The sequence below is a fragment of the Coregonus lavaretus genome (genome assembly GCF_964263955.1).
Source record: "Coregonus lavaretus genome assembly, chromosome: 11".
Taxonomy (NCBI): domain Eukaryota; kingdom Metazoa; phylum Chordata; class Actinopteri; order Salmoniformes; family Salmonidae; genus Coregonus; species Coregonus lavaretus.
Genome location: NC_139998.1, coordinates 58,840,151 through 58,984,329, shown reverse-complemented (window position 1 = coordinate 58,984,329; position 144,179 = coordinate 58,840,151). Strand labels below are relative to the sequence as shown.

The window sequence follows — 144,179 nt, the reverse complement described above, 5'->3', positions numbered from 1 at the left end:
AGAGCAGAGCAGAGCAGAACAGAACAGAACAGAGTAGAACAGAACAGAACAGAACAGAGTAGAACAGAGCAGAACAGAACAGAACAGAACAGAACAGAACAGAACAGAACAGAACAGAGCAGAACAGAGTAGAGAGAGCCGGGAGAGGCAATGGAGATAAGGCAATCTCATCTCTCTCTATTCCCATAGCTGTGTTTGTCCTTGCTGCAGTCCTAACCCTAACCTTTATCTACCCAGGGCTCTGAATGAATAGGATCCCATAGACCCCAGCGGGTTATTCATCTCAACACCCAGTCACAGTGGGTTATTAATCTCAATACCCAATCATAGTGGTTTATTCATCTCAACACCCAATCACAATCTCCTTCATCCTCATTTGTTCCTGTCGGAGCCACAGACACATCCATTATAGGCCTACCGTGACTGTACCGTGACTGTACCGTGACTGTACCGTGACTGTACCGTGACTGTCCCGTGACTGTACCGTGACTGTACCGTGACTGTACCGTGACTGTACCGTGACTGTGTTTTTTAACTGTTGCTTGGTTTAATGTTGGAAGGAACCTTGCTTCATTCACTGGCTGAGTGGAGCAGTATATGACTCAGTGTCAAATGGCACCATATTCCCTATATATTGCACTATTTTTGACCAGAGCCTGTAAGGTACTGTATAGGGAATAGGGTGCAACCAATAACTCAGTTGAGTTGAAGAGAAGTTGAGCGGCCAAGTTGGTGTCAATAAATGTGAGTATAATCATAAGGCCTTGCTGTGGAGCTGGCATCCTTCCAGCTTCCTGCTACTGGCATCCCTCCAGCTTCCTGCTACTGGCATCCCTCCAGCTTCCTTCTACTGGGATCCCTCCAGCTTCCTGCCACTGGCATCCCTCCAGCTTCCTTCTACTGGCAACCCTCCAGCTTCCTGCGACTGGCATCCCTCCAGCTTCCTGCTACTGGCATCCCTCCAGCTTCCTGCTACTGGCATCCCTCCAGCTTCCTTCTACTGGGATCCCTCCAGCTTCCTGCACTGGCATCCCTCCAGCTTCCTGCTACTGGCAACCCTCCAGCTTCCTGCGACTGGCATCCCTCCAGCTTCCTGCTACTGGCATCCCTCCAGCTTCCTGCTACTGGCATCTTTCCAACTTCCTTCTACTGGCATCCTTCCAGCTTCCTGCTACTGGCATCCCTCCAGCTTCCTGCTACTGGCATCCTTCCAGCTTCCTTCTACTGGCATCCTTCCAGCTTCCTGCGACTGGCATCCCTCCAGCTTCCTGCGACTGGCATCCCTCCAGCATCCTGTGACTGGCATCCCTCCAGCTTCCTGCTACTGGCATCTTTCCAGCTTCCTTCTACTGGCATCCTTCCAGCTTCCTGCTACTGGCATCCCTCCAGCTTCCTGCTACTGGCATCCCTCCAGCTTCCTGCTACTGGCATCCCTCCAGCTTCCTGCTACTGGCATCTTTCCAACTTCCTTCTACTGGCATCCTTCCAGCTTCCTGCTACTGGCATCCCTCCAGCTTCCTGCTACTGGCATCCTTCCAGCTTCCTTCTACTGGCATCCTTCCAGCTTCCTGCGACTGGCATCCCTCCAGCTTCCTGCGACTGGCATCCCTCCAGCATCCTGTGACTGGCATCCCTCCAGCTTCCTGCTACTGGCATCCCTCCAGCTTCCTTCTACTGGCAACCCTCCAGCTTCCTGCGACTGGCATCCCTCCAGCTTCCTGCTACTGGCATCCCTCCAGCTTCCTGCTACTGGCATCTTTCCAGCTTCCTTCTACTGGCATCCTTCCAGCTTCCTGCTACTGGCATCCCTCCAGCTTCCTGCTACTGGCATCCCTCCAGCTTCCTGCTACTGGCATCCCTCCAGCTTCCTGCTACTGGCATCCCTCCAGCTTCCTGCTACTGTTCTCTGTCAGCCAGGCACAACACTAACTAACACTAACATCATCTTCATCATGTTGTGTGTCACAGATGTATTAATGAGTTGACAGAGAAATCTACCTCAAGGTTAACCTCTTAAGGATCGGACCCCTTTTTTCAATTTTCGCCTAAAATGACATACCCAAATCTAATTGCCTGTAGCTCAGGACCTGAAGCAAGGATATGCATATTCTTGATACCATTTGAAAAGAAACACCTTGAAGTTTGTGGAAATGTGAAATTAATGTAGGAGAATATATCACATTTTATTTGTCACATGCGCCGAATACAACAAGTGTAGACCTTACAGTGAAATTCTTACTTACAAGCCCTTAACCAACAATGCAGTTTTAAGAAAGCATACCAAAAAAAACCACAAAAACATACAATATAAAATAATACGTAATAAATGTAGCAAATAATTAAAGAGCAGCAGTAAAAATAACAATAGCGAGGCTATATACAGGGGGTACCGGTACCGAGTCAATGTGTGGGGGCACAGGTTAGTCCAGGTAATAATGAGGCTATATACAGGGGGTACCGGTATCGAGTCAATGTGCGGGGGCACAGGTTAGTCGAGGTAATTAAGGTAATATGTACATGTAGGTAGAGTTATTAAAGTGACTATGTATAGATAATAAAGAGAGAGTAGCAGCAGCTTAAATGGGGGGGGGGGGGGGGGGGGGGCAATGCAAATAGTCTGGGTAGCCATTTGATTAGATGTTCAGGAGTCTTATGGCTTGGGGGTAGAAGCTGTTTAGAAGCCTCTTGGACCTAGACTTGGCGTTCCGGTACCGCGTTCCGGTACCGGGATCACGACCGGGGCCAGAGCCGCCACCGTGGACAGACGCCCACCCAGACCCTCCCCTAGACTTTATGTTGGTGCGGCCGGGGTTCGCACCTTTAGGGGGGGGTACTGTCACGCTCTGGTTCCGGGACGTTGTTTATGAACCAGGGTGTGTTCGTTTTGGTTGTGTGCTGTTTGGTTGGGGTGTCTAGGTGGGTGTCTTCCTTGTTTGTATTCATGTGACTCCCAATCGGAGGTAACGAGTGACAGCTGTCGGCTCGTTATCTCTGATTGGGAGCCATATTTAAACTGTGTGGTTTCACCTTGGTTTTGTGGGTTTTTGTTTCCGTTTTCAGTCAGGTTGACTGTGGACTTCTCTAGTCGTGTTTCTTGTTTTGTCGTGCTTTAACTATATAAAGTACCATGTTCGTTTCACACGCTGCGCCTTGGTCTCCTTCACTCCTCGACGATCGTGACAAGAACATACAAAAATGATATGCTAATACAAAATGTAAGTTTACACACTCCCAGGAATGTCATACATGATGGATCATTAGCTTATACACTAACTTTCACACATCTAGATGGCCGGGTGGGTTGGGTGTGGAGCCAGAGACAGCAGGGGTTCAAACTGTAGAACCCAGTTCCTACATTTGAATATAAAAATGGATTTAATCAAACAAAACCATGCTACATTTTATCTCTGGGACTCTCAGGATGACAAATCAGAGCAAGATGACTGAATGTAAGTACATTATTTACCTTCAGAGGTGAATGTACCAAACCAGTTGCCGTGATACGTTTTCTGTTGTTGTGCACTCTTTTCAAACAATAGCATGGTATTTTTTCACTGTAATAGCTACTGCAGGTCTCCTGTAGCTCAGTTGGTAGAACATGGCGCTTGCAACGCCAGGGTTGTGGGTTCGATTCCCACGGTGGGCCAGTATGAAAAATGTATGCACTCACTAACTGTAAGTCGCTCTGGATAAGAACGTCTGCTAAATGACTAAAATGTAAATGTAAATTGGACGTTGCAGTTAGATTAACAAGAATTTAAGCTTTCTGCCCATATAAGACATGTCTATGTCCTGGATAGTTTGCTGTTACTTACAACAGTCATGCTAATCACATTAGCGCACGTTAGCTCAACCGTCCCGTATACGGGGCACCGATCCCATAGAGGTTAAAGGATTCTTTCCCCCATTGAAGACTGTAGTGAGGATGACATTTAGGCCCTTAGTAGGACATCATGTCATTGTGTAAAAGTTAAAGGCTCTTGGAAATGTCATGAGTACAGTAAACACAGTCATGATTGTGTCAACAGACATCCTGCTGGGCAGTAAGTGGACATGTAGTAAAAACATACTACCAATAGAAAGACCAAAGGACCAATAGGAGCACTGTCCTGCTAGAGGGGTAGTTCTAAGGACCAAAGGACCAATAGGAGCACTGTCCTGCTAGAGGGGTAGTTCTAAGGACCAATAGGAGCACTGTCCTGCTAGAGGGGTAGTTCTAAAGACCAAAGGACCAATAGGAGCACTGTCCTGCTAGAGGGATACTTCTAAAGACCAAAGGACCAATAGGAGCACTGTCCTGCTAGAGGGATACTTCTAAAGACCAAAGGACCAATAGGAGCACTGTCCTGCTAGAGGGATACTTCTAAAGACCAAAGGACCAATAGGAGCACTGTCCTGCTAGAGGGATACTTCTAAAGACCAAAGGACCAATAGGAGCACTGTCCTGTTAGAGGGATACTTCTAAAGACCAAAGGACCAATAGGAGCACTGTCCTGCTAGAGGGATACTTCTAAAGACCAAAGGACCAATAGGAGCACTGTCCTGCTAGAGGGATACTTCTAAAGACCAAAGGACCAATAGGAGCACTGTCCTGCTAGAGGGATACTTCTAAAGACCAAAGGACCAATAGGAGCACTGTCCTGCTAGAGGGATACTTCTAAAGACCAAAGGACCAATAGGAGCACTGTCCTGTTAGAGGGATACTTCTAAAGACCAAAGGACCAATAGGAGCACTGTCCTGCTAGAGGGATACTTCTTCTAACCATCACATTTCAAGGTTGGACTGTAGGGGACATGACCTTTTTGGTTAAAGCTGACAAGAAAATATGTGACCATTATGTTTATTCATACATTATAGTCCTACAGCTCTCAAGAGCTATATGTGGCCTTGTTCGTAAGTCCTTGTGTGTGTGTGTGTGTGTGTGTGTGTGTGTGTGTGTATGTGCGTGTGTATGTGTGTGTATGTGCGTGTATGTGCGTGTGTGTGTGTGTGGGTATGTGCGTGTGCCTCAAACAGTTGGTTAAGTTCCAGATTGTTGTTTTCCTTGTCCTGAGGTGAAATGTATTCAACAGTCACGATAACAGCTGAAAACTCCCCTCGGGTGAACAATGGGTCAAGACTTCCACTGCACTCGACTCAGCACACCATTTGTTGTTGATGAAGAGGCAAACCCCTCCCCCTCTCGATTTCCCTGATTCTACTGTCCTGTCCGCTCGGTGAATGGAGAATCCATCGAGTTGGATAGCCATATGGGGTATCTTGTCTGAGAGCCATGTTTCAGAAAAGCAGAGAATATTGCAGTTACGAGAGTCCCGTTGGTAGAAAATACGAAATCGGAGGTCGTCCATCTTATTATCAAGTGACTGTACATTGGCGAATAGAATGGAGGGAAAAGGTGGCCAGTTCTCCCTTCGCCTTAATTTCGCCAGAATTCCCCCTCTCTTGCCTCTGTAACGCCGGCGTTTCCTCAAAAAAAATACAATATAAAATAATACGTAATAAATGTAGCAAATAATTAAAGAGCAGCAGTAAAAATAACAATAGCGAGGCTATATACAGGGGGTACCGGTACCGAGTCAATGTGCGGGGGCACCGGTTAGTCAACGTAATTAAGGTAATATGTACATGTAGGTAGAGTTATTAAAGTGACTATGCATAGATAATAAAGAGAGAGTAGCAGCAGCTTAAATGGGGGGGGGGGGGGGGGGGGGCAATGCAAATAGTCTGGGTAGCCATTTGATTAGATGTTCAGGAGTCTTATGGCTTGGGGGTAGAAGCTGTTTAGAAGCCTCTTGGACCTAGACTTGGCGTTCCGGTACCGCTTGCCGTGCGGTAGCAGAGAGAACAGTGTATGACTAGGGTGGCTGGACTCTTTGACAATTTTTAGGGCCTTCCTCTGACACCGCCTGGTATAGAGGTCCTGGATGGCAGGAAGCTTGGCCCCAGTGATGTACTGAGCCGTATGCACTACCCTCTGTAGTGCCTTGCGGTCGGAGGCCGAGCAGTTGCCATACCAGGCAGTGATGCAGCCAGTCAGGATGCTCTCGATGGTGCAGCTGTAGAACCTTTTGAGGATCTGAGGACCCATGCCAAATCTTTTCAGTCTCCTTATTGGGAATAGGTTTTGTCGTACCCTCTTCACGACTGTCTTGGTGTGCTTGGACCATGTTAGTTTGTTGGTGATGTGGACACCAAGGAACTTGAAGCTCTCAACCTGCTCCACTACAGCCCCATCGATGAGAATGGGGGCGTGCTCGGTCCTCTTCTTTTTCCTGTAGTCCACAATCATCTCCTTTGTCTTGATCACGTTGAGGGAGAGGTTGTTGTCCTGGCACCACACGGCCAGGTCTCTGACCTCCTCCCTATAGGCTGTCTCGTTGTTGTCGGTGATCAGGCCTACCACTGTCGTGTCATCGGCAAACGTAATGATGGTGTTGGAGTCGTGCCTGGCCATGCAGTCAAGAGTGAACAGGGAGTACAGGAGGGGACTGAGCACGCACCCCTGAGGGGCCCCCGTGTTGAGGATCAGCGTGGCGGATGTGTTGTTACCTACCCTTACCACCTGGGGGCGGCCCATCAGGAAGTCCAGGATCCAGTTGCAGAGGGAGGTGTTCAGTCCCAGGGTCCTTAGCTTAGTGATGAGCTTTGAGGGCACTATGGTGTTGAACGCTGAGCTGTAGTCAATGAATAGCATTCTCACAGGTGTTCCTTTTGTCCAGGTGTGAAAGGGCAGTGTGGAGCGCAATAGAGATTACATCATCTGTGGATCTGTTGGGGCGGTATGCAAATTGGAGTGGGGTCTAGGGTTTCTGGGATAATAGTGTTAATGTCAGCCATGACCAGCCTTTCAAAGCACTTCATGGCTACAGACGTGAGTGCTACGGGTCGGTAGTCATTTAGGCAGGTTACCTTAGTGTTAGATCTGGTAAAAGATAATACTAACAAAAAACATGTGTTTTTTTGTTCCATCAACTTTGAAATACAAGAGAAAGGCCACAATATAATATTGTAGTTTAGGCGCAATTTAGATTCTGGCCACTAGATGGCAGCGGTGTATGTGCAAAGTTTCAGATTGATCCAGTGAAGCATTGCAATACTGGACTATTTTGTATCAAGTCTGCCAAATGTGCCGAATTGGTCAATTAATACATTTTCAAGTACATAACTATAGAGAACATACAAAAATGATATGCTAATACAAAATGTAAGTTTACACACTCCCAGGAATGTCATACATGATGGATCATTAGCTTATACACTAACTTTCACACATCTAGATGGCCGGGTGGGTTGGGTGTGGAGCCAGAGACAACAAGGGTTCAAACTGTAGAACCCAGTTCCTACATTTGAATATAAAAATGGATTTAATCAAACAAAACCATGCTACATTTTATCTCTGGGACTCTCAGGATGACAAATCAGAGCAAGATGACTGAATGTAAGTACATTATTTACCTTCAGAGGTGAATGTACCAAACCAGTTGCCGTGATACGTTTTTTGTTGTTGTGCACTCTCCTCAAACAATAGCATGGTATTTTTTCACTGTAATAGCTACTGTAGGTCTCCTGTAGCTCAGTTGGTAGAACATGGCGCTTGCAACGCCAGGGTTGTGGGTTCGATTCCCACGGTGGGCCAGTATGAAAAATGTATGCCCTCACTAACTAAGTCGCTCTGAATAAGAACGTCTGCTAAATGACTAAAATGTCAATGTAAATTGGACATTGCAGTTAGATTAACAAGAATGTAAGCTTTCTGCCCATATAAGACATGTCTATGTCCTGGAAAGTTTGCTGTTACTTACAACAGTCATACTAATCACATTAGCGCACGTTAGCTCAACCGTCCCGTATACGGGGCACCGATCCCATAGAGGTTAAAGGATTCTTTCCCCCATTGAAGACTGTAGTGAGGATGACATTTAGGCCCTTAGTAGGACATCATGTCATTGTGTAAAAGTTAAAGGCTCTTGGAAATGTCATGAGTACAGTAAACACAGTCATGATTGTGTCAACAGACATCCTGCTGGGCAGTAAGTGGACATGTAGTAAAAACATACTACCAATAGAAAGACCAAAGGACCAATAGGAGCACTGTCCTGCTAGAGGGATACTTCTAAAGACCAAAGGACCAATAGGAGCACTGTCCTGTTAGAGGGATACTTCTAAAGACCAAAGGACCAATAGGAGCACTGTCCTGCTAGAGGGATACTTCTAAAGACCAAAGGACCAATAGGAGCACTGTCCTGCCAGAGGGATAGTTCTAAAGACCAAAGGACCAATAGGAGCACTGTCCTGCTAGAGGGGTACTTCTAAAGACCAAAGGACCAATAGGAGCACTGTCCTGTTAGAGGGGTAGTTCTAAAGACCAAAGGACCAATAGGAGCACTGTCCTGTTATAGGGGTAGTTCTAAAGACCAAAGGACCAATAGGAGCACTGTCCTGTTAGAGGGGTAGTTCTAAAGACCAAAGGACCAATAGGAGCACTGTCCTGTTAGAGGGGTAGTTCTAAAGACCAAAGGACCAATAGGAGCACTGTCCTGCTAGAGGGATACTTCTAAAGGACCAATAGGAGCACTGTCCTGTTAGAGGGGTAGTTCTAAAGACCAAAGGACCAATAGGAGCACTGTCCTGCTAGAGGGATACTTCTAAAGACCAAAGGACCAATAGGAGCACTGTCCTGCTAGAGGGATACTTCTAAAGACCAAAGGACCAATAGGAGCACTGTCCTGCCAGAGGGATAGTTCTAAAGACCAAAGGACCAATAGGAGCACTGTCCTGCTAGAGGGATACTTCTAAAGACCAAAGGACCAATAGGAGCACTGTCCTGTTAGAGGGGTAGTTCTAAAGACCAAAGGACCAATAGGAGCACTGTCCTGTTATAGGGGTAGTTCTAAAGACCAAAGGACCAATAGGAGCACTGTCCTGTTAGAGGGGTAGTTCTAAAGACCAAAGGACCAATAGGAGCACTGTCCTGTTAGAGGGGTAGTTCTAAAGACCAAAGGACCAATAGGAGCACTGTCCTGCTAGAGGGATACTTCTAAAGGACCAATAGGAGCACTGTCCTGTTAGAGGGGTAGTTCTAAAGACCAAAGGACCAATAGGAGCACTGTCCTGCTAGAGGGATACTTCTAAAGAACAAAGGACCAATAGGAGCACTGTCCTGCTAGAGGGATACTTCTAAAGACCAAAGGACCAATAGGAGCACTGTCCTGCCAGAGGGATAGTTCTAAAGACCAAAGGACCAATAGGAGCACTGTCCTGCTAGAGGGATACTTCTAAAGACCAAAGGACCAATAGGAGCACTGTCCTGTTAGAGGGGTAGTTCTAAAGACCAAAGGACCAATAGGAGCACTGTCCTGCTAGAGGGATACTTCTAAAGACCAAAGGACCAATAGGAGCACTGTCCTGCTAGAGGGATACTTCTAAAGACCAAAGGACCAATAGGACTAGAGGGGTACTTCTAAAGACCAAAGGACCAATAGGAGCACTGTCCTGTTAGAGGGGTAGTTCTAAAGACCAAAGGACCAATAGGAGCACTGTCCTGCTAGAGGGATACTTCTAAAGACCAAAGGACCAATAGGAGCACTGTCCTGCCAGAGGGATAGTTCTAAAGACCAAAGGACCAATAGGAGCACTGTCCTGTTATAGGGGTAGTTCTAAAGACCAAAGGACCAATAGGAGCACTGTCCTGCTAGAGGGATACTTCTAAAGACCAAAGGACCAATAGGAGCACTGTCCTGCCAGAGGGATACTTCTAAAGACCAAAGGACCAATAGGAGCGCTGTCCTGCTAGAGGGGTAGTTCTAAAGACCAAAGGACCAATAGGAGCACTGTCCTGTTAGAGGGATACTTCTAAAGACCAAAGGACCAATAGGAGCACTGTCCTGCTAGAGGGATACTTCTTCTAACCATCACATTTCAAGGTTGGACTGTAGGGGACATGACCTTTTTGGTTAAAGCTGACAAGAAAACCTGTGACCATTATGTTTATTCATACATTATAGTCCTACAGCTCTCAAGAGCTATATGTGGCCTTGTTCGTAAGTCCTTGTGTGTGTGTGTGTGTGTGTGTGTGTATGTGCGTGTGTATGTGTGTGTATGTGCGTGTATGTGCGTGTGTATGTGCGTGTATGTGCGTGTGTGTGTGTGTATGTGCGTGTGTGTGTGTGTATGTGTGTGTGTATGTGTGTGTGTATGTGCGTGTGTGTGTGTATGTGCGTGTGTGTGTGTGTGTATGTGTGTGTGTATGTGCGTGTGTGTGTGTATGTGCGTGTGTGTATGTGTGTGTGTATGTGTGTGTGTGTGTATGTGTGTGTATGTGTGTGTATGTGCGTGTGTGTGCGTGTGTATGTGCGTGTGTGTGCGTACATACATGTGTGTAGGGCCTGTGTGTGTGAACGAGTGTGCGGCAAATCTATGACAGCACCAATGTGTCAACTGACCACAGTCAGAGATAGGGGACACACAGACAGACAACAGGGCTGATGGATAGCTAGGATACAGTCCATCAGAGAACAGGGCTGATGGATAGCTAGGATACAGTCCATCAGAGAACAGGGCTGATGGATAGCTAGGATACAGTCCATCAGAGAACAGGGCTGATGGATAGCTAGGATACAGTCCATCAGACAACAGGGCTGATGGATAGCTAGGATACAGTCCATCAGACAACAGGGCTGATGGATAGCTAGGATACAGTCCATCAGAGAACAGGGCTGATGGATAGCTAGGATACAGTCCATCAGAGAACAGGGCTGATGGATAGCTAGGATACAGTCCATCAGAGAACAGGGCTGATGGATAGCTAGGATACAGTCCATCAGAGAACAGGGCTGATGGATAGCTAGGATACAGTCCATCAGAGAACAGGGCTGATGGATAGCTAGGATACAGTCCATCAGACAACAGGGCTGATGGATAGCTAGGATACAGTCCATCAGAGAACAGGACTGTTGGGTAGCTAGGATACAGTCCATCAGAGAACAGGGCTGATGGATAGCTAGGATACAGTCCATCAGAGAACAGGGCTGATGGATAGCTAGGATACAGTCCATCAGAGAACAGGACTGATGGATAGCTAGGATACAGTCCATCAGACAACAGGGCTGATGGATAGCTAGGATACAGTCCATCAGACAACAGGGCTGATGGATAGCTAGGATACAGTCCATCAGAGAACAGGGCTGATGGATAGCTAGGATACAGTCCATCAGAGAACAGGGCTGATGGATAGCTAGGATACAGTCCATCAGAGAACAGGGCTGATGGATAGCTAGGATACAGTCCATCAGAGAACAGGGCTGTTGGATAGCTAGGATACAGTCCATCAGAGAACAGGGCTGATGGATAGCTAGGATACAGTCCATCAGAGAACAGGGCTGTTGGATAGCTAGGATACAGTCCATCAGAGAACAGGGCTGATGGATAGCTAGGATACAGTCCATCAGAGAACAGTGATGTGATGAGTCATCCAGGGCTGTTGCCCAGCAACCCCCTCCAGAGGTGCAGACTATACAATTATCTCTTCCAGACAGAGAGGAGAGCGCTGCCCAGCCCAGACCAGACAGAGGAGGGGAGGGGAGGGCAGGGGAGGGGAGGGGAGGGGAGGGCAGGGGAGGGGAGGGGAGGGGAGGGCAGGGCAGGGCAGGGCAGGGCAGGGGAGGGGAGGGCAGGGCAGGGCAGGGCAGGGGAGGGGAGGGGAGGGGAGGGGAGGGGAGGGGAGGGCAGGGCAGGGCAGGGGAGGGGAGGGGAGGGGAGGGCAGGGGAGGGGAGGGCAGGGGAGGGGAGGGGAGGGGTTAACACACCCAATAAAGCCTTTCTAAAAGTCCTCTGTGACTGTGGCTTTCAATTGGCTTCATCTTTGATGACAAAGCAATGTCATAGGTTTATTTCATTACCTGTTGACTATTGTAGAGCAAGACGGATTTCCGTTTGTTATATTATTGGATGTGTATGGATATTATTGGATGTGTATGGATGTTATTGGATGTGTATGGATATTATTGGATGTGTATGGATGTTATTGGATGTGTATGGATGTTATTGGATGTGTATGGATATTATTGGATGTGTATGGATGTTATTGGATGTGTATGGATATTATTGGATGTGTATGGATGTTATTGGATGTGTATGGATGTTATTGGATGTGTATGGATGTTATTGGGTGTGTATGGATGTTATTGGATGTGTATGGATGTTATTGGATGTGTATGGATGTTATTGGATGTGTATGGATATTATTGGATGTGTATGGATGTTATTGGGTGTGTATGGATGTTATTGGATGTGTATGGATGTTATTGGATGTGTATGGATGTTATTGGATGTGTATGGATATTATTGGATGTGTATGGATGTTATTGGATGTGTATGGATGTTATTGGATGTGTATGGATGTTAGGATGTTATTGGATGTGTATGGATATCTCATATTTGCATCATTAATGCACTTAATACACTACACATGCATACACTCAACTGGCGTGAAACATCTTATGAGGTCGCATGAAATCTCTTTGCAAAATCAAATCCACCCCTATTCCTAAACTTACCTGTAATGCCCTTCCTTGGAGGGCACCTGGAGGGCATGATGCCTTCACTGACACCTGACCGTCATCTGGGATCACCGACTGGATCAGAGGGTTGGGACTTGGGAGGAAGGTCATTTCTGGTTCTGAATAGAGATGTTGTTGATTATTGTAGTTTGTTCCAACAAGTAAGAAACAAATCATTCATGCAAGCATTCATATATATTGTCAATGTTTGATCATTTCCATTAGGCCATTTAAATATGTCGCCTGAAAAGCAAAATTATACTGGAAGATTAATAAAAAATATGATTCATGAGTGAGCTTTGGGAAAGAGGAAAACAGCCTGGTTTGTTGTCACATTGCGCCATCTTGTGGTCAGAAATGCACATAGCAAGGCGTTATCAAAGACAGTACAGTAAGAAGATTGGCAGAAACTGCTTCTCCAATAGAAATCCCCGATCACACCTGTAGGCGATGTCATGGTGACGTTGGCTAGCTAAGAGTCCAACGGTCGTCTCGCGCCGAACTGCACACGTGCATGCCGTCAAATCAAAGACACTCCTTCCATATAAAGTTGTTTTGGACGAATATGAAAACGTGTCAGTTCGTCACTTTCACAAGGTTGGAGTAACAACATGTTCAACTACATAAAACATTGGCTGGAATCCAGGTCGTGCCTTTAGATTTCGTGAACATGTACAACTAAGGAAGAACGTTTCACTTCTCTCATCGACAAACCCCAAACCCCAAAACCCCAAACCCCCAAACCCCAAACCCCAAACCCCGGCCTGGTCTGCTTGGTCTGTTTTTTTTAAAGCGTTCCCGGATGTCTTGCAATGTTACGCCTCCTGGTTTAGGAAACTCTGTGGCATTATGTCATTTCTCAAGGAGGAATTGAGGGGGAAAAAGAGAGGCAGAGGAGGACTAAGAGAGAGAGGGAGGAAGACTGTGAGTTTGAGTCTGTAAAAAATGGCGGGGAAAAAAGGGAGAAGGTTTGTTAAAGAAGAGTGGTAGGAAATGTAAGCAGAGTGAGCTGAAGACAGGAGGAGAAATGGAAGTGAATGAGGGGGAAGTATCGGAGGTGGTAGGTGTGGTGAAGTACTCGGAGCCCGAGGCTAGCACCGAGGGTCAGGATAAAGATGAGTCTGTGACAGTAAGAGGGAAGTTTCTGGAAAGAGTGGACCCTTGCCTTTTGGCTGATCACTTTGTGGTTTCAAGAGGGGTGAAAAAAGCGTTGGGTGCTGTGGAATCGGTGAGGGTAACCAGAAGTGGTCTAGTGATAATTGTTTGTGTTTCTGTTGGGCAGAGGGAGAAGGCGCTCAGAGTTAAACAAATGGGGGAAATAATTGTGAATTGTTTCGCTCTTAAGAAAAGGGTGCCATTGAGAGGAGTGATTACTGGGGTAGCAGTGAATGTAAAAGTGGATCAACTGAAGAAGATTCCCGGTGTGTGTGATGCGACGTAAACAGGGTGGCGAGAGTGGGGAAACAGAAGAGTCATTGTCTGTTCTTTTGAGTTTTGAAGTTGAGTCTTTGCCGGATAAAGTGAAGTTAGGATATTGCCGAGTACGTTACGATGTTACAGGTGTCAAACTTATGGGCATGTGGCAGCAGTGTGTAGGAGGGAGATTCCAAGGTGTGAGAAGTGTGCAGAAGGGCATGAGACTAAGGAGTGTGAAGCAGTGGGGGAAGTAGTGGTATGTGCTAATTGTAGGGGTGGCCATGGAGCTGGGGATCAGACATGTCCAGTGCGAGAGAAGCAGGTTGAGGTTTCCAGGGTAAGAGTAGTGAAGAAGTTGTCATATGCTGAGGCAGTGAAGAAAGTAGAGGAAGATGGGTCAAGGGAGGGGAGTGGTGAGAGTAGGAGATCGGTACCAGTACAGAGGGATAGGACAACAAGTTATATATGTTTCAGTAAGATTGGATTTTTAGCGTTTATAGCAATGGTTATTAATTGTACTGCAGGGATGGAACGCAAATCGAAGAAAATTGAGGTTGTGGTGGCAGCTGCAGAGAGATATTTGGGTGTGCGAGACTTGACAGCAGAAGAGTCACAGGGAGTGTTAAGTGGTGTGATGTCCCATTATTTCAGGCTGAGGGCATGAGGTAGGAGTGAGTGTATTTAAACAGTGGAGAAGGGTGGGGTTCATTATTAGTTATAGTGTTGAAGGTGTGAGTGTGAGTGTTAGATGGTAGGATATTTATTTGCTTTGGTTTATTTTATTTTTCAAGGAAAGATAAGGGAGTTGTACTCCAGTCTAGTAGGTGGCGGTAATGTAACAAATTGGATGCCAACCGCCGTTAAACCTCGTTGAAGAAGAAGAAGAAGAAGAAGAAGAAGAAGAAGTCATTTCTCAATCTTCTCAGAGGGGAAGAGGCGAAGGTTAGAGGAGAGAAGTGAAGAAACTTCGACTACGGCTGTTTGGCGGAAGCGGATGTTGTGTTTGAATCAGATGGAGTAGAGATGAGAGGAATTGGATCACAGTGGGGATAAGAGAAGCAAAGTGGTGGTGGAGCCTAGTTCAATCCAAACCTAGTTCAATCCAAGCCTAGTTCAATCCAAGCCTAGTTCAATCCAAGCCTAGTTCAATCCAAGCCTAGTTCAATCCAAACCTAGTTCAATCCAAGCCTAGTTCAATCCAAGCCTAGTTCAATCCAAGCCTAGTTCAATCCAAGCCTAGTTCAATCCAAGCCTAGTTCAATCCAAGCCTAGTTCAATCCAAGCCTAGTTCTGAGTCCTTTTTGGTCGGTTGTAAGGGTTTTGGATCGATGTTACCTGGGAGATCTGTTTGAAGTCTCTATAAAAATCGTGGATGAGGTGGCGTCGGTGAGAGTAACGAGAAGTTGGCATGTTTTGGTTTTCTGTGTGTCTATGGAACAGAAGGAGCGTGCTCTGCACCTCAAGAAGACATCGGATTGGAATGTGTCGTGTGTAGGGCTGTGGTGGTCATGACATTTTGTCAGCTGGTGATTGTCAAGCAAATAACTGCCGGTCTCACGGTAATTGACCGGTAATTAACATAAACACATTTAGCATCCCCTGGCTTCCACCCATAGCCTACAAGCCACTGATGCAGACCTTTGGAACGTCTACAAAATGCAGACCTTTGGAAAGTCTACTAAATCCATGTAATATAGCCTACACCTTCACAATAAACCCATTATTTATTTTAGACAGGTCTAAAGAAACATGATATGAAGAAAATGTAGTCTATTTCAGAAGAACAGAATAGCATCCTCTGAGTTGTCCTTACGTTAGGCCCTGATCTGGCTATGCCATATGGCTGTGGGCTACACTAGTTCATTTAGCAGACAAGATTTGCTTTGAATTCCGTGGCATTATTTTATAGTATGAAGAATACAATTGAACATAGCTGAATAAAATAGAAAATATATTTTCTCTAAAGGATTTGAGGGAGTGCCCACATGGTACCGGTCCTCCTATATGCTTAATTTAGAGTTATTTATGTAACTTTCGTTGTGATACAAACGTTGGGCTGTATGTTTAGAGTTTTTATACATTCTAAGGCTGCATGATGCGACTAACGATGATTTGAAAAAAGTTGCGTGAAAAAGATTTCTGTTGGCATAGCTGCGGTTGGTACACCAATGTATCTGTTCTGGAAATGTCCGGCCGTCAAAAGATTTTGGACAGAAGTAGTTGATATCTCACTTTGTCCTGTAGTGACAATATCCAACCTAGAACCACACAACGCATCATTGCAATGACCTTCCTATCAGTCAAAATAACAATACTTATGAATTGGAAACAGAGGAAGCCTCAGTGCTTCAGGACGTTTGGTTAAGGGAATTCATGGATTTATTGAGTATGGAAAGAGAGGCATCGGCCCAATGGGACTATGGTCTAGAGCAGGACTGCCCAACCCTGTTCCTGGAGAGCTACCCTCCTGTAGGTTTTAACTCCAACCCTGTTCCTGGAGAGCTACCCTCCTGTAGGTTTTAACTCCAACCCTGTTCCTGGAGAGCTACCCTCCTGTAGGTTTTAACTCCAACCCTGTTCCTGGAGAGCTACCCTCCTGTAGGTTTTAACTCCAACCCTGTTCTTGGAGAGAGACCCTCCTGTAGGTTTTAACTCCAACCCTGTTCCTGGAGAGCTACCCTCCTGTAGGTTTTAACTCCAACCCTGTTCCTGGAGAGCTACCCTCCTGTAGGTTTTCGCTTCAGCCCCAGGTGTTACTAACCTGATTCATCTTATCAACCTGCTAATTATTAGAATCAGGTGTGCTAGATTAGGGTTGGAGCACAAACCTACAGGACGTTAGCTCTCCAGGAACAGGGTTGGTCAGTCCTGGTCGAGAGGATCTAAGGGACTACGGTCTAGAGCAGGGTTCTTCAATTCCGGTCCTGGAGGGACGAAACACTTCTGTTTTTATTTCTACCTGGTAGTTAATTGCAATCACCTGGTGTCCCAGGTCTGAATTAGCCCCTGATTAGAAGGAGAGGATGAAAATCAGAGGTGTTTCGGCCCTCCAGGACCGGAATTGAAGAACCCTGGTCTAGAGGGTCTAAGGGACTACGGTCTAGAGGGTCTAAGGGACTACGGTCTAGAGGGTCTAAGGGACTACGGTCTAGAGGGTCTAAGGGACTACGGTCTAGAGGGTCTAAGGGACTACGGTCTAGAGGGTCTAAGGGACTACGGTCTAGAGGGTCTAAGGGACTACGGTCTAGAGGGTCTAAGGGACTACGGTCTAGAGGGTCTAAGGGACTACGGTCTAGAGGGTCTAAGGGACTACGGTCTAGAGGGTCTAAGGGACTACGGTCTAGAGGGTCTAAGGGACTACGGTCTAGAGGGTCTGAGGGACTACGGTCTAGAGGGTCTCCAGGACTACGGTCTAGAGGGTCTAAGGGACTACGGTCTAGAGGGTCTAAGGGACTACGGTCTAGAGGGTCTAAGGGACTATGGTCTAGAGGGTCTAAGGGACTACGGTCTAGAGGGTCTAAGGGACTACGGTCTAGAGGGTCTAAGGGACTACGGTCTAGAGGGTCTAAGGGACTACGGTCTAGAGGGTCTAAGGGACTACGGTCTAGAGGGTCTCCAGGACTACGGTCTATAGGGTCTCCAGGACTACGGTCTAGAGGGTCTAAGGGACTACGGTCTAGAGGGTCTAAGGGACTACGGTCTAGAGGGTCTAAGGGACTACGGTCTAGAGGGTCTGAGGGACTACGGTCTAGAGGGTCTAAGGGACTACGGTCTAGAGGGTCTCCAGGACTACAGTCTAGAGGGTCTAAGGGACTATGGTCTAGAGGGTCTAAGGGACTACGGTCTAGAGGGTCTAAGGGACTACGGTCTAGAGGGTCTAAGGGACTACGGTCTAGAGGGTCTAAGGGACTACGGTCTAGAGGGTCTAAGGGACTACGGTCTAGAGGGTCTAAGGGACTACGGTCTAGAGGGTCTAAGGGACTACGGTCTAGAGGGTCTGAGGGACTACGGTCTAGAGGGTCTAAGGGACTACGGTCTAGAGGGTCTGAGGGACTACGGTCTAGAGGGTCTCCAGGACTACGGTCTAGAGGGACTCTAAGGGACTATGGTCTAGAGGGTCTCCAGGACTACGGTCTAGAGGGTCTAAGGGACTACGGTCTAGAGGGTCTAAGGGACTACGGTCTAGAGGGTCTGAGGGACTACGGTCTAGGGGGTCTAAGGGACTACGGTCTAGAGGATCTAAGGGACTACGGTCTAGAGGGTCTAAGGGACTACGGTCTAGAGGGTCTGAGGGACTACGGTCTAGAGGGTCTAAGGGATTACGGTCTAGAGGGTCTCCAGGACTACGGTCTAGAGGGTCTAAGGGACAACGGTCTATAGGGTCTAAGGGACTACGGTCTAGAGGGTCTCCAGGACTACGGTCTATAGGGTCTCCAGGACTACGGTCTAGAGGGTCTAAGGGACTACGGTCTAGAGGGTCTAAGGGACTACGGTCTAGAGGGTCTAAGGGACTACGGTCTAGAGGGTCTAAGGGACTACGGTCTAGAGGGTCTGAGGGACTACGGTCTAGAGGGTCTAAGGGACTACGGTCTAGAGGGTCTCCAGGACTACAGTCTAGAGGGTCTAAGGGACTATGGTCTAGAGGGTCTAAGGGACTACGGTCTAGAGGGTCTAAGGGACTACGGTCTAGAGGGTCTAAGGGACTACGGTCTAGAGGGTCTAAGGGACTACGGTCTAGAGGGTCTAAGGGACTACGGTCTAGAGGGTCTAAGGGACTACGGTCTAGAGGGTCTAAGGGACTACGGTCTAGAGGGTCTGAGGGACTACGGTCTAGAGGGTCTAAGGGACTACGGTCTAGAGGGTCTGAGGGACTACGGTCTAGAGGGTCTCCAGGACTACGGTCTAGAGGGACTCTAAGGGACTATGGTCTAGAGGGTCTCCAGGACTACGGTCTAGAGGGTCTAAGGGACTACGGTCTAGAGGGTCTAAGGGACTACGGTCTAGAGGGTCTGAGGGACTACGGTCTAGGGGGTCTAAGGGACTACGGTCTAGAGGATCTAAGGGACTACGGTCTAGAGGGTCTAAGGGACTACGGTCTAGAGGGTCTGAGGGACTACGGTCTAGAGGGTCTAAGGGATTACGGTCTAGAGGGTCTAAGGGACTACGGTCTAGAGGGTCTAAGGGACTACGGTCTAGAGGATCTAAGGGACTACGGTCTAGAGGGTCTAAGGGACTACGGTCTAGAGGGTCTAAGGGACTACGGTCTAGAGGGTCTAAGGGACTACGGTCTAGAGGATCTAAGGGACTACGGTCTAGAGGGTCTAAGGGACTACGGTCTAGAGGGTCTAAGGGACTACGGTCTAGAGGGTCTAAGGGACTACGGTCTAGAGGGTCTAAGGGACTACGGTCTAGAGGGTCTAAGGGACTACGGTCTAGAGGGTCTCCAGGACTACGGTCTAGAGGGTCTAAGGGACTACGGTCTAGAGGGTCTAAGGGACTACGGTCTAGAGGGTCTGAGGGACTACGGTCTAGAGGGTCTAAGGGACTACGGTCTAGAGGGTCTAAGGGACTACGGTCTAGAGGGTCTAAGGGACTACGGTCTAGAGGGTCTAAGGGACTACGGTCTAGAGGGTCTGAGGGACTACGGTCTAGGGGATCTAAGGGACTACGGTCTAGAGGGTCTAAGGGACTACGGTCTAGAGGGTCTCCAGGACTACGGTCTAGAGGGTCTAAGGGACTACGGTCTAGAGGGTCTAAGGGACTACGGTCTAGAGGGTCTGAGGGACTACGGTCTAGAGGGTCTAAGGGACTACGGTCTAGAGGGTCTAAGGGACTACGGTCTAGAGGGTCTAAGGGACTACGGTCTAGAGGGTCTAGGGGACTACGGTCTAGAGGGTCTCCAGGACTACGGTCTAGAGGGTCTCCAGGACTACGGTCTAGAGGGTCTAAGGGACTACGGTCTAGAGGGTCTAAGGGACTACGGTCTAGAGGGTCTAAGGGACTACGGTCTAGAGGGTCTGAGGGACTACGGTCTAGAGGGTCTAAGGGATTACGGTCTAGAGGGTCTAAGGGACTACGGTCTAGAGGGTCTCCAGGACTACGGTCTAGAGGGTCTAAGGGACTACGGTCTAGAGGGTCTAAGGGACTACGGTCTAGAGGGTCTAAGGGACTACGGTCTAGAGGGTCTAAGGGACTACGGTCTAGAGGGTCTAAGGGACTACGGTCTAGAGGGTCTAGGGGACTACGGTCTAGAGGGTCTAAGGGACAACGGTCTAGAGGGTCTAAGGGACTACGGTCTAGAGGGTCTAAGGGACTACGGTCTAGAGGGTCTAAGGGACTACGGTCTAGAGGGTGTAAGGGACTACGGTCTAGAGGGTCTAAGGGATTACGGTCTACAGGGTCTAAGGGACTACGGTCTAGAGGGTCTAAGGGACTACGGTCTAGAGGGTCTGAGGGACTACGGTCTAGAGGGTCTCCAGGACTACGGTCTAGAGGGTCTCCAGGACTACGGTCTAGAGGGTCTAAGGGACTACGGTCTAGAGGATCTAAGGGCCTACGGTCTAGAGGGTCTAAGGGACTACGGTCTAGAGGGTCTAAGGGACTACGGTCTAGAGGGTCTCCAGGACTACGGTCTAGAGGGTCTAAGGAACTACGGTCTAGAGGGTCTGAGGGACTACGGTCTAGAGGGTCTAAGGGACTACGGTCTAGAGGGTCTAAGGGACTACGGTCTAGAGGGTCTAAGGGACTACGGTCTAGAGGGTCTAAGGGACTACGGTCTAGAGGGTCTCCAGGACTACGGTCTAGAGGGTCTAAGGGACTACGGTCTAGAGGGTCTAAGGGACTACGGTCTAGAGGGTCTGAGGGACTACGGTCTAGAGGGTCTAAGGGACTACGGTCTAGAGGGTCTAAGGGACTACGGTCTAGAGGGTCTAAGGGACTACGGTCTAGAGGGTCTAAGGGACTACGGTCTAGAGGGTCTAAGGGACTACGGTCTAGAGGGTCTAAGGGACTATGGTCTAGAGGGTCTAAGGGACTACGGTCTAGAGGGTCTAAGGGACTACGGTCTAGAGGGTCTAGGGGACTACGGTCTAGAGGGTCTAAGGGACTACGGTCTAGAGGGTCTAAGGGACTACGGTCTAGAGGGTCTGAGGGACTACGGTCTAGAGGGTCTAAGGGACTACGGTCTAGAGGGTCTGAGGGACTACGGTCTAGAGGGTCTAAGGGACTACGGTCTAGAGGGTCTGAGGGACTACGGTCTAGAGGGTCTAAGGGACTACGGTCTAGAGGGTCTAAGGGACTACGGTCTAGAGGGTCTAAGGGACTACGGTCTAGAGGGTCTAAGGGACTACGGTCTAGAGGGTCTGAGGGACTACGGTCTAGAGGGTCTAAGGGACTACGGTCTAGAGGGTCTGAGGGACTACGGTCTAGAGGGTCTAAGGGACTACGGTCTAGAGGGTCTCCAGGACTACGGTCTAGAGGGTCTGAGGGACTACGGTCTAGAGGGTCTAAGGGACTACGGTCTAGAGGGTCTAAGGGACTACGGTCTAGAGGGTCTAAGGGACTACGGTCTAGAGGGTCTAAGGGATTACGGTCTAGAGGGTCTAAGGGACTACGGTCTAGAGGGTCTAAGGGACTACGGTCTAGAGGGTCTAAGGGACTACGGTCTAGAGGGTCTAAGGGACTATGGTCTAGAGGGTCTAAGGAACTACGGTCTAGAGGGTCTAAGGGACTACGGTCTAGAGGGTCTGAGGGACTACGGTCTAGAGGGTCTAAGGGACTACGGTCTAGAGGGTCTAAGGGACTACGGTCTAGAGGGTCTAAGGGACTATGGTCTAGGGGGTCTAAGGGACTACGGTCTAGAGGGTCTAAGGGACTACGATCTAGAGGGTCTAAGGGACTACGGTCTAGAGGGTCTAAGGGACTACGGTCTAGAGGGTCTCCAGGACTACGGTCTAGAGGGTCTAGGGGACTACGGTCTAGAGGGTCTAAGGGACTGCGGTCTAGAGGGTCTAAGGGACTACGGTCTAGAGGGTCTAAGGGACTACGGTCTAGAGGGTCTAAGGGACTACGGTCTAGAGGGTCTCCAGGACTACGGTCTAGAGGGTCTAAGGGACTACGGTCTAGAGGGTCTCCAGGACTACGGTCTAGAGGGTCTCCAGGACTACGGTCTAGAGGGTCTAAGGGACTACGGTCTAGAGGGTCTAAGGGACTACGGTCTAGAGGGTCTAAGGGACTACGGTCTAGAGGGTCTCCAGGACTACGGTCTAGAGGGTCTAAGGGACTACGGTCTAGAGGGTCTCCAAGACTACGGTCTAGAGGGTCTGAGGGACTACGGTCTAGAGGGTCTAAGGGACTACGGTCTAGAGGGTCTCCAGGACTACGGTCTAGAGGGTCTAAGGGACTACGGTCTAGAGGGTCTCCAGGACTACGGTCTAGAGGGTCTGAGGGACTATGGTCTAGAGGGTCTAAGGGACTACGGTCTAGAGGGTCTAAGGGACTACGGTCTAGAGGGTCTAAGGGACTACGGTCTAGAGGGTCTAAGGGACTATGGTCTAGAGGGTCTAAGGGACTACGGTCTAGAGGGTCTAAGGGACTACGGTCTAGAGGGTCTAAGGGACTACGGTCTAGAGGGTCTAAGGGACTACGGTCTAGAGGGTCTAAGGGACTATGGTCTAGAGGGTCTAAGGGACTACGGTCTAGAGGGTCTAAGGGACTACGGTCTAGAGGGTCTAAGGGACTACGGTCTAGAGGGTCTAAGGGACTACAGTCTAGAGGGTCTAAGGGACTATGGTCTAGGGGGTCTAAGGGACTACGGTCTAGAGGGTCTAAGGGACTACGATCTAGAGGGTCTAAGGGACTATGGTCTAGAGGGTCTAAGGGACTACGGTCTAGAGGGTCTAAGGGACTATGGTCTAGGGGGTCTAAGGGACTACGGTCTAGAGGGTCTAAGGGACTACGATCTAGAGGGTCTAAGGGACTACGGTCTAGAGGGTCTAAGGGACTACGGTCTAGAGGGTCTCCAGGACTACGGTCTAGAGGGTCTAGGGGACTACGGTCTAGAGGGTCTAAGGGACTACGGTCTAGAGGGTCTAAGGGACTACGGTCTAGAGGGTCTAAGGGACTACGGTCTAGAGGGTCTAAGGGACTACGGTCTAGAGGGTCTAAGGGACTACGGTCTAGAGGGTCTAGGGGACTACGGTCTAGAGGGTCTCCAGGACTACGGTCTAGAGGGTCTAAGGGACTACGGTCTAGAGGGTCTAAGGGACTACGGTCTAGAGGGTCTAAGGGACTACGGTCTAGAGGGTCTAAGGGACTACGGTCTAGAGGGTCTAAGGGACTACGGTCTAGAGGGTCTAAGGGACTACGGTCTAGAGGGTCTAAGGGACTACGGTCTAGAGGGTCTAAGGGACTACGGTCTAGAGGGTCTGAGGGACTACGGTCTAGAGGGTCTAAGGGACTACGGTCTAGAGGGTCTAAGGGACTACGGTCTAGAGGGTCTCCAGGACTACGGTCTAGAGGGTCTAAGGGACTACGGTCTAGAGGGTCTAAGGGACTACGGTCTAGAGGGTCTCCAGGACTACGGTCTAGAGGGTCTAAGGGACTACGGTCTAGAGGGTCTAAGGGACTACGGTCTAGAGGGTCTAAGGGACTACGGTCTAGAGGGTCTAAGGGACTACGGTCTAGAGGGTCTAAGGGACTACGGTCTAGAGGGTCTAAGGGACTACGGTCTAGAGGGTCTAAGGGACTACGGTCTAGAGGGTCTAAGGGACTACGATCTAGAGGGTCTGAGGGACTACGGTCTAGAGGGTCTCCAGGACTACGGTCTAGAGGGTCTAAGGGACTACGGTCTAGAGGGTCTAAGGGACTACGGTCTAGAGGGTCTAAGGGACTACGGTCTAGAGGGTCTGAGGGACTACGGTCTAGAGGGTCTCCAGGACTACGGTCTAGAGGGTCTAAGGGACTACGGTCTAGAGGGTCTAAGGGACTACGGTCTAGAGGGTCTAAGGGACTACGGTCTAGAGGGTCTAAGGGACTACGGTCTAGAGGGTCTAAGGGACTACGGTCTAGAGGGTCTGAGGGACTACGGTCTAGAGGGTCTAAGGGACTACGGTCTAGAGGGTCTAAGGGACTACGGTCTAGAGGGTCTAAGGGACTACGGTCTAGAGGGTCTAAGGGACTACGGTCTAGAGGGTCTCCAGGACTACGGTCTAGAGGGTCTGAGGGACTACGGTCTAGAGGGTCTAAGGGACTACGGTCTAGAGGGTCTAAGGGACTACGGTCTAGAGGGTCTCCAGGACTACGGTCTAGAGGGTCTAAGGGACTACGGTCTAGAGGGTCTAAGGGACTACGGTCTAGAGGGTCTCCAGGACTACGGTCTAGAGGGTCTAAGGGACTACGGTCTAGAGGGTCTAAGGGACTACGGTCTAGAGGGTCTAAGGGACTACGGTCTAGAGGGTCTAAGGGACTACGGTCTAGAGGGTCTAAGGGACTATGGTCTAGAGGGTCTAAGGGACTACGGTCTAGAGGGTCTAAGGGACTACGGTCTAGAGGGTCTAAGGGACTACGGTCTAGAGGGTCTCCAGGACTACGGTCTAGAGGGTCTAAGGGACTACGGTCTAGAGGGTCTAAGGGACTACGGTCTAGAGGGTCTAAGGGACTACGGTCTAGAGGGTCTAAGGGACTACGGTCTAGAGGGTCTAAGGGACTACGGTCTAGAGGGTCTAAGGGACTACGGTCTAGAGGGTCTAAGGGACTACGGTCTAGAGGGTCTAAGGGACTACGGTCTAGAGGGTCTAGGGGACTACGGTCTAGAGGGTCTCCAGGACTACGGTCTAGAGGGTCTAAGGGACTACGGTCTAGAGGGTCTAAGGGACTACGGTCTAGAGGGTCTAAGGGACTACGGTCTAGAGGATCTAAGGGACTACGGTCTAGAGGGTCTAAGGGACTACGGTCTAGAGGGTCTAAGGGACTACGGTCTAGAGGGTCTAAGGGACTACGGTCTAGAGGGTCTAAGGGACTACGGTCTAGACCAGGGGTGGGCGAACCTTTTGGCTCAAGGGCCACATTGAGTTTTTGAAAAACCAAGTGAAGGCCCACATACTATATGCGTGACAAAACATGTGAAGCCTTTATTCATTTTCACATTGACACGTAACTACTAGTGTAGTGTATGGGTATGTATGCTTGCAGAACAATTCTACCCTTGTACCATCTCTACCCTTGTTTTTTGTGAACACATTTTTCACAAAATTGATATAATTTATAACATCACAGACACAGTCAAACACACACAGATCCTGCATCTCTACCCTTGTAAAGTACAATCAAACTTACAGTCACAATATGCAAACTTATATGACTGGAGACATGCAAAATGTAACAGCAGATGTGTAAAAAAAACAACTATTCTAAAATTTGAGTGAAACATACGGTGAGAGCATCCGTATCATCTGGAACGGTCTGTTTTTGAAAGCATATTAAGGAACAATTCTCATCTCCATTGTGAGCCGTATTTACAGTTATCCAATCAGCTCAGCCCAAACCTGATTGATTAGTTATTACCTGTATCCAAGTGCATTGCTGGATAATAATCCATCACGACTGGTCTGCCGACGTAATCGTCTGATGTGGTTTCAACAGGCTTCCCGTTGCGACGACCACGAAGATCCATCTGCTAGCCCCGGCCCGCTAGCACACGCAATCACCAGCCGTGCCTCCTGCTCGCCTGTAGCGTAGCAGCCACTGAACTGCTCCCGGACTTACCTATTGCTGTTCACTGGACCTTATGATCACTCAGCTACACAGCTGATGCCTGCTGGACTGTTCCTTTATACGGTCCCCCATCCTGTTTAGCCTCAGCTCAAACTTTCATCGCCATTACCAGCTGTTGTCTTAGCTCTCTCGAATAGCACCTGTGACTGCTTTATGCCACTCTCCCATGTCAATATTCCTTGCCTATTGCTGTTTCGGTTAGTTCTAACTGTACTTTTTCAATGTAGAGCCCCCAGTCCTGCTCAACCTGCCTCAAATAGTTCCTTTGTCCCACCCCCCATACACGCGGAGACCGGCTCAATCGGTGCCTCCAGTGATGCTATCTCTTTCATCTTTACCCAATGCTTAGGTGTACCTCCACTGTACTCATATCCTTCCATATCCTTGTCTGTACATAATGCCCTGAATCTATTCTACAACGCCCGGAAATCTGCCCCTTTTATTCTCTGTACCCAACGCACTATAAGACCAGTTCTTAAAGCCTTTAGCTGTATCCTTATTCCAGTCCTCCTCTGTTCCTCTGGTGATGTAGAGGTTAACCCAGGCCCTGCAGCCCCCAGTATCACTCTTGCTCCCCAGGCGCTATCATTTGTTGACTTTTGTAACCACAAAAGCCTTGGTTTCTTGCAAGTTAACATCAGAAGCCTCCTCCCTAAGTTTGAGTTATTCACTGCGTTAGCACACTCTGCCAACCCTGATGTTCTAGCAGTGTCTGAATCCTGGCTTAGGAAGGCCACCAAAGATTCTGAAATGTCCATCCCCAACTATAACATTTTCCGTCTAGATAGAACTGCCAAAGGGGGCGGAGTTGCAATCTACTGTAGAGACAGCCTGCAGAGCTCTATCATACTATCCAGGTCTGTGCCCAAACAGTTTGAGCTTCTACAAAAAATCCACCTTTCCAGAAATAAGTCTCTCACTGTTGCCGCTTGCTACAGACCCCCCTCAGCCCCCAGTTGTGCCCTGGACACCATATGTGAATTGATTGCCCCCCATCTATCCTCAGAGTTCGTATTGCTTGGTAACCTAAACTGGGATATGCTTAACACCCCGGCCGTCCTACAATCTAAACAAGATTCCCTCAATCTCACACAAATTATCAAGGAACCTACCAGGTACAACCCTAAATCCGTTAAGATGGGCACCCTCATAGATATCATCCTGACTAATTTACCCTCTAAATACACCTCCGCTGTCTTCAACCAGGATCTCAGTGATCACTGCCTCATTGCCTGCGTCCGTAATGGGTCCGCGGTCAAAACGACCACACCTCATCACTGTCAAACGCTCCCTAAAACACTTCAGCGAGCAGGCCTTTCTAATTGACCTGGCCCGGGTATCCTGGATGGATATTGACCTCATTCCGTCAGTAGAGGATGCCTGGTTGTTCTTTAAAAGTGCTTTCCTCTCGATCTTAAATAAGCATGCCCCATTCAAAAAATTCAGAACTAAGAGCAGATATAGCCCCTGGTTCACCCCAGACTTGACTGCCCTTGAACAGCACAAAAACATCCTGTGGCGTACTGCATTAGCATTGAACAGCCCCCGCGATATGCAACTTTTCAGGGAAGTCAGGAACCAATTTACACAATCAGTTAGGAAAGCAAAGTTAACTTTTTCAAACAGAAATGTGCATCCTGTAGCACTAACTCCAAAAAGTTTTGGGACACTGTAAAGTCCATGGAGAATAAGAGCACCTCTTCCCAGCTGCCCACTGCACTGAGGCTAGGAAACACTGTCACTACCGATAAATCTACGATAATCGAAGATTTCAACAAGCATTTTGCTACGGCTGGCCATGCTTTCCACCTGGCTACCCCTACCCCGGCCACCAGCTCTGTACCCTCCGCTGCAACTTGCCCATGCCCCCTCCGCTTCTCCTTCACCCAAATTCAGATAGCTGATGTTCTGAAAGAGCTGCAAAATCTGGACCCCTACAAATCAGCTGGGCTAGACAATCTGGACCCTTTCTTTCTTAAATTAGCCGCCGAAATTGTCGCAAACCCTATTACCAGCCTGTTCAACCTCTCTTTCGTATCGTCTGAGATCCCCAGAGATTGGAAAGCTGCCGCGGTCATCCCCCTCTTCAAAGGGGGTGACACTCTAGATCCAAACTGTTACAGACCTATATCCATCCTGCCCTGCCTTTCGAAAGTTTTTGAAAGCCAAGTTAACAAACAGATCACCGACCATTTCCAATCCCACCGTACCTTCTCCACTATGCAATCCGGTTTCCAAGCTGGTCATGGGTGCACCTCAGCCACGCTCAAGGTCCTAAACGATATTATAACCGCGAACGATAATAGACAGTACTGTGCAGCCGTCTTCATCGACTTTGCCAAGGCTTTCGACTCTGTCAACCACCGCATTCTTATTGGCAGACTAAATAGCCTTGGTTTCTCAAATGACTGCCTCGCCTGGTTCACCAACTACTTCTCAGATAGAGTTAAATATGTCAAATCGGAGGGCCTGTTGTCTGGACCTATGGCAGTCTCTATGGGGGTGCCACAGGGTTCAATTATTGGGCCGACTCTTTTCTCCGTGTATATCAATGATGTCGCTCTTGCTGCTGGTGACTCTCAGATCCACCTCTACGCAGACGACACCATTTTGTATACATCTGGCCCTTCATTGGACACTGTGTTGTATGACTTCAATACCATACAACACTCCTTCCGTGGCCTCCAACTGCTCTTAAACGCTAGTAAAACTAAATGTATGCTCTTCAATCGAACGCTGCTTGCACCCGCCTGCCCGACTAGAATCACTACTCTTGGCGGGTCTGACTTAGAATATGTGGACAACTACAAATACCTAGGTGTCTGGTTAGACCATAAACTCTCCTTCCAGACTCACATTAAGCATCTCCAATCCAAAGTTAAATCTAGAATCGGCTTCCTATTTTTCGCAACTAAGCCTCCTTCACTCATGCTGCTAAATATGCCCTCGTAAAACTGACTATCCTCCTATTGATCCTTGACTTCGGCGATGTCATTTACAAAATAGCTTCCAACACTCTACTCAGCAAATTGGATGTAGTCTATCACAGTGCCATCCGTTTTGTCACCAAAGCCCCATATACTACCCACCATTGTGACCTGTACGCTCTCGTTGGCTGGCCCTCACTACATATTCGTTGCCAAACCCACTGGCTCCAGGTCATCTATAAAATCACTGCTAGGCAAATCCCTGCCTTATCTTAGCTCATTGGTCACCATAGCAACACCCACCCATAGTATGCGTTCCAGCAGGTATATCTCACTGGTCATCCCTAAAGCCAACACCTCCTTTGGTCGCCATTCCTTCCAGTTCTTTGTTGCAAATGACTGGAACGAACTGCAAAAATCTCTGGAGCTGGAGACTCTTATCTCCCTCACTAACTTTAAGCATCAGTTGTCAGAGCAGCTTACCGATCACTGCACCTGAACACAGCCCATCTGTAATTAGCCCACCCAACTACCTCATCCCCATATTGTTATTTACATTGTTATTTATTTTGCTCATTTGCACCCCAGTATCTCTATTTGCACATCATCTTCTGCACATCTATCACTCCAGTGTTAATACTAAATTATAATTGTAATTATTTTGCACTATGGCCTATTTATTGCCTTACCTCCATAACTTACTACATTTGCACACACTTTATATAGATTTTCTATTGTGTTATTGACTGTACGTTTAGTTTATTCCTGTGTTGTTGTTGTTTTTATCGCACTGCTTTGCTTTATCTTGGTCAGGTCGCAGTTGTAAATGAGAACTTGTTCTCAACTGGCTTACCTGGTTAAATAAAGGTGAAAAAAAAAAAAAAAAAAGGCAGAGAACAGCCTGTTGGTATCAGACCTCTGCCCCTCCCTCCTCCGCAATGGAATATTTATGTTCCCTACCCCGTACAGTAGGTGGCGGCAATACATCCGTAGGTTGTGGTCGGCCATAAAACCTAAAAGAAGAACGAGGCGAAGCGAGAGGGTTTAGTCCTGTCAAAATCTGTCCACGATAAGCAGACCGCCTGCCTTCCCGCCTTTGGGACACCGACTCCCATTGTTAGGGCGGAGACAAGATTACCTCGCCATTATGTACAGTATCTCTGCTCTACCGCCATTTCTTACGCAACATCCGGTTGTGCAGCAGCCATTTTGTCTGTTCATGCAAGTCCACCCCTCACGGTCAAGAACTGCGTTCCCCCTTCGAAAATATCCTGAAATATTGTATTTTTTTTTCATACTATGTGGCATTTAAACGGATGAAAAAATTACGTTTAATATTACAAGTTCGAAGATGCGTTTCTTTTCGAAATAAATAGCGTAATTTTGGTAATTGACGTTATGTCGTGCGAGGAAAGCTACTTAGCCATCAGACGCTATCTGACTGATGAGCGGGAGCCGTACGCGCCTGGGACTCATGGCAATACTAAAAGAAAGATTCGTAAAGCAGCCGCTTGCTATGTCGTGCGGAATGGCACACTGTATTACCAGAGAAGGCAGAAAGGCCTGGATGAATTCACCGAGTTGGAAGTGGTGTTGCAGGCTGGTCGGAGGAAGGAACTTATCGACGAGTCACACATTGTCGCCGGAGAAGAGCACCTCAACCAGCATCACACTTGGGAATCAATTTCTCAGAAGTATTGGTGGAGAGGTAAAATAGCAACTACAGCTAAATTATGTAGCAACAATTTTTTGATTGTTTATTAGGCCAGAGAACACGCGTAAAAGAGAACACCAGCAGGTATATTTCCTTCGCAGTTTGTTAGCCATATGGCTAGCCAGGTATGTAGCTAGCTATTTAGCCTGTGTCTGATTGGTCAATCAATGCATGGTACACTTAAAGGTGCAATATGCAGAAATCATTCCGCCATTTCCTGGTTGCAAAAATTCTAAATTCTAAACCCAGAGGCGCAACATCGTGAGACTTCTGTGAATTCTTGCCAAACAGACCAGTATGAGAAGTGAATGAGAGAAGTGAAAAAGTATTCCTTTTTAGTTGTTAGTTTTCTCAATCTAAATGCACAACGTAGATTCGAGCCAATGTCTTAAGTAGTTGAACGCGTTACTCCAACCTCGTGAAAGTGACAAGCTGACACATTTTAATATTAGTCAAAAACTACTTTATATCGAAGGAGTACATTTGATTTGAAGGCCTACACATATGCAGTTCGGGGTGAAACGACCGTTGGACCCGATGGTGTTTTTACGTTTTACACTTTTAGTAATTTAGCTTCTTATCCAGAGCGACTTACAGGAGCAATTAGGGTTAAGTGCCTTGCGCAAGGGCACATCGACAGATTTTTCACCTAGTCTGCGATTTGAACCAGCGACCTTACGGTTACTGGCCCACCGCTCTTAACCGGTAGGCTACCTGCCGCATGAGCTTTGATAGCCAACGCCGCCATGATATTGACTAGAAGTGTGATCAGGGATTTCTTTTGGAGAAGCAGTTTTAGGTTACCTTCATATTGTACTGTCTTTGTTCAGGCCCTACCCAGGCCCAATTTGCTTCTGTGAAATTGAAGGCCCGGCCCTGCCAGAAATCAGAAATAACTTCCCCCATTAGCAAAAACCATTAGCTGCTCCTCTCTTTCAAGCAACGGCTCCGCTTGGGCTGCTCTGCTCAATGAAGACACATGAGAGAGCAGTTAGCTTCTTTTCGTCACTCAACTCCGACAACACTCAAGTATCATTTATTATTTTCTGTGAAATAATCTCCTTTCTTATATTTGACGAGGTTGAAGCACTTCTGACACCATGTTCTGATCTTAGTCCGATATGACTGTACTGTGCAGCAGAGCACGAGCAAATGGCGCCGCTTCAAAATGTTAGCGATCAATTCAGTGATACCTGAGCCCTGCCCGTTTTGTCTCTGTGTCCAGTATGAAGGAAGTTAAGAGGTAGTTTTGCGAATCAATGCTAACTAGCGTTAGCACAATAACTGGAAGTCAATGGGTATCTGCTAGCATGCTCGACTCAGAGACGTAAAAATTGTATCCACGAGTTCATGGGACTCTGGGGAAGTAGATAAAAGGTCTCGTTGCCAAAATCCTGGAGTATCAAACTTTCTAAAAACAGAGCATGATGTCAAGAATAGTTCACATTGTGTTGTATAATGTATATTTTAACTTTTTGAACTTGATAAATAAATACATGTATTTAAAAAAAAAAGTTAAACTGTCATTTCGAAATTTTGCACAGAAAATCTTTTCAGTTTTTAGAGTTATTGCATTTTCTCCCCGGTCCCTAAACGTCTTTGCTTCACGAAAAAAGCAGAGATGACAGAGAACTTTACCGATGTCAACTAGATTGAAGCATCCATTCTATCGATTTATGACATTATTCTGGTGCAGCAAGGTTTTATTTAGTCTTCTAGGGCAACATGTAATGACAGAAGAGAAGCTGCATGTATCTAATTATAGACAAGTTGACTAACAAATAGCCTTAAAAAAATGTCGGAAATATAAGCAGTAACATATCTAAATCGGGCAACAACAAAAAAATCATTCCGCCGTCTCTGACTGTAGCCTACAGCGCATTTTCTATATTAGGTCTTAGATTTTCACTTTAACGCATATCGACGGGCGGTTGCAGACGGGCTATTAGCAAGTGCGGGTGAACAAACAGCTGACCTGCGCACCACTAGTACACACGTCAACACACCACTCACCAATATTTAAATGCCTACCTCTCTCCATGTGTGCACGTTTCAAAAAACTGACATTTTGTCCAAAAATGTCTACTTCTCAATGATGTGAGGAGAGTAGTACTAATGCACCGTAATGACGAATGGAATACATCTAGCTACTGTAACTATGACGAATGGAATACATCTAGCTACTGTAACTATGACGAATGGAATACATCTAGCTACTGTAACTATGACGAATGGAATACATCTAGCTACTGTAACTATGACGAATGGAATACATCTAGCTACTGTAACTATGACGAATGGAATACATCTAGCTACTGTAACTATGACGAATGGAATACATCTAGCTACTGTAACTATGACGAATGGAATACATCTAGCTACTGTAACTATTAAGTGTACACTCGTACTGTTCGTTGGGAATACACATCAATGTGATTAACCCAGGTGTGTAATCCCAGGTATCCTGAAGCAGGTGAAGGACTACATGAGACAGTGCAGCCAGTGCCAGAGTAGACAGGACCGGCGAGGGCTGTCAGAGGACGGTGGCGGATCCAGATTGGTGGGCCGACCAGGGAGACCAAGGAAGGTCACAACCCCAGCCAGTGACGACGAGGAGGAGGAGGAGGAGGAGGAGGAGGAGGAGGGCATTGTGACTTCCAGTCACCACAAGACCAAGAGCCTGAAGACTGTGGCTAAACACGAACTGGTCTTTGTAAGTGTTGCTGTATTTCTTTGGGATGTAGCCTGATCACTTTACTGACTACCAGTCAGATTTTCACTCACTCACTCAAAGAAACAGGTTGTTTGATAACTGCACTTTGTGGGGTATGCCGATGATGGTAGGATCTCATGGATGAACAGAAAAGCCGCACACTGTGGCTCACACTGGCAGAGTTACTCCACATCAATACTCAGGCTGACTGGCTGTCGTTAAGAAATAAGGGCACTCAGGCTATCCGGAAGGCCAAAGTTAGTTACTTTAAGGAACAGTTCTCTCTCTCTGGGTCTAACCCCAAGAAGTTCTGGAAAACGGTTAAAGACCTGGAGAATAAACCCTCCTCCTCACAGCTGCCCATGTCCCTTAATGTTGATGATGTGGTTGTCACTGACAAGGAGCACATGGCTGAGCTCTTTAATCACCACTTCATTAAGTCAGGATTCCTATTTGACTCAGCCATGCCTCCTTTCCCGTCCAACACTTCCTCATCTCCCAGCCCTTCTAATGTGACTAGCCCCGATGCTCCTCCCTCTTTCCCCCCCGCTACACAGCTTCTCCCTACAGGCGGAGGTTCCCATTGCTTGGAAGGCAGCCACGGTGCGTCCTTTATTTAAAGGGGGAGATCAAGCTGATCCTAACTGTTACAGGCCAATTTCTATCTTGCCCTGTTTATCAAAAGTGTTGGGAAAACTTGTCAATAATCAACTGACTGACAGTATTCTCTCTGGTATGGAATCTGGTTTCCGCTCATGTTATGGATGTGTCACTGCAACCTTAAAGGTCCTAAATGATGTCACCATTGCCCTTGATTCTAAGCGATGTTGTGCTGCTATTTTTATTGACTTGGCCAAAGCTTTTGATAGGGTAGACCATTCCATCCTTGTGGGCCAGCTAAGGAGTATTGGTGTCTCTGAGAGGTCTTTGGCCTGGTTTTCGAACTACCTCTCTCAAAGAGTGCAGTGTATAAAGTCAGAATATCTTCTGTCTCTGTCTCCAAGGGAGTACCCCAAGGCTCGATCCTCTTTACCATTCGGCCATCAGATATTCCACCAATGCTCCTTATAGGACACATCACTGCACTCTATACTCCTCTGTAAACTGGTCATCTCTGTGTACCCGTCGCAAGACCCACTGGTTGATGCTTATTTATAAAACCCTCTTAGGCCTCACTCCCCCCTATCTGAGATACCTACTGCAGCCCTCATCCTCCACATACAACACCCGTTCTGCCAGTCACATTCTGTTAAAGGTCCCCAAAACACACACATCCCTGGGTCGCTCCTCTTTTCAGTTCGCTGCAGCTAGCGACTGGAACGAGCTGCAAAAAACACTCAAACTGGACAGTTTTATCTCCATCTCTTCATTCAAAGACTCAATCATGGACACTCTTACTGCCAGTTGTGGCTGCTTCGCTTGATGTCTTGTTGTCTCTACCTTCTTGTCCTTTGTGCTGTTGTCTGTGCCCAATAATATTTGTACCATGTTTTGTGCTGCTACCATGTTGTGCTGCTACCATGTAGTCATGTGGTGGCTCTACCATGCTGTGTTGTCTTAGGTCTCTCTTTATGTAGTGTGATTGTGGCGTTGCTTATGTAGCGTTGTCGTGGCGTCGCTTATGTAGGGTTGTCGTGGCGGCGTCGCTTATGTAGCGTTGTCGTGGCGGCGTCGCTTATGTAGCGTTGTCGTGGCGGCGTCGCTTATGTAGCGTTGTCGTGGCGGCGTCGCTTATGTAGCATTGTCGTGGCGGCGTCGCTTATGTAGCGTTGTCGTGGCGGCTCTCTTGGCGTGATGTGTTTTGTCCTTTATTTTTAAACCCAGCCCCACGTCCCCACAGGAGGCCTTTTGCCTCTTGGTAGGCCGTCATTTGTAAATACGAATTTGTTCTTAATTGACTTGCCTAGTTAAATAAATACAAGCAAAATACATTTCATTGACAAACATGTTTATCAGTGTTTCATCTGATGTCAATAATCCCTGTGTTTATCTTCCAGGTAGACAGTAAGGGGCTGGTGAAGCAGTACCTTCCCAGGCATGGGCAGACGATGCTGGACAAGCTGAACCAGCAGCGCCTCGACAACCAGTTCTGTGACGTCACGCTGCTGATCGAGGGCGAGGAGCACAGGGCTCACAAGGCTGTGCTGGCCGCCTGCAGCGACTACTTTAATGAGCTGTTTATAGAGAAGGGAGCCGTGTCCAGTCATGAAGCGGTGGTCGACCTCTCAGGTAAGGCCGTCTGCTAAATGACTCAAATGTAAAATGGAACTTTTCAACTCCACACCACCAGATGATTAATCAGGGTAGATGTCTGTCGAGAGTAGTTATCAGATCAACAGAAAAAGTCACCGTCTGTGGCTGTATAGAACCTGAGTATAAAACGGTTGGAATGATGTCTGAGTAATATGTTTCCCCTGTAATCATCAACTTACCGAAGTGGGTTTGGTCAGATGAACATTTTACCCCTGATGAAGACCGCTTGTCTGTCAAGACGTTGGTTATCGGGTTATTAAATGATTGAGGCTTTTCTTTTTCAATTGGTCAGATGAACAACCCCGGTGTCTTGTCTCTGTCAGGTTTCAGCAAGGTCACTTTCCTTCCCCTGCTGGAGTTTGCCTACACCTCCAACCTCTGTTTCAACTTCTGCGTGATGGCCGACCTGGCCACGCTGGCCCGACACCTTCTGATGGCCGAGGTCCTTCAGATCTGTGAGTCCGTCCACAAGAAGGTAGAGGAGCAGAAGCTGATGGTGTACCAGCAAGGAGACATCCACACGGTGGTGTCCAGCCAGCCTGCACCCCAACAGGCCCTGAATGAAGACACTGGGGCCTACATTATGACCATCGGGAGCGACGGCCACGCCGTGGTGACTCACACTGGGCTGGCTGGAGAAGGGGACGCCCTGGACTCCTTGGCTGTCATGGCCCACGCAGCAGAGGCCTTCGGAGGTGATCCGATGTCTGTAGTCACCCAGGCTCTGGGAGGTGAACCAGGGGAGAGTATGACTGTGGTTGGGGAGGCTGGGTCCGAGACGGTGACTCTAGTCACCCACAGTAGCCAGGCCCAGGCAGGTGAGACGGTCACCCTCTTCTCCCCTACTGGAGGGGCAGAGACCATGACGGTGGTGACCCACAGCGGCCAGGCCGGAGCCAGTGAGTCCCTGGCCGTGGTGTCGGCCTGTCTGGCTCTGGAGCAGCAGCTGCATGAAGGGGACGAGGGGGACGGGGCCTTCCTCATCAGCGTGGACCCAGGGAAGGGGGCCCCTACTGAGGTGGTCCACCTGGCTGTAGCGCCCCCTGTAGTCCAGGAAGACCCAACACCACAGGAGGAGGAGACGTCAGCATCAGGGCACCAGAAGGTGGATCCAGCCCTCCAGGCCGAGCCCCAGCCTCCCCCTGCTCCCCAACCCCCCAGGAGAAAGAGAGGACGTCCTGCCAAGGTGAAGCAGGAGGTGATAGAGGAGCCAGAGTCTCCTGTCAAGGAGGAGGTGCCAGAGCCGGTCTCTACTCCTGCAGAGGAGGTGCAGGCGGAGATTCAGGGGACCCATGACCCCTATAAGAGACGGCTACGGCAGCGCTCCATGGGGGAGGGGGGGTATGTCAGACTACACATGGGGCTGGAGGAGGACGGAGAGGACAAGAAGGAAGCCCAGACCCCCCAGTGTCCCAGCACCCCCAAGGTAGGCCAGACCCCCCCAGTGTCCCAGCACCCCCAAGGTAGGCCAGACCCCCCCAGTGTCCCAGCACCCCCAAGGTAGGCCAGACCCCCCAGTGTCCCAGCACCCCCAAGGTAGGCCAGACCCCCCCCAGTGTCCCAGCACCCCCAAGGTAGGCCAGACCCCCCCAGTGTCCCAGCACCCCCAAGGTAGGCCAGACCCCCCCAGTGTCCCAGCACCCCCAAGGTAGGCCAGACCCCCCCAGTGTCCCAGCACCCCCAAGGTAGGCCAGACCCCCCAGTGTCCCAGCACCCCCAAGGTAGGCCAGACCCCCCCAGTGTCCCAGCACCCCCAAGGTAGGCCAGACCCCCCCAGTGTCCCAGCACCCCCAAGGTAGGCCAGACCCCCCCAGTGTCCCAGCACCCCCAAGGTAGGCCAGACCCCCCCCAGTGTCCCAGCACCCCCAAGGTAGGCCAGACCCCCCCCAGTGTCCCAGCACCCCCAAGGTAGGCCAGACCCCCCCCAGTGTCCCAGCACCCCCAAGGTAGGCCAGACCCCCCAGTGTCCCAGCACCCCCAAGGTAGGCCAGACCCCCCAGTGTCCCAGCACCCCCAAGGTAGGCCAGACCCCCCCAGTGTCCCAGCACCCCCAAGGTAGGCCAGACCCCCCCCAGTGTCCCAGCACCCCCAAGGTAGGCCAGACCCCCCAGTGTCCCAGCACCCCCAAGGTAGGCCAGACCCCCCAGTGTCCCAGCACCCCCAAGGTAGGCCAGACCCCCCCAGTGTCCCAGCACCCCCAAGGTAGGCCAGACCCCCCAGTGTCCCAGCACCCCCAAGGTAGGCCAGACCCCCCAGTGTCCCAGCACCCCCAAGGTAGGCCAGACCCCCCAGTGTCCCAGCACCCCAAAGGTAGGCTATAGACTAGCACAACACCTGAACGTAATCACAGTCACTATAGATTAATGCATGGATAATACATTAGTCTTGCAGAGCAGTCTTTGAGCTTGTGTGTATGTCTCTTTCTCGCTCTCTCTGTGTGTGTGTGTGTGTGTGTGTGTGTGTATCTATACATACATACTACTGTTCAAAAGTTTGGGGTCACTTAGAAATTTGTTTTCGAAAGAAAAGCAATTTTTTGGTCCATTAAAATAACATCAAATTGATCAGAAATACAGTGTAGACATTGTTAATGTTGTAAATGGCTATTGTAGCTGGAAATGGCTGATTTCTTTATGGAATATCTACATAGGTGTACAGAGGCCCATTATCAGCAACCATCAGTCCTGTGTTCCAATGGCACGTTGTGTTTGCTAATCCAAGTTTATCATTTTAAAAAGGCTAATTGATCATTAGAAAACCCTTTTGCAATTATGTTAGCACAGCTAAAAACTGTTGTGCTGATTTAAAGAAGCAATAAAACTGGCCTTCTTGAGACTAGTTGAGTATCAGGAGCATCAGCATCGGGTTCGATTACAGGCTCAAAATGGCCAGAAACAAAAAACTTTCTTCTGAAACTCGTCAGTCTATTCTTGTTCTGAGAAATGAAGGCTATTCCATGGGAGAAATTGCCAAGAAACAGGCGCCTTACAGGTCCTCAACTGGCAGCTTCATTAAATAGTACCCGCAAAACCCCAGTCTCAACGTCAACAGTGAAGAGGCGACTCCGGGATGCTGACCTTCTAGGCAGAGTTGCAAAGAAAAAGCCATATCTCAGACTGGCCAATAAAAATAAAAGATTAAGATGGGCAGTCTGAGATATGGCTTTTTCTTTGCAACTCTGCCTAGAAGGTCAGCATCCCGGAGTCGCCTCTTCACTGTTGACGTTGAGACTCCAGATACTCAACTAGTCTCAAGAAGGCCAGTTTTATTGCTTCTTTAATCAGCACAACAGTTTTCAGCTGTGCTAACATACTTGCAAAAGGGTTTTCTAATGATCAATTAGCCTTTTAAAAATGATAAACTTGGATTAGCAAACACAACGTGCCATTGGAACACAGGACTGATGGTTGCTGATAATGGGCCTCTGTACACCTATGTAGATATTCCATTAGAAATCAGCCGTTTCCAGCTACAATAGCCATTTACAACATTAACAATGTCTACACTGTTTTTCTGATCAATTTGATGTTATTTTAGTGACCGCAAACTTTTGAACGGTAGTATGTGTTTGTATGTATGTGTATATGTATGCGTGTGTATATGTGTATTTATGTGTGTGTATGTATATGTGTGTGTATGTGTGTATTTATGTGTGTGTGTGTGTGTGTTTTACCCATCCTAACTGTTGTCTCTTTCCCAACACCCCTAAAGAAGAGGGGTCGACCCGCCAAGAGACTAGTTGAAGAGATGGAAGCTGCAGCGGCGGTGGCAGGGATGGAGAACGTTGTCCAGGCAGAGACCGAGGGCGTCCTATCAACAGACGGCATTGTAGATGGAACACCTATCACAGAGCAGCCCGTGGGGGAGGGGCCAGGTCAAGGCCCCGCCCAGCCAGACGGAGGGAGCTTGGTGGAGGGAGAACACACCTGTTCAGAGTGTGGACTGACGTTTCACAGGCGCTATGCTCTCATCATGCACACACTCAAACACGAGAAGACCAGAGGATACAAGTGTAGTGTACGTAGCGACACTCTAAATACGGCTGTCTGTGTCTGTGTGTCTTTGTGAGTCGTGTAATGACTGGCAGCCAGTGATCTTGCCCTGTTGTGTTTCTATATTAGAAGCGATGTAGTTCTTAGTGAACCAAGATGTTATAGTGTTATCATATGAATGATCTCTTTTCATGACAATGTGTGGTCCTCTGTAGCTCAGCTGGTAGAGCACGGCGCTTGTAACGCCAGGGTAGTGGGTTCGATCCCCGGGACCACCCATACGTAAAAATGTATGCACGCATGACTGTAAGTCGCTTTTGATGAAAGCATCTGCTAAATGGGATATTATAATGGCAGGGTTCCACAACTGGCCTGCAGATTATTTTATTTGGGCCGGCGGGTGATTTTATTTGGCCCCCCAAGTTTTCTGAGCAGAAAAAAAAGTTCATTTATATTTTTTATTATTAATGGACATAAGACTGTAAAAACAACAGCAAATCAGCTCCAAGTGTTTTTAATGTTGGAAATCTGTTCCAAATATATATGCGTGGGAAAACTTTGGAGCAGATTTCCAACATTAAAAACACTTGGAGCTGATTTGCTGGTGTTTTTACAGTCTTATATCCAATAATAATAAAAAAATATAAAAACAAATTCTTCACTTTCCCAATAATTACGGAGGGCGGTGTAATGATGTGATATTACGGAGGGCGGTGTAATGATGTGATATTACGGAGGGCGGTGTAATGATGTGATATTACGGAGGGCGGTGTAATGATGTGATATTACGGAGGGCGGTGTAATGATGTGATATTACGGAGGGCGGTGTAATGATGTGATATTACGGAGGGCGGTGTAATGATGTGATATTACGGAGGGCGGTGTAATGATGTGATATTACGGAGGGCGGTGTAATGATGTGATATTACGGAGGGCGGTGTAATGATGTGATATTACGGAGGGCGGTGTAATGAGATGTGATATTACGGAGGGCGGTGTAATGAGATGTGATAAATAAATAAATAATTGGTCATTTAGCAGACGCTCTTATCCAGAGCGACTTACAGGAGCAATTAGGGTTAAGTGCCTTGCTCGAGGGCACATCGACAGATTTTTCACCTAGTGGGCTCGGGGATTAGAACCAGCGACCTTTCGGTTACTGGCACAACGCTCTTAACCACTAAGCTACCTGCCGCCCCACGTGATATTACGGAGGTGGGTGTAATGAGACGTGATATTATGGAGGGCGGTGTAATGAGACGTGATATTACGGAGGGCGGTGTAATGAGACGTGATATTACGGAGGGCGGTGTAATGAGATGTGATATTATGGAGGGCGGTGTAATGACGGAGGGCGGTGTAATGAGATGTGATATGACGGAGGGCGGTGTAATGAGATGTGATATGACGGAGGGCGGTGTAATGAGATGTGATATGACGGAGGGCGGTGTAATGAGATGTGATATGACGGAGGGCGTGTAATGAGATGTGATATGACGGAGGGCGGTGTAATGAGATGTGATAAGACGGAGGGCGGTGTAATGAGATGTGATATTACGGAGGGCGGTGTAATGAGATGTGATATTACGGAGGGCGGTGTAATGAGATGTGATATGACGGAGGGCGGTGTAATGAGATGTGATATTACGGAGGGCGGTGTAATGAGATGTGATATGACGGAGGGCGGTGTAATGAGACGTGATATGACGGAGGGCGGTGTAATGAGACGTGATATGACGGAGGGCGGTGTAATGAGATGTGATATGACGGAGGGCGGTGTAATGAGATGTGATATGACGGAGGGCGGTGTAATGAGATGTGATATGACGGAGGGCGGTGTAATGAGATGTGATATGACGGAGGGCGGTGTAATGAGATGTGATATGACGGAGGGCGGTGTAATGAGATGTGATATGACGGAGGGCGGTGTAATGAGATGTGATATGACGGAGGGCGTGTAATGAGATGTGATATGACGGAGGGCGGTGTAATGAGATGTGATATGACGGAGGGCGGTGTAATGAGATGTGATATTACGGAGGGCGGTGTAATGAGATGTGATATGACGGAGGGCGGTGTAATGAGACGTGATATGACGGAGGGCGGTGTAATGAGACGTGATATGACGGAGGGCGGTGTAATGAGACGTGATATGACGGAGGGCGGTGTAATGAGACGTGATATGACGGAGGGCGGTGTAATGAGACGTGATATGACGGAGGGCGGTGTAATGAGACGTGATATGACGGAGGGCGGTGTAATGAGACGTGATATGACGGAGGGCGGTGTAATGAGACGTGATATTACGGAGGGCGGTGTAATGAGACGTGATATGACGGAGGGCGGTGTAATGAGACGTGATATGACGGAGGGCGGTGTAATGAGACGTGATATTACGGAGGGCGGTGTAATGAGACGTGATATTACGGAGGGCGGTGTAATGAGATGTGATATTACGGAGGGCGGTGTAATGAGATGTGATATGACGGAGGGCGGTGTAATGAGATGTGATATGACGGAGGGCGGTGTAATGAGATGTGATATTACGGAGGGCGGTGTAATGAGATGTGATATGACGGAGGGCGGTGTAATGAGATGTGATATGACGGAGGGCGGTGTAATGAGATGTGATATGACGGAGGGCGGTGTAATGAGATGTGATATGACGGAGGGCGGTGTAATGAGATGTGATATGACGGAGGGCGGTGTAATGAGATGTGATATGACGGAGGGCGGTGTAATGAGATGTGATATGACGGAGGGCGGTGTAATGAGATGTGATATGACGGAGGGCGGTGTAATGAGATGTGATATGACGGAGGGCGGTGTAATGAGATGTGATATGACGGAGGGCGTGTAATGAGATGTGATATGACGGAGGGCGGTGTAATGAGATGTGATATGACGGAGGGCGGTGTAATGAGATGTGATATGACGGAGGGCGGTGTAATGAGATGTGATATTACGGAGGGCGGTGTAATGAGATGTGATATGACGGAGGGCGGTGTAATGAGACGTGATATTACGGAGGGCGGTGTAATGAGACGTGATATTACGGAGGGCGGTGTAATGAGACGTGATATGACGGAGGGCGGTGTAATGAGACGTGATATGACGGAGGGCGGTGTAATGAGACGTGATATGACGGAGGGCGGTGTAATGAGACGTGATATGACGGAGGGCGGTGTAATGAGATGTGATATTACGGAGGGCGGTGTAATGAGATGTGATATTACGGAGGGCGGTGTAATGAGATGTGATATGACGGAGGGCGGTGTAATGAGATGTGATATTACGGAGGGCGGTGTAATGAGATGTGATATGACGGAGGGCGGTGTAATGAGATGTGATATTACGGAGGGCGGTGTAATGAGATGTGATATGACGGAGGGCGGTGTAATGAGATGTGATATGACGGAGGGCGGTGTAATGAGATGTGATATGACGGAGGGCGGTGTAATGAGATGTGATATGACGGAGGGCGGTGTAATGAGATGTGATATGACGGAGGGCGGTGTAATGAGATGTGATATGACGGAGGGCGGTGTAATGAGATGTGATATGACGGAGGGCGGTGTAATGAGATGTGATATGACGGAGGGCGGTGTAATGAGATGTGATATGACGGAGGGCGGTGTAATGAGACGTGATATGACGGAGGGCGGTGTAATGAGACGTGATATGACGGAGGGCGGTGTAATGAGACGTGATATGACGGAGGGCGGTGTAATGAGACGTGATATGACGGAGGGCGGTGTAATGAGACGTGATATTACGGAGGGCGGTGTAATGAGATGTGATATTACGGAGGGCGGTGTAATGAGATGTGATATTACGGAGGGCGGTGTAATGAGATGTGATATGACGGAGGGCGGTGTAATGAGATGTGATATGACGGAGGGCGGTGTAATGAGATGTGATATGACGGAGGGCGGTGTAATGAGATGTGATATGACGGAGGGCGGTGTAATGAGATGTGATATTACGGAGGGCGGTGTAATGAGATGTGATATGACGGAGGGCGGTGTAATGAGATGTGATATGACGGAGGGCGGTGTAATGAGATGTGATATTACGGAGGGCGGTGTAATGAGACGTGATATTACGGAGGGCGGTGTAATGAGACGTGATATTACGGAGGGCGGTGTAATGAGAGGTGATATTACGGAGGGCGGTGTAATGAGACGTGATATGACGGAGGGCGGTGTAATGAGACGTGATATGACGGAGGGCGGTGTAATGAGACGTGATATGACGGAGGGCGGTGTAATGAGACGTGATATGACGGAGGGCGGTGTAATGAGATGTGATATGACGGAGGGCGGTGTAATGAGATGTGATATGACGGAGGGCGGTGTAATGAGATGTGATATGACGGAGGGCGGTGTAATGAGATTTGATATGACGGAGGGCGGTGTAATGAGATGTGATATGACGGAGGGCGGTGTAATGAGATGTGATATGACGGAGGGCGGTGTAATGAGATGTGATATGACGGAGGGCGGTGTAATGAGATGTGATATTACGGAGGGCGGTGTAATGAGACGTGATATTACGGAGGGCGGTGTAATGAGATGTGATATTACGGAGGGCGGTGTAATGAGACGTGATATTACGGAGGGCGGTGTAATGAGACGTGATATTACGGAGGGCGGTGTAATGAGAGGTGATATTACGGAGGGCGGTGTAATGAGACGTGATATGACGGAGGGCGGTGTAATGAGACGTGATATGACGGAGGGCGGTGTAATGAGACGTGATATGACGGAGGGCGGTGTAATGAGACGTGATATGACGGAGGGCGGTGTAATGAGATGTGATATGACGGAGGGCGGTGTAATGAGATGTGATATGACGGAGGGCGGTGTAATGAGATGTGATATGACGGAGGGCGGTGTAATGAGATTTGATATGACGGAGGGCGGTGTAATGAGATGTGATATGACGGAGGGCGGTGTAATGAGATGTAATATGACGGAGGGCGGTGTAATGAGATGTGATATGACGGAGGGCGGTGTAATGAGATGTGATATTACGGAGGGCGGTGTAATGAGACGTGATATTACGGAGGGCGGTGTAATCTCCTGAGTGGCGCAGTGGTCTAAGGCACTGCATCACAGTGCAAACTGTGCCACTAGAGATCCTGGTTCGAATCCAGGCTCTGTCGCAGCCGGCCGCGACCGGGAGACTCATGGGCGGCGCACAATTGGCCCAGCGTCGTCCAGGGTAGGGGAGGGAATGGCCGGCAGGGATGTAGCTCAGTTGATAGAGCATGGCGTTTGCAACGCCAGGGTTGTGGGTTCGATTCCCACGGGGGGCCAGTATAAAAAAAATATATGTATTCACTAACTGTAAGTCGCTCTGGATAAGAGCGTCTGCTAAATGACTAAAATGTAAATGTAAATATGACGGAGGGCGGTGTAATGAGATGTGATATGACGGAGGGCGGTGTAATGAGATGTGATATGACGGAGGGCGGTGTAATGAGATGTGATATGACGGAGGGCGGTGTAATGAGATGTGATATTACGGAGGGCGGTGTAATGAGATGTGATATGACGGAGGGCGGTGTAATGAGATGTGATATGACGGAGGGCGGTGTAATGAGATGTGATATGACGGAGGGCGGTGTAATGAGATGTGATATGACGGAGGGCGGTGTAATGAGACGTGATATGACGGAGGGCGGTGTAATGAGATGTGATATTACGGAGGGCGGTGTAATGAGATGTGATATGACGGAGGGCGGTGTAATGAGATGTGATATGACGGAGGGCGGTGTAATGAGATGTGATATGACGGAGGGCGGTGTAATGAGATGTGATATGACGGAGGGCGGTGTAATGAGATGTGATATGACGGAGGGCGGTGTAATGAGATGTGATATTACGGAGGGCGGTGTAATGAGATGTGATATTACGCGTTTTAGACGTTTGTTTATTAACAACAATATGACTCATTTACAGTAACTGCACAGCATCACATACTTACCCCAGGTAGTCTATGTAATGCTAGCTAGCTAGCTAGACACCTTCCTAATATTGAGTTGCACCCCCCGACACCACTCCGTTTTGCCCTCAGAACAGCCTCAATTCGTCGGGGGCATGGACTCTAGAAGGTGTCGAAAGCATTCCACAGTGATGTTGACCCATGTTGACTCCAATGCTTCCCACAGTTGTGTCAAGTTGGCTGGATGTCCTTTGGGTGGTGGACCATTCTTGATACACACGGGAAACTATTGAGCGTGAACAACCCAGAAGTGTTGCAGTTCTTGACACAAACCGGTGCGCCTGGCACCTACTACCATACCCTGTTCAAAGGCACTTAAATCTCTGAATGGCTCACATACACAATCCATGTCTCAGTTGTCTCAAGGCTTAAAAATGAATTTTTTTAACATGCTCCTCCCCTATATCTACACTGATTTGAAGTGGATTTAACAAGTGACATCAATAAGGGATCATAGCTTTCACCTGGATTCTCCTGGTCAGTCTGTCATGGAAAGAGCAGGTGTCCTTAATGTTTTGTACACTCAGGGTATGTGATCATATACAAATGTAAGCAAGGTTTAAAATGATTATGTTTTAGTGAAATATATCTGTTTGGCCTTTTTTTGCGGTCAATTTGCAGTCTACAAATTATTTGTAATTATGTTCTGGCCTCCCGACCATCCGGTCAAGAAAAAATCGTTCCGGGGCTGAGTCTAGTTGACGATCCCTGCTGTATCGTCTCGCCAGACTGCAATGCTGACTACAATCCTTCTTTCTCTAGTTGTGTAACAAGGAGTTCCAGTACACTGCCTCTCTGAGAGCCCATCTGGCCAGACACAAGCACCAGAAGAGCCAGAGGCCCACCCTGGTTAGGGTCCCCTTGTCCCAAGGTGAGGAGGGCCTCGAGGGGGACGGCAGGGCCAAGGGACGCACCAAGAGAGAGTTTGTCTGTGACATCTGTGGAAAGACCCTTCCTAAGCTGTACTCGCTGAGGATCCACATGCTTAATCACACAGGTCAGTTTCCACCCCAGCACTTAGGTGGTGAAGAGCCTATATAAATCCAATCTATTGTTGTTGTTGTTATCAGGAGTCGCGTTAGTTTTCCGAAATCAAGCATTTTCAAAACGCAGACCATCCAAAAATCTGTTTTTAAACAATTTCATCTGCGTTTTTAATTTTGAAAGGCAACGGTATTTTGTCGCATCAATAGAGTGATAAGGGGAGAACTCCAGTTATCACACAAAATAAATGGATGCAAACATTCGGCAGAAAATAGCGTTTTCATCTGATAACAGAAGTGCAACGCTAATTGGTTTGCAGCCACACAAGAAAATGAGCTTAAAATGAAAGAGGTGTTCTTCGCAACGACCATGGATGACCATCAGATTTCTTATGTTTACTATCGAAAGAATCTAGCCAGCTACATTTCCTAATGTTTCACTTAATGTTGCGTTTTAACTTGCTAAAACCACAGGAGAAAAGTAACCGTCTTCCTCTCTGCTATCGGTCAGAGCGCTGTCCGCTGATCGAATGCCTGTTCGTGAATGCGGGAATTTGATTGGTCTGACGACGAGAGCAAAGATTTCTTGTCTGATTGGAGAAATGCAACTGATGCACAAAATTAGTCTGGAGCAGAGCAGAAATAACAATAAGAAGCATTTTCCACAACGCAGCAAGATGGTTCTGTTTTTTTAATATATTTTTTTCTGTGCGAGAAATGCAGAATTCTGCGTTAACGTGGCCCCTGTTATTATTGATATTAAGGATTCAATCCCATGGCTGGTTATAGGCGTATGGTTTTTAAAGGCAATGTTCCCGCATTCACAGCAATTCCATTCACGGAAATTAATTTGAAGTTGCCTTTTAAAGCAGTAATGCCTATAACCCGCGTTGGGATCGAATCCTTAATATCAATAAAGCAGTAATGCCTATAATCCGCATTGGGATTGAATCCTTAATATCAATAAAGCAGTAATGCCTATAACCCGCGTTGGGATTGAATCCTTAATATCAATAAAGCAGTAATGCCTATAACCCGCGTTGGGATTGAATCCTTAATATCAATAAAGCAGTAATGCCTATAACCTGCGTTGGGATTGAATCCTTAATATCAATAAAGCAGTAATGCCTATAACCCGCGTTGGGATTGAATCCTTAATATCAATAAAGCAGTAATGCCTATAACCCGCGTTGGGATTGAATCCTTAATATCAATAAAGCAGTAATGCCTATAACCCGCGTTGGGATTGAATCCTTAATATCAATAAAGCAGTAATGCCTATAACCCGCGTTGGGATTGAATCCTTAATATCAATAAAGCAGTAATGCCTATAACCCGCGTTGGGATTGAATCCTTAATACCAATAAAGCAGTAATGCCTATAACCCGCGTTGGGATTGAATCCTAGCCTAATAGTATTGTTTATTATTTCCACAGGGGTACGGCCCCACTCCTGCAAGGTTTGTGGGAAGACGTTTGCTCATAAACACAGCCTGAAGATGCACAGAGGTCTACATGACGCTGTTAAACAGTTCCACTGTCTGCTCTGTGACAAGTCCTTTGTTAGTAAGAGAAGTCTGGAGGAGCACACCAGCATTCACACAGGTACAATACAACATTACCTTATACACCAGCATTCACACAGGTGCAATACAACATTACCTTATACACCAGCATTCACACAGGTGCAATACAACATTACCTTATACACCAGCATTCACACAGGTGCAATACAACATTACCTTATACACCAGCATTCACACAGGTGCAATACAACATTACCTTATACACCAGCATTCACACAGGTGCAATACAACATTACCTTATACACCAGCATTCACACAGGTGCAATACAACATCACCTTATACTCCAGCATTCACACAGGTGCAATACAACATTACCTTATACACCAGCATTCACACAGGTGCAATACAACATTACCTTATCCACCAGCATTCACACAGGTGCAATACAACATTACCTTATACACCAGCATTCACACAGGTGCAATACAACATTACCTTATACACCAGCATTCACACAGGTGTACAATGCAACATTACCTTATACACCAGCATTCACACAGGTGCAATACAACATTACCTTATACACCAGCATTCACACAGGTGTACAATACAACATCACCTTATACACCAGCATTCACACAGGTGTACAATACAACATTACCTTACAAATCCCTTGAAACACTACAGAGCCGTAGAGCTGATCAAAGCAGAGCTGTTCTGCGTTGGACTGGCTAGGCATCCATCACAGGACTGGCTAGGCATCCATCACAGGACTGGCTAGGCATCCATCACAAGACTGGCTAGGCATCCATCACAGGACTGGCTAGGCATCCATCACAGGACTGGCTAGGCATCCATCACAGGACTGGCTAGGCATCCATCACAGGACTGGCTAGGCATCATCATAGTTTCTAGACAGGACAATGTGAAAAGAGCCAGTATGGTACGGTTTGGGTTGGCACAATAGTGTGGAAACTGTATTAGTCCTCAGTCCATAGGAACACATTGCTCACTGATGGGGATATTATTACTATGCTGTTCACTCAATACAGAAGTCCGTGGCTTAGTGAATCTAGGTGTCTGTGGTTAAATCCCTGTTAAATGTCCTCCAGGTGAATCGAAGTATCTGTGCACCCAGTGTGGGAGGTCGTTCCACCGAGCCTCTGGTCTGAGTAAACACCTAAAGAGACACCAGCCCAGACCTGACGTACGAGGGTTCCCCTGTAATCAGTAAGGACCTACTTCTCTGTCCTCATACTCAACCATTCATTTGGATTAAGTAGGTGTGCGTGTATCTGAGTGTGTGAGTTGAGTCTTTTCTTGTGTGTGTGAGAGAGATGTTTTGTGAGTGTGATGACAAGCCTGTGTGTGCACGTCCCGCCATCCTGCTGTATCCCCTCTACCAGCTGTTTATTTTAGGTGTGTGTGCAATATTCTGTCTAACGGTGGACAAAACATTAGGAACACCTGCTCTTTCCATGACATAGACTGACCAGGTGAATCCGGGTGAAAGCTCTGATTCCTTATTGATGTCACTTGTTAAATCCACTTCAATCAGTGTAGATGAAGGGGAGGAGACGGGTTAAAGAAGGATTTCTAAGCCTTGAGACAATTGAGACTTGGATTGTGTATGTGTGCCATTCAGAGGGTGAATGGGCAAGACAAAGATTTAAGTCCCTTTGAACGGGGTATGGTAGTAGGTGCCAGGCACACCGGTTTGTGTCAAGAACTGCAACGCTGCTGGGTTTTTCACGCTCAACAGTTTCCAGTGTGTATCAAGAATGGCCCACCACCCAAAGGACATCCAGCCAATGGCAGGCCATTGATGAAAGAGGACAAAGGAGGCTGACACACATTTTCCAGAGCAACAGACGGGCTGCAGTTAGTCAACTGACAGTCCAGTACAACGAAGACCCATAAGAGAATGCACAACTCGTCGTACCTTGACACCAATGGGGCGTGGCAGCCGACCGCCTTGGAGTTCCACTGCTTTCAGCGAAAAACAAGAAGCTGCGTTTGCAGTGGGCTCAGGAACTAAAACACTGGAGAATTGGGAGTCTAGTTTGGGGAAGCACATTTTTACCATGAGAAAATATAAAGCATTCCATGCATCATCACATTTGCAGAGTTATGCAAGATGGCTGACTATTCCTAGTGTGATTAGTGGATTGGATAGTCATCATATAGTCTAATATAACTCAATCACTGTTCGTAAAAAAAGACTGTTAAATGCAGCGTGTGGTGGAGTTAGGTCTGCTAGATCAGATGGGGCTGGACTAGATCAGATCAGATGGGGCTGGACTAGATCAGATCAGATGGGGCTGGACTAGATCAGATCAGATGGGGCTGGACTAGATCAGATCAGATGGGGCTGGACTAGATCAGATCAGATGGGGCTGGACTAGATCAGATAGGTTATCCAATTACTGTCACAGCCCTAGTGTGATGGTGTGTTTTTCATGGCACACATTGGGCTCCTTGATAGAAGTTGAGCAACGTTTGAATGCCACAGGATATCTGAACGTCCTTGCCAATCATGTGCATCCCGTCATGTCAGCAGTGTATCAATCTGCAAATAGATTATTTTTTCAGCAGGATAATGCCCCATGCCACAAGGCTAGGATTGTCCAGGAATGGTTCCACAAACAGGAATTCAGCTTACTGCAGTTTTTTATTTATTTCACCTTTATTTAACCAGGTAAACCAGTTGAGAACAAGTTCTCACTTACAACTGCGACCTGGCCAAGATAAAGCAAAGCAGTGCGATAAAAACAACAACACAGAGTTACATATGGGGTAAAACAAAACAAAGTCAAAAATACAACAGAAATACATATAATATACAGTGTGCAAATTTAGCAAGTTATGGAGGTAAGGCAATAAAATAGGCTATAGTGCAAAATAATTACAATTTAGTATTAACACTGGAATGATGTGCAAATAGAGATACTGGGGTACAAATGAGCAAAATAAATAACAATATAGGGATGAGGTAGTTGGGCGGGCTAATTTCAGATGGGCTGTGTACAGGTGCAGTGATCGGTAAGGTGCTCTGACAACTGAGTGGGCCTGCCCAGTCACCAGATCTCAATCCAACTGAGCATCTGGGGGGGATGAGATGGAACGAGCTATTCGGAGTAGAGATCCACTAGCAGCCAACTTGACAACAACTGTGGGAAGCATTGGGGTGAACATGGGCCAGCATCCCTGTGGAGCGCTTTTCGACACCTTGTAGAGTCCACGCCTCGACAAATGGAGGCTGTTCTGAGGGCAAAAGGGGGTGCAACTCAATATTATGGTGTTCCTAATGTTTTGTACACTCCGTGTGTGTGTATACAGTATGTGATGTAGTGCCTGTCCTGACTGGTCTGTGTCCCTTCCTCTCCTCCAGCTGTGATAAGAGTTTCTTTGAGGCCAAAGACCTGCAGCAGCACATGAACAAGCACCTGGGACTCAAGCCCTTCCAGTGTCAGGTGGGGGGAATAATAATCATCATCATCATCATCATCATAATAATACAAATAATTGATGTTGTGTATTGTTTTCTGTTCTACCAGGTGTGTGGGAAGTGTTACAGCTGGAAGAAGGACTGGTACTCCCATGTCAAGTCCCACAGCGTGGCTGAGCCTTACAAGTAAGTCACCAACACAGAAACCTAATTCTATTCGTCACGTCGCTTGGTAAACAACAGGTGTGGACTAAACAGTGAAATGCTTCCTTACGGGCCCTTCCCAACAACGCAGAGAGAAAGACAATAGAGAAATCATAGAACAGTAAAACACGTAATAATAAATACACAATGAGTAACGATAACTTGGCTATAAACACGGTACCGAGTCGATGTGCAGGGGTACGAGCTAATTGAGGTAGATATGTACATAAACTCAGCAAAAAAAGAAACGTCCCTTTTTCAGGACCCTGTCTTTCAAAGATAATTCGTAAAAATCCAAATAACTTCACAGATCTTCATTGTAAAGGGTTTAAACATTGTTTCCCATGCTTGTTCAATGAACCATAAACAATTAATGAACATGCACCTGTGGAACGGTCGTTAAGACACTAACAGCTTACAGACGGTAGGCAATTAAGGTCACAGTTATGAAAACTTAGAACACTAAAGAGGACTTTCTACTGACTCTGAAAAACACCAAAAGAAAGATGCCCAGGGTCCCTGCTCATCTGCATGAACGTGCCTTAGGCATGCTGCAAGGAGGCATGAGGACTGCAGATGTGGCCAGGGCAATAAATTGCAATGTCCGTACTGTGAGACGCCTAAGACGGCACTACAGGGAGACAGGACGGACAGCTGATCGTCCTCGCAGTGGTAGACCAGTGCTCTTCACTGACGAGTCGTGATTTTGTCTCTCCAGGGGTGATGGTTGGATTCGCGTTTATCGTCGAAGGAATGAGCGTTACACCGAGGCCTGTACTCTGGAGCGGAATCAATTTGGAGGTGGAGGGTCCTTCATGGTCTGGGGCGGTGTGTCACAGCATCATCGGACTGAGCTTGTTGTCATTGCAGGCAATCTCAACGCTGTGCGTTACAGGGAAGACATCCTCCTCCCTCATGTGGTACCCTTCCTGCAGGCTCATCCTGACATGACCCTCCAGCATGACAATGCCACCAGCCATACTGCTCGTTCTGTGGGTGATTTCCTGCAAGACAGGAATGTCAGTGTTCTGCCATGGCCAGCGAAGAGCCCGGATCTCAATCCCATTGAGCACGTCTGGGACCTGTTGGATCGGAGGGTGAGGGCTAGGGCCATTCCCCCGCAGAAATGTCCGGGAACTTGCAGATGCCTTGGTGGAAGAGTGGGGTAACATCTCACAGCAAGAACTGGCAAATCTGGTGCAGTCCATGAAGAGATGCACTGCAGTACTTAATGCAGCTGGTGGCCACACCAGATACTGACCGTTACTTTTGATTTTGACCCCCCCCCCCCCTTTGTTCAGGGACACATTATTACATTTCTGTTAGTCACATGTCTGTGGAACTTGTTCAGTTTATGTCTCAGTTGTTGAATCTTGTTATGTTCATACAAATATTTACACATGTTAAGTTTGCTGAATAAATATATATATATATATATATATATATATATATATATATACACATATACGCATTTGACAGTGAGAGGACGTTTCTTTTTTTGCTGAGTTTATAACTAGGAATAAAGTGACAGATGGTAAACGGTAGCAGCAGCGCATGTGCAAAAGGGGTCAATGCAGATAGTCCAGGTAGCTATTTGGTTAACTATTTATCAGTCTTATGGCTTGGGGGTAGAAGCTGTTCAGTGTCCTGTTGGTTCCAGACTTGGTGAATCGGTACCGCTTGCCGCGCGGTAGCAGAGAACAGTCTATGACGTGGGGCCTGTATGGCAGGGAGCTCGGCCCAAGGGATGTACTGGGCTGTCCCCACCACCCTCTGTAGCACCATGAGATCGAGGGCGGTGCAGTTGCCGTACCAGGCGGTGATGCAGCCAGTCAAGATGCTCTCAGTGGTGCAGCTGTATAACTTTGAGGGTCTGAGAGCCCATGCCAAATCTTTTCAGGCTCCTGAGGGGGAAGAGGCATTGTCGTGCCCGCTTCACGACTGTTGGTGTGTTTGGACCATGACAATAGATCCTTTGTGATGTGGACACAGAGAAACTTGAAGCTTTTGACCCGATCCACTACAGCACTGTTGATGTTAATGGTGGCGTGCTCGGCTGTCATGTGAATTTCTATCTCTAATTCAACCTAAGCTTGAATCATTACCAGAGGTTGTAAGGCTCTGGTTTTAATCATAAATGATTCAAGGTCCATAACCACGAAGAAAATATCTTTATTCATGGAGAGCTCTGACGCCAAAGACACAGACATACGGTTTTATACCTCCTGAACTTGACTCCTCCCAACTTTAGGTGGCTTTTCTAAACAGTTTCCGCCTTCCCCTTCCCCCTTGAATGTTTAGTACCGCCCCCTCTGTTAGTGGGTTGACACTACATGATAATTCTAACATTTATACTGTATTTGGGGTGAAATCCTTTAGTCATTATTCTTAAAATACAAATTAATCTAACATCGGCCCTCCGTTTCCTGTAGTCCACGATCAGCTCCTTTGTCTTGCTGACGTTGAGGGAGAGGTTGTTTTCCTGGCACCACCCTGCCAGGTCTCTGACCTCCTCCCTATAGGCTGTCTCATCGTTGTCGGTAATCAGGCCTACCACCGTCTTGTCGTCAGCAAACTTAATGATGGTGTTGGAGTCGTGCCTGGCCACGCAGTCATGAGGAAGTACAGGAGGGGACTAAGTACGCACCCCTGAGGGGCCCCCGTTTTGAGGATCAGCGTGGCGGTTGTGTTGGACGTTAACAAGGCGACACGCCATCTTAACTCCTCCTCCATATTTACTGGATTGGGTTGAACAGTGCAGAAGAGGACCTCCCCCAACAGAACCTCTACCGTCAGTTTCTATTTTATTCTCATCAGGACCAGAATACGTGGCCCAGAATACGTGGGGCATCTCGTTCAGGCGTTTCTTTTAGCCTGCTACGTTAGGATACCACTAATATGTTCACAGCCTTGACAAGAGTTTCAAAAACTGACCCATTTACCGGAGCGCCAAGTCTAGGACCAAAAGGTTCCTTAACAGCTTCTATCCCAAAGCCATAAGACTGCTGAACAATTAATCAAATGGCCACCCTGATTATTTACAATACCCCCCCCCCTCCATTTGTTTTACACCCGTTGTTTATTATCTATGCAAAGTCACCTTACCCCTATGTACAAATGACCTGGACTAACCTGTACCCCCGCACATTGACTCGGTACCGGTACCCCCTCATTATTTTATTTTTACTCTTTTTTACTTTAGTTTATTTAGTAAATATTTAGTAAAACTCTTTCTTGAACTGCATTGTTGGTTAAGGGCTTGTAAGTAAAGTCTACACCTGTTGTATTCGGCTAATGTGACAAATAAAGTTTGATTTTATTTAGTTTACGTTCAAACATGAAACGCATGCGTTCAAAATATATACACAAACATTTTCATACCAATTAGTCTTTGGGATATGTTCTTTATTTGTCTCTGTTTCTAACGAGGGAGGGGAGGAATAAAGCACTTTGTGTTGATGTAAAAAGGTTTTTCTAGATAATGTTTGATTGTTAATCCTTTGTCCTGTAGGTGTAATGTGTGTGGTAAGGAGTTCTTTGAGAAAGCTCTGTTCAGGAGACATGTGAAGAAGGCTACGCATGGCAAGAAGGGCAGAGTAAAGCAGAACCTAGAGCGAGAGTGTGAACACTGTGGCAGGAAGTTCACCCAGCTCAGAGAGTACAGGCGACACATGAACAACCACCAAGGTGAGACACTGAAAGCCACAATCTTGTCATTCTTCAAGCCTAATGGCAGCCCAGACCCTTGGTTTGCTATAAACTTGAGGGACGGGACCGGAGAAATGTAAGCTCTCTCAAGTTCATAGATGGAGCTGTGCATGTAAGCATCTTAACGCGAACCACACTAAATAGTCTCACTCGCTCGAACAGTAAAATGTACTACTCACTGATGAAGTTTACACATTTCTAACATACTGCCCTAATTTTTGTAAGAAAGGTGTTGATAAAATGAAAGATTAAATCTCTCAAAGATTTATGACATAGAAATATTTTATAAAATATGTAAAAAGTCCAGATTGGACTTAATAGGTACAGAGTTTAGCCTTTATACCCATGGGTGTCCCAAATAAGCCCACCTCTTAAATATTCCATTTTAATTCATTTCCAAATATTAAACTTACAAACTGACATTTGCTATGTATAATTATATTAATCTCCCCTAAAGTTATTAAAATAAATGGATCATTGCTATTCATCTTGACAGTAGCGCTCATAACAGTGGGTTGTCCAATCAGAGATCAAGGTGGATTTAAGGTGTCAGCATGCTAGATCTGGCCCCAAGCCGAACGAGTGTGCTCGCATACTCCCTTAAAAGACATGAAAAAAGTGGCAGTAGTACTGTTTGTCCATTTTGAGACGCCGTAGCCAATATCCAGTTCCTCAAAATAGTCAGAATTGATCTAAGATCACTCAAGAAATCTGTCATTCATTTGAAGTTTTTGCCGACGAGATCTTAGTTGCGCAATTTTACATCTAACTACGATGTTTGGTGCAGTTTTTTTTTTTCTTCTTCATGACAACATACGTTATTGAAGAATCCTGTTGACCAATCACTGACGAAGGGGCGTAGACTTCGGCTCCGAACTTCGGCTTGCCTCCAGAAAATGTGTGTGCCCGAACATCATGAAAAAAAAACTCACAGAAGTCCAAAACTAACAAAAACATAACAAAATGTCGTCATAATATACAGAATGCACAAACTGTTTCGGCTGGGAAGCATGCGGACGCTTTTGTTGTTGCCAATCAGAACACATCTGATTTCAACTAATCAGACTTCAATCAAGACATGATTAATTGAATCAGGTGTGTTATTGCTTGGTTAGAACAAAAACCTGCACCCGCACTGGCCCTCTTTGCACAAACACCATAACACACACAACTTTCCATTAGTTGTCTGAAAGCGGTTTCACATTTGCTGTTCTTATTAGTTAGTTAGTTCAACTTGTCTTCCTAAAGCCCATCTGAAGACAGTTTCAAATCTCCCTTTGCTGTTGTATTACAAAGGTACAGGTGGTGGACCAAAAAAACTGAATCACATGGATGAATGAAGGACGACAATATGACAATGGCCCCCCACCCAATGGCCCCCCACCACCCAATGGCCCCCCACCCAAAAGTGCATGAGTAGTCATCTACTAGTCTTCTTGTCCCTCATTTGTTTTGTATTTTTGTCCACCACTTTTCTCTGCATCAACCGCTACCTGTCTGCTCCAGATGTCTTGGAGACAGTATAGAAGTTTCTCATCTTGGTAAAGGCACCATGGCATCAACCGCTACCTGTCTGCTCCAGATGTCTTGGAGACAGTATAGAGGTTTCTCATCTTGGTAAAGGCACCATGGCATCAACCGCTACCTGTCTGCTCCAGATGTCTTGGAGACAGTACAGAGGTTTCTCATCTTGGTAAAGGCACCATGGCATCAACCGCTACCTGTCTGCTCCAGATGTCTTGGAGACAGTATAGAGGTTTCTCATCTTGGTAAAGGCACCATGGCATCAACCGCTACCTGTCTGCTCCAGATGTCTTGGAGACAGTACAGAGGTTTCTCATCTTGGTAAAGGCACCATGGCATCAACCGCTACCTGTCTGCTCCAGATGTCTTGGAGACAGTACAGAGGTTTCTCATCTTGGTAAAGGCACCATGGCATCAACCGCTACCTGTCTGCTCCAGATGTCTTGGAGACAGTACAGAGGTTTCTCATCTTGGTAAAGGCACCATGGCATCAACCGCTACCTGTCTGCTCCAGATGTCTTGGAGACAGTATAGAGGTTTCTCATCTTGGTAAAGGCACCATGGCATCAACCGCTACCTGTCTGCTCCAGATGTCTTGGAGACAGTACAGAGGTTTCTCATCTTGGTAAAGGCACCATGGCATCAACCGCTACCTGTCTGCTCCAGATGTCTTGGAGACAGTACAGAGGTTTCTCATCTTGGTAAAGGCACCATGGCATCAACCGCTACCTGTCTGCTCCAGATGTCTTGGAGACAACCGCTACCTGTCTGCTCCAGATGTCTTGGAGACAACCGCTACCTGTCTGCTCCAGATGTCTTGGAGACAACCGCTACCTGTCTGCTCCAGATGTCTTGGAGACAACCGCTACCTGTCTGCTCCAGATGTCTTGGAGACAACCGCTACCTGTCTGCTCCAGATGTCTTGGAGACAACCGCTACCTGTCTGCTCCAGATGTCTTGGAGACCGTATAGAGGTTTCTCATCTTGGTAAAGGCACCATGGCATCAACCGCTACCTGTCTGCTCCAGATGTCTTGGAGACCGTATAGAGGTTTCTCATCTTGGTAAAGGCACCATGGCATCAACCGCTACCTGTCTGCTCCAGATGTCTTGGAGACCGTACAGAGGTTTCTCATCTTGGTAAAGGCACCATGGCATCAACCGCTACCTGTCTGCTCCAGATGTCTTGGAGACAACCGCTACCTGTCTGCTCCAGATGTCTTGGAGACCGTACAGAGGTTTCTCATCTTGGTAAAGGCACCATGGCATCAACCGCTACCTGTCTGCTCCAGATGTCTTGGAGACAACCGCTACCTGTCTGCTCCAGATGTCTTGGAGACAACCGCTACCTGTCTGCTCCAGATGTCTTGGAGACCGTACAGAGGTTTCTCATCTCATGGCTAGATGCATCACTGTAGTTTTTGTGTGTTTTTAATCAACTTAAATCTGAACAAAAAAAAACATTTATGCTCATGTTTATTGAATATTATGGATGTCAACACACTATCCCCATGTGCAAACCTGTGCATACTGGGCTTAATAGAGGAGCATACCGGGCTTAATAGAGGAGCATACCGGGCTTAATAGAGGAGCATACCGGGCTTAATAGAGGAGCATACCGGGCTTAATAGAGGAGCATACCGGGCTTAATAGAGGAGCATACCGGGCTTAATAGAGGAGCATACCGGGCTTAATAGAGGAGCATACTGGGCTTAATAGAGGAGCATACCGGGCTTAATAGAGGAGCATACCGGGCTTAATAGAGGAGCATACCGGGCTTAATAGAGGAGCATACCGGGCTTAATAGAGGAGCATACTGGGCTTAATAGAGGAGCATACCGGGCTTAATAGAGGAGCATACCGGGCTTAATGGAGGAGCATACGGGGCTTAATAGAGGAGCATACCGGGCTTAATAGAGGAGCATACCGGGCTTAATAGAGGAGCATACCGGGCTTAATGGAGGAGCATACTGGGCTTAATGGAGGAGCATACCGGGCTTAATGGAGGAGCATACTGGGCTTAATGGAGGAGCATACGGGGCTTAATGGAGGAGCATACCGGGCTTAATAGAGGAGCATACCGGGCTTAATGGAGGAGCATACCGGGCTTAATGGAGGAGCATACCGGGCTTAATGGAGGAGCATACCGGGCTTAATGGAGGAGCATACCGGGCTTAATGGAGGAGCATACCGGGCTTAATAGAGGAGCATACCGGGCTTAATAGAGGAGCATACGGGGCTTAATAGAGGAGCATACGGGGCTTAATAGAGGAGCATACCGGGCTTAATAGAGGAGCATACCGGGCTTGATAGAGGAGCATACCGGGCTTAATGGAGGAGCATACGGGGCTTAATGGAGGAGCATACCGGGCTTAATAGAGGAGCATACCGGGCTTAATGGAGGAGCATACCGGGCTTAATGGAGGAGCATACCGGGCTTAATAGAGGAGCATACCGGGCTTAATAGAGGAGCATACCGGGCTTAATGGAGGAGCATACCGGGCTTAATGGAGGAGCATACCGGGCTTAATAGAGGAGCATACCGGGCTTAATAGAGGAGCATACCGGGCTTAATAGAGGAGCATACCGGGCTTAATAGAGGAGCATACCGGGCTTAATGGAGGAGCATACCGGGCTTAATGGAGGAGCATACCGGGCTTAATGGAGGAGCATACCGGGCTTAATAGAGGAGCATACCGGGCTTAATAGAGGAGCATACCGGGCTTAATAGAGGAGCATACCGGGCTTAATAGAGGAGCATACCGGGCTTAATAGAGGAGCATACCGGGCTTAATAGAGGAGCATACCGGGCTTAATAGAGGAGCATACCGGGCTTAATAGAGGAGCATACCGGGCTTAATAGAGGAGCATACCGGGCTTAATAGAGGAGCATACCGGGCTTAATAGAGGAGCATACCGGGCTTAATAGAGGAGCATACCGGGCTTAATAGAGGAGCATACCGGGCTTAATAGAGGAGCATACCGGGCTTAATAGAGGAGCATACCGGGCTTAATAGAGGAGCATACCGGGCTTAATAGAGGAGCATACCGGGCTTAATAGAGGAGCATACCGGGCTTAATAGAGGAGCATACCGGGCTTAATAGAGGAGCATACCGGGCTTAATAGAGGAGCATACCGGGCTTAATAGAGGAGCATACCGGGCTTAGAGGAGCATACCGGGCTTAGAGGAGCATACCGGGCTTAGAGGAGCATACCGGGCTTAGAGGAGCATACCGGGCTTAGAGGAGCATACCGGGCTTAATAGAGGAGCATACCGGGCTTAATAGAGGAGCATACCGGGCTTAATAGAGGAGCATACCGGGCTTAATTTGAACAACAGTGATATATGGTGTAAAAGACAATCATGTACTATAATGCCATCTATGGAGAACAACAGTAATAAGACTACATGCATTTAAAAATGTAAGCTGTGAAACCATCTTGTTGTAGTTCACCAAGTTATGTTGCTACTGTGACATGCAGGCGTGACCGCTAGCATTAAAAAAATATATATATATTTTCAATTGGCAAGAAATAGTATTTAATGCCCATGAACTATGAAATGGTATTTAATGCCCATGAACTATGAAATAGTATTTAATGCCCATGAACTATGCTATCATGTGCATATATCAACAGTCATCTCTTTAGTTTTACATAAAGTATGATCACTTATCTGAGAAGGTACAATAAAATGTATCTGAAGGTTGCCTCAACACTTTTCTTTTTGCAGCTTTGAAATTGGCCACTAGTGGGAATTTACACAAATGAACAATACAACATCTGATTGGATTAGAAGAACAACGTTTTTATGGATATAACAACCAGATGAATTGGTTGAAACATTAAACAGCAGAAAAGTGTTTTCTCTTTTTTTATTTTTTTTATCCTCAAATGGAAGTTGGGCTTAATGGCTACGTGGGCTTAACACTAGAAAGGCCAAGTTATTACCCGTTTTAGGAGGGCATGTCATTTTTTTTTTTTTTGTGAAGTGTTGCAAGTGACTTAAGGACAAGGGATGATGGCTAAATGGGGTCCAACTGATGCCATTGCATATCGACTCACACCATACAGTAAACACGCGCCAGGCCACAAATAAGGTGTCCAATAACTGACAATGGACTATTTTTGACTGCTGTCATATCGACACGTATTCATTATAATGCCATTGTAATGTAGCCTCCTGTAGCTCAGTTGGTAGAGCGTGGCGCTTGCAACGCCAGGGTTGTGGGTTCGATTCCCACGGGGGGCCAGTATGGAAAAATGTATGCGCTCACTAACTGTAAGTCGCTCTGGATAAGAGCGTCTGCTAAATGACTAAAAATGTATTCATTGCGTTTGTACTGATTTCCTCTATTTATCGAGCACACTTGGTGCTTATGATGATGTTTAGGCTACTGATGTTTTCTTAATTTGACCGCGCGTCATTGGCAGGAAGGGGGGGGTCCAACGAGGCCTTTCTAATGTTCATGGGGACACTTACCCTGCAGACAGGATGTTCATTGGGCGGCTGGAGAATAAGGGGTCTGTGGGACTGCAACATAGTGCTGAATGTTTCCCTGTCTTCTAACACCTGTCCTCTTCTCTCAGGAGTCAAACCCTTTGAGTGTCTGACGTGCGGCGTAGCCTGGGCCGACGCCCGCTCCCTGAAGCGCCACGTGCGCACCCACACCGGCGAGCGCCCCTACGTGTGCCCCGAGTGCCAGGAGGCCCACATCGATGCCCGCTCCCTCCGCAAGCACATGACCAAGTACCACGGCGACCTCCTGCCGGGGAAAATCATGCTGGAGAAAGATACGCTACAGTTCCACAACCAGGGTACTCAGGTCGAACACGCCGTCTCCATCCTGGCGTCCGATCTCCCCCCCGAGCTCCGGCCCGCCCAGCCGCTGCCGGCCGAGGAGATCGAGACTGTTCTGATCACGGAGGAGACTGTGGAGGCGGTAGAAGCGGTTCAGGCCGTTCAAGGTGACGGGGTCACCTTGTCAGACCAGAGCATCATGCAGGTGGTGAACTATGTGCTGTCTCAGCAGAGTGTGCTGCCTGAGGGGGTGAAGATGGAGGAGCAGGAGGTTATACAGACCATGGAGGTGGAGGTGGCCCACGTGGCAGAGGTGGAGTGATGTGACAGACCACCTAGTGGACAGGAAGACTGACTCAGACAGTCACTAGTGACTCTAGTATCCCTAACCCTGAACCAGGCGAAGTGACTAGTATCCCTAACCCTGAACCAGGTGAAGTGACTAGTATCCCTAAACCTGAACCAGGTGAAGTGACTAGTATCCCTAACCCTGAACCAGATGGGCAGGTGAAGTGACTCTAGGATTATGTGGCTCCTCTAAGGTATATTATATAGGGAATAAGGTGCCATTTTGAGATCCTAACCCAGGTGGACAGGTTGAGTGAACACAGGACTGTCAGTCTCAACACAGGCCTATCACAGACACCTGGGTGGTGTTCAGTAGGGCACACCGTAGCAAAACAACAATCTGTGTTCTTATTGGACAAATTCAGGTACTGCTCCCTAGTTTTTTCCCCAATTGAACAGGCCCCTGTTCTGCCTCAACCTAGAGACAGTAACCCTATCACACTCTTCTGTCTGCAGTGGACAGAGTTACATTTTTTACTATATATATATATATATATTAAACGAACTGAGTTGACTTTCTGCTCAATCCAATCTTGTGTATATGTAAATAGTGGCAGTCATTAAAATATTCTGTATTAATAATCTGGATCATTTTGCTGCGTTCATGAGTCTCACCAGACCATTGAATCTCAGCTGTTTGTTTCATTAAATTATAAAATAATCCAGTTTTCAGACTTTTATTTACTTTTCCTTCAGGACCATTTTTATTTCTCATGTAGTACAACTTTGTTCTAGCCTTGTTTTAAACCAGTCTGATCTGCAAGCTCACATTCTGTTTTGGTCAGTCTAGTTTCACAAGATTTCTTTCCCCCTTTTTATTAGTTGGTGCTTAAGTAGCACTCCAGACAGATGCATTGCACCTCTCCTCCCCTGGCCACAGGCTGGAAGGGAAACCTAATACACCTATTGCTTATGTTCATCTCTTCTGCCTTTCTCTCAAACACGGAGGACCACATACTGACTTAGTACTGCCAAGAAATGAATATTCTGCTTAATGTTCGGTCATCTGCACTTTTGAAATGTTAGGGTCAGTTTTTCGTTTCCATTAGTGATTGACACTATGAACATTAAATATTTTCAAACTCCAACAGCATTTGATAACTAGGGATATTTTTATTTTTTTGTTTATCAAAATAAGTACATTGCAACATATTTACAATACATTTTACAAAAATATGGAACAGCAGATTAGACAGTACTAGGTTCTGCTTTCAATGTCCCACCAGAGAATGACATCATACTAGGGTCATGCATCGCTTGTTCATTCAGTGATTATAGCACTTTTTTAATATTGAAATTATATAACTACATTTGTTTATGGCAACATTACTCAGACCGCTTGTAATATCACAGTGAGAACAATGACTTGAGGACCCGATTTATTCATTTAAATGAATACAAATAACCCTAACCCGTTGTACCATAATGGCTTTTAACCATGCACTATTCTAAGCCAAATCCTTTGGGTTTTTAGTATTTTCCTTTCGGGGGAAAATACTTAACAGAGCATGTAGCTTTTAGAAAATAACTATACAAATGTATATACAATGATCTCAATAGTTTTGGCCATCTATCAAGTTAAACCGTAACAAATAAAACAGTTTACAAAATGTGGTTCCGAAAATCCAGCAATACTACAACAGTGTCAAGCATCGTTTGCAATAGAGAAATATAGCCCAGTAAATAGCCCGGTACAGGGATGGAGCTCAGTTGATAGAGCATGGCGTTGCAGGGTTCGATTCCCACAGGGTGTATGAAGAAAAAAAATGCACTAACTGTAAGTCGCTCTGGATAAGAGCGTCTGCTAAATGACTAAAATGTAAATGTAAAAAATGTAAATGTTCAACAGACTCACAAAATACAAAGACTGTACACGTGTTTAAAGGTGGCAGAACAAGCAGGCAATATATTTGTCCCAAATGGCACCCTATTCCCTATACAGTGCACTATTTTTGACCATAGTGCACTGTAGGGTGCTATTTTGGACATGTCCAATAAGATCTGCATACATACACCATGACAATCGTTAACGTTATTGATACCACCTCACAACATCAAGGGCTATGAGCGTGTTGAGTTCAATTCAGTTCCGTAATGAGTAACGTAAATACTTCCGATAAAACGCTTTGTGTGATAGTGTATTTCTACATTAATGTGAATGCATCAAGTCATAAACATGATGGTTTAACCAACACTAGGGTTGCAAAATCCCAGTAATTTCCCCAAGAGTTATAAACACAATTTAACTAACAATTCCAGTAACATTCCAAGAGTTATAAACACAATGGTTTAACTAACAAAGGGTTGCAACAGTCCCAGGTTTCTGAAAAATCCTGGAAGCAGGAGGGTTAACACGGGCACTGTAGAAGGCAATTAGTTGTTCTTGGTAAAAATCTACCAATCCAACCAACAAACAGCATATTATTAATAACACTTTTCTCCGACAGGAAGTAAAAATATGTATCTTGAAATGTATACAATCAAGACTGGCTTGTGACCAGCAGGCAATCATAGCAGACCGGGATTCAACCCAAGGCGTGGTATAGGACAGTGCAGCGCATTACACTGACTTTTAAAGGTAATTGTCTTTTTGAGCCGACGTGTAATATGAATATTGATAATTTTTGGCACGTATTTTGCAGTTTACCAATATAGAGGCCGCCTATTTTAAAAGGGGATCGCGCTGTGGCAGTTGAGAAATACGCCAAGCGCGTCTCAACAACACCGACAAAATACATTTGTATAATGTTTTATTTTGAAGGTAAGCGGGTGGAAAAACAACACATTCAACTGAGTAATGTTGTCGGAGTACGCACATACGTTCGCTAAAATGTGTTTTCACAAACTTATGAAAAGTCCGCTAGCCTACAAGCTAATGTAGCCTGCTAGCTGGTAGCCCCATAACAACACTAGCTTCCTTAGCAACGGCCGGTGAACAGCAGCTGTGAATGAATGAGACGTGGTAGCTGGCGATCTATATCATGAAACCAGACCAGGCGACTACTGGATTGTAACCGCCCTGCTACTATAGATAGATATATATATATGTAACCGCCCTGCTACTATAGATAGATATATATATATATATATATGTAACCGCCCTGCTACTCCTCTATATATATAACTATATATATATATGTGTTGCGCTCACTTCGCGTCATGTCGAAATGGCGGCGTCCAAGCTCAAGAATCGCTGAGGTTGAATTCTTGATGGCTGACTCACGCATTCATTCTATCTTGTGAATTTAAATGAGAAAGTTACATTTGGTTGCATATGGCCTCAACTATACACCACTGGTTATTTTACTAAGATTTAAGATGTCAAGAAGCTATTACTACTAGCTAGCTACATTGACTAGCTTGGTTCACAATGTAAACAAAAGCAACGTGTGTATATAGAGGATCATTTAGTCCAACCACTAGCAACAATGTAATGTTTAATTTGACCAAAGCCATTGTACTTACGCATAATCGATTAATATAGTACAGTAGGGGAAAATAGAATACTCTTTCCCCTCTGCTCTCAAAACAACGTGCTCTGGTAGAATGTCACATTGACATGGCAAAGCAAGGGGAAGCTTATAGTGGAGCTGAAGTGTTATGTTGATGAATGTATTCAGTGGCCAGTTTATTAGGTACACTACCCTGTTCACGAAAATGGTTAGCGCCTTCAGACAGTGAGTCAAGTGGCTGTGGCTTGCTATATAAAGCAGGCAGACAGGCATCGAGGCATCCAGTTACTGTTCCATTGAACGTTAGGTCACTCGTTTTGCCTATTCTAAGTGACAGCATGGTATGATCATTGGTGCCAGGCACGCCGGTTCCAGTATCTCAGAAACATCCGGCATCCTGGGCTTTTCACGCATGACAGTGTCTAGGGTTTACCGAGAATGGTGCAACAAACAAAAAAACATCCAGTCAGCAGCAGTCCTGTGGGTGAAAACAGCTCGTTGATGAGAGGTCGAAGGAGAATGGCGAGAATGGTGCAAGCTAACTGGCGGGTCACAAACAGGCAAATAATGGCACAGTACAACAGTGGTGTGCAGAACGACATCTCGGAACGCACAACTCGTTGGTACTTGTGTCACGAATGGGCTATTGCAGCAGGCGACCAGTGGGCACGCGATCACCAACATTGGACAATTGAGGAGTGGAAAAACGTTGCCTGGTCCGACGAATGCCGATTCCTGTTTTGTCATGCTGATGGCAGTCAGGATCTGGCGTAAGCAGCAAGAGTCCATGGCCCCATCCTGCCTGGTGTCAACGGTACAGGCTGGTGGTGGTGGTGGTGGTGTAATGGTGTGGGGAATGCTTTCCTGGCACACGTTAGGTCTCTTGATACCAATTGAGCAACATTTGAACGCCACACCTTGTAGAATCCATTCCCCGAAGAATTCAGGCTGTTCTGGAGACAAAGGGGGTCTGACCCGGTACTATATGGGTGTACATAATAAACTGTCCACTGAGTGTATATCCTATTGTATTTTGAGATATTTATTGTGAATTTGTAATCGTATATTATTATTATTATTATCATCTATGAAATGGTAGCAGTTGACAGAAGTTTGCCAAATGAGTCAACAGCAAGACAGAAGCACCGACATAAATACAATTTTCTATCTTTATTTTGAAGGTCTCATCTGTCTAACGCGCTTTGGATTGAATCCTGGCCATACATCTATGGCCCAACAACAAATCCCCAAAAGGTTTCCTCTCAAGTCATGCTTTAACATTGGAATGGATTATGAACAATTAAAAAACAATATCAAAGAAATCACAAAAGCATTTAAGCGCTTTGTCTCAAAAATCATGAAATGTATCTTTTCTAAAACACAATTTCTCTCATCCTCTAGCTGGCAGCTAAGGAAGGCTTTTCAATAAAATAAAATGAAATAAGTGCATTTTTATTTGCATAGTATTTTTGCTCTTTAGGATATCTGAACTAAGGACCAGGGCCCGGTTTCCCGATAGCGATGTAACTTAGTCTTATGAGTGTATAAAAAAAAAATGCATCTAATGATGCACTTAGCTGGTCTGGGGCAGTCAGTAAACAACTTTAACAATGGTTTTGGTTTTGCTCCTACGAGGGTTCTAACAATGAACTTAGCCTTAAGATGCTTTTGAGAAGCTGGACCCAGAGCAGAGATTTCCTAGTTCTGTACCATTATACGGGAGTGGTTGGTCAACAGGTGTATGACAGAGGCAGGGCTTCAATCCAAGGCCCATTGCCGACAAGCGTACTGCACTCGACTTTTAATGGTAATGTGCGCTTGAGCCGACATCCACAGCGTTTACTGTAAAAGCCGATCTCTGAACGTCAGGGAAATTGCCTTTTACAGGCCCATTGTTGCAGTGCGCTTGTCAACAGCCTTAGATTGAAATTCCTCCCAGGGTGTGAGAGTTTCTCTATTCCCCCTCCTCCTTGATGCGCTGCTGCTTGTTGCGTCGGGAGTCCAGGTCGAAGGAGAAGTCGGACCAGTCGTCGCGCGGTGGGAATGAGATGGTCTGGCGCAGGGTGAAGCGCACAGCGTCGATGACCCGCTCGCTCCGGGCCTCGGAGGACCCTAAGCTGACGGTGGAGGCCCCGCCGGAGGTACGTAGGATGTGGGGGGGAGGGGAGAACTCCATGCTCTGCCGGTGCTCCATGATGCCCTTCCAGATGATGTGCTGAAACTCCTGGGGGATCTTCAGCCGGGACAGGTCCTGTGGACGGGGATGACATCACACACTGGGGGTTAGTCTCTTTAGCCTTGTTTAGTCTTCTTTCTCTCAGGATAGGCACAGGGCCCCAGGCGGCCCAAAAGGCCAGGGCCCCAGGCGGCCCAAAAGGCAATAGTCTTACATCAGATAGACGACTCCATCTGCACTGATAGTTCATGGCAACGCTGACACGTTAGTAATACTTCTACCCCCCCCCCCCCCCCCCAAAAAAAGACAATAGGATAAAAAAAATAAATAAAAAAAAAATCAATATAAAACAAATGAAAATTAAAAATATACTCTAAACATATATTTTATTGTAAAGTGGTTATCCCACTAGCTATCATTAGGTGAATGCACCAATTTGTAAGTCGCTCTGGATAAGAGCGTCTGCTAAATAATGTAAATGTAATGACGCCCTCTCCCGGAAGACAATGCTCTCAGGCTGAGTCAGGCAGCCCAAAAAATGAAGAGCAGTTCAGGTCCGCATACAGAAATAGACAAGACGACTTCAGATATAAATATTTTTTCATTTATTTGTTCTTGCTTACACAAAGGCTCAGGCCTCTTGAAGCCACCCGACCCTTCTCTCTGAGTTTAACAGATGCAGTGCGTGTGACAGGCAAGGCCTCACCTCCAAGTTATAGTTCTCGATCTGGTAGATGTTGGTCAGGCCCTGTGCTGTGAAGTAGTCCAGGCAGGCTGCGCAGCCCAGCCGCAGAAGAAAGCTGCAACAGGACACGGAGAGGGGGGAACAGGGTCAGTAGGGAAAATAAAAATAGCACCTCAGCATTCTTGTAATAACAGTGTGTTAGACAAGAATGGCCAACAGTAGAGAGATGTCTTGTCAGATGCAGGCACTCCTTGTAGAGTGGTTCAGGTTTTGGTGACAAACTATCGATTGGAGACGCTATAGAGCCGTGTTGCAAAAGTTCTGTCAATATTGCGCGTCTTGTCCTGACTTTATAGTGCCCACAACTGTCCAAGAGCATCAACAGATGTGTGGTTATCAGTGGTGGCTGGTGCCACTAAAATCGGAGGACGGGCTCATAGTAATGGCTGGAATGGAATTAATGGAACAGTATCAAAACAGAGATGGATACCATAAGTCATTCCATTACGGCCATTACTATGAGCCATCCTTCCTTCACCAGCCTCCACTGGCGGTTGTTTAGCTAGGTACCTGGAGATGCTGCTGTCCATGGGGTAGGGAGGCGGGGGGGTGCAGTGAGAGCTGGGCACCATGGGTAACTGAGGCTGCAGGACGTGTGCGGGGCTCAGGGCCGACATGTCAGCATTCATAGCCATGTGGCCCATCATCGGAGTCACTACAGAAACCAGAGATAGATCAGTTTTATCTCTATAAAGGAAGCAATCTACTGCCACGTGGCCCATCATCGAAGTCACTAGAGAATCAAACAGACTAGTGTGAGCGACTTTTAAAAAGGGGCAATCTGCCGTTTTTAAAAAATTTCAAATGTATTATCTCCAGCACCATACCATAGTTCAGATATTATGTAGATGAGGTGCAGTGAACGTCACTAGAGAAACAAGCTTCCGTGAGCAGTACTCTTATAAAGCGACAATCTGTCATTCGTTTTTCAGCCCGCCCACCTATTTGCCATAAAGCGAAGGGACGAGGCTGGACAAATGTAAGAACTCTTAACGTTCTCTGAGATTGTGTAATATCAACAGAAGATAGTGGGAGCGGGGCATCTCAACAACAATACGTGATTGGAAGGAGAGAGGCCCCAGAGGGGAGGAGCAGGGGAGGAACAGGGTCTCAACAGGGATCACATTGACCCATGGGAGGAAGCGTTCTGACAGGGGGGGCTGAGAGTTGTACAGTGGCCCCCTACACACCCCTCCCAGACAGGTACCGCTATCCTGCCTGACGCGTGTCACATGATCGGCCCAGAGGGGGCGTGGTACTGGAGATGGCGGAGGCGGGCAGTGGAGGTACGACAACGGCCCAGACACAGAAAGACTGGGAAAAAAACAAGCAGGGGTGGTGGAGGAAGGAGGACAGGCCAGGGGCCAGACAGGACAGGGGCCAGACAGGACAGGGGCCAGACAGGACAGGGGCCAGACAGGACAGGGGCCAGACAGGACAGGGGCCAGACAGGACAGGGGCCAGACAGGACAGGGGCCAGACAGGCCAGGGGCCAGACAGGCCAGGGGCCAGACAGACCAGGGGCCAGACAGGCCAGGGGCCAGACAGGACAGGGGCCAGACAGGCCAGGGGCCAGACAGGCAGAGAGTCGGGGGGGGGGGGGGGCAGAATCTCTCACTATACAAAGGGGTAAGGCACACTTACTGTCAGTCAGGCCTTGGGCCATGGAGGAAGGGGTGAGCGTGTTGCGTTGCTGGGGGTTGATGAGCTGGCTGACGGAGGGGAGCTTGTTGACCTTGCCGTGGGGGTGAGGAGGGGAGCTGGAGCCGTACGGCGGCTGAAGGGCCGTGGAGCTCCTGGGGCAGGGGAGAGGAGGATACAGCCCATTACTCTCATCCCCCCAGAGATCCCATCTTTAACGACAAAGGGTTAACCTGGCTGTTAGTTACATACAGTGGTAAACAACAAGAACAATATTTCAGTTTTACTGTTCAGTATAGTTAATAATATATAATATACCATTTAGCAGTTAACATTGACTGGGTTAGGTAATCAGTTTTACTGTTCAGTATAGTTAATAATATATAATAATAATATGCCATTTAGCAGTTAACATTGACTGGGTTAGGTAATCAGTTTTACTGTTCAGTATAGTTAACATTGACTGGGTTAGGTAATCCGTTTTACTGTTCAGTATAGTTAATAATATATAATATAATATACCATTTAGCAGTTAACATTGACTGGGTTAGGTAATCAGTTTTACTGTTCAGTATAGTTAATAATATATAATATAATATACCATTTAGCAGTTAACATTGACTGGGTTAGGTAATCAGTTTTACTGTTCAGTATAGTTAATAATATATAATATAATATACCATTTAGCAGTTAACATTGACTGGGTTAGGTAATCAGTTTTACTGTTCAGTATAGTTAATAATATATAATATAATATACCATTTAGCAGTTAACATTGACTGGGTTAGGTAATCAGTTTTACTGTTCAGTATAGTTAATAATATATAATATACCATTTAGCAGTTAACATTGACTGGGTTAGGTAATCAGTTTTACTGTTCAGTATAGTTAATAATATATAATATAATATACCATTTAGCAGTTAACATTGACTGGGTTAGGTAATCAGTTTTACTGTTCAGTATAGTTAACATTGACTGGGTTAGGTAATCAGTTTTACTGTTCAGTATAGTTAACATTGACTGGGTTAGGTAATCAGTTTTACTGTTCAGTATAGTTAACATTGACTGGGTAAGGTAATCAGTTTTACTGTTCAGTATAGTTAACATTGACTGGGTTAGGTAATCATTTTGACAGATTGTGTAGCTAACGTTATTCTCAAACATTAATCTTTCAAATTAATCTCTTACACGCCAATGTGTTTTCAACATTATCGGAAATGATTAAATTCAAGCATGCCACAGAAACTCAAAGCATATCTCTATGACTATAAAGTGTATGTTTCATCTAACAGTATGTGTTGTCTATGAGTGTAGATTTGGGCGTAGATTCAAATCAGATCAAGCGTTAACTGTCGATAGCAGATGTTTTGGCGTTGGAGCTGTCAGATCGGTGAGCAGCCGCTCTTGCGATTGTCACGAAGCCACACCTGCCCCACTCTCCTTAGAAGGTCAGAACAAGAAAGACTAGACTATATAGAAATGATGACACTCAAATAGAATAGAAATAATTCAATGAAATTAGGATTTCTATCAGCCTAATCAAGGTGTAGATTACATCTCCCATTCCTGTGTTCCAACTTATAAACAGGTCTGCATGGGATTTCTGTTAATGCAACTCAGTGCAGCCAATGGGGCGGCACGTAGCTTAGTGGTTAAGAGCGTTGTGCCAGTAACCAAAAGGTCGCTGGTTCTAATCCCTGAGCCGACTAGGTGAAAAATCTGTCGATGTGCCCTTGAGCAAGGCACTTAACCCTAATTGCTCCTGTAAGTCGCTCTGGATAAGAGCGTCTGCTAAAAAAAAAAAAAAGACTAAAATGGCAATGTCCGCTTTAGGTGTAACGCCAGGAACCGCTTGTGGATTGGACAGCTCTAACACAGTACCGCCACCGCCAAAACAACCGCTATGCAGATGTCGGATGAAGCTGATCTGATTGAATAGAGCCCTTAGTAGGATAATGGGCTTTAGCGGAGGTTCCTTGTGTTGCAGATGGAGAGATGGAGAGGAAAAAAGGGGAAATGGAGAAGGAAAGTCAAAGCAGAAAATACATTTATTGAGTTTTGACAGACCAAAGTGCAACAGCCATGTATCACAACAATCTGTTTCAAACAACGGTCACAAAAGCAAGTTCTCCGTAGAATCTGCTCTCTGTACATAAAGCAAGTTATCCATAGAGTCTGCTCTCTGTACATAAAGCAATATGTTTGTCATGTATCTGTCAATCCTAAATAAATGCTAAATATCTTTCAGAAAATTCAAAGATCAAATGGGTCAAAAACAAACAAACTGTCCAGCAGTGACTTTATACAACATGACCAGCATTATCAAAGTTATCTTCATAATAAAATCTCTCCCCATTAGATTACTAAGTCCACGTCCCAAATAGCACCCTATTTCTTCTTTATGCACTACTTTTGACCAATACCCATAGATAGGGATATGGACCCATAGATAGGGATCTGGACCCATAGATAGGGATCTGGACCCATAGATAGGGCTCTGGACCCATAGATAGGGCTCTGGACCCATAGATAGGGCTCTGGTAGACAATAGGGTACCATTTGGAACGCACATTTAGGTTTGAGTCCAGCTCCAATGAGAAAACAAAAAGCTAGATAAAGTGAAAGCTTAAGAGAACTCAAAGACAAGATAAGTCTTGTAGAAAAACACTAGTGCTTGGTTCCTGACAAGCCCCAGCCAATAGGAGGAGAGGTCAGCCGAGAGGCGGCTACTATGCATGTGCAATGTGTTCTGACTGCAATACAAGTAGACTGTGTCCCTGTCCGTAACTCAATTACTAACTTCATTTTTACCATAAGCAACACATAAACCTAAAAAGCAACAAAGACATGAATGGGGCTTTTAAACATGATGTCCTTGATGTGCCGTACGACCTCATCTCTGACCACGGGGCCCCGTGGGGCTCAGCTGGTAGAGCATGGCGCTTGCAACGCCAGGGTTGTGGGTTCGATTCCCACAGAGGACCAGTACGAAAAAAGTACGCACTGGATAAGAGCGTCTGCTAAATGACTCCCAATGTAAAATGTTTAATGAAACAAACTGATCAAATGAATTGAATAACTGTAGCGCAGTCTGCTGTTTGAGACTGGTGTTACCACATATTAGCTACAAAGTTTCTTTTAAAAAATCTGGCATGCAAAAACATCTTCATTTATCACTTTAGAATGTGACAGCACCTTATCAGTAGACTGGTATGCAGAGTACTTGCCAGACAGACTAAAGTTGTAGCAAATTATTTGTGTTACATAAGTAATGAATAGAAAAAAAATGTTTTATTTCATGAACATGAAGCACCAACAGACTGTTTATCTGTTTATTTAACTCTGTTTGGAGAATGTGAGAGTTTCAACAGAGACACAACCTCAGAGCAGGAACCCAGAGACAGAGGAGAGCGGGAGAGAGGGAGCGAAAGAGAGAGAGAGAGGGAGAAATAGAGAGAGCGAGAGAGAGGAGAGAGATAATTAGAAAGGGCCCTGAAAGAGAGAGGAGCCCCTAGTCTGATTGTGGCTGAGGTTTGAGGGGTGAGGAAACTGAAGGGAGGAGGAAGGAGGAGGCTGAAGGAAGGAGGAATGTGAGGATGAGGGGAGTCTCAGGAGGTACTGCATCATCTCCTCTGCTCTGCTGCTAGGGGCTCCAGGAGCTCCGAACGTAGCCGGGCTTTAAGCAGACTGGAACCAGAGAGAGAGAGAGAGAGAGAGAGAGAGAGGAAAATAAGGACTCACTTTAGGAGAGTAGGAAACAGGAAACAGACAAAGAAACCAGTAGAAAGTCAAAAGTTGAGAGGAGAGAGTTTACAAAGTAGAGAAACGGAGCCATTTGGAAACACAGTATTTAAGAAGAAAATGAATGATGGCCATTTCAGTGTAGTGTGTGGTAACATTATCCCCCAGAAGAGGGCACTATTAGACAGCAATAGTATCACATCGGGAGACTCTTGACTTGACCTTCCACAGAGTAAAAAATAAACAACAAAATAAAAATATTTAATATTAATTGATAATGCTGTGAAGAACACCACTGGGGTTAGGAATAATCCAGGTGAAAGGTCATGGAGATGAGAGTAAAGCATCAGAATACAGAGCAGTATGTAGAGAAGAGAGGCATGGGGACCTGATTAGAGAACAATCTAGAACAGTCCAGTCAACTATGTAACAAACGACTTGAGCAGATTTTCAGTCCAGTACAGCTGTTGAGTGTTTTGAGTTTGAGGATATTGAAAATATCACCAAAACATAAATAGGGTAAAGTATAGTGTAGGCTAAATACTGTTCTGTTCTTATGAAACTAACCGGTGACAGCGTTGCAGCATTTAAAACCACTGGGCCCTGCCCTTACCTGCTGCACTGCCACATCCAGCCAGACTGTGGATGGGGGCGCCAGAGGGCAGGACGACAGAACCCAAACTACCAGTAAACCTAAAATAGGCTACGCCTAAAACTGGCTTTTCAAACCAGTATTTTTTCAAGCATTATGTCAGAGAGTCTGGCAGTTTACTAAATGAGAAACGATAACATAAGCAGTAATTATCATAGGGCGTCAAAGAAAGCAGCACACTATTTAAAACTATAATTTACAGATAACCGCCTTTTTCTCCCCAGCCCTTTAACTGAATGGGCGAGGACTAAGGGCAGGGGCGGACCGGCCATCTGGCATTTGCCCGAAATGGGCTGGTCCATATTTAGCCCAGTGGGCCAGTCTAACTTGTTTTTTTTAGCGCAAAACGATCATTATCTGGCTAATAAATGGGGCCGGTGTAGAGGCCTTCAGGAAAAAATTTGTCAACGTGTTAGAAATGCCAGGGCCGATTTCTGCTCCCAGGCCGCCCCTCACTGAGGGCAAGGGAGTGCAGCATTTGTGTTTGTGTATGACAGAGTCTGAATACACTCAAGCCAATTACTGGGACTGACTGGATAATGGATTTGGAAACGGCTGTTGTTGTTGTGCAAACCTGGCAGAGCACCTAAAGGCGTTTCCATTAGTCTACGGAGGCTTCATCTGGCCGAGCGTAGGTCCTGCTGCCCAGCCTTAGGTAACATCCCATAATATTCTAAACTCAGCTCTACATCACACAACCCTCTGAGAAGCAAATGCATTATGCAACTTCTGATAGAATGTAGTGAGTGAGTAACCAAAAAGCAACAATTTTCATCTGTCAAAACAGCCACTGTCTTCATCCTTATCCAAATAGTCATCATGCTGCTGTATTCACTCAGCTCAAACATCATTACTGTAGTAATCAGAACCAATGTTACACAACCCTAAATCTTAACAGGCAAAATTCCACCAAACAAGCTATCATGCTCAATCAGGTGTTGAATCCAAAACAAAAAAGTAAAACTATCATTTCACAACTTAGGACATTCCCTTAAATAAGCTTACTTCGCATGCTGCAGTACACAGTACACAGTCTTTCTTTAATTAATAGGCAAACAAGTTAAAATGTCAACCGTGAAGCATGCAGTTATGAGACAAAACAAGGAACCAGACCATGAAGTGAAGCTGAGGAGGACCTCGTTACCAGCTTAGTGTTGTAAGCCTAGCTCAGTGGTTTCAGCTACTGGTTCTAGTTTTTTACTGAACCTTTATATAGTTCTCCTTTATCTAATAGATCTTGTCTGACAGGGAGGAATACTCACTGTTTCTGCAGGATGTTCTGCTGCTGCTGCCTGTACGACTCCACGGTGTGCTGAGGCAGAAACTGCATGAGTTCCAGAGACTCTTTGATTTTCACCAGAATCTCATAGATTTCACGGCCTTTAATCTACAGGGGCAGAGAGAGAGAGAGAGGAGTTGGTTAGCAGCTGGGACATTCCACAATATTAATATAATGCACACAGAGACGTATATAATATTGTTTTATAGAAAGCATTCTCTACATGACCAAAAGTATGTGGACACCTGCTCGTCGAACATCTCATTCCAAAATCCTGGGCATTAATATGGAGTTGGTCCCCCCCTTTGCTGCTATAACAGCCTCCACTCTTCTGGGAAGGCTTTCCACTAGATGTTGGAACATTGCTGCGGGGACTTGCTTCCATTCAGCCACAAGAGCATTAGTGAGGTCGGGCACTGATGTTGGGCGATTAGGCCTGGCTCGTAGTCGGCGTTCCAATTCATCCCAAAGGTGTTTGATGGGGTTGAGGTCTGGGTTCTGTGCAGGCCAGTCAAGTTCTTCCACACCGATCTCGACAAACCATTTCTGTATGGACCTTACTTTGTGCACGGGGGCATTGTCATGCTGAAACAGGAAAGGGCCTTCCCCAAACTGTTGCCACAAAGTTGGAAGCACAGAATCATCTAGAATGTCATTGTATGCTGTAGCGTTAAGATTTCCCTTCACTGGAACTAAGGAGCCTGAACCATGAAAAACAGTCCCAGACCATTAGTCCTCCTCTACCAATCTTTACAGTTGGCACTATGCATTGGGGCAGGTAGCGTTCTCCTGGCATCCACCAAACCCAGATTAGTCCGTCGGACTGCCAGATGGTGAAGCGTGATTCATCACTCCAGAGAACGCGTTTCCACTGCTCCAGAGTTCAATGGCGGCGAGCTTTACACCACTCCAGCCGATGCTCGGCATTGCGAATGGTGATTTTAGGCTTGTGTGCAGCTGCTCGGCCATGGAAACCCATTTCATTAAGCTCCCGACAAACCGTTATTGTGCTGACGTTGCTTCTAGAGGCAGTCTGGAACTCGGTAGTGAGTGTTGCAACCGAGGACATACGATTTTTACGCGCTACGTGCTTCAGCACTCAGCGGTCCCGTTCTGTGAGATTGTGTGGCCTACCACTTCACGGATGAGCCGTTGTTGCTCCTAGACGTTTCCACCTCACAACAGCACTTACAGTTGACCGGGGCAGCTCTAGCAGGGCAGAAATTGACGAACTGGCTCACTGAGCTCTTCAGTAAGGCCATTCTACTGCCAATGTTTGTCCATGGAGATTGCATGGCTGTGTGCTCGATTCTATACACCTGTCAGCAACGGGTGTGGCTGAAATAGCCGAATCCACTAATTTGAGGTGGTGTCCAGATACTTTTGTATACATAGTATATATAACAGGGTTGGTTTTGCCAGTATGGACAGAGGACTTTTGTTCTGAAGTTCAGGCTCTTATTTTGAAACGCTCTCCATATAAATGTTTTCTTCCTCCTGTACCCAACGAGACTGTCATATGTTCATCTGGGTTCCAATTCTATTTCTATAGGACAGACAGTATCAGAACTTCACATGGTCAGTCAATACTGTATGGATCATCATGGGGTCATTTTAATTCCCTGGGGAAATCCCAGCAGAAGGAGAAGAGGAATGTGGCCAGACTGCAGACACTTACAGGCAGACAGAACACTTCCTCATCTGTGGATCTTCTCTTCTTGATGGAGGACATCTGGATCCCATGGGAGGCCTGGCGGAAGGCTGGGGAGGGGGACAGAAGCCTGGTAAGTACCTGGGCTGGTACACCTGGGATGATGGTAACTTTATCCTATGTATTAACCTCAGCAAGCATAGGGTGGAAAACGAGCACAGAGCAGGAGGAGGCAGCACAGTACAGAGCAGGAGGACACGGCACAGAGCAGGAGGACACGGCACAGAGCAGGAGGACGCAGCACAGTACAGAGCAGGAGGACACAGCACAGTACAGAGCAGGAGGAGGCGGCACAGAGCAGGAGGAGGCAGCACAGAGCAGGAGGAGGCAGCACAGAGAAGGAGGAGGCAGCACGGGGGCTGGCAGCATGCAGTGTGAGAGACAGATAGAGTGTGGTATAATCAGAGGCAGTCAGTCAGTCCTCCACCAGCTCCCAGCACTACTTACGGCGTTTCATACCCTCACTGGTCTTTGTTCCATCAGTAACATGCTGCTTGCGGATGCTGTCCTCGTCCGCCTTACGGTCCCGGCCAGGGCACGCACAGATCCTGGCCTCGAAGCACCGCCGACCCAGCACCTGACCACTAGGAGGCAGGAGAGAGACAGACAGACAGACAGACAGGTCAGTAACACTTATTTACCATCTATGAGGAGGTGGGATACCCAATACGGACATTTCCACAGAGTTCCTTTGTTTGTCATGAATCCCGTTTGGAAGATTCCCACTCCTGATTCCGGGAATCCTCCAACTGGGGAAAGTTTCCCAGAAATTGTGCATCCCTAGTAACCACTGACAACACTAATGTCTTACTCTCTGGTTTCCAGGGTGACGATGATGAGGATGGGGCGTCGGTTCATGCCTCCCACACAGCTGGAGTTACACATGAAGTTATACAGGATGGTGGTGAACTCTGTGCCCACCTGGAAGAGAAGAGAGCAGCAGGTTAGTGAATTAAAACCTCAACCTCAATACATCTGACCATCTGGACATAAACAGAAATAAATGAATGACTGAGGGAAATGGTCAGTGGTTATAAAAACACAGTTACTACACATCTGACCATCTGGACATAAACACTGCCTTTTAAATATGACAGTGGTGGTAGTGTGCTGAGTGTCCCCTCCTGTAGCTCAGTTGGTAGAGCGTGGCGCTTGCAACGCCAGGGTTGTGGGTTTCGATTCCCACGAGGGGGGCCAGTATGAAAAATGTATGCACTAACTGCACTGTAAGTCGCTCTGGATAAGAGCGTCTGCTAAACGACTAAAATGTTCAGTCCAGAGCCAGGACTGATGGAGGACACAGTAGGGGTCCAGTAGGGGTCAAGGGATATTGAGGACACCAGCTGCTGGGCTGACAGTCAATGACTGATTGGATGAGGGGGTATGGGGGCTATGAGAGGGCCAGTACGTGTCTCGGCCAGGTTTACAGAAGTTCAGGGGCTGCGGTGACCCCGTCTGAGACACGTAGGGTGTTGCAGACGGATAGATAGAGTGGTGGTTGTGACACCGTGATGACAGAGGGGACAGGGGAGAGACAAGGTGGACAGGCAGGTGGACAGGGGTTGGAGACTGTCTGTCGCCAGGGGGTGGGGGGCTTGGTGGTGACAGGGCTTACTCTACACTGCCTGGGGGGGGGGGGCTTGTAAGGAGGGCAGACAGGCGAGAACTGTAGCCTACCTGGGGGGGCTCGTAGGGGACCAGCACACTCTGACGGCCCGTGATGGAGTCCTCCAGATACTGGGAGTGGCTGTTACCCTCCACTCGGATCAGGTGACTGGGAGGGGCTATCTGACCTACAAACACAACATACCATAAGCTTATCAAATAGCAAAATATGTTGCATGTTCATATCAGAGAAGATCAATTAGAGATCAATGGTTCATCAAAGGTATTTGAGTTAATAATGTCATGGTACAGGAAGCATCTGAGGAGTAAAGGTTAGTTAATAATGTCATGGTACAGGAAGCATCTGAGGAGTAAAGGTTAGTTAATAATGATAATAATAATAGTGATCCAAAACATTGGTAACTAAATGCTCACTGCAAGGAGCATTTCCTGAGAGCGATAAGTTAACTAGCGGTCGTTGAACTCAAACAGCAAAATATGTTGCATGTTCATATGTGACTCAACACCTATACGTGGGCTTAATGTCCAAAATAAGATGTTCAGTTTTTTACAGTTTATAAAAACATATTATGTTATCAACAGTGCTTTAGGAGTGTCTGAGAGACATATAACTAACTAACCGTCGTTGAACTCGCGGCTGAGCTCGTGGTTGGGGCAGCGTTTGACCACCTCGGTGACGTGCTCTGCCTTCTTGTAAACGGGCATTGCTCTGATGACAGCGCCCTGCGGGGGGTTGGTCAGCACCTTGATCTGGATGGGACACGTCTTGGCGATCTGACAGTACAGCTTCTTCAGCTCTGTAGAGTACTGGAGGGAGGGAGGGAGAGAGGGAGAGAGGGAGAGAGGGAGAGAGGGAGAGAGGGAGAGAGAGAGAGAGAGAGAGAGAGAGAGAGAGAGAGAGAGAGAGAGAGAGAGAGAGAGAGAGAGAGAGAGAGAGAGAGAGAGAGAGAGAGAGAGGGGACAGGTAAGAATTGAATCAAATGAAACGGTCCAAACAACGTGGACATTTGTCTTTGCCTTCAAAGTTCAACACAAAATAGAAACCTCATCAGGAGCCGCTTGTCATCAAGATAATTTAACATGAACATGAACTTTACCAAAAAGTGTACAAAATGCAGTACTGCAGAGAGACAAGAGAGTTCAAAGGGTTAGATTCCTAGACTAACCAATTCAAAAAAAAGGTCACATTTTAAATGTCAGGCCCAGGACAGTCAAAACTAAGAACTACAAAGTAGATGAATCCTCTGGAAATGGAGCATCTGGAGCCACTGACCTTTAGGACCACAGATAAATCAACACATTCTAGCCTTCAAATCAAATCAAAATCTGTAGCACAGAGGGTTAAAGACAGGTCTGTGATTATGGCCTGAAACATGCACACCCACACACACACACGCTCTTCATCAGTGATATATGTGTGTGTGTGTGGGCAGGGCGACCATTTTGGTGAGAGCCGATTCGTTCAATCCAAAGCCAACATGTAAAGAATATGAAAGAATGCATCAGTGATTTTCTGAAGACGTAAAGGCAGTTAGCGATGCCGAAAACAGTTAGCGATGCCGAAAACAGTTAGCGATGCCGAAACAGTTAGCGATGCCGAAAACAGTTAGCGATGCCGAAACAGTCATTTCTAAAGGCTTTCCCCATAAAACTTTCCAAATTAAATATTATCTGCAAAGTAGGCTTACCTGGCAGAATGATATGATATCATGAATATTTGTATCAATTGGGTGGTCTTTTGTTTTGCAAACTCTGCTATTGTGCATGCAGTACAGAAACACCACCAGCCAACACCAGTCTCTTGAGGTGCGCAATTGAAATTAGAACATCCAATTAGAACATGCAATTTTGTTGTTTTTCTATAAATAATTGTTTTAAGGCCCTGTTCATAAACCATGTCGTGGGTCGTTCCAAAACCACTTGCGAGCATTTGTTTACACCTTGTTCAGTCATGTTACCTCGGCTAGCTAACAACCTGGTTACTTCACCAGTAGTCTCCTGAATGTAGCCATGGTAACATTACCAGTACATCTAAACATCTGGGGACACACAGACAGATAAGGAAAAGGGATCTCTTCTTCAGGAGATCAATGATCACAGCAGTGAATGACTCATCTCTTACATGTTGTCACTCAAACGGGACACTCTTAAAGAGACAGTGTAGAATTTAATGTAATGCACCTCAATAGGTAGTGCTTTTAAACAATGTAGAAACATATTCCACAAATGACTGAAACTGATTTCTGTATCAACATTTTAGCTTTTTTATAATTGCTACCCATTAAAAATGTTAATGTAAAGCTCTGTGTGTGTGTGTGTGTGTTTTTGGTTGTTGTTAGATGGGACACACCTAGCTAATGTCTCTTGGTAGTTGGGCTCCGGGGCAGTAGCCAGCCACTTCTGAGGAGTGGTGCAATAAAATGGACCCCCTCCCTCCAGGGACAATTTAATTGGCCTTCCTCCTTTAACTCTGGACCTGGATTTCATCTTTCATCTTCAAGACACGGGGACACGACACAGTGTTGCAATCTGATGGCCAAGGTAGGCAGAGGTTCCTCATAGCACTGTATGTCTCGGTCTCAATCCAACAAGGACTCAATGACGCTCATCGTGTGTTTCGTCATGAGTCTTCCTGGCTCTTACTGTAGAAATGAGGTCAGAGGTGGTTACCACAGTAACCACCACTACCTGGCTGACACTAAGCAGTGTCACTGACCGCAGGAATGGAAGTTTCCTCACTGAAAGACTTGTCATCCACAACGCTATGGTGCTCCCTGACTAATGGGACAGTCAGAGGTTGAATCATTCCCAAACACAGAAGGGGTCAGTCAGTGGTCATCTGCCCAAAGGGTCAGTCAGTGGTCATCTGCCCAAAGGGCCAGTCAGTGGTCATCTGCCCAAAGGGCCAGTCAGTGGTCATCTGCCCAAAGGGCCAGTCAGTGGTCATCTGCCCAAAGGGTCAGTCAGTGGTTATCTGCCCAAAGGGTCAGTCAGAGGTCATCTGCCCAAAGGGTCAGTCAGTGGTCATCTGCCTACCTGGCACTGTAAGAAGGTAGAAAGGCCATCAAAGAAAACAGTCAGTTGATTCTTCCAGACATAACCATACTTCTCAGATTCCTGCTGCTGCTTTGTAAGCATTCATATTACGTCCCAAATGGCCCCCTATTCCCTATATAGTGCACTACTTTAGCCCATGGGCCCTGGTCAAAAGTAGTGCACTATAATATAGGGAATAGGGTAACATTTGGGACGCACCCCAGTGTTTAATCCCTCCAGTGAAGAGAACATGATGGAAAACGTTGCCTGTCAGGTTCACTTCTGTTCTGAAGGGGGACAAAGTCCTGTTCTGAAGGGGGACAAAGTCCTGTTCTGAAGGGGGACAAAGTCCTGTTCTGAAGGGGGACAAAGTCCTGTTCTGAAGGGGGACAAAGTCCTGTTCTGAAGGGGGACAAAGTCCTGTTCTGAAGGGGGACAAAGTCCTGTTCTGAAGGGGGACAAAGTCCTGTTCTGAAGGGGGACAAAGTCCTGTTCTGAAGGGGGACAAAGTCCTGTTCTGAAGGGGGACAAAGTCCTGTTCTGAAGGGGGACAAAGCCCTGTTCTGAAGGGGGACAAAGTCCTGTTCTGAAGGGGGACAAAGCCCTGTTCTGAAGGGGGACAAAGTCCTGTTCTGAAGGGGGACAAAGTCCTGTTCTGAAGGGGGACAAAGTCCTGTTCTGAAGGGGGACAAAGTCCTGTTCTGAAGGGGGACAAAGTCCTGTTCTGAAGGGGGACAAAGTCCTGTTCTGAAGGGGGACAAAGTCCTGTTCTGAAGGGGGACAAAGTCCTGTTCTGAAGGGGGACAAAGCCCTGTTCTGAAGGGGGACAAAGTCCTGTTCTGAAGGGGGACAAAGTCCTGTTCTGAAGGGGGACAAAGTCCTGTTCTGAAGGGGGACAAAGTCCTGTTCTGAAGGGGGACAAAGTCCTGTTCTGAAGGGGGACAAAGTCCTGTTCTGAAGGGGGACAAAGTCCTGTTCTGAAGGGGGACAAAGTCCTGTTCTGAAGGGGGACAAAGTCCTGTTCTGAAGGGGGACAAAGTCCTGTGAAGATTGTGAAAAGGTCCCGGGGCAGTGTTCGGTGCGCTAGAACAATGCAGTCCTGTGAAGATTGTGAAAAGGTCCCGGGGCAGTGTTCGGTGCGCTACAACAATGCAGTCCTGTGAAGATTGTGAAAAGGTCCCGGGGCAGTGTTCGGTGCGCTAGAACAATGCAGTCCTGTGAAGATTGTGAAAAGGTCCCGGGGCAGTGTTCGGTGCGCTACAACAATGCAGTCCTGTGAAGATTGTGAAAAGGTCCCGGGGCAGTGTTCGGTGCGCTACAACAATGCAGTCCTGTGAAGATTGTGAAAAGGTCCCGGGGCAGTGTTCGGTGCGCTAGAACAATGCTACATTAAATTCCATCTCTATTAAGTTGTGTTCCATTGAAAGGAGCCCATCCCAGCAGCTGTCTGACTTTTAATATTATTACACAATCTAGCTTTTACTTGGCAAGGAAACGTCTCCTCTCTTCTCCTTCGTGCCAGGACGATCCATCTAGCTAGCACTCCCTTTCCTTTCATCAAGAGTAGCTCCTCCAACACACACACACACACACACACACACACACACACACACACACACACACACACACACACACACACACACACACACAGGAGAGGGGGGGGAGAGAGAGAGGGGGGGGAGAGAGAGAGAGAGAGAGGGGGAGAGAGACAGAGAGAGATATGCTAACTCTGTGTTGTTGTTTTTAACCGCACTGCTTTGCTTTATCTTGGCCAGGTCGCAGTTGTAAGTGAGAACTTGTTCTCAACTGGCTTACCTGGTTAAATAAAGGTTAAATAAATAAATAAAAAATAAAATGCCGTAAAGGGGGGATTCAGTGCTTGTGAATAATTTCAAAACTGACCATTCATTTAGCTAAGGACAACAATACATGAAACATAAAGCATTCTCAGTATCTCAGCCACGATCGAGGCAGAAGACAACAGTTGTTTAAGACTGCTGCCATCCTGTAGGTTAACACACATACCGCCAGCCAGATGAAGATCAACCATCACAGGCCTCAAGCCACAAACTTTGAGCGACTATGTGCTGCTGGCGGTATGTTTGCTACGGAGCTGCTGCCGAAAGGAAAACACTCACAGTGGCCCCCCAGTGGCCCTCTTCTCCTCTCCCAGGAAGGGCGCGGTACTCTCTCATGTGTTACTATGTAATTATGAGCCATTCACAATATGAATGACACACACACACACACACACAAGGAAAACACTGCTAACACAATACATAGCCGCTTAAATCACAACGGTGCATCCCAAATGGCACCCTATTCCCTATATAGTGCGCTACCATAAGGCTCTGGTCTAAAGTAGTGCACTATGTAGGGAATAGGGTGCCATTCTCTGGTCTAAAGTAGTGCACTATGTAGGGAATAGGGTGCCATTTGGGACAAAGTCGGCCATTTAAAAAGGGTACTACACCTAAAATGTCTCAGAATGTCTGCCCCACGTGGAAGATGGGTGAATTGCAACAGCACTAGGCTGCATTCAAAACAAATCTCCCCGCATCCCATTTCCTGTAACATGGCGGAGACTCGCGTTTCAGCCTTTTACTTTCGAACAGCTGTAAAAACTATATTTTCTGTTATTGAGAAGATATTTCACAGCGATTTAGATGGTACAATGATTCCCTACACTATACAGTGCTTGTTTTCTCATAGGGCGGCAGGTAGCTTAGTGGTTAAGAGCGTTGTGCCAGTAACCGAAAGGTCGCTGGTTCTAATCCCCGAGCCGACTAGGTGAAAAAACTGTCTGTGCCCTTGAGCAAGGCACTTAACCCTAATTGCTCCTGTAAATCGCTCTGGATAAGAGCGTCTGCTAAATGACAAATTTTTTTTATTTTTTATTATAATCTGAAATTGAGCGAACAGTGTAGAATTTTTGCAACCAGGAAATGACAGAGCGATTTCTCCATTGGCCACTTGACCCAATTTCCACTAGATAACACAGCCACAAAGTCAGAACAGCTTTCCCATTTTGACAACAGATGCCGTTCCGGCGGGAGAAATCAATAGGCGAATATCACAGCCAATCACAACACTGGCGGATAAGTAATACTGTGAAACACTGTCATTCCACTGTTATTGCAGATATATTATGGACATTTCATGAAATTACAATGCAAAAATTCTAAAATGCTTTGGGAGAACCAGGTAGCGTGAGTACATAGCTCCACAGACAGACAGACATACACTATAGTTGACTACTCAGACAGTCAGTCAGCCAGTCACTACAGTTGACTACTCAGACAGTCAGTCAGCCAGTCACTACAGTTGACTACTCAGACAGTCAGCCAGTCACTACAGTTGACTACTCAGTCAGTCAGCCAGTCACTACAGTTGACTACTCAGACAGTCAGTCAGCCAGTCACTACAGTTGACTACTCAGACAGTCAGTCAGCCAGTCACTACAGTTGACTACTCAGACAGTCAGCCAGTCACTACAGTTGACTACTCAGACAGTCAGTCAGCCAGTCACTACAGTTGACTACTCAGACAGTCAGTCAGTCAGCCAGTCACTACAGTTGACTACTCAGTCAGTCAGCCAGTCACTACAGTTGACTACTCAGTCAGTCAGCCAGTCACTACAGTTGACTACTCAGACAGTCAGTCAGCCAGTCACTACAGTTGACTACTCAGTCAGTCAGCCAGTCACTACAGTTGACTACTCAGTCAGTCAGCCAGTCACTACAGTTGACTACTCAGACAGTCAGTCAGCCAGTCACTACAGTTGACTCCACTTACAGGCTTGACAAGGAGTCAAGAGAGAAGAAAATTGGAGCGTTGTTATTTTTAATGAATAAAAACACTAAGCTTCTGTCTGTGGCAGGTTGGTAGGTGACTTGTTTTTTTTTTGTTAATCAAGAGTAAAAACCGTGACTTGTTTGATTTGTTATTTGTTGATCAATGACATTCTTTAGAAAAGCCACCCCCAACACCTTGTCCTTCCTGACACCAAAGACCGTTCCAACTGTGTGCACCAGATAGATACAATGAATCAAACCCTCTTTTTCATCCCCTGTAACTGCAATGGACAACAGCATGTGTGATCATGAGACATCCTGTATATTTCAAATGGTTGCAACTTACGTGTAATGCACATTCATTAGCCTACCGAACACACACACACACACGCACAGTGCAGCACCACCTGCATAACTGTGTGTGTCTGTGTGTCTGTGTGTGTCTGTGTGTGTCTGTGTGTTTCTGTGTGTTTCTGTGTGTGTCTGTGTGTCTGTGTGTGTCTGTGTGTGTCTGTGTGTTTCTGTGTGTTTCTGTGTGTGTCTGTGTGTGTCTGTGTGTGTCTGTGTGTTTCTGTGTGACTGTGTTTCTACTCCATCTCTCACCAGAGGTACTCCAACCCAACACACACAAACAGACTGTTCTCCTCCCAGCAACACGTCTCAGGTACAGGTTGAGACAGGCCTATGCTGTGGCGTTCCTTCCCCCTGGTGGCTGCGGGCTCATGCCAAATCAAGTCCTGACAGAGCTGGGCCTTTAAACAGGCAGGGCTTGGCGCCTCCAGTCTTGTCCTCTTCATACCTGACATGTAGCATCATGTCTTCAGCAGCTTCTCACCAACTTGGCTCAATTCTACCAAAATGCAAAAAGGAGGGTTTGTCTTTTCTTTTCTTTTCTGTCCAGAGGAGAAACACCTGCCTCTTGTTGAAGAAGAAGAAACAGGAATGAACTAATATAAAATCTCCTCCTTGTTAGCGATTTATTTCCTGTGAAACCATTTCATCGATTTTTCATCATATGTTTTGGAAGACATGTTTCTGAAAACATAATCCAAAAGAGGAAAAAGTATTTCTGTGTGTTGCAAAGATAATTTGGGAAGCAGTGTCGAAAGGGAGCTCTCACTAAGAACATCAGCGTACAAAAATCTCTGCAATGGTTGTAGAAACGTATGACGCTGCCATCCCAGGTGTCTGGGTAACGTTGTACTGGGATGTGACATGTTTATCTAGCCAGATCTGGGATGGTGGCCAGGGATAAGAATCTGTCACTCTTGGGATTAGCCAATTCGTTTTTAGAGCTACAGTTTAACAACCAATCACATCCCTGTGATAAGTAGTGAGCGTTGCTACATCCAAAAGTGAACGTCAACACATCAACTGCCGTGCTATCATTTAATACGAACAGAGGGGTGTGTTAGCAGAAAAAGTATTTTATTAACAAATACATTAGTTTTACATAACTTTTTGTTGCAGTTTTACAGCTAATTTCCTGCAATTCTACACATTTTGCCATGACTTATTCCATGTTAATATGATATCTGAGTGAGAGTGGCTAACAAAATCAATGGGGGCCCCCTGGAGGTCAGGGCCCCTGGAGGTCAGGGCCCCTGGAGGTCAGGGCCCCCTGGAGGTCAGGGCCCCTGGAGGTCAGGGCCCCTGGAGGTCAGGGTCCCTGGAGGTCAGGGCCCCTGGAGGTCAGGGCCCCTGGAGGTCAGGGCCCCTGGAGGTCAGGGCCCCCGGAGGTCAGGGCCCCCGGAGGTCAGGGCCCCCTGGAGGTCAGGGCCCCTGGAGGTCAGGGCCCCTGGAGGTCAGGGCCCCCTGGAGGTCAGGGCCCCCTGGAGGTCAGGGCCCCTGGAGGTCAGGGCCCCCTGGAGGTCAGGGCCCCTGGAGGTCAGGGCCCCCTGGAGGTCAGGGCCCCTGGAGGTCAGGGCCCCTGGAGGTTTTTTAAATTACATTATTTATGACTGAGGCCTCGTGTCCTCATATGTAGCTATGGCCCATTATAGCCTGGGTAACCTCCTAATGCCACTGCTGCTGTATAACGGTGTTCCATTATAGCCTGGGTAACCTCCTAATGACACTACTGCTGTCTAGCGGTGTTCCATTATAGCCTGGGTAACCTCCTAATGCCACTACTGCTGTCTAGCAGTGTTCCATTATAGCCTGGGTAACCTCCTAATGCCACTGCTGCTGTTTAACGGTGTTCCATTATAGCCTGGGTAACCTCCTAATGCCACTGCTGCTGTATAGCGGTGTTCCATTATAGCCTGGGTAACCTCCTAATGCCACTACTGCTGTTTAACGGTGTTCCATTATAGCCTGGGTAACCTCCTAATGCCACTACTGCTGTTTAACGGTATTCCATTATAGCCTGGGTAACCTCCTAATGCCACTGCTGCTGTATAACGGGGTTCCATTATAGCCTGGGTAACCTCCTAATGCCACTGCTGCTGTATAACGGGGTTCCATTATAGCCTGGGTAACCTCCTATTGTTCAGGGAAGAAAACACGGTCATAATAATAATAAAAAACAGTTTGAAAATGGGCCTTTTCCAGACTGCAGCATTATGGAGAAATAATTTATTTTAAACCCTGGCTTCTTTCTTTCCCTTCTCCCTGATGTTGTTTCCCAGCTGTATGTTTGAGGGCTTGTGTCTCTCAGTTCGGGGCGAGTCTAGACAGGTTCGTTGACATAAACAAGTCTCAGCCCCATCTCTAAGGCGTGGGACGAGCCCTGGCCCCGCAGATGTTCCCGGGACAGGTTGCGTCTTGCCTAACGCTGTTCCCAGGAACACTCTTCTCTTTGAGCGGTTGGTTCTCTGAGAGGGCCCTCCTCCTGCGGTGAAATGGGAGACGCCACGGCAGTCGAGAGCTAAAGCTCAACTCCCTCAGAACAAAGACGGAGCACCGAGGCACGCGAACGTACACACACACACACAGAGCTCTCTCACACCCCGTGCCAGCCCGGAGCGCAGGGATCAGCAGAGAGGTTTCCACACTTCTCTCCAGGTCCTCAATCCATTACAGTAATCCTCCCCCCGAGCCCTACACAGCCCAGACCATCATCACATTCCTCCACTCTACCTGAGACCTAGGAAGTGGCTCAAACGGCACCCTATTCCCTGTGTAGTGCACAACTGTTGATCAGGGCTAGTTGAGGCAACAGTTTGGCTCTTGTCAAAAGTAGTGCACTACAAAGGCAAAATGGTGCCGTTTGGTACGCAAGCCTAGCCTACCTGGTGGCAGGTAACACACTAGACAAACCCAATCTCACGCTGTTCAACCTCACACTAGACAAACCCAACCTCACGCTGTTCAACCTCACACTAGACAAACCCAACCTCACGCTGTTTAACCTCACACTAGACAAACCCAACCTCACGCTGTTTAACCTCACACTAGACAAACCCAATCTCACGCTGTTCAACCTCACACTAGACAAACCCCACCTCACGCTGTTCAACCTCACACTAGACAAACCCAACCTCACGCTGTTCAACCTCACACTAGACAAACCCCACCTCACGCTGTTCAACCTCACACTAGACAAACCCCACCTCACGCTGTTCAACCTCACACTAGACAAACCCCACCTCACGCTGTTCAACCTCACACTAGACAAACCCAATCTCACGCTGTTCAACCTCACACTAGACAAACCCAATCTCACGCTGTTCAACCTCACACTAGACAAACCCCACCTCACGCTGTTCAACCTCACACTAGACAAACCCAACCTCACGCTGTTCAACCTCACACTAGACAAACCCAACCTCACGCTGTTCAACCTCACACTAGACAAACCCAACCTCACGCTGTTCAACCTCACACTAGACAAACCCCACCTCACGCTGTTCAACCTCACACTAGACAAACCCCACCTCACGCTGTTCAACCTCACACTAGACAAACCCAATCTCACGCTGTTCAACCTCACACTAGACAAACCCAACCTCACGCTGTTCAACCTCACACTAGACAAACCCAACCTCACGCTGTTCAACCTCACACTAGACAAACCCCACCTCACGCTGTTCAACCTCACACTAGACAAACCCCACCTCACGCTGTTCAACCTCACACTAGACAAACCCCACCTCACGCTGTTCAAGCTCACACTAGACAAACCCAACCTCACGCTGTTCAACCTCACACTAGACAAACCCCACCTCACGCTGTTCAACCTCACACTAGACAAACCCCACCTCATGCTGTTCAACCTCACACTAGACAAACCCAATCTCACGCTGTTCAACCTCACACTAGACAAACCCAATCTCACGCTGTTCAACCTCACACTAGACAAACCCAACCTCACGCTGTTCAACCTCACACTAGACAAACCCAACCTCACACTAGACAAACCCAACCTCACACTAGACAAACCCCACCTCACGCTGTTCAAGCTCACACTAGACAAACCCAACCTCACGCTGTTCAACCCATGAATATACAGTAGCTGCAAAGAGAAAACACAGCCAAATAGCAAATAATTACACTGAACAAAAATATAAACACAACATGCAACAATTTCAAAGATTTTACTGAGTTACAGTTCATATAAGGAAATCAGTCAATTTAAATAAATAAATTGGGCTGTAATCTATGGATTTCACATGACTGGGAATACAGATATGCATCTGTTGGTCACAGATACCTTAAAAAAAAGGTAGGGTCGTGGATCAGAAAACCTGTCAGTATCTGGTGTGACCACAATTTGTCTCATGCAGCGCGACACATCTCCTTTGCATAGAGTTGATCAGGCTGTTGATTGTGGCCTGTGGAATGTTGTCCCACTCCTCTTCAATGGCTGTGCGAAGTTGCTGGATATTGGCAGGAACTGGAACACGCTGTCGTACACGTCAATCCAGAGCATCCCAAACATGCTCAATGGGTGACATGTCTGGTGAGTATGCAGGCCATGGAAGAACAGGGACATTTTCAGCTTCCAGGAATTGTGTACAGATCCTTGCGACATGGGGCCGTGCATTATCATGCTGAAACATGAGGTGATGGCGGTGGATGAATGGCACAACAATGGGCCTCAGGATCTCATCACGGTATCTCTGTGCATTCAAATTGCCATTGATAAAAATGCAATTGTGTTCGTTGTCCATAGCTTATTCCTGCCCAAAACATAACCCCACCGCCACCATGGGGCACTCTGTTCTCAACACTGACATCAGCAAACTGCTCGACCACACGACACCATACACGTTGTCTGCCATCTGCCCAGTACAGTTGAAACCAGGATTCATCCATGAAGGGCACACTTCTCCAGCAGGCCAGTGAGCATTTGCCCACTGAAGTCGGTTACGACGCCGGACTGCAGTCAGGTCAAGACCCTGGTGAGGACAACGAGCACGCAGATGAGCTTCCCTGAGATGGTTTCTGACAGTTTGTGCAGAAATTCTTCAGTTGTGCAAACCCACAGTTTCATCAGCTGTCCGGGTGGCTGGTCTCAGACAATCCCGCAGGTGAAGAAGCCAGATGTGGAGGTCCTGGACTGGCGTGGTTACACGTGGTCTGCGGTTTTGAGGACGGATGGATGTTTTGCCAAATTCTCTAAAATTATAGAGGTGGCTTGTGGTAGAGAAGTTAACTTTCAATTATCTGGCAACAGCTCTGTTTGGCATTCCTGCAGTCAGCATGCCAATTGCACGCTCCCTCAAAACATGAGACATCTGTGGCATTGTGTTGTTTAACAAAACTGCACATTTTAGAGTGGCACAAGGTGCACCTATGTGATGATCATGCTGTTTAATCAGCTTCTAGATATGCCACACCTGTCAGGTGGATGGATTATCTTGGCAAAGGAGAAACGCTCACTAAAAGGGATGTAAAGACATTTGTGCCCAAATTGAGAGAAATAAACTTTTTGTGCGTATGGAAAATTTCTAGGACAGAGTAAGTTTTGGCTCATTGAACCACACCATAAAGGACAGAGTATGTTTTGGCTCCGTTAAGAGACATCAAGGGGGGGTTAAGGGAGCAGTGCTGCCAGGAAATGCTGACGTGTCGTACCGCTCTTTGTGTGTGTGTGTGTGGTGTGCATGTGTGTCACAGCCAGAGTCCCAGATGGGAAGAGGTTAAGGGTTAGGGGTTAGGGGTTAGCTGTCTCCTAAGAACAGTCATCAAAGAACACAGAACACACAGAGACAGAACACAGAACACACAGAGACAGAACACAGAACACACAGAGACAGAACACAGAACACACAGAGACAGAACACAGAACACACAGAGACAGAACACAGAACACACAGAGACAGAACACAGAACACACAGAGACAGAACACAGAACACACAGAGACAGAACACAGAACACACAGAGACAGAACACACAGAGACAGAACACAGAACACACAGAGACAGAACACAGAACACACAGAGACAGAACACAGAACACACAGAGACAGAACACAGAACACAGAACACACAGAGACAGAACACAGAACACACAGAGACAGAACACACAGAGACAGAACACAGAACACACAGAGACAGAACACACAGAGACAGAACACAGAACACACAGAGACAGAACACAGAACACACAGAGACAGAACACAGAACACACAGAGACAGAACACAGAACACACAGAGACAGAACACAGAACACACAGAGACAGAACACAGAACACACAGAGACAGAACACAGAACACACAGAGACAGAACACAGAACACAGAACACACAGAGACAGAACACAGAACACACAGAGACAGAACACAGAACACACAGAGACAGAACACACAGAGACAGAACACACAGAGACAGAACACAGAACACACAGAGACAGAACACAGAACACACAGAGACAGAACACAGAACACACAGAGACAGAACACAGTGCACTTTGGGGCCGATTCAGACGTAGGAATTTACACCTTTCCTACGCACTTCTCAGTATTTGGTTTTCAGACGTACCTTATTCAGTCAGCTTGCGCACTCTGAACGAATTTAATTCAACCGCTGAAAACCCTACCACTTGCTGGCCAACAGATATTCTCGTGGAGTTTTTATTTAATAGGGTTTTCAGTACATTTATCTTAAGCCATCCCTTTAAATACGGTGAACCTTTTTAGTTAGAATTTTGTCGACAGACTCACTAGAATATATAGAGAGAATGGGTTCAGAATATTATGGATCAATGAAAGAAAGCCATCTAAATATATGCACATTCGTCTGCGTTTCAGCACCAATTGGTAGATGTAAAAATACTGTGATCTTGTAGATTATTTAGGTTTAGGAGAGTATTCGAGTTAAAAGAGCCTTGGAGAGCCTTTACTCACAAAAGAAAGAAACGGTGGTTTGATTCATTCTGAAAATTGCCACATTCAGTTCTTCAACCCATGGTGCTGTTGGAAGATTATTGTACATAAGAGTTATAATAGGGAGAATAGTGTCCAATAGTAGGCTGCACCCTCGTCTGTTGCCTGCACTAACCATGGAACTGTGGTGACACGGCCAAGTATCTCACCATGCATCAGGTTCAAACTGTTAGGGCCTTGTCTGCGCTCCACTCCATAACCATTTAATTAGCCCACATGTCTATTTTTTTTTTTTAATCATCAACTTTACACAGGAAGCAAATGAAGGTGAACTAAACAATGTAATTCAATGGAATGATAATGTAGGCTATACCAACTGAAGGAACTAATAATGTAATTAAAAGTTAATTCCTTTGCTACATTTTCTGCAGTATTACTTTAGTGCCTTGTTGCAAACAGGATGCATGAATATTTAGAATATTTGTATTCTGTACAGGCTTCCTTCTTTTCACTCTGTCATTTAGGTTAGTATTGTGGGGTAACTACAATGTTGTTGATCCATCCTCAATTTTCTCCTATCACAGCCATTAAACTCTGTAACTGTTTTAAAGTCACCATTGGCCTCATGGTGAAATCCCTGAGCGGGTTCCTTCCTCTCCGGCAACTGAGTTAGGAAGGAGGCCTGTATCTTTCTATTGACTGGGTGTATTGATACACCATCCAAAGTGTAATTAATAACTTCACCATGCTCAAAGGGATATTCAATGCTTTATTCTACCAATCGGTGCCCTATTTAGCGAGGCATTGGGAAGCCTCCCTGGTCTTTGTGGGTGAATCTGTGTTTGAAATTCACTGCTCGACTGAGGGACCTTACAAATAATTGTATATGTGGGGTACAGAGACGAGGTAGTCGGTCAAAATTAATGTTCAACACTATTATTGCACACAGAGTGAGTCCATGCAACTTATTATGTGACTTGTTAAGCACATTTTTACTCCTGAACTTATTTAGGCTTGCCATAACAAAGGGGTTGAATACTTACTGACTCAAGACATTTCAGCTTTTGATTTTTTATTAATTTGTAAGTCATAATTCCACTCTGACATTATGGGGTATTGTGTGTAGGCCGGTGACAGAACATCGACATTTAATCCATTTTAAATTCAGGCTGTAAAACAACAAAACTTGGAAAAACTCATGGGGTGTGAATACTTTCTGAAGGCACTGTATCTCCTCACTTTAGCCCCACAGAGGCTCTAGGGCTGTAGCCTAGTGGCGCTTTGATGACTTCTGATTGGCCAACAACAACAACAAGCTACACGCGCCACTCTGATTGGCCAACAACAACAAGCTACACGCGCCACTCTGATTGGCCAACAACAACAAGCTACACGCGCCACTCTGATTGGCCAACAACAACAACAAGCTACACACGCCACTCTGATTGGCCAACAACAACAACAAGCTACACGCGCCACTCTGGTGTTGCCAACAACAACAACAAGCTCCACGCGCCACTCTGATTGGCCAACAACAACAACAACAAGCTACACGCGCCACTCTGGTGAAAAGCAAAAGGGCAGCAGCATAAATTATACAATTTCTCTCTCTACTGCAGCAGTCGCGTCCGGATCTGTACGGGTCCATCCGGACAAGTCATTTAAAAATTACACATACCCGAGACCCGTGACAATCATATCAGATCTGACCCGTGACATTATTTAGAATTCCCTGGATCCGGATCCACTCGGCTCCCACATCGGGTCTCGGGTACTCGGGTCCGGGTGGATCCGTGAACACCTCTAGCATGAGGTGTTGAAAGCAATTTAGAAACTTTCACTCAATAAATAAAAATAAAAAAATCACATTGAATTCGACAGATCAGACTAATTGAATAAAACAGGTTGAATGAAACAAAGTATAATTTTCTAATAATTCCAATCAATAAAAGCACTTCAGATGAACAAAGGCGTCGTCCCACTTTTTTTTTTAGTGTGCATTGGTTTCCAGTCCAGTTCTATTATGCATCCTCCTATTGTGTATGGAAGACAGCCTAAGCATTATATAGGCCAAAGGTCATTGGCTTAATCTTCCTCATGATGAGCTCAGACCAAAGCATCAGGTAAACCAATATTGCATCATGTGTTATGACTGTTGTGACTTTATGATCCAGAGTAGACTCTTCCCTGTTCTCTCCACACACAGACAGACCACTGTTGTTTCTGTGCTGTAGAGTTGAGAAGGACGAGAGAGAGGCAGCGTTGGAATTGGGTAAATGTCACTATCCCACGGTCGTTGTAGCCAATGAGCTGGCTGAGATGGCCCCAGAGTACTCCCCGAGTCCCGCCTGTTGACTCTAAGACATGACCTACCTACCGTTGGTTGATAATTAGGCAATAAGCCCACAGGTTCTGCATCACTCCCTCCTACCGTCTGCCAAATAGGAGATTGATGGCTTAGCTGGACCATTCCTGTAGGACAGTTGCATGGCACCACGTAAGACTGGTTTAGCCACATAGTTTCCCATGAATATTCTGATTTCACAAGAGATCCAACACTTGAAGTAAACAGCCTATATATAGAACGTAGAAAGGCAATGGATCCAACCCAATAATTATTTCAAGTTCTCACTTTCTGTGATAATACTGATGGTCGACATCTCCATCTGCAGGTGCGATATTGAGCAGCTCAGCTGGTTCTGTGATAATACTGATGGTCGACATCTCCATCTGCAGGTGAGATATTGAGCAGCTCAGCTGGTTCTGTGATAATACTGATGGTCGACATCTCCATCTGCAGGTGAGATATTGAGCAGCTCAGCTGGTTGCTAGGAACGGTGCACTTGGCTTTCGATTTTACACAACGGTACATGGCATGGTTCCACTGTATATGGCATGACACGGCCTGGAGCCAGTACGCGTGGTCACGGAGCCAGTACGCGTGGTCACGGAGCCAGTACGCGTGGTCACGGAGCCAGTACGCGTGGTCACGGAGCCAGTACGCGTGGTCACGGAGCCAGTACGCGTGGTCACGGAGCCAGTACGCGTGGTCACGGAGCCAGTACGCGTGGTCACGGAGCCTGTACGCGTGGTCACGGAGCCAGTACGCGTGGTCACGGTGGGACTCAGACAACAGCTGGCACTACAGCATTGTCACATAATGACAACATCAGTTGTCAGTCAGATTAGATCAAGGAGTTCAGATGGGGTAAAGACATCTAGATTAAGGGCTAGATTCAATCCGTATCGCGGAAGATCCATGTTATATCATGATTGAAATGTAAAGGTAATTTCAGATTGCGCTGTCACATGCAGCGTTTACCGTAAATGCAGTCTTGGTGATTTCCGTTGCGCTATAGCACGGATCTATCGCGATACAGATTGAATCTAATGTTAAAGGTAACTTCTGGAAGAAAGGTGAAGTCCTTGAATGTATTTAGACCATTACCATTCTGGACGATCCAGAAGACACACATCGTTCTCTTGATCCTGTAACAACCCAACTAAACTGTCATGGCCGAGTCCCTGAGAAAAGGCTTGAGGTTCTTCTGTCATGGCCGAGTCCCTGAGAAAAGGCTTGAGGTTCTTCTGTCATGGCCGAGTCCCTGAGAAAAGGCTTGAGGTTCTTCTGTCATGGCCGAGTCCCTGAGAAAAGGCTTGAGGTTCTTCTGTCATGGCCGAGTCCCTGAGAAAAGGCTTGAGGTTCTTCTGTCATGGCCGAGTCCCTGAGAAAAGGCTTGAGGTTCTTCTGTCATGGCCGAGTCCCTGAGAAAAGGCTTGAGGTTCTTCTGTCATGGCCGAGTCCCTGAGAAAAGGCTTGAGGTTCTTCTGTCATGGCCGAGTCCCTGAGAAAAGGCTGGAGGTTCTTCTGTCATGGCCGAGTCCCTGAGAAAAGGCTGGAGGTTCTTCTGTCATGGCCGAGTACCTGAGAAAAGGCTGGAGGTTCTTCTGTCATGGCCGAGTCCCTGAGAAAAGGCTGGAGGTTCTTCTGTCATGGCCGAGTCCCTGAGAAAAGGCTTGAGGTTCTTCTGTCATGGCCGAGTCCCTGAGAAAAGGCTTGAGGTTCTCCTGTCATGGCTGAGTCCCTGAGAAAAGGCTTGAGGTTCTTCTGTCATGGCCGAGTCCCTGAGAAAAGGCTGGAGGTTCTTCTGTCATGGCCGAGTCCCTGAGAAAAGGCTGGAGGTTCTTCTGTCATGGCCGAGTCCCTGAGAAAAGGCTGGAGGTTCTTCTGTCATGGCCGAGTCCCTGAGAAAAGGCTGGAGGTTCTTCTGTCATGGCCGAGTCCCTGAGAAAAGGCTTGAGGTTCTTCTGTCATGGCCGAGTCCCTGAGAAAAGGCTTGAGGTTCTTCTGTCATGGCCGAGTCCCTGAGAAAAGGCTTGAGGTTCTTCTGTCATGGCCGAGTCCCTGAGAAAAGGCTTGAGGTTCTTCTGTCATGGCCGAGTCCCTGAGAAAAGGCTTGAGGTTCTTCTGTCATGAGATTAGATGAGGTAGACATGCAGTCATAGTTGTGCAATAGAGAAAAGTTGACTTGTTGCCTGGTGCACTGATTGTCTTGATAGAATCTTCACACACTTATCATGTAGAGCAGGAATGGGCGACTGGCGGCCTGCCTCCCTTTAGTAGACCAGCGGATCAATTTCCCCCGGAAATATGTTGTATTTTCAGGGTATCAACTTACTATTGAGAGTTAGAATAGTAGAATACACAAGGTGCAATTTCGAAATGTTTCTCTTGTTATGTCAGTCACTGAATTAGCCCATGTTAGCAAAACATATTTACATTGGTAAATTAGTCTAGTCAGATTATAAACTTGGAATAATCATGGTTGAATTACCGACCGGGGAGCCCCCATTTGATTTTCTTAGTCACCCTCACTCCGATATCATATTAAAAGCTGCAAACATTTTTTTCCACCCTATGACAAAATGTGTAGAATTTCAGGAAATTGGATGTAAAACTGTCAAATCTTCTCTCTGCCCCACCGCAAAATGTGTAGCATTGCAGGAAATGACCTCATTTTCTCTCCGCTGTCAAGTGGGAAACTAAAATGTTTTGCTCGCAAGGTGGGTGTGGCCTATGATAGAACACATCAATCAACCATACCTTAGACATCGCAGACCTCTACTTCCAATACAAATAATGATGAATTCAAATCATTTTGAGTCACTTGGCATAATTTTTGTAGATATTCAATTGGATGATAAATGGAACGAACGCATTTCCAAACATAACATCTGTCATTGCTAGAGGTAACAGATACAATTGTGACTGGTGCTATAGGAATTTGTAAAGTGTGTTGAGACCCATGTGAAATGCACTTTAAAATCAAGTAATCAACTTGATCAATAAATCTATTGATTTGATATGAACTCTTACCGTCCAGGTGGCAGACTTGGCTGTGGATGACTGTTGGAAGGAGACGTCGAAGGTGTGTCCCCCAGCGTAGTCTGTGTTGGAGGGGATGGCCGGGGAGGGGGACATGGCGTCGAAGGTGGAGCTGGGCTGGGCGTAGGGTGAAGGAGCTGACACGTTGTTCTGGACATGGTCGTTGTTGTAGGGACTGGTGGAGGTAGAGCTGCCATTTTGGATGTTCTGATCCATGCTGTTCAGCAGCCCCAGGTTGGTATACTGTGACTAGACGGACAGACAGACAGACAAAGAACTTTAATGACCAATTGTACACCAAGGTCCAACGGAAATCCGACTTCCACTTTATCTGTCATCAAGGCAAAGGGTGGCTATTTGAAGAATCTCAAAATATAAAATATACTTTGATTTGTTTAACACTTTTTTGGTTACTACATGATTCCATATGTGTTATTTCATACTTTTGATGTCTTCACTATTATTCTACAATGTAGAAAATAGTAAAAATAAAGAAAAACCCTTGAATGAGCAGGTGTTTTAAAATCTTTGACCGGTAGTGTATATTTTTTACGTGAAATTTGTCATGTGATTTGTTCACACGCGTTAGAAAACCACGTGTTTTTTTTTTTTTTTGTAAGGGAGGGTAAGTCCTCCACTGAGTGACAGCTGCCGGTTTTCTTTCGGTAGGTCAACACTGAGCTGGTGGAAGAAGTAAAGATTATAATCTTCTGATCAAAAACACCCTTATTTACTGAATGCTCTTAATGGTTGTAATATGGCAGCTGAGACATATCCTGTACACTCTCATCTCTTTCAGCTCCAGACCCAAATTAGAAATGTACCGTCATCCTGTGACCCGAGTTATCCTCCAACGACCCCAATCAAGAAGAAATAGTGGGTGATTTATAGATGTGTTCTCATTACTTCCGACCCACATGCCCCAGAGCCCACTTTGGGACCCGACCCATAGTTTAAAGACACCCTGCTTTAGAAACACTAAAGCCAAGAGGAAATTCAGCAACTCTTGGAGGACAGTGGAAGTTGTTAAAAATGGTTATTTATTGTTAAAAGGTAAAACCAATGTGTTTTGGCCCGTAGCCTTCATCAGGGTTTTTACTTTCCCAATACTCTAAAAATACAGAAATAGTAAGACAATAAATAATGAATACCTATATACTGTAGATTAGAAACACTGCCTTAACATTTTCATCAACATGTCCAGTAAACAGAAAGTAACAGACTTCCTGACAAATGAAGCATCAGTCCTTATGCAATGCTTCCTTCCTGGTAGATCACACCCGCCATGTCAAACGCCTCAGTCATTTAGTTTAACAATGATGTCACAGTACTTGAGAAACAGCTTCCCAGCTAGCTGAGGTGAGGTTTCCCAACCTAAACTACAGTCAGCTTTTTTATTTTACCTTTATTTAACCAGGCAAGTCAGTTAAGAACAAAACCTTATTTACAATGACGGCCTACACCGGCCAAACCCGGACGACGCTGGGCCAATTGTGCGCCGCCCCTATGGGACTCCCAATCCCGGCCGGTTGTGATACAGCCTGGAATCAAACCAGGGGGGTTTGTAGTGACGCCTCAAGCACTGAGATGCAGTGCCTTAGACCGCTGCGCCACTCGGGAGCCCGGTGTTTACTTACCGGTATTTGAAGTCTATTATTATGTTGTTTAATTTAGATTTATATACTTTTTTTAAGACACAAATCTTAAAGAATGCGACAAAAAAATAGACACTATCTGCCAGTACAAGTAAAAACGGTTTACTGTTTAAATCATGTAGTAACTACTACTGTAGAAGAGACCCACCATCTACAGACGGAGGTGACAGGGTTCACACAGCAGGAGTAGTAGGACAATCAAAATGGCCACCTGTTGAGAGGAGGGAGAATGCTTGTTCCCTGGACCTCAGCCAGCTCCTTCTTTATCCTCCCTGCTCCGCTCCGCGTCTCCCTCACTCCCTCCCCCCTTCCAGCTCTATCCACTCTGCTCCTCCATTCCATTCCACTCCATTTATAAACTGCACATTCCAGGCCGAGGTGTCTCTTTAGACAACCATTAATCTCTGCAGGACAGACAGACGGGCAGTCAAGGGCCCCTTGTTTATTTCAGGCTGCACGGTCCCCCGTCCCACACAGCTGTACAGAACACACCCTCCCACTCACATCACCAGGTGCTGCTTGTTGTGGGCCAGGTGACAAACACAGTAACACACACACACACAAAGTGCACATTGTATGAACACTAGAACTTAAATCAATGATAACACACCCATTCTGATGGACTACACACTGCATACAGAAGAGATGCTAAAAAAGGAGCTAAACTGTATCCAACACGAACGCACACACAGCACCTGAGGGAAGTCATCCCAGCCAACCTCAACCTAACACAGCCACAACGCCTCAGGGGAGCCACGAGTCTCAACCCCCCGGGAAACAACGCCTGAGGGGAGCCACGAGTCTCAACCCCCCGGGAAACAACGCCTGAGGGGAGCCACGAGTCTCAACCCCCCGGGAAACAACGCCTCAGGGGAGCCACGAGTCTCAACCCCCCGGGAAACAACGCCTCAGGGGAGCCACGAGTCTCAACCCCCCGGGAAACAATGGCACTGGGTCTTACAAGAGCCTGTCTAGGGGAACAATGGCACTGGGTCTTTCAAGAGCCTGTCTAGGGGAACAATGACACTGGGTTACACCAGGCAGGTGTTAGGTCACAAGTGTATTGTGAAGGGAACACAGAGATACCTCCTCCAGCCTACATACAGTAGAAGTTCTCTCTCTCAAACACACGCACTCCTTCACAATTATACACACTCCTTCACAATGACACACACTCCTTCACAATTATACACACTCCTTCACAATGACACACACTCCTTCACAATGACACACACTCCTTCACAATGACACACACTCCTTCACAATGACAGACACACTCCTTCACAATGACAGACACTCCTTCACAATGAGACACACTCCTTCACAATGAGACACACTCCTTCACAATGACAGACACTCCTTCACAATGACAGACACACTCCTTCACAATGACAGACACTCCTTCACAATGATACACACTCCTTCACAATGACAGACACTCCTTCACAATGACAGACACTCCTTCACAATGACACACTCCTTCACAATGACAGACACTCCTTCACAATGACAGACACTCCTTCACAATGACAGACACTCCTTCACAATGACAGACACTCCTTCACATGCCTCACAACGGGGCAATTAGAGAATAATGAAGCTGCTTTAGACTGTGATGGCTGCTGAATCTGATGGCCCCTCTGTGCCTGATCCCTGACTGCAGACACTGGCTGTGTGGCCCAAATGGCACCCTATTCCCTATATAGTGCACTACTTGCACCCTGGTCAACAGTAAATAGTGCACTATATAGGGAATAGGGTGCCATTTGGGCCACACAGCCAGTGTCTGGAGTCAGGGATCAGGCACAGAGGGGCCAAATATCCCCTCCCCTTCCGAAATTCGAAAGATACTAACCCCTGAGAAATGCTGCTCATTATCTCCAGTACCATTGTATCGGGACAGATCTCCAGTACCGTTGTATCGGGACAGATCTCCAGTACCGTTGTATCGGGACAGATCTCCAGTACCGTTGTATCGGGACAGATCTCCAGTACCGTTGTATCGGGACAGATCTCCAGTACCGTTGTATCGGGACAGATCTCCAGTACCGTTGTATCGGGACAGATCTCCAGTACCGTTGTATCGGGACAGATCTCCAGTATCGTTGTATCAGGACAGATCTCCAGTTTCGTTGTATCAGGTCGCCCTGGCCTATTCCACTAGGGTACTGAGAACCCTGGTCTATTCCACTAGGGTACTGAGAACCCTGGTCTATTCCACTAGGGTACTGAGAACCCTGGTCTATTCCACTGGGGTAGCGAGCGCCCTGGTCTATTCCACTAGGGTAGCGAGCGCCCTGGTCTATTCCACTAGGGTAGCGAGCGCCCTGGTCTATTCCACTAGGGTACTGAGAACCCTGGTCTATTCCACTAGGGTAGCGAGCGCCCTGGTCTATTCCACTAGGGTACTGAGAACCCTGGTCTATTCCACTAGGGTAGCGAGCGCCCTGGTCTATTCCACTAGGGTAGCGAGCGCCCTGGTCTATTCCACTAGGGTACTGAGAACCCTGGTCTATTCCACTAGGGTACTGAGAACCCTGGCCTATTCCACTAGGGTAGCGAGCGCCCTGGTCTATTCCACTAGGGTAGCGAGCGCCCTGGTCTATTCCACTAGGGTACTGAGAACCCTGGTCTATTCCACTAGGGTACTGAGAACCCTGGTCTATTCCACTAGGGTACTGAGAACCCTGGTCTATTCCACTAGGGTACTGAGAACCCTGGTCTATTCCACTAGGGTACTGAGAACCCTGGTCTATTCCACTAGGGTACTGAGAACCCTGGCCTATTCCACTAGGGTAGCGAGCGCCCTGGTCTATTCCACTAGGGTACTGAGAACCCTGGTCTATTCCACTAGGGTAGCGAGCGCCCTGGTCTATTCCACTAGGGTAGCGAGCGCCCTGGTCTATTCCACTAGGGTACTGAGAACCCTGGTCTATTCCACTAGGGTACTGAGAATTTGGCCATTTGGTTTTTAGCTAGTTTTCCCACCGGGCTGAGATTCTGAAATGCTTACTCCAGAATCTGCCTGCCTGCCTTAGACAAAGAAATACTCAGAGACCTGGAACAGAACAGACTGCCTTCCTTCTGAGCAGCAACCTTTAACCAGCTTTATTAAAGGCTGTTGAGGACGTCAAGGCCTTTGATTGTGTGGCTTCATCCCAAATGGCACCCTATTCCCTATATAGTGCACTATATGGCACCCTATGGACACTGGTGGTCAAAAGGAGTGCACTATAAAGGGAATAGGGTGCCATTTGGGACGTAAGTTGTGTTTCTGCCTGACGTCTGACCCGGGAGCTGGGCCTCAGAGGGCAGGTCGTTTTCGGAGCAGTTAAAGTGGGGATGAAATGGCTGCTGTGTTACAGTGGAATCAGACCTGATTAAAGGGAAGAGGAAGAAGAGGCCTGAATCTCCTCATCTCTCTTTTAAGGGTTGATCGCTTCCACTTCCACTCAATTAAACATTCAAGCTGACTGTAGGTGAAGATTTGGGTGAAGATTTGCTTGTTTAAAATTGGAATCCACTTTTCCTTTTGTCTTCCCATGATGTCGTCATTCTTTAATTCCTAATCTGTTAATTTTTCATCCATGATGTCTTCATTCTTTAATTCCTAATCTGTTCATTTTTCATCCATGATGTCTTCCTTCTTTCCTGGAATTTAATTAAAGGTGGGTACTTCAGATCATTTAGGGAGTTAAGGGTTTTGGCTATAGACCTGGTATGAAGTGAAGGACAGGCTATAGTCCTTTTGATAGGCCAGGGTGCTCGGTACACTAGTGGAATAGACCAGGGCGCTCGCTACCCTAGTGGAATAGGCCAGGGCGCTCGCTACCCTAGTGGAATAGACCAGGGCGCTCGCTACCCTAGTGGAATAGACCAGGGTTCTCAGTACCCTAGTGGAATAGACCAGGGCGCTCGCTGCCCTAGTGGAATAGACCAGGGTTCTCAGTACCCTAGTGGAATAGACCAGGGCGCTCGCTACCCTAGTGGAATAGACCAGGGTTCTCAGTACCCTAGTGGAATAGACCAGGGCGCTCGCTACCCTAGTGGAATAGACCAGGGCGCTCGCTACCCTAGTGGAATAGGCCAGGGCGCTCGCTACCCTAGTGGAATAGGCCAGGGTGCTCGGTACCCTAGTGGAATAGGCCAGGGCGCTCGCTACCCTAGTGGAATAGACCAGGGCGCTCGCTACCCTAGTGGAATAGGCCAGGGTGCTCGGTACCCTAGTGGAATAGGCCAGGGCGCTCGCTACCCTAGTGGAATAGACCAGGGCGCTCGCTACCCTAGTGGAATAGGCCAGGGTGCTCGGTACCCTAGTGGAATAGGCCAGGGCGCTCGCTACCCTAGTGGAATAGACCAGGGCGCTCGCTACCCTAGTGGAATAGGCCAGGGTGCTCGGTACCCTAGTGGAATAGGCCAGGGCGCTCGCTACCCTAATGGAATAGACCAGGGCGCTCGCTACCCTAGTGGAATGGACCAGGGCGCTCGCTACCCTAGTGGAATGGACCAGGGCGCTCGCTACCCTAGTGGAATGGACCAGGGCGCTCGCTACCCTAGTGGAATAGACCAGGGTTCTCAGTACCCTAGTGGAATAGACCAGGGTTCTCAGTACCCTAGTGGAATAGACCAGGGCGCTCGCTACCCTAGACTGTTGACCTTCAGAGTGATAGCCTGTTGATTCCACAGGAGGATTCCAAATGATGTAGATTATGCAGAGACACATATCAGGGATTCCAAATGATGTACATTATGCAGAGAGACACATATCCTTGATTCCTCATGATGTAGGTTATGCAGAGAGACATCAGGGATTCCTCACATGCAAACAGCAACAGCTCTCACTCAATACGTCAGCATCGTTACTGCTGGTATTCATAGTGAATGTTGTATCATTATGACTATTTGGTTTGGCACATACTAGAAACCGATGTAGGATCTTAATTTGTCACCCGGTTGACCACCCTGTCGTTGCAGGAAATGCTAACCTAAAATGTCAGACTTGATTAGCCCTGACTAAAAATGTATCAACCCCTACAAAAATGTCCATGAATGACAATCAACACAATTCACATCTCACGTTGCTGCTGGATAATTTTCCTGCTGTGAGAATCTGGTCAAATTAAGATCCTACATCTGTATGAGCATTGAAATTCTTTTGATTTGACAGTTTAAAATAGTCTAATATTTAGTACCACGCTCTCCATGAACCAGTTGCCATAGTTTTGGGACCATATGCATTTCTATCAGTTCTTTGGGGTAAGGGTTTGAACCAATCAGATTAATCTGAGATGCAGTAGTCCAATTCATTTATTTGACATGATAACCAAAATCAGGCTTATTTTTAATGGTAACTTTTCCTCTCTGGTGAAAGTGATGCTACTTATTCTATTGTTACTAACTCTTTACCAACAGGAGAAAGTACAGAGACAGGGGAGGTCAGTAATCTGACCCCTTCTCCTTACCATAGCTAACAGCTATTACTATAGGCAGTATGAGGCAATTGATCACCTCAGAACTTTAAACTGCCAATAAAATTGACAGGAACCAGAGGAGACCGTTACCCCAGGGAGGAACCAGAGGAGGACGACCTGGCCCTTAAGACCTGGCCCTAGGGGAGAATACATTCCAGCCTCTCCTCTGACCTGCACTGTGGTCCCTGGGTGAGTGGTGTCTAGGGTCTGGGAATTAACAGCTCTAGCAGGGTGGAGGACAGAAGGTCTGGGTGGTTGGGGGGGGGGGGCTATCTACCTACACCCCATATATATACCTGCTGGGGTGGGCAGAGCAGGTGATTGTATCTACGTCAACACACCATTAAAGCAATTACGAGCAGGGACTAAACAGCAGTGCTTGGCACCGCCCCGTTCTGATGGCCCTGGAGGGGGAGGGGGGGGGGGAACCTGATACTTTACCCAGAGGCTGCATCTTAAATAGCAGAAGTAGTGCACTATGTAGGGGATAGAGTGACTTTTGGGATATAGCCAGAAGGGATAGAGGTGGACAGAGACCCCCGCTCTAAGACCCCCCACTCGGTAAACTTAAAAGAGTTGACCTGCCACACCTGCAATCTGCCCCCCCGTGCAATCTGCCCCCCTGCAAATCTGAGAAACCATCAGTGATCCAAACCAGCGTTTGATAACAGTAGTTTTTATTTATGACTTCACAAGAAAAGTCCCCCACTTATCACCTGTTTACATTTTACATTTACATTTTAGTCATTTAGCAGACGCTCTTATCCAGAGCGACTTACAGTTAGAACAGAATATGCATGATGGTTCATTCTTAAACCATTAAATAAAAACACATATTTCAATCGCTTTATAAAACTTAAAATTGAAAAATCTATGGATTTTTCCCTCCAACTATCTTTTCAGAATAAATCTGTGACTGTGAGAGCATTACAAACCAAAACTGTGGACTTTTAAGACCCCCAGGAAGGGGGATCGGGGGTCTCAGGTAACTCCTCTGTCTACGGCCGTCCACTCTGGAATAACGGTGTGTGTTGACAACAGTCCTATACCAGCAGAGTAGAGCGGTCAAGTATTGGTAGATAGACTCTGACAGACGCCCTACCTGAGCGCTAAGCATGGTGGGTTTTAGGAGAACAACCAGAAAGAGCTGTTTAGATCTAACAGCCATCCTAGAAGGGGAGGAGAGTAGCAGATTCACACCAGGAGACTGCCGTCTTAACAGATAGCCTAATGGAACAAATACGTAGGATCCTTTCTACGTCTAGTGACATTAACAGAGTTCAGAAGTGTTCATCTGCCACCCAAAAAAGCATATTACAAAAATATCTCAAGATCACAATTTTCATAAAACTATGAGATAAAATAAATGACTAAATTCCAGAAATATTGATATTCAGGAGGACTGTAATACAATTCCTGCCACTACAGAAATAATTTTACTTGCTCAAAGTAAAGCGACATTTGATAGAAATTATAGCTAGAAATAGAACATGATCATAAATAAATTAACAAACAGTCTTACTGAATATAATGACAGTGACTAGTTGTCTCCACCATGATCATTTTAGTCATTTAGCAGACGCTCTTATCCAGAGCGACTTACAGTGAAGTGAGTGCATAAATGTTTCATACTGGCCCCCCGTGGGAATCGAACCCACAGCCCTGGCGTTGCAAGCGCCACGCTCTACCAACTGAGCTACACGGAGCCAATTATCTGTTGTTGTCAACAGTAACAGAACTTTCTATTGTGTCACTTCTGTCTCGAAGACAAGAATCTATTATGCATTTCCAGATGGCCATTTTAGACGAGAGCCTTATTCCACTCCCTATGTCACACCTGTAATTCAAACCGCCAAAACATCTTTAAAACCACACATTTCTGTTTCCAGTCAATTGTACTGGCTCCATTTTGATTAACCCAAAATAGATTCTAATGTATCCTCATACTGTCATAAACATCTGACATTCTTTACTTGACTTCATTCAAACCACTTGAACTACGGTACATTATTTTAGGCTATATTGTTACCATACAAATGGACATTTTCCTGTTCCTAAACAACGTGGAAACAGCACTGCTCTGCACGGCTCATCAATCCACAGCTCCCGTCTCCAGATTCCACCCATCAACCACCATTTTATCTTCTGTCTCGAAAAGAAATCACATGAATAATCTTTATCAAACCCAGAACTAGGCCTCCTATACACAATACCAATTCACACAAAGTTAAGAGGATAATTTGGGGAGATAAATCAGAGATTATATGAATTTTGATTCTGTTCTGTGTTTTTACAATTCAGCATGTAACACCAGGTAATCAAATCAAATCACAGTCTAAAATCCCAGAAAAGCAATACTATCCATGGCATCATTACTGAACCTTCACCGTCTTGTCTAATGAAGGTTAAAACACTGATGGAACTAGAACTATTAGAACTAGAACTAATGGAACCATGGTTGAGTCAGTAGTTCTGGTTCCAGATGTTAACAGGGTTATTAGCAGAGTCCATTCCACATCTCAACGGGACAGGGTAGCAGAGCAGAGCAGCCATTTCATTTAGCGCCTCTTCCTCTATTCAACAAGCACTCCAGGTGTTTACATTCCCCTGCACACACACACACACACACACACACACACACACACACATACACACACACACACAGAAAACATACAACGCCACTAAATCAAAACGCAAACAAAGAGGAATCTGCCGCCAACACATCTTTCTCTGTTTTGTGAGTGCCACAGACAGATTTAAAATAACCTACTTTTAACTACTAAAACGTATTCAGATTTCTTTGTTAAATCAAAGCTCTATACCACCACAAAGCCCTAAGCAGCCAATAAACTCAGAGACCAAAACATATCAAACTGATTTCATGGGGTGAAATATAAAATATAAAAACAGAGGTAACAATCCTATAAAGGTATTTCAGTTTGAGGCCTGACATCCAATATTCCATCTGTCCCACTACCATCGCCAAGGGGACGTTAGCGGTTCCCGGATGCCCCATTAGGAGCCTCCTCCCTGGGCCTTACCTCGCTGTACGACGTGGACGTCCCCGTCTCCAGATACAACATGTTGGCGCTGAGGTTGAGCAGTGCTGTTTGCTCCACTGGCTCCAGGATGAATCTACACCTCTGGTCCCCGTCTCAGTCTGAATTAATCTACACCTCTGGTCCCCGTCTCAGTCTGAATGAACGAGTGGCAGGCAGTGGACTATGGATGACAACAGGACAGGGCAAGCAGAGAGTCTCTATAGGAATCTATGGGAGGGAGATATATACCGGGGGGGTAGGGAGGAGGAGGGGTCTGATGAGGTACCTGTCCAATACCTGGAGTGGTAAGTCCCCACCCATCTCCTGGAGAAGCTCTCTGGTTCTCCTTGTGTCTCTCCCGAAGACTCTCTGCAGCGATACGCAGTGTCAAACATATATACAGCTCACTCAGTAAATCCCGTCCTTATAATCGTCAACATCAATACAAATCAGGACAGTTAATACAGTGATCGCTTTCAATGCAACCTGATTTCTATCAACTCAACGCACATTTAAAACGCTTCGGATACTGGCTATTTGATACATTATGCACTGCTCTGTTCTACAGAACAACTCAACGTGTCGACACATATAGCTTTGAATATCCACATGGAGTATTACGTTCTAATGTCATTAAATACTAAATAAAAACACGGCAGGTAGCTTAGTGGTTAAGAGCGTTGTGGCAGTAACCGAAAGGTCGCTGGTTCTAATCCCCGAGCCGACTAGGTGAAAAATCTGTCGATGTGCCCTTGAGCAAGGCACTTAACCCTAATTGCTCCTGCAAGTCGCTCTGGATAAGAGCGTCTGCTAAATGACTAAAATGTAAATACTCTGAATGCTGAACTGACCTGCTGTCTGTTAGCTGGGAGTGGAGCCTAACAGATAGTTGCTCATGTAAAGAGTAAACAACGTATTGGATGCATTATGCACTTCTTGACCTTCACTATAAAATCCATTCTTAAAAAAGGCCACCGCAATAATATAGAACCAAGACATTAACAGCACATTAAATTGGCTAAATACACAAAAACACTATATTATAACATTGTCCACCATTACTGTCTATCTTATTACATTACCCCCAATGTAGAGATACCACTACATTACTGCCTATCTTATTACATTACCCCCAATGTAGAGATACCACTACATTACTGTCTATCTTATTATATTACCCCCATGAAGAGATACCACTACATTACTGTCTATCTTATTACATTACCCCCAATGTAGAGATACCACTACATTACTGTCTATCTTATTACATTACCCCCATGAAGAGATACCACTACATTACTGTCTATCTTATTACATTACCCCCATGAAGAGATACCACTACATTACTGTCTATCTTATTACATTACCCCCAATGTAGAGATACCACTACATTACTGTCTATCTTATTACATTACCCCCATGAAGAGATACCACTACATTACTGTCTATCTTATTACATTACCCCCAATGTAGAGATACCACTACATTACTGTCTATCTTATTGCATTACCCCCAATGTAGAGATACCACTACATTACTGTCTATCTTATTACATTATCCCCATGAAGAGATACCACTACATTACTGTCTATCTTATTACATTACCCCCAATGTAGAGATACCACTACATTACTGTCTATCTTATTACATTACCCCCAATGTAGAGATACCACTACATTACTGTCTATCTTATTACATTACCCCCATTAAGAGATACCACTACATTACTGTCTATCTTATTACATTACCCCCATGAAGAGATACCACTACATTACTGTCTATCTTATTAAATTACCCCCAATGTAGAGATACCACTACATTACTGTCTATCTTATTACATTACCCCCATGAAGAGATACCACTACATTACTGTCTATCTTATTACATTACCCCCATGAAGAGATACCACTACATTACTGTCTATCTTATTACATTACCCCCAATGTAGAGATACCACTACATTACTGTCTATCTTATTACATTACCCCCATGAAGAGATACCACTACATTACTGTCTATCTTATTACATTACCCCCAATGTAGAGATACCACTACATTACTGTCTATCTTATTACATTACCCCCAATGTAGAGATACCACTACATTACTGTCTATCTTATTACATTATCCCCATGAAGAGATACCACTACATTACTGTCTATCTTATTACATTACCCCCATGAAGAGATACCACTACATTACTGTCTATCTTATTACATTACCCCCAATGTAGAGATACCACTACATTACTGTCTATCTTATTACATTACCCCCAATGTAGAGATACCACTACATTACTGTCTATCTTATTACATTACCCCCATGAAGAGATACCACTACATTACTGTCTATCTTATTTAGACTTTTAAGATATCGCATGGCACAGATATTAGACCCTAGCTAGTGGCTAGTAGATTTAGCCCGGCTGGCCAGTGCCCAAGACCCTTAAGTTCCAGCCCAGGCTCCTTGCCCTTGGGCTTACAGACTTACAGGTCAGCCTGCACTGGCCGTAGAGCAGAACAGAGGGACTGGCCGTAGAGCAGAACAGAGGGACTGGCCGTAGAGCAGAACAGAGGGACTGGCCGTAGAGCAGGACAGAGGGACTGGCCGTAGAGCAGGACAGAGGGACTGGCCGTAGAGCAGGACAGAGGGACTGGCCGTAGAGCAGGACAGAGGGACTGGCCGTAGAGCAGAACAGAGGGACTGGCCGTAGAGCAGAACAGAGGGACTGGCCGTAGAGCAGGACAGAGGGACTGGCCGTAGAGCAGAACAGAGGGACTGGCCGTAGAGCAGAACAGAGGGACTGGCCGTAGAGCAGGACAGAGGGACTGGCCGTAGAGCAGAACAGAGGGACTGGCCGTAGAGCAGAACAGAGGGACTGGCTGTAGAGCGGGACAGAGGGACTGGCCGTAGAGCAGAACAGAGGGACTGGCCGTAGAGCAGAACAGAGGGACTGGCCGTAGAGCAGGACAGAGGGACTGGCCGTAGAGCAGGACAGAGGGACTGGCCGTAGAGCAGGACAGAGGGACTGGCCGTAGAGCAGGACAGAGGGACTGGCCGTAGAGCAGAACAGAGGGACTGGCCGTAGAGCAGAACAGAGGGACTGGCCGTAGAGCAGGACAGAGGGACTGGCCGTAGAGCAGGACAGAGGGACTGGCCGTAGAGCAGGACAGAGGGACTGGCCGTAGAGCGGGACAGAGGGACTGGCCGTAGAGCAGAACAGAGGGACTGGCCGTAGAGCAGAAAAGAGGGACTGGCCGTAGAGCGGGACAGAGGGACTGGCCGTAGAGCAGAACAGAGGGACTGGCCGTAGAGCAGGACAGAGGGACTGGCCGTAGAGCAGGACAGAGGGACTGGCCGTAGAGCAGGACAGAGGGACTGGCCGTAGAGCAGAACAGAGGGACTGGCCGTAGAGCAGGACAGAGGGACTGGCCGTAGAGCAGGACAGAGGGACTGGCCGTAGAGCAGGACAGAGGGACTGGCCGTAGAGCAGGACAGAGGGACTGGCCGTAGAGTAGGACAGAGCAGGACAGAGGGACTGGCCGTAGAGCAGAACAGAGGGACTGGCCGTAGAGCGGGACAGAGGGACTGGCCGTAGAGCAGAACAGAGGGACTGGCCGTAGAGCAGGACAGAGGGACTGGCCGTAGAGCAGAACAGAGGGACTGGCCGTAGAGCAGGACAGAGGGACTGGCCGTAGAGCAGGACAGAGGGACTGGCCGTAGAGAAGGACAGAGGGACTGGCCGTAGAGCAGGACAGAGGGACTGGCCGTAGAGCAGAACAGAGGGACTGGCCGTAGAGCAGGACAGAGGGACTGGCCGTAGAGCGGGACAGAGGGACTGGCCGTAGAGCAGGACAGAGGGACTGGCCGTAGAGCAGAACAGAGGGACTGGCCGTAGAGCAGGACAGAGGGACTGGCCGTAGAGCAGGACAGAGGGACTGGCCGTAGAGCAGGACAGAGGGACTGGCCGTAGAGCAGGACAGAGGGACTGGCCGTAGAGCAGGACAGAGGGACTGGCCGTAGAGCAGGACAGAGCAGGACAGAGGGACTGGCCGTAGAGCAGGACAGAGGGACTGGCCGTAGAGCAGGACAGAGGGACTGGCCGTAGAGCGGGACAGAGGGACTGGCCGTAGAGCAGGACAGAGGGACTGGCCGTAGAGCAGAACAGAGGGACTGGCCGTAGAGCAGGACAGAGGGACTGGCCGTAGAGAAGGACAGAGGGACTGGCCGTAGAGCGGGACAGAGGGACACTTTAAACGGAATGACCCCCATTCTTATGGTATGGCCTCCCTCCCAGAGTTCGGTGGCCTCATCTCATTCAAGGCCTGACCTCTTTTGAAGCTGGTAATTAGTTGAGCTAGCTAAACAAGCTTGAATTATGTTAAGACAACATTGGCAGAACGTTGAATAGAGGTCAGGTTAGGGAACTCTATGGTGTGGTTCTGAATAGCCAGGAGAGGTGAACCAGTACCACCTTATCTACATGGATAGCATAAAGATCAGAAAGCTGACAGCTGGATGGATGGATGGATGGATGGATGGATGGATGGATGGATGGATGGATGGATGGATAGATAGATATATACTATAGATAGATAGATACTATAGATAGATAGATACTGTAGATAGATAGATAGATAGATAGATACTATAGATAGATAGATAGATAGATACTGTAGATAGATAGATAGATAGATAGATAGATAGATAGATAGATAGATAGATAGATAGATAGATAGATAGATAGATAGATAGATAGATAGATAGATAGATAGATAGATAGATAGATAGATAGATAGATAGATAGATAGATAGATAGATAGATAGATAGATACAGTGAGGGAAAGAAGTATTTGATCCCCTGCTGATTTTGTACGTTTGCCCACTGACAAAGACATGATCAGTCTATATTTTAATGGTAGGTTTATTTGAACAGTGAGAGACAGAATAACAACAAAAAAATCCAGAAAAATGCATGTCAAAAATGTTATAAATTGATTTGCATTTTAATGAGGGAAATAAGTATTTAACCCCTCTGCAAAACATGACTTAGTACTTGGTGGCAAAACCCTTGTTGGCAATCACAGAGGTCAGACGTTTCTTGTAGTTGGCCACCAGGTTTGCACACATCTCAGGAGGGATTTTGTCCCACTCCTCTTTGCAGATCTTCTCCAAGTCATTAAGGTTTCGAGGCTGACATTTGGCAACTCGAACCTTCAGCTCCCTCCACAGATGTTCTATGGGATTAAGGTCTGGAGACTGGCTAGGCCACTCCAGGACCTTAATGTGCTTCTTCTTGAGCCACTCCTTTGTTGCCTTGGCCGTCTGTGTTTTGGGTCATTGTCACGCTGGAATACCCATCCACAACCCATTTTCAATGCCCTGGCTGAGGGAAGGAGGTTCTCACCCAAGATTTGACGGTACATGGCCCCGTCCATCGTCCTTTTGATGCGGTGAAGTTGTCCTGTCCCCTTAGCAGAAAAACACCCCCAAAGCATAATGCTCCCACCTCCATGTTTGACGGTGGGGATGGTGTTCTTGGGGTCATAGGCAGCATTCCTCGTCCTCCAAACACGGCGAGTTGAGTTGATGGCAAAGAGCTCGATTTTGGTCTCATCTGACCACAACACTTTCACCCAGTTCTCCTCTGAATCATTCAGATGTTCATTGGCAAACTTCAGACTGGCCTGTATATGTGCTTTCTTGAGCAGGGGGACCTTGCGGATGCTGCAGGATTTCAGTCCTTCACGGCGTAGTGTGTTACCAATTGTTTTCTTGGTGACTATGGTCCCAGCTGCCTTGAGATCATTGACAAGATCCTCCTGTGTAGTTCTGGGCTGATTCCTCACCATTGTCATGATCATTGCAACTCCACGAGGTGAGATCTTGCATGGAGCCCCAGGCCGAGTGAGATTGACAGTTCTTTTGTGTTTCTTCCATTTGCGAATAATCGCACCAACTGTTGTCACCTTCTCACGAAGCTGCTTGGCGATGGTCTTGTAGCCCATTCCAGCCTTGTGTAGGTCTACAATCTTGTCCCTGACATCCTTGGAGAGCTCTTTAGTCTTGGCCATGGTGGAGAGTTTGGAATCTGATTGATTGATCGCTTCTGTGGACAGGTGTCTTTTATACAGGTAACAAGCTGAGATTAGGAGCACTCCCTTTAAGAGTGTGCTCCTAATCTCAGCTCGTTACCTGTATAAAAGACACCTTGGAGCCAGAAATCTTTCTGATTGAGAGGGGGTCAAATACTTATTTCCCTCATTAAAATGCAAATCAATTTATAACATTTTTGACATGCGTTTTTCAGGATTTTTTTGTTGTCATTCTGTCTCTCACTGTTCAAATAAACCTACCATTAAAATTATAGACGATCATGTCTTTGTCAGTGGGCAAACGTACAAAATCAGCAGGGGATGAAATACTTTTTTCCCTCACTGTAGATAGATAGATAGATATATACTGTAGATAGATAGATAGATAGATAGATAGATAGATAGATAGATAGAGAGAGAGAGACAGACAGAGAGAGAGAGAGAGAGAGAGAGAGAGAGAGACAGAGACAGAGACAGAGACAGAGACAGAGACAGAGAGAGAGAGAGAGAGAGAGAGAGAGAGAGAGAGAGAGAGAGAGAGATGCTGCTCTTTCCATGACATAGACTGGCCAGGTGAATCCATGTGAAAGCTATGATCCCTTATTGATGTCACTTGTTAAGTCCACTTCAATCAGTGTAGATATAGGGGAGGAGACAGGTTAAAGAAGGATTTTTAAGCCTAGAGACATGGATTGTGTATGTGTGCCATTCAGAGGGTGAATGGGCAAGACAAAATATTTAAGCGCCTTTGAACTGGTTATGGTAGTAGGTGCCAGACGCACGGGTTTGAGTGTGTGTCAAGAACTGCAACGCTGCTGGTTTTTTCACACTCAACAGTTTCCTGTGTGTATCAAGAATGGTCCACCACCCAAAGAGCATCCAGCCAACATGACACAACTGTGGGAAGCATTGGAGTCAACATGGGCCAGCATCCTTTTCGAATGCTTTCGACACCTTGTAGAATCCATGCCCACGACGAATTGTGGCTGTTCTGAGAGCAAAAGGGGGTGCAACTCAATATTAGGAAGGTGTTCCTAATGTTTTGTACTCTCAGTATAAATAAATACACACACACACACTACAGGTCAAAAGTTTTAGAACACCTACTCATTCAAGGGTTTTTCTTTATTTTTACTATTTTCTACATTGTAGAATAATAGTGAAGACATCAAAACTATGAAATAACACATATGGAATCATGTAGTAACCAAAAAAGTGTTAAACAAATCAAAATATATTTTATATTTGAGATTCTTCAAATAGCCACCCTTTGCCTTGACGACAGCTTTGCACACTCTTGGCATTGTCTCAACAAGCTTCACCTAGAATGCTTTTCCAACAGTCTTGAAGGAGTTCCCACATATGCTGAGCACTTGTTGGCTGCTTTTCCTTCACTCTGCGGTCCGACTCATCCCAAACCATCTCAATTGGGTTGCTTTACAGTGGGAACTACACATGCAGAGATCATCCGTTCACCCACACCGCTTCTCACAAAGACACGGCGGTTGGAACCATAATTCTCCACTACTAATGGACAGATTTCTACCAGTCTAAAGTTCATTGCTCGTGTTTCTTGGGCCAAGCAGGTCTCTTCTTCTTATTGGTGTCCTTTAGTAGTGGTTTCTTTGCAGCAATTCGACCATGAAGGCCTGATTCACACAGTCCCCTCTGAACAGTTGATGTTGAGATGTGTCTGTGACTGGAACTGCAGTTTCTGAGGCTGGTAATTCTAATGAACTTATCCTCTGCAGCAGAGTTAACTCAGGGTCTTCCATTTCCATATTGACTGACCTTCATGTCTTAAAGTAATGATGGACTGTTGTTTCTCTTTGCTTATTTGAGCTGTTCTTGCCATAATATGGACTTGGTCTTTTACCAAATAGGGCTATCTTCTGTATACCCCCCCCCTACCTTGTCACAACACAACTGATTGGCTCAAACGCATTAAGAAGGAATGAAAATCCACAAATTAACTTTTAAGAAGGCACACCTGTTAATTGAAATGCATTCCAGGTGACATGGGGCGGCAGGTAGCTTAGTTGTTAAGAGCGTTTTGCCAGTAACCGAAAGGTCGCTGGTTCTAATCCCCGAGCCGACTAGGTGAAAAATCTGTCGATGTGCCCTTGAGCAAGGCACTTAACCCTAATTGCTCCTGTAAGTCGCTCTGGATAAGAGTGTCTGCTAAATGACTAAAATGTAAAAAATGTAATGAAGCTAGTTGAGAGAATGCCAAGAGTGTGCAAAGCTGTCATCAAGGCAAAGGGTGGCTATTTGAAGAATCTCAAATATATTTTATTTAACACTTTTTTGGTTACTACATGATTCCATATGTGTTATGTCATAGTTTTGATGACTTCACTACTATTCTACAATGTAGAAAATAGTAAAAATAAAGAAAAACCCTTGAATGAGTAGGTGTGTCCAAACTTTTGACTGGTTGTGTGTGTGTATATATATATATATATATATATATATATATATATATATATATATATATATATATATATATATATATAAATAAATAGAAAATAATCTAAAGCCTGCATCATTGACTCAAGTCCACTGCAAAAAAAACAAAAACAATGCCAAGCAGTAAAATGTTCCCAAACAAACATGATAAGTCTACATCCTATATACACCATATTCCAGTCCAGAGATAATGCTGTTGACTGAGTGAAATGTCCCTCTGCTCCCATCAACTGTAATGTCACCTGTCCTGCATGGTGCCTGTCCTGCATGGCGCCTGTCCTGCATGGTGCCTGTCCTGCATGGTGCCTGTCCTGCCTGTCCTGCATGGTGCCTGTCCTGCCTGTCCTGCATGGTGCCTGTCCTGCATGGCGCCTGTCCTGCATGGCGCCTGTCCTGCCTGTCCTGCATGGCGCCTGTCCTGCCTGTCCTGCATGGCGCCTGTCCTTCATGGCACCTGTCCTGCATGGTGCCTGTCCTGCATGGTGCCTGTCCTGCCTGTCCTGCATGGTGCCTGTCCTGCCTGTCCTGCATGGTGCCTGTCCTGCATGGCGCCTGTCCTGCATGGTGCCTGTCCTGCATGGCGCCTGTCCTGCATGGCGCCTGTCCTGCATGGTGCCTGTCCTGCATGGTGCCTGTCCTGCATGGTGCCTGTCCTGCATGGTGCCTGTCCTGCATGGTGCCTGTCCTGCATGGTGCCTGTCCTGCATGGCGCCTGTCCTGCATGGCGCCTGTCCTGCCTGTCCTGCATGGCGCCTGTCCTGCCTGTCCTGCATGGCGCCTGTCCTTCATGGCACCTGTCCTGCATGGTGCCTGTCCTGCATGGTGCCTGTCCTGCCTGTCCTGCATGGTGCCTGTCCTGCATGGCGCCTGTCCTGCATGGTGCCTGTCCTGCATGGCGCCTGTCCTGCATGGCGCCTGTCCTGCATGGTGCCTGTCCTGCATGGTGCCTGTCCTGCATGGTGCCTGTCCTGCATGGTGCCTGTCCTGCATGGTGCCTGTCCTGCATGGTGCCTGTCCTGCATGGCGCCTGTCCTGCATGGCGCCTGTCCTGCCTGTCCTGCATGGCGCCTGTCCTGCCTGTCCTGCATGGCGCCTGTCCTTCATGGCACCTGTCCTGCATGGTGCCTGTCCTGCATGGTGCCTGTCCTGCATGGCGCCTGTCCTGCATGGTGCCTGTCCTGCATGGCGCCTGTCCTGCCTGTCCTGCATGGCACCTGTCCTGCATGGTGCCTGTCATGCCTGTCCTGCATGGTGCCTGTTCTGCATGCACCTGTCCTGCATGGTGCCTGTCCTGCATGGTGCCTGTCCTGCATGGTGCCTGTCCTGCATGGTGCCTGTCCTGCATGGTGCCTGTCCTGCATGGTGCCTGTCCTGCCTGTCCTGCCTGTCCTGCCTGTCCTGCATGGCGCCTGTCCTGCATGGCGCCTGTCCTGCATGGTGCCTGTCCTGCATGGTGCCTGTCCTGCATGGTGCCTGTCCTGCATGGTGCCTGTCCTGCATGGTGCCTGTCCTGCATGGCGCCTGTCCTGCATGGCGCCTGTCCTGCCTGTCCTGCATGGCGCCTGTCCTGCCTGTCCTGCATGGCGCCTGTCCTTCATGGCACCTGTCCTGCATGGTGCCTGTCCTGCATGGTGCCTGTCCTGCCTGTCCTGCATGGTGCCTGTCCTGCATGGCGCCTGTCCTGCATGGTGCCTGTCCTGCATGGCGCCTGTCCTGCATGGCGCCTGTCCTGCATGGTGCCTGTCCTGCATGGTGCCTGTCCTGCATGGTGCCTGTCCTGCATGGTGCCTGTCCTGCATGGTGCCTGTCCTGCATGGTGCCTGTCCTGCATGGCGCCTGTCCTGCATGGCGCCTGTCCTGCCTGTCCTGCATGGCGCCTGTCCTGCCTGTCCTGCATGGCGCCTGTCCTTCATGGCACCTGTCCTGCATGGTGCCTGTCCTGCATGGTGCCTGTCCTGCATGGCGCCTGTCCTGCATGGTGCCTGTCCTGCATGGCGCCTGTCCTGCCTGTCCTGCATGGCACCTGTCCTGCATGGTGCCTGTCATGCCTGTCCTGCATGGTGCCTGTTCTGCATGCACCTGTCCTGCATGGTGCCTGTCCTGCATGGTGCCTGTCCTGCATGGTGCCTGTCCTGCATGGTGCCTGTCCTGCATGGTGCCTGTCCTGCCTGTCCTGCCTGTCCTGCCTGTCCTGCATGGCGCCTGTCCTGCATGGCGCCTGTCCTGCATGGTGCCTGTCCTGCATGGTGCCTGTCCTGCATGGTGCCTGTCCTGCATGGCGCCTGTCCTGCATGGTGCCTGTCCTGCATGGCGCCTGTCCTGCATGGCGCCTGTCCTGCATGGCGCCTGTAACCTGAATGATTTGGAAAGTCTTGTTGCTAAGAAAAGGACTGTCAGTCAGTCCTATGATTTGGAGAGTGGTTCCATCCCTCATAGCAAACAAAGTTGTAAGGCTCACAGTCCCGTTTTGTTCTTGTTCAAATGAAGGAGAGGGTCCTTTAAGCCAAACGTAACTTTACAAGTCACACACGCCGAGGTGAGTCTGGTTAGCCAATATACACATTATCTCTGTAACCAGTCCTAAACGTGAAGAATGGGCACGAGTCTAACTATTGACTTTAACCATTAGTCCTCCTAGTCAATACACGGTTAAAGTGCCGCCTCAGGTGACTCCGGTGACACAACAGCACAAAGGGAGTAGAGCCCTAAACCTGATCCTCCCAATGATCACAAATTACAGCACAGAGCCACAGTGACAGGGGGTTAAATCCCTGAACGAGGAGCAGCCTTCGGGGGACTGCTGCCCATAATACACTATTATCAGCAGGACAAAAATATGTTATTGGGGTGACATTTAGAAATTAGAATTGATCAAATACATCAATAATAAAGTGTCCCACTTGACTATTTGGCAACAGGATGGAGATCAGTGATTTAAGGCTTGAGTTACTTCTAAACGGTAGTAAGTAAACTAGGCATGAAATCCAACAACTAACAGCAGCTTGTTTACAACAGAGAGTTAGCTACAGGCTAAATGAGTTAGCTACAGGCTAAATGAGTTAGCTACAGGCTAAATGAGTTAGCTACAGGCTAAATGAGTTAGCTACAGGCTAAATGAGTTAGCTACAGGCTACAGAGTACCCTTATGAAGAAGACGACGACCTACTCTACAGCCCACCATAAAGCAGTCATAACACTCATCTCCTCCTGAGACTCAGACAAAAGAGGCTCTGCTCCGTTTGTCCCTTTAAGAGCCTTTTTCCTTCAGTCTGCCAGATTAGTTCGGTATCATGTGTCAGAGTGCTGCCTGGTGTAGAGGGAGACTGAGAGCTTCCTTCCAGGCAGGCAGGCAGGCAGGCAGGCAGGCAGGCAGACAGACAGACAGACAGACAGACAGACAGACAGACGGTGAAGAGAGCCTTTCTTTTTAAACATCCTGTGGTTCCCAGTGACACGCCCAGTCACCTGCTATTTTCATTGGTTCGGTAAATTCCCTCTGGTGACCCCTCTGCCTTCCTAATGTTTCCCTCTGGTGACCCCTCTGCCTTCCTAATGTTTCCCTCTGGTGACCCCTCTGCCTTCCTAATGTTTCCCTCTGGTGACCCCTCTGCCTTCCTAATGTTTCCCTCTGGTGACCCCTCTGCCTTCCTAATGTTTCCCTCTGGTGACCCCTCTGCCTTCCTAAACTGCTTTAGGGAAGAGCTAGCAGTTCTTCTAAATTAGACATGCCATAAAGTGAAGCTTATACAGCACTGTGACACATTATCCAACCCACTAAAAGTATATCAATCCTACAAAAATAATTATTGATACTGTACAAGGGTCACCAAGTTCATTAGAAGTACTGTATGTTAAGGGGTACTAAGCCCAGTTTTTTCCATTAGGGCCAGCAGTCGGTTAATCAGTCGGTTACAGACTCATTTTCAGCCGGCTACATTTTCCACTTCATATTAAATAGGCTACTTTTCATTTTTAAGTTTTAATTTATGAATTTGCACGTCCCATGTAATGTAACTCAATCAAATCAAATGTGATTTGTCAAATGCGCCGAATACAACAGGTGTACACCTTACCATGAAATGCTTACTTAACCAACAATGCAGAGTCAGAAAGTACGAAAAATTAGCTAGCTAAAAAAGGAAACAGTAACACAATAAAATAACAATAACGAGGCTATATACAAGGGGTATCGCTACCGAGTCAATGTGCAGGAGGACCAGGAAGTTGAGGTAATATGTAGGTAGGGGTAAAAGTGACTAGTCAATCAGGATAGATAATAAACAGAGGAGCAGCAGTGTTGGTAGTTGAGGTAATATGTACATGTAGGTAGGGGTAAAAGTGACTAGTCAATCAGGATAGATAATAAACAGAGTAGCAGCAGTGTTGGTAGTTGAGGTAATATGTACATGCAGGTAGGGGTAAAAGTGACTAGTCAATCAGGATAGATAATAAACAGAGTAGCAGCAGTGTTGGTAGTTAAGGTAATATGTAGGTAGGGGTAAAAGTGACTAGTCAATCAGGATAGATAATAAACAGAGTAGCAGCAGTGTTGGTAGTTAAGGTAATATGTAGGTAGGGGTAAAAGTGACTAGTCAATCAGGATAGATAATAAACAGAGTAGCATCAGCGTATGTGAAGAGTGTGTTTGTCGTCAATATGCATGTGTGTGTGTGTGTGTGTGTATGTGTGTGTGTGTGTGTGTGTGTGAGCGTATGTATGTGTGTGTGTGTGTGTGTGTGTGTGTGTGTGTGTGTGTGTGTGTTTGTGTTGGAGTGTCAGTGTAGTATGTGTGAGTGGAGTCCAGTGAGTGTACATAGAGGCAATGCAAGAGACTCAGTGCAAAAAATAAATAAAAAGGGGGTCAATGTAAATAGTCCGGGTAGCCATTAGCTTAACTGTTCAGCAGTTTTATGGCTTGGGGGTAGAAGCTGTTCAGGAGCCTTTTGGTCCCCGACTTGGCAAACAAAAAGGATTTCCTAGGTTTCCTTTCCCAGTGTGTCGGGGAAGTGACGCCAAAGAGTGACTGTCGTCTCGTCAGTCAGCGTAGCCTATCAAATCGTATCAGGTGACAGAGCCTATCATTTGGCTCCCTCATTTGCATAAACTGTAGGCCTAGGCTTTTAGGAAATTATCTGCAGATAAATTCTGAAAACATTTGAGGAAGATGGTGAATCATCACTGCAGGAACAATAGGTAGCCTCATTCTGGTCCAAATACAGTGGGGGAAAAAAGTATTTAGTCAGCCACCAATTGTGCAAGTTCTCCCACTTAAAAAGATGAGAGAGGCCTGTAATTTTCATCATAGGTACACGTCAACTATGACAGACAAAATTAGAAAAAAAAATACAGAAAATCACATTGTAGGATTTTTTATGAATTTATTGGCATATGATGGTGGAAAATAAGTATTTGGTCAATAACAAAAGTTTCTCAATACTTTGTTATATACCCTTTGTTGGCAATGACACAGGTCAAACGTTTTCTGTAAGTCTTCACAAGGTTTTCACACACTGTTGCTGGTATTTTGGCCCATTCCTCCATGCAGATCTCCTCTAGAGCAGTGATGTTTTGGGGCTGTCGCTGGGCAACACAGACTTTCAACTCCCTCCAAATATTTTCTATGGGGTTGAGATCTGGAGACTGGCTAGGCCACTCCAGGACCTTGAAATGCTTCTTACGAAGCCACTCCTTCGTTGCCCGGGCGGTGTGTTTGGGATCATTGTCATGCTGAAAGACCCAGCCACGTTTCATCTTCAATGCCCTTGCTGATGGAAGGAGGGTTTCACTCAAAATCTCACGATACATGGCCCCATTCATTCTTTCCTTTACACGGATCAGTCGTCCTGGTCCCTTTGCAGAAAAACAGCCCCAAAGCATGATGTTTCCAACCCCATGCTTCACAGTAGGTATGGTGTTCTTTGGATGCAACTCAGCATTCTTTGTCCTCCAAACATGACGAGTTGAGTTTTTACCAAAAAGTAATATTTTGGTTTCATCTGACCATATGACATTCTCCCAATCCTCTTCTGGATCATCCAAATGCACTTCAGACGGGCCTGGACATGTACTGGCTTAAGCAGGGGGACACGTCTCACACTGCAGGATTTGAGTCCCTGGCGGCGTAGTGTGTTACTGATGGTTGGCTTTGTTACTTTGGTCCCAGCTCTCAGCAGGTCATTCACTAGGTCCCCCCGTGTGGTTCTGGGATTTTTGCTCACCGTTCTTGTGATCATTTTGACCCCACGGGGTGAGATCTTGCATGGAGCCCCAGATCGAGGGAGATTATCAGTGGTCTTGTATGTCTTCCATTTCCTAATAATTGCTCCCACAGTTGATTTCTTCAAACCAAGCTGCTTACCTGTTGCAGATTCAGTCTTCCCAGCCTGGTGCAGGTCTACAATTTTGTTTTTGGTGTCCTTTGACAGCTCTTTTGTCTTGGCCATTGTGAAGTTTGGAGTGTGACTGTTTGAGGTTGTGGACAGGTGTCTTTTATACTGATAACAAGTTCAAACAGGTGCCATTAATACAGGTAACGAGTGGAGGACAGAGGAGCCTCTTAAAGAAGAAGTTACAGGTCTGTGAGAGCCAGAAATCTTGCTTGTTTGTAGGTGACCAAATACTTATTTTCCACCATAATTTGCAAATAAATTCATTAAAAATCCTACAATGGGATTTTCTGGATTTTTTTTCCTCAATTTGTCTGTCATAGTTGATGTGTACCTATGATGAAAATTACAGGCCTCTCTCATCTTTTTAAGTGGGAGAACTTGCACAATTGGTGGCTGACTAAATACTTTTTTGCCCCACTGTATGTGACCCGTTTCAGGAAACTAGCCACACGTCACTACTTCACAGGAGAGGCATTTGAACTTATTAAAAAAAAAAAAAATTATAATCAAAATGCATTTTTGGGCAGAAATGCCTTTTGGAACATCTGAACTTTCATGTGCCAATTTTAATAAATGTGTATGCCATCTGTAAATACCAATACCATTTTTTTTAAAATTACGAGCCTAGTTTGTTTAGCCACAGAAAGACAGGAACCTTCCCACTAGCCATGATTGGCTATGATAACGGATGAGCTGGACATGCCGAGAGAGGAGTTTGGATTGGTCTGCCACATAGCGCGCTTCTGTCTATAACATGAGCTGCTCAGAATGTGTAGATAGTCCTTTTCTGAAAGATATCATGAAGAGTTGCAAAAGTGTTGCTACTGCTCACAACTGAATTTAACAAGCGCTATCGACAAAGATCAGTGGGAAGAAGTTGTGATGGGACTACTTTCTGGAGGACGAAAGCCATGCTGACTCTGAAAGAGAATCAGACGATGAGGAAATCCCTGATTTAGGTAAAAACATTTTTAATTGAACCAAACATTGTAGAGTCTTCTGATGACAGTGACGGGGAAGAAAACGCTGATCAACAGTGTTGTTGTCACGGAAGAAGTTGACCGAGTTTTGAAATCAGTGGAATGCCCGGTGGAGTATGATTGCAAAATGTGGTGGGAGTCGAAAAGAGAACACAGACAGCGGTTGTATAAAACTGATTTTATTTGATATAGTGTGTGTTTACCGGAGAGGTTAATGTGAAGAACAACATGACCTGCACCAAAGTCAGATTAGGATATAGACCAAGGACTAAATACAGGGTATGTTTACTACTACTGTTTGCTATTACTTTCACCACTTTTAGTCTTAAACTTGGGTTGTTTACTACACTACCGTACTCACTCTGTTTAGCACATGGCCTCACATGTGAATCCTTAAAGAGATGGGTGGGGCTAAGGCTTAAAAGGGTGTGAATGGTGCTGAATGGGTGTAGACAAAGAAGAGCTCTCCAGTAGGTGTAGCAAAACATTCACAGGCCGTTCTCTCAAAAGTGGGGTTACAAGTTCATCAACTTTCAAAGCAGAATTACTTTCCCATTGTTCCTCAACTGCAGTGTATGATATACCATTTTATAATATAATAATATGCCATTTAGCAGACGCTTTTATCCAAAGCGACTTACAGTCATGCGTGCATACATTTTTGTGTATGGGTGGTCCCGGGGATCGAACCCACTACCTTGGCGTTACAAGCGGCGCGCTCTACCAGCTGAGGACCATAGGATTTAGTCTCTACTTTTATCCAATGTAAAAAACACAATTTCAAATTTTGCTACATAGGACCGAATCAAGATGGTGGGTCCCATGATAATTAGGCCCCTCACGGAATCCAGGCATTAAAACGGAATTCAACAATATATTTTTTTTATTGACCTTAGTAGGGAATCAACTAAAGGTATTGAAAATTCATTAATTTGCCCATGTTTATCATAAGACATGAAAAGAACGCATCAGTGATTCGTTTTCTCTACAACTTTTCTGAAGGGGCAACAAGAAAGCCCCTGTCTGTGTGTGTGCAGTGTGTGTGTCTACCACTTTGTGTAGCCGTTAGCGATTATGCTAATGGTAAAAAAAACAGTATTCTGGTAAAATGGAAGGCTTTCCCAAAAACCTTCTCAATTAAAAAGTTAACTACAAAGTAGCCTATGCTTACTTGGCAGAATGATATCATGATTACTTTCATCAATCCAGTGGGTATTTGTTTTGCAAACTCTACCAAAAACACGCTAAACAACAGCCTCTTGCTAGGTGAGCGCTTGAATTAAAAGGGTAACTACATCCAAAAATACCACTCCACAAATGTCTTGTTAACAAACTATAGTTTTGGCAAGTCGGTTAGGACATCTACTTTGTGCATGACACAAGTAGTTTTTCCAACAATTGTTTACATATTACATTTGAGTCATTTAGCAGACGCTCTTATCCAGAGAGACTTACAGTTAGTGAGTGCATACATATTTTATACTGGCCCCCGTGGGAATCGAACCCACAACCCTGGCGTTGCAAACGCCATGCTCTACCAACTGAGCTACACGGGACCTTTACAGACAGATTATTTCACTTATAATTCACTGTATCACAATTCCAGTGGGTCAGAAGTTTACATACACTAAGTTGACTGTGCCTTTAAACAGGTTGGAAAATTCCAGAAAATGACGTCATGGTTTAAAAGGTTCTGATAGGCTAATTGACATCATTTGAGTCAATTGGAAGTGTACCTATGGATGTATTTCAAGGCCTACCTTCAAACTCAATGCCTCTTTGCTTGACATCATGGGAAAATAAAAAGAACTCAGCCAAGACCTCAGAAAAAAAATTGTAGACCTCCACAAGTCTGGTTCATCCTTGGGAGCAATTTCCAAACGCCTGAAGGTACCACGTTCATCTGTACAAACAATAGTATGCAAGTATAAACACCATGGGACCACGCAGCCGTCATACCGCTCAGGAAGGAGACGCGTTCTGTCTCCTAGAGATGAACGTACTTTGGTGCGAAAAGTGCAAATCAATCCCAGAACAACAGCAAAGGACCTTGTGAAGATGCTGGAGGAAACAGGTACAAAGTATCTATATCCACAGTAAAACGAGTCCTATATCTACATAACCTGAAAGGCCGCTCAGCAAGGAAGAAGCCACTGCTCCAAAACCGCCATAAAAAAGCCAGACTACGGTTTGCAACTGCACATGGGGACAAAGATCGTATTTTTTGGAGAAATGTCCTCTGGTCTGATGAAACAAAAATAGAACTGTTTGGCCATAATGACCATTGTTATGTTTGGAGGAAAAAGGAGGTAGCTTGCAAGCCGAAGAACACCATCCCAACCGTGAAGCACGGGGGTGGCAGCATCATGCTGTGAGGGTGTTTTGCTGCAGGAGGGACTGGTGCACTTCACAAAATAGATGGTATCATGAGGAAGGAAAATTATGTGGATATATTGAAGCAACATCTCAAGACATCAGTCAGGAAGTTAAAGCTTGGTCGGAAATGGGTCTTCCAAATGGACAATGACCCCAAACATACTTCCAAAGTTGTGGCAAAATGGCTTAAGGACAACAAAGTCAAGGTATTGGAGTGGCCATCACAAAGCCCTGACCTCAATCCTATAGAACATTTGTGGACAGAACTGAAAAGGCGTGTGTGAGCAAGGAGGCCTACAAACCTGACTCAGTTACACCAGCTCTGTCAGGAGGAATGGGCCAAAATTCACCCAACTTATTGTGGGAAGCTTGTGGAAGGCTACCCGAAACGTTTGACCCAAGTTAAACAATTGAAAGGCAATGCTACCAAATACTAATTGAGTGTATGTAAACTTCTAACCCACTGGGAATGTGATGAATGAAATAAAAGCTTAAATAAATCATTCTCTCTACTATTATTCTGACATTTCACATTCTTAAAATAAAGTGGTGATCCTAACTGACCTAAGACAGGGAATCTTTACTAGGATTAAATGTCAGGAATTGTGAAAAACTGAGTTTAAATGTATTTGGCTAAGGTGTATGTAAACTTCCGACTTCAACTGTAGATAGATAGATAGATAGATAGATAGATAAAAGTATGTGGCGCCTGCTCGTCGAACATCTCATTCCAAAATCATGGGCATTAATATGGAGTTGGTCCCCCCTTTGCTGCTATAACAGCCTCCACTCTTCTGGGAAGGCTTTCCGCTAGATGTTGGAACATTGCTGCGGGGACTTGCTTCCATTCAGCCACAAGAACATTAGTGAGGTCGGGCACTGATGTTGGGCGATTAGGCCTGGCTCGCAGTCAGCGTTCCAATTCATCCCAAAGGTGTTCGATGGGGTTGAGGTCAGGGCTCTGTGCAGGCCAGTCAAGTTCTTCCACATCGATCTCGACAAACCATTTCTGTATGGACCTCGCTTTGTGCACGGGGGCATTGTCATGCTGAAAAAGGGCCTTCCCCAAACTGTTGCTGCAAAGTTTGAAGCACAGAATCGTCTAGAATGTAATTTTATGCTGTAGCGTTAAGATTTCCCTTCACTGGAACTAAGGGGCCTAGCCCGAATCATGAAAAACAGCCCCAGACCATTATTTATCCTCCACCAAACTTTACATTTGGCACTATACATTTGCTCCAGAGTGAAATGGCGGCGAGCAGAGCAGCTGGCAGGCATCTTCACGGTCAGAGCAGCTGGCAGGCATCTTCACGGTCAGACCAGCTGGCAGGCATCTTCACGGTCAGACCAGCTGGCAGGCATCTTCACGGTCAGACCAGCTGGCAGGCATCTTCACGGTCAGACCAGCTGGCAGGCATCTTCACGGTCAGACCAGCTGGCAGGCATCTTCACGGTCATTTTCAACCTCTCCTTGTCCCAGTCTGTAATCCCCACATGTTTTAAGACGACCACAATCATCCCTGTTTCTAAGAACTCTAAGGCTTCCTGCCACAACGACTACCGCCCTGTAGCACCTTCTTCACAACGACTACCGCCCTGTAGCACCTTCTTCACAACGACTACCGCCCTGTAGCACCTTCTTCACAACGACTACCGCCCTGTAGCACCTTCTTCACAACGACTACCGCCCTGTAGCACCTACTTCACAACGACTACCTCCCTGTAGCACCTTCTTCTGTAGTCATGAAGTGCTTTGAGAGGCTGGTTATGGCACACATCAACTCCACCATCCCAGACACCCTAGATCCAATTTGCATACCGCCCCAACAGATCCCTAGATTACGCAATCTCAATTGCTCTCCACACTGTCCTCACCCACCTACAGTGTATTTAGTCAGCCACCAATTGTGCAAGTTCTCCCACTTAAAAAGATGAGAGAGGCCTGTAATTTTCATCATAGGTACACGTCAACTATGACAGACAAAATGAGAAAGGAGTGGCTTCGTAAGAAGCATTTCAAGGTACTGGAGTGGCCTAGCAAGTCTCCAGATCTCAACCCCATAGAAAATCTTTGGAGGGAGTTGAAAGTCTGTGTTGCCCAGCGACAGCCCCAAAACATAATAATAATATAATATGCCATTTAGCAGACGCTTTTATCCAAAGCGACTTACAGTCATGCGTGCATACATTTTTTTTTTTGTGTAACATCACTGCTCTAGAGGAGATCTGCATGGAGGAATGGGCCAAAATACCAGCAACAGTGTGTGAAAACCTTGTGAAGACTTACAGAAAACGTTTGACCTGTGTCATTGCCAACAAAGGGTATATAACAAAGTATTGAGAAACTTTTGTTATTGACCAAATACTTATTTTCCACCATAATTTGCAAATAAATTCATTAAAAATCCTACAATGTGATTTTCTGGAATTTTCTTTCTCAATTTGTCTGTCATAGTTGACGTGTACCTATGATGAAAATTACAGGCCTCGCTCATCTTTTTAAGTGGGAGAACTTGCACAATTGGTGGCTGACTAAATACTTTTTTCCCCCACTGTAGATAAGAGGAATACCTACGTGAGAATGCTGTTCACTGACTACAGCTCAGAGTTCAACACCATTGTCCCCCGAGTTCGTCACCAAGCTTAGGACTCTGGGTCTGAACACTTCTCTCTGGAACTGGATCCTGGACTTCCTGACGGGCCGCCCCCAGGTGGTGAGGGTAGGCAGCATCACCTCCGCCACGCTGACCCTCAACACAGGGGTCCCTCAGGGGTGTGTGCTTAGTCCCCTCCTGTACTCCCTGTTCACCCACGACTGTGTGGCCAAGCACGACTCCAACACCATCATCAAGTTCAACAACACGACGGTGGTAGGCCTGATCACCGGCGACGATGAATCAGCCTACAGGGAGGTCAGTGACCTGGCAGGAAGAACAACATCAGGAAGAACAAGGAGCTGATCGTGGACTACAGGAAACAGGGGGGCGAACACGCCCCCAACAACATCGACGGGGCGGCAGTGTCCAAATCACTAAAGACTTAAAATGGTCCAAACACACACAGTCGTGAAGAAGTGCCTCTTCCCCCTCAGGAGGTTGAAAAACTTTGGCATGGGCCCTCAAATCCTGAAAAGGTTCTACAGCTGTACCATTGAGATCATATTGACGGGCTGCTTCACTGGTTGGTATGGCAACAGCACCGCCCTCTATCGCATGGCGCTACAGAGGGTGGTGAGGACAGCCCAGTACATCACTGGGGCCGAGCTCCCTGCCATCCAGGACCTCTATACCAGGACAGCCCAGTACATCACTGGGACCGAGCTCCCTGCCATCCAGGACCTCTATATCAGAGCTCCCTGCCATCCAGGACCTCTATACCAGGACAGCCCAGTACATCACTGGGGCCGAGCTCCCTGCCATCCAGGACCTCTATATCAGGACAGCCCAGTACATCACTGGGGCCGAGCTCCCTGCCATCCAGGACCTCTATACCAGGACAGCCCAGTACATCACTGGGGCCGAGCTCCCTGCCATCCAGGACCTCTATATCAGAGCTCCCTGCCATCCAGGACCTCTATACCAGGACAGCCCAGCACGTCACTGGGGCAGAGCTCCCTGCCATCCAGGACCTCTATATCAGGACAGCCCAGCACGTCACTGGGGCCGAGCTCCCTGCCATCCAGGACCTCTATACCAGGACAGCCCAGTACATCACTGGGGCAGAGCTCCCTGCCATCCAGGACCTCTATACCAGGACAGCCCAGTACATCACTGGGGCCGAGCTCCCTGCCATCCAGGACCTCTATACCAGGACAGCCCAGTACGTCACTGGGGCCGAGCTCCCTGCCATCCAGGACCTCTATACCAGAGCTCCCTGCCATCCAGGACCTCTATATCAGAGCTCCCTGCCATCCAGGACCTCTATATCAGGTGGTGGAAAAGAAGGCCCGGAAAATCGTCAAAGACCCCAACCACCAATGCCATAGACTGTTCTCTCTGCTTCCGCACGGCAAGAGATACCAGAGCATCAAGTCTGACACCAACAGGCTCCTGAACAGCTTCTATCCCCAAGCCATAGACTGTTCTCTCTGCTTCCGCACGGCAAGAGATACCAGAGCATCAAGTCTGACACCAACAGGCTCCTGAACAGCTTCTATCCCCAAGCCATAAGACTGCTAAATAGCTAACAGAATGGCTACACGGACCGAGTTCACCTTGTGTCTTTATTGACCTTTTATTTCACTCTTTGCATTGTCTCTATGCACACTCACAGGGCCCTACACACTACACACATTCAACACTCCAACACACATACGAACACTCACTGCATCATCTGATCACTCACACATAATGTGCCCATACCAGGCGTCAGGGCACTAGACAGCTATCTGGTACTCCCTCATCCCATTTCTTACTGATTTGGTTGACGCAGCTGGGCCACTGCCTGCATTGCCTCTCCTCCATGGAGCTGTGCCTGCGACATACCAGTTACGTAGCGGTCCTCCTTCCCAGGATTATTTCACCTTTATTTAACCAGATAAGTCAGTTGAGAACAAGTTCTCATTTACAACTGCGACCTGGCCAAGGTAAAGCAAAGCAGTGCGATAAAAACAACAACACAGAGTTACATATGGGGTAAAACAAAACATAAAGTCAAAAATACAACAGAAAATCTATATACAGTGTGTGTATATGTAGTAAGTTATGGAGGTAAGGCAATAAATAGGCTATAGTGCAAAATAATTACATTTAGTATTAACACTGGAATGATAGATGTGCAAGAGATGATGTGCAAATAGAGATACTGGGGTGCAAATGAGCAAAATAAATAACAATATGGGGATGAGATAGTTGGGTGGGCTAATTTCAGATGGGCTGTGTACAGGTGCAGTGATCGGTAAGGTGCTCTGACAACTGATGCTTAAAGTTAGTGAGGGAGATAAGAGTCTCCAGCTTCAGTCATTGGCAGCAGAGAACTGGAAGGAATGGCGGCCAAAGGAGGTGTTGGCTTTGGGGATGACCAGTGAGCTACGTAGCAGTCCTACTTCCCAGGATTAGGAATACTGAGCTCAGTGCCTATGACATACCAGTTACGTAGCAGTCAGGATTAGAGTACTGAGCTCAGTGGTTCCCCTTTTGGTCCAGCTATATCGCCTGATGGAGAACCTCATCACAGCGGCTCCTAGACACTGAAAAGCGTTGAGATATAATCGTCCTCCATCTTTTGCTTTACTTCTACCCATGGTGTCCCTAAGCGTGTGGGTGGACTGTGTCCTACCAGCTGCTATTCGCACCAGCAGTCTGCCCACTATTTCAGGTTAATGTACCTAAACCCATCTTTGGCCCTGGTCAATTTTTTTCCCATTGTCGCACATTGGAGCCTATGGCTTTTTGCCTGTTGCCTACCCCAGAAGGGAGTCCCAGTCGTTGTCCGGTACACATCTACTTCGACTGTAGGAGAGTCATAGTCATTGTCCGGTGCCCCTGTTGGGCCCTGGGACATAACTCATTAAATCTGAGATTGGAGCCACGTATTGGGTTTCCCATCACTTTATTAAGAGGTTTTCCCCTCAATGGGATGTTTCTGGACCTTCTTGGTGTTGTTTTCTCCTTGCTGTTTAACCTATGGGCAAGAGTGAGCCCATAGGTTAAACAGCAAGCATGAGGAATGTGCCTTATTGTGCCGTGCTCATAGGTTATAAGGTAAATAATCATTCCCCACGTAGCTAATGGAAAAGAGGAGAGATCTGATGATGATGATGATCAGTACAGTACATTCCCACTATGCACATAAAATAGGAAACTATGTGAATTATATTGCTAAATATTATTATTAAGTTAAAGCATTCAGACCAGCGTTACTGATTTTACCTTCGTAAACTACATTTTCAGAGCCTCTGATCATTGCTGATGTTGGAGCTAGCATGTCTTTGCGATATGGGAGTTGTCCGTAACCCCACGTGAGATACTGAAACAAATAATTGATAGAGTTAAAGGTTACTTGCGTAACCCTGGTTCTCTGATATTATGAGTGATATGCATCACAACATTCCCTTGCTCACCAGAGCGCGAGGAAGAGAAGCATGCTTGAGATTAACCAGAGGGTGGGAGAGTGGCTCCTTTTTGTGGAGGTGAGGGGCTCACCTCATTCGCCACTCTACCCGTCTGTCTCCAACAGACGCTTTTGATAGGTTCTTCCGAGAGTAGGCGACCATAGCGAATCCCCCAACATCTGAGATATCTCAGAAAAACCGGGGTCACTGTTGAAAATCTGTTGAATCTGTTGAAATCTGTTGAAATGCAGTGAAAGGTATTCAGGTGTAACTAATTGAGATAATATAACAATATGCCATTTAGCAGACGCTTTTATCCAAAGCGACTTACAGTCATGTGCGCATACTTTTGTACGTATGGGTGGTCCCGGGGATCGAACCCACTACCCTGGGCGTTACAAGCGCCATGCTCTACCAATTGAGCTACAGAGGACCACAAAGCTCATGAGAGAGTCCTGCTTTGGGAATGAGTCCGTCGGGAATTGGAACTATTCTCTGGCTTGGAGTGTATCACCCCTTTTTTCATTCCATTCAGATGATAACAAAAAGCATTCCATGTGAAAACAGAAGTAAAAAGGCAAAATCAGGTGTACCTCGAAAAGGGACTATTATTAGTTATAAGAGTTAATAAGAATAAAACTACATCTGAATTCAAGTTGTAGGAAATTCTTACAGCAATATGTAGCTGTTCAGAAGAAACATGCCTATGTAACGCATGAGAGGTGTGCTGAAGAAAAGGGTGATTCCAAACACAAACATACAATTAGAGCTGAACCACTCCTCCGCATGCTGACAGAGCTACTCTGCTCTGCTGTGAATCACTATCCTGTTCTGGCTTTATCCCATCTCTATGAGGGACCTCTCAGTCTCTGGCTGACTCCCAAAAAAGCACCATATTCCCTATTTAGAGCCCATAGGGATTGGAGATAGGGCTCTGGTCAAAAGTAGTGAACTTTACAGGGAATAGGGTGCCATTTGGGATGCACGTCCTGTCTCTGTCAGTACGCTCAGCTCTGTGTCTGCCACGCTCAGCTCTGTGTCTGCCACGCTCAGCTCTGTGTCTGCCACGCTCAGCTCTGTGTCTGCCACGCTCAGCTCTGTGTCTGCCACGCTCAGCTCTGTGTTGGCCTGGCCACGCTCAGCTCTGTGTCTGCCACGCTCAGCTCTGTGTTGGCCTGGCCATGCTCAGCTCTGTGTCTGCCACGCTCAGCTCTGTGTTGGCCTGGCCATGCTCAGCTCTGTGTCTGCCACGCTCAGCTCTGTGTTGGCCTGGCCACGCTCAGCTCTGTGTTGGCCTGGCCACGCTCAGCTCTGTGTCTGCCACGCTCAGCTCTGTGTTGGCCTGGCCATGCTCAGCTCTGTGTCTGCCACGCTCAGCTCTGTGTTGGCCTGGCCATGCTCAGCTCTGTGTCTGCCACGCTCAGCTCTGTGTTGGCCTGGCCACGCTCAGCTCTGTGTTGGCCTGGCCACGCTCAGCTCTGTGTCTGCCACGCTCAGCTCTGTGTTGGCCTGGCCATGCTCAGCTCTGTGTCTGCCACGCTCAGCTCTGTGTTGGCCTGGCCACGCTCAGCTCTGTGTTGGCCTGGCCACGCTCAGCTCTGTGTTGGCCTGGCCACGCTCAGCTCTGTGTCTGCCACGCTCAGCTCTGTGTTGGCCTGGCCATGCTCAGCTGATCACAGCTTTATCAGGCTGTTCTATCAGCTGTTTAGGGTAGGATATAGCCTTTCTCATGACTGTTTCTGACACATTCCTTCATGTTATTCTACCCTGCACCTTTTCTCTCCTCCTCCCCCTGTTCCCCACCCAGGTAGAGGTGAAACAGAGCGAAAGAGAGCGAGAGAGAGAGAGCGAGCGAGAGCGAGAGAGAGAGAGAGAGAGAGAGAGAGAGAGAGAGAGAGAGAGAGAGAGAGAGAGAGAGAGAGAGACAGAGAGAGAGAGAGAGAGAGAGAGAGAGAGAGAGAGAGAGAGAGAGAGAGAGAGAGAGAGAGAGAGAGAGACAGAGAGAGAGAGAGAGAGAGAGAGAGAGAGAGAGAGAGGAGACCTCTGAGGGAGGCAGGTGCTGCGTTAAATTGCTGCCCTGCAGCTACGGGGGAAAATCCTACCAGAAGAAAAGGAATTTCAAATGAAACATGAAACCCTCCACAAACAACCAGTCCCCCAGGGTCCTCAACAGAATGGCATTCTAACAACTCATGAAAGCGAGAGAGACACCTCTGGAGAAGGGAGGTGATTTGAGGGACGGAGGGGGAAGGTATTTGCCTTGTCCATCGTGGTCTTTCATCAACAGAGGCTGGGATCCAACTAGGTAATAATCGGGCTGGGCGGCAGGCTGGGCGGCAGGCATGGTGATTGGCACCCTGCCACGCCCAGCCCCACACCGTACCACGCCCCTCCCTTGGTGAAGGGAAGGTGGGTGGAGGTGGAGCGGAAGGTGGGGGCGCGGTATTAATCACTAGATCAAGAGAGGTATTAATCACTAGAGAGAGAGAGAGAGAGAGAGCAGAACAGCCCCCCTGAGGGCAGCATAGTGGAGTTGGAAGGGTATTACTCAGTTGCACACACTGCTCTGCTGCCGGACAACAGCATTCCTCCACGGGGAGGGGAACAGAGGAGCATCCACCTCATCTACAATAACATATCACATTTTTAAAAAAATATATCCAGTCATGCCATCTAAGTAATCTAACTGGTGTAACATTATGGCAACACCCCTTGAATATGGCCGGTGTCAGTAAACGTCGGCAAAAAAAAACGTTATTAAATTGTTGCCAGCAGCACAGTTGCAGTCACCAACGCTCTGGATAACATGAAAACAGCCTAACCAGCTCTGCTGGGGCGAGTAAAATGGTCAGAGTGAGATGTTCTCTCATTTGTGTCTGGAAGTAGCTAGCCAACGTTAGCCAGTTAGCTTGGGTGCTTGACTGTTGTTAGGACAGGATGCTCGGATCAACCCTACTCCTCCGCCAGTGCGTCCAGTGTGCGCTCTGAACGCTCCAAGAGCGAAACGGTCTGAATTTACGAACGGACAATCTGACAACGCTCTGAGTTTACGAACGCCTAGAGCACACTCTGGCACTCCAGATTAAATTCACGAACACACCCGTAGTATAAATCTTTGGTTGTTTAGTACATGGCCTCACATGTGTTTCTTTAAAGAGATGGGTGGGGCTAAAGCTTAATAGGGTGTGAACGATGCTGAACGGGTGTAGACAAAGAAGAGCTCTTCAGTAGGTGTGCCAAAACATTCAAGGGCCATTTTCTCAAAAGTAGGTTTAGAAGTTTATGAACTTTCAAAGCAGAATTACTTTTTTTTACCATTTTCTAGCTCTGAGTCTCTGCTTTTATCCAATGTAAAAAACACAATTTCAAATTTTGCTCCATATGACCGAATCGAGCCGGTCGGTCACATATCACCAACAGTGGCTGTGTGGTGTACAATAGTGGTAGGAGCGGGTTTTACTTTACAGATGAAAACTGGTGATTCGGTGGAGGTAGAATGCCCTACCATTAATAGAAATGGAATCTACAATATATGATATGTTATAAATCCGAGAAAGAAAAAAGCTTCATGCACTTGCATTACAAAAGGTAGACATCTTGAACGCTGCATGAATTCATGCTGTTCCCATCTTCAAACTGCATCGATGACTGTCTGTCATTGGACTCCTAATGTACTGACATTCTGATCTACGATTTAAATATCCAAATGCCCCACCAATCCCAAGCCAATATCCAAACGCCCCACCAATCCCAAGCCTAATCAGAACTCTGGGTTTGGACCCTGTTGCTCGCTACACCTCCTGACGTCTTCCTGTGGGACTTACCCCCCAGTTAGGTCTATTCATCTTCCCTAGTCTTGTCAAACAAATATTTTGAATTTTACATTTGTGACATTTTCCAGTCGGCTACTCATAGTATTGTAATATTATAATGTTGTGTACGTATTTAGCCATTTCCCAGTACAGGACTCACAGAGAGAGGCTGGTCAGGTGGAGGCTGGTCAGGTAGAGGGGGGTCAGATAGAGGCTGGTCAGGTAGAGGCTGGTCAGGTAGAGGCTGGTCAGAGAGAGTGGTCAGGTAGAGGCTGGTCAGGTAGAGGCTGGTCAGGTAGAGGGTGGTCAGGTAGAGGGTGGTTAGATAGAGGCTGGTCAGGTAGAGGCTGGTCTGGTAGAGGCTGGTCAGAGAGAGTGGTCAGGTAGAGGCTGGTCAGGTAGAGGGTGGTCAGGTAGAGGCTGGTCAGGTAGAGGGTGGTCAGATAGAGGCTGGTCAGGTAGAGGGTGGTCAGGTAGAGGCTGGTCAGGTAGAGGGTGGTCAGATAGAGGCTGGTCAGGTAGAGGGTGGTCAGGTAGAGGCTGGTCAGGTAGAGGGGGGTCAGATAGAGGCTGGTCAGGTAGAGGCTGGTCAGGTAGAGGCTGGTCAGGTAGAGGGTGGTCAGGTAGAGGGTGGTCAGATAGAGGCTGGTCAGGTAGAGGGTGGTCAGGTAGAGGCTGGTCAGGTAGAGGGGGGTCAGATAGAGGGTGGTCAGATAGAGGCTGGTCAGGTAGAGGGTGGTCAGGTATAGGGTGGTCAGGTAGAGGCAGGTCAGGTATAGGGTGGTCAGGTAGAGGCTGGTCAGGTAGAGGCTGGTCAGGTAGAGGCTGGTCAGGTAGAGGGTGGTCAGATAGAGGCTGGTCAGGTAGAGGGTGGTCAGGTAGAGGCTGGTCAGGTAGAGGGGGGTCAGATAGAGGCTGGTCAGGTAGAGGCTGGTCAGGTAGAGGGTGGTCAGGTAGAGGGTGGTCAGGTAGAGGGTGGTCAGATAGAGGCTGGTCAGGTAGAGGGGGGTCAGATAGAGGCTGGTCAGGTAGAGGCTGGTCAGGTAGAGGGTGGTCAGGTGGAGGCTGGTCAGGTAGAGGGTGGTCAGATAGAGGCTGGTCAGGTAGAGGCTGGTCAGGTAGAGGGTGGTCAGGTAGAGGCTAGTCAGGTAGAGGCTGGTCAGGTAGAGGCTGGTCAGATAGAGGGTGGTCAGGTAGAGGCTGGTCAGACCAGAGGGTGGTCAGGTAGAGGGTGGTCAGGTAGAGGGTGGTCAGGTAGAGGCTAGTCAGGTAGGTGGTCAGGTAGAGGGTGGTCAGACCAGAGGGTGGTCAGGTAGAGGGTGGTCAGGTAGAGGCTGGTCAGGTAGAGGGTGGTCAGATAGAGGGTGGTCAGATAGAGGCTGGTCAGGTAGAGGGGGGTCAGATAGAGGGTGGTCAGGTAGAGGGTGGTCAGATAGAGGCTGGTCAGGTAGAGGGGGGTCAGATAGAGGGTGGTCAGGTAGAGGCTGGTCAGGTAGAGGGTGGTCAGATAGAGGCTGGTCAGGTAGAGGGTGGTCAGGTAGAGGCTGGTCAGGTAGAGGGTGGTCAGGTAGAGGCTGGTCAGGTAGAGGGTGGTCAGGTAGAGGCTGGTCAGGTAGAGGGTGGTCAGATAGAGGCTGGTCAGGTAGAGGGGGGTCAGATACAGGGTGGTCAGGTAGAGGCTGGTCAGATAGAGGCTGGTCAGGTAGAGGCTGGTCAGGTAGAGGCTGGTCAGGTAGAGGCTGGTCAGGTAGAGGGTGGTCAGATAGAGGCTGGTCAGGTAGAGGCTGGTCAGGTAGAGGGTGGTCAGGTAGAGGGTGGTCAGGTAGAGGCTGGTCAGGTAGAGGGTGGTCAGACCAGAGGCTGGTCAGGTAGAGGGTGGTCAGGTAGAGGGTGGTCAGGTAGAGGGTGGTCAGGTAGAGGATGGTCAGGTAGAGGCTGGTCAGGTAGAGGGTGGTCAGGTAGAGGGTGGTCAGGTAGAGGGTGGTCAGGTAGAGGGTGGTCAGGTAGAGGCTGGTCAGGTAGAGGCTGGTCAGGTAGAGGGTGGTCAGGTAGAGGGTGGTCAGGTAGAGGGTGGTCAGGTAGAGGCTGGTCAGGTAGAGGGTGGTCAGGTAGAGGCTGGTCAGGTAGAGGCTAGTCAGGTAGAGGCTGGTCAGGTAGAGGGTGGTCAGGTAGAGGATGGTCAGGTAGAGGCTGGTCAGGTAGAGGGTGGTCAGGTAGAGGGTGGTCAGGTAGAGGGTGGTCAGATAGAGGGTGGTCAGGTAGAGGATGGTCAGGTAGAGGCTGGTCAGGTAGAGGGGGGTCAGATAGAGGCTGGTCAGGTAGAGGGTGGTCAGGTAGAGGCTGGTCAGGTAGAGGGTGGTCAGGTAGAGGATGGTCAGGTAGAGGCTGGTCAGGTAGAGGGTGGTCAGGTAGAGGCTGGTCAGGTAGAGGGTAGTCAGGTAGAGGCTGGTCAGGTAGAGGATGGTCAGGTAGAGGCTGGTCAGGTAGAGGGTGGTCAGGTAGAGGGTGGTCAGGTAGAGGCTGGTCAGGTAGAGGGTGGTCAGGTAGAGGCTGGTCAGGTAGAGGGTGGTTAGATAGAGGCTGGTCAGGTAGTGGCTGGACAGGTAGAGGCTGGTCAGGTGGAGGCTGGTCAGGTAGAGGCTGGTCAGGTAGAGGCTGGTCAGGTAGAGGGTGGTCAGGTAGAGGCTGGTCAGGTAGAGGGTGGTTAGATAGAGGCTGGTCAGGTAGAGGCTGGTCAGGTAGAGGCTGGTCAGGTGGAGGCTGGTCAGGTAGAGGCTGGTCAGGTAGAGGCTGGTCAGGTAGAGGGTGGTCAGGTAGAGGGTGGTCAGGTAGAGGCTGGTCAGGTAGAGGGTGGTCAGGTAGAGGCTGGTCAGGTAGAGGGTGGTCAGGTAGAGGCTAGTCAGGTAGAGGCTGGTCAGGTAGAGGGTGGTCAGGTAGAGGCTGGTCAGGTAGAGGCTGGTCAGGTAGAGGGGGGTCAGATAGAGGCTGGTCAGGTAGAGGCTGGTCAGGCAGAGGGATGGTAATTGTACAGGTAGTAGAGCCCATGCTGATCTGAATATTGTACAGTATGTGGTTGCTTTACTGTTTTGTAGCGTGTACTGTAACATGAACTTACAGACAGTGGATCCTGGCCCTCATGCATGGTGATGCAGTCCATGCTGATCTGGATGGTGTTGCCTGCTGGTCCATCTCTGTCTGTTGGGCTGTCGGAGAAGTTCAGCTCTATTGGCTGCAACGAGTGGAACGCTGACCTGAAACACAGCGCAATACTGATTTAACTAGGTTTAGAACTGTGTGGTGTGTGTGTGGTGTGTGGTGTGTGGTGTGGTGTGGTGTGTGGTGTGTGTGTGGTGTGTGGTGTGTGTGTGGTGTGTGTGTGGTGTGTGGTGTGTGTGTGGTGTGTGTGTGGTGTGTGGTGTGTGTGTGGTGTGTGGTGAGTGGTGTGTGGTGTGTGGTGTGGTGTGTGGTGTGTGGTGTGTGTGTGGTGTGTGTGTGGTGTGTGGTGTGTGTGTGGTGTGTGGTGAGTGGTGTGTGGTGTGTGGTGTGTGGTGTGTGTGTGGTGTGTGTTGAGTGGTGTGTGGTGTGTGTGTGGTGTGTGTGTTTTTGTGTTTGTAGACTCACTGGTCCAGCATCTCCAGTAGCTGGTTGAACACATCCTGACTGAGGATGTCAGAGCTCTGTTCTGATTGGTTCTGCGACATCATGGAGGCCAGGAAGGAACTCTCTGTACAGGACAAACGGGAGGAGGCGTCTCTATACCTGCAGGAAGTGAGAGAGAGGAACACCATCACTAACTACTATAACTCAGAGGGGCTTGGCAGGGGGCACGGTCAGCCCGTTGGCACGGCTGAATTTTAGAGAACATTTTAGAGGCCCCCACGAATCAACCGCACATCGTGCAGATCACGGTTTCATAATTCTGATTCGGGGAAAAGCTACATTATATATACACACACAAAAGTATGTGGACACCCCACGTTGGCAGTAAAATGGCCTTACTGAAGAGCTCAGTGACTCAACGTGGCACCATCATAGGATGCCGCCTTTCCAACAAGTCAGTTCGTCAAATTTCTGCCCTGCTAGAGCTGCCCCGGTCAAGTGCTGTTATTGTGAAGTGGAAACGTCTAGGAGCAACAATGACTCAGCCGCGAAGTGGTAGGCCACACAAGCTCACAGAACAGGACCGCCAAGTGCTGAAGTGCGTAGCGTGTAAAAATGGTCTGTCCTCGGCGGCAACACTCACTACTGCCTCTGGAAGCAACGTCAGCACAAGAACTGTTCGTCAGGAGCTTCATGAAATGGGTTTCCATGGCCGAGCAGCCGCACACAAGCATAAGATCCCCATGCGCAATGCCAAGCGTCGGCTGGAGTGGTGTAAAGCTCACCACCATTGGACTCTGGAGCAGTGGAAACGCGTTCTTAGGCGTGATGAATCACCCTTCACCATCTTGCAGTCCGACAAACAAATCTGGGTTTGGCGGATGCCAGGAGAACGCTACCTGCCCCAATGCATAGTGCCAACTGTAAAGTTTGGTGGAGGAGGAATAATGGTCTGGGGTGTTTTTCATGGTTCGGGCTAGGCCCCTTAGTTCCAGTGAAGGGAAATCTTAACACTACAGCATACAATGATATTCTAGACAATTCTGTGCTTCCAAATTTGTGGCAACAGTTTGGGGAAGGCCCTTTCCTGTTTCAGCATGACAATGCCCCTGTGCACAAATCGAGGTCCATACAGAAATGGTTTGTCGAGATCGGTGTGGAAGAACTTGACTGGCCTGCACAGAGCCCTGACCTCAACCCCATCGAACACCTTTGGGATGAATTGGAACGCCGACTGCGAGCCAGCCCTAATCACCCAACATCAGTGCCCGACCTCACTAATGCTCTTGTGGCTGAATGGAAGCAAGTCCCCGCAGCAATGTTCCAACATCTAGTGTAAAGCCTTCCCAGAAGAGTGGAGGCTGTTATAGCAGCAAAGGGGGGGACCAACTTCATATTAATGCCCATGATTTTTGGAATGAGATGTTCTATGAGCAGGTGTCCACATACTGTTGGTCTTGTAGTGTATCTAGAGCTGCTCCTATGGCTGATTGTCCCGGGCTTCTGGCTGTCTAGATCCCTGCTGATTGTCCCGGGCTTCTGGCTGTCTAGATCCCTGCTGATTGTCCCGGGCTTCTGGCTGTCTAGATTCCTGCTGTTTGTTGTCCCGGGCTTCTGGCTGTCTAGATCCCTGCTGTTTGTTGTCCCGTGCTTCTGGCTGTCTAGATCCCTTCTGTTTGTTGTCCCGTGCTTCTGGCTGTCTAGATCCCTTCTGTTTGTTGTCCCGGGCTTCTGGCTGTCTAGATCCCTGCTGTTTGTTGTCCCGGGCTTCTGGCTGTCTAGATCCCTGCTGTTTGTTGTCCCGGGCTTCTGGCTGTCTAGATCCCTGCTGTTTGTTGTCCCGGGCTTCTGGCTGTCTAGATCCCTGCTGTTTGTTGTCCCGGGCTTCTGGCTGTCTAGATCCCTGCTGTTTGTTGTCCCGGGCTTCTGGCTGTCTAGATCCCTGCTGTTTGTTGTCCCGTGCTTCTGGCTGTCTAGATCCCTTCTGTTTGTTGTCCCGTGCTTCTGGCTGTCTAGATCCCTTCTGTTTGTTGTCCCGGGCTTCTGGCTGTCTAGATCCCTGCTGTTTGTTGTCCCGGGCTTCTGGCTGTCTAGATCCCTGCTGTTTGTTGTCCCGGGCTTCTGGCTGTCTAGATTCCTGCTGTTTGTTGTCCCGGGCTTCTGGCTGTCTAGATCCCTGCTGTTTGTTGTCCCGGGCTTCTGGCTGTCTAGATCCCTGCTGTTTGTTGTCCCGGGCTTCTGGCTGTCTAGATTCCTGCTGTTTGTTGTCCCGGGCTTCTGGCTGTCTAGATCCCTGCTGTTTGTTGTCACGGGCTTCTGGCTGTCTAGATCCCTGCTGTTTGTTGTCACGGGTTGAATCCATTATAACAAATCAGATTATCTCGGGGGCCAATCAAGGCGGAACAACATTGTTGTGGATGGAATTGCTGAATCACCACAAGACATGGATGGAGTCTAAGGACAAAGTGAGGGAAATGATCACGGAGAAACTGAAGATCAACCACAGGAAGACTGAGGTGGAGCGCGCCCACAGGACTGGAAAAACCATCACCGGCCCAGATGACAGGTCCCGGTCGATATTGGTCAAGTTCCTGAGGTTCAAGGACAAGGTAGCTGATACGGAAAGAGCCAAGAACTTCAGAGGAACGCACATCTTCCTCAACAAGGACTATCCTGAAGCTGTGCGCCAGAAGAGGAAAGAACTTATCCCAGCCATGAAAGCTGTCAGAGTGCGTGGGGACATTGTTTACATCCGCTATGACAGGCTCATTGTCCACCATCCCTCCCAGAAGCCTGGAAGGGGTGAGAGAGCCACACTTACACACACCAACAGATTAATGGCCTGCTGAATGTATATTTCTTTCTCTTGCTTTGTTTGCTCTTTTCCATATTATGTCTATCTCTGATAAGCTACCCAGTAAAGGGCTGAAAATAGCCCATATGAATATATACTGCTCAAAAAAATTAAGGGAACACTTAAACAACACAATGTAACTCCAAGTCAATCACACTTCTGTGAAATCAAACTGTCCACTTAGGAAGCAACACTGATTGACAATACATTTCACATGCTGTTGTGCAAATGGAATAGACAACAGGTGGAAATTATAGGCAATTAGCAAGACACCCCCAATAAAGGAGTGGTTCTGCAGGTGGTGACCACAGACCACTTCTCAGTTCCTATGCTTCCTGGCTGATGTTTTGGTCACTTTTGAATGCTGGCGGTGCTTTCACTCTAGTGGTAGCATGAGACGGAGTCTACAACCCACACAAGTGGCTCAGGTAGTGCAGCTCATCCAGGATGGCACATCAATGCGAGCTGTGGCAAGAAGGTTTGCTGTGTCTGTCAGCGTAGTGTCCAGAGCATGGAGGCGCTACCAGGAGACAGGCCAGTACATCAGGAGACGTGGAGGATGCCGTAGGAGGGCAACAACCCAGCAGCAGGACTGCTACCTCGCCACTGGCGCCCTGTGCTCTTCACAGATGAAAGCAGGTTCACACTGAGCACGTGACAGACGTGACAGAGTCTGGAGACGCCGTGGAGAACATTCTGCTGCCTGCAACATCCTCCAGCATGACCGGTTTGGCGGTGGGTCAGTCATGGTGTGGGGTGGCATTTCTTTGGGGGGCCGCACAGCCCTCCATGTGCTCGCCAGAGGTAGCCTGACTGCCATTAGGTACCGAGATGGTACCCCTTGTGAGACCATATGCTGGTGCGGTTGGCCCTGGGTTCCTCCTAATGCAAGACAATGCTAGACCTCATGTGGCTGGAGTGTGTCAGCAGTTCCTGCAAGAGGAAGGCATTGATGCTATGGACTGGCCCGCCCGTTCC

General features: G+C 47.2%; 2 protein-coding genes across 6 annotated transcripts; one reads left to right on the top strand and one right to left on the bottom strand.

Annotated features, from left to right (window-relative positions):
* Nucleotides 1–29,906: 29,906 nt before the first annotated feature.
* Nucleotides 29,907–62,557, top strand: zbtb11 (zinc finger and BTB domain containing 11). Its single transcript, XM_084171504.1, has 12 exons — nt 29,907–30,381; nt 32,847–33,100; nt 35,098–35,329; nt 35,677–36,779; nt 39,065–39,370; nt 46,117–46,351; nt 47,774–47,941; nt 48,976–49,093; nt 51,255–51,336; nt 51,421–51,497; nt 55,027–55,202; nt 61,338–62,557. The coding sequence occupies exons 1-12, from the start codon at nt 30,072–30,074 to the stop codon at nt 61,868–61,870; spliced, it is 3,594 nt and encodes a 1,197-aa protein (XP_084027630.1). The 5' UTR covers nt 29,907–30,071; the 3' UTR covers nt 61,871–62,557.
* A 3,934-nt stretch (nt 62,558–66,491) lies between these two features.
* Nucleotides 66,492–108,793, bottom strand: tp63 (tumor protein p63). Of its 5 annotated transcripts, none has more exons than XM_084172006.1 (12): nt 108,575–108,793; nt 98,399–98,656; nt 79,542–79,728; nt 78,973–79,088; nt 78,107–78,216; nt 77,755–77,879; nt 77,263–77,345; nt 75,568–75,692; nt 69,914–70,122; nt 68,780–68,924; nt 68,231–68,324; nt 66,492–67,599 (listed from the first exon to the last, which is right to left on the bottom strand). In XM_084172006.1, exons 1-12 carry the CDS (start codon nt 108,614–108,616, stop codon nt 67,303–67,305), a joined length of 1,791 nt encoding a protein of 596 aa, XP_084028132.1. In that variant the 5' UTR covers nt 108,617–108,793; the 3' UTR covers nt 66,492–67,302. The 5 variants fall into 5 exon arrangements, with proteins under 5 accessions (XP_084028132.1, XP_084028134.1, XP_084028133.1 ...); XM_084172008.1 differs by having other exon boundaries at nt 66,493–67,599; nt 69,914–70,065; nt 108,575–108,791; XM_084172007.1 differs by having other exon boundaries at nt 66,499–67,599; nt 69,914–70,065; nt 77,743–77,879.
* Between the last annotated feature and the right edge of the window lie 35,386 nt (nt 108,794–144,179).

Excerpts from the sequence above, each read along its gene's own strand:
- zbtb11 (XM_084171504.1), top strand. The coding sequence starts at position 30,072 with ATGTCGTGCGAGGAAAGCTACTTAGCCATCAGACGCTATCTGACTGAT. Across the intron at positions 30,382-32,846 it reads TCAGAAGTATTGGTGGAGAG|GTATCCTGAAGCAGGTGAAG; the intron begins GTAAAATAGCAA and ends GTGTAATCCCAG. Across the intron at positions 55,203-61,337 it reads ACACATGAACAACCACCAAG|GAGTCAAACCCTTTGAGTGT; the intron begins GTGAGACACTGA and ends CTCTTCTCTCAG.
- tp63 (XM_084172005.1), bottom strand. The coding sequence starts at position 108,616 with ATGTTGTATCTGGAGACGGGGACGTCCACGTCGTACAGCGAG. Across the intron at positions 78,217-78,972 it reads TCCCCTACGAGCCCCCCCAG|GTGGGCACAGAGTTCACCAC; the intron begins GTAGGCTACAGT and ends CTTCTCTTCCAG. Across the intron at positions 68,325-68,779 it reads ATGGACAGCAGCATCTCCAG|CTTTCTTCTGCGGCTGGGCT; the intron begins GTACCTAGCTAA and ends GTCCTGTTGCAG.